General features: G+C 41.6%; 7 protein-coding genes, 1 long non-coding RNA gene and 1 pseudogene across 13 annotated transcripts; 6 read left to right on the top strand and 3 right to left on the bottom strand.

Annotated features, from left to right (window-relative positions):
* Window positions 1–3,933: 3,933 nt before the first annotated feature.
* On the top strand, window positions 3,934–36,428 carry LOC115692887 (separase). 4 transcript variants are annotated; one of them, XM_056303415.1, is made up of 27 exons: window positions 3,934–4,711; window positions 19,692–19,869; window positions 19,948–20,055; window positions 21,710–21,838; window positions 21,951–22,453; window positions 22,931–23,039; window positions 23,163–23,288; window positions 24,678–24,965; window positions 25,033–25,149; window positions 25,353–25,574; window positions 25,690–25,800; window positions 25,923–26,069; window positions 26,178–26,543; window positions 26,630–26,719; window positions 27,339–27,599; window positions 27,708–27,831; window positions 27,953–28,777; window positions 30,038–30,269; window positions 30,799–30,901; window positions 32,503–32,691; window positions 32,800–32,876; window positions 33,059–33,288; window positions 33,395–33,638; window positions 33,813–34,218; window positions 34,902–35,141; window positions 35,318–35,405; window positions 35,515–36,428. In XM_056303415.1, the coding sequence occupies exons 1-27, from the start codon at window positions 4,023–4,025 to the stop codon at window positions 36,027–36,029; spliced, it is 6,717 nt and encodes a 2,238-aa protein (XP_056159390.1). In that variant the 5' UTR covers window positions 3,934–4,022; the 3' UTR covers window positions 36,030–36,428. The 4 variants fall into 4 exon arrangements, with proteins under 4 accessions (XP_056159390.1, XP_056159391.1, XP_056159389.1 ...); XM_056303416.1 differs by lacking the exon at window positions 19,692–19,869 and adding an exon at window positions 5,247–5,390 and having other exon boundaries at window positions 4,573–4,711; XM_056303414.1 differs by lacking the exon at window positions 3,934–4,711 and adding an exon at window positions 18,860–19,590.
* LOC115692894 (WAT1-related protein At1g68170-like) lies at window positions 9,310–11,709 on the top strand. The gene is made up of 7 exons (XM_030619865.2): window positions 9,310–9,706; window positions 9,812–9,874; window positions 10,165–10,281; window positions 10,442–10,691; window positions 10,827–10,985; window positions 11,126–11,277; window positions 11,370–11,709. The coding sequence occupies exons 1-7, from the start codon at window positions 9,507–9,509 to the stop codon at window positions 11,668–11,670; spliced, it is 1,242 nt and encodes a 413-aa protein (XP_030475725.1). The 5' UTR covers window positions 9,310–9,506; the 3' UTR covers window positions 11,671–11,709.
* LOC130135098 (uncharacterized) lies at window positions 12,607–14,787 on the top strand. Its single transcript, XR_008814569.1, has 3 exons — window positions 12,607–12,811; window positions 12,920–12,970; window positions 14,537–14,787. It is a non-coding gene; the product is annotated as an uncharacterized LOC130135098 (long non-coding RNA).
* A 1,125-nt stretch (window positions 36,429–37,553) lies between the features above and the next one.
* LOC115692886 (kinetochore protein NDC80 homolog) lies at window positions 37,554–40,968 on the top strand. The gene is given in 5 exon segments (XM_056303539.1): window positions 37,554–37,837; window positions 37,840–38,683; window positions 39,216–39,462; window positions 40,128–40,274; window positions 40,492–40,968. Coding segments are annotated over 5 exon segments (1,746 nt in total). The 5' UTR covers window positions 37,554–37,593; the 3' UTR covers window positions 40,756–40,968.
* Window positions 40,969–42,893: 1,925 nt separating this feature from the next.
* LOC115692873 (mitogen-activated protein kinase kinase kinase 1-like) lies at window positions 42,894–92,674 on the bottom strand. 3 transcript variants are annotated; one of them, XM_056303497.1, is made up of 9 exons: window positions 92,277–92,674; window positions 91,661–91,688; window positions 48,850–48,906; window positions 48,592–48,654; window positions 45,874–46,031; window positions 45,348–45,420; window positions 45,051–45,110; window positions 44,836–44,949; window positions 42,894–43,331 (listed from the first exon to the last, which is right to left on the bottom strand). In XM_056303497.1, the coding sequence occupies exons 1-9, from the start codon at window positions 92,579–92,581 to the stop codon at window positions 43,137–43,139; spliced, it is 1,053 nt and encodes a 350-aa protein (XP_056159472.1). In that variant the 5' UTR covers window positions 92,582–92,674; the 3' UTR covers window positions 42,894–43,136. The 3 variants fall into 3 exon arrangements, with proteins under 3 accessions (XP_056159472.1, XP_056159471.1, XP_030475702.2); XM_056303496.1 differs by lacking the exon at window positions 91,661–91,688 and having other exon boundaries at window positions 48,850–48,934; XM_030619842.2 differs by lacking the exons at window positions 91,661–91,688; window positions 92,277–92,674 and adding an exon at window positions 49,500–49,911 and having other exon boundaries at window positions 48,850–48,934.
* On the top strand, window positions 76,374–78,451 carry LOC115665685 (separase-like). Its single transcript, XM_056303498.1, has 3 exons — window positions 76,374–76,770; window positions 77,441–77,683; window positions 77,855–78,451. The coding sequence occupies exons 1-3, from the start codon at window positions 76,726–76,728 to the stop codon at window positions 78,017–78,019; spliced, it is 453 nt and encodes a 150-aa protein (XP_056159473.1). The 5' UTR covers window positions 76,374–76,725; the 3' UTR covers window positions 78,020–78,451.
* LOC115692893 (kinetochore protein NDC80 homolog) lies at window positions 79,285–81,182 on the top strand. Its single transcript, XM_030619864.2, has 3 exons — window positions 79,285–79,688; window positions 80,361–80,507; window positions 80,723–81,182. The coding sequence occupies exons 1-3, from the start codon at window positions 79,506–79,508 to the stop codon at window positions 80,939–80,941; spliced, it is 549 nt and encodes a 182-aa protein (XP_030475724.2). The 5' UTR covers window positions 79,285–79,505; the 3' UTR covers window positions 80,942–81,182.
* Window positions 86,314–88,879, bottom strand: LOC130135115 (mitogen-activated protein kinase kinase kinase 1-like; annotated as a pseudogene).
* Window positions 92,675–105,339: 12,665 nt separating the features above from the next.
* Window positions 105,340–112,070, bottom strand: LOC115692871 (mitogen-activated protein kinase kinase kinase 1-like). Its single transcript, XM_030619840.2, has 8 exons — window positions 111,380–112,070; window positions 110,359–110,443; window positions 110,093–110,155; window positions 108,179–108,336; window positions 107,693–107,765; window positions 107,363–107,422; window positions 107,148–107,276; window positions 105,340–105,690 (listed from the first exon to the last, which is right to left on the bottom strand). Exons 1-8 carry the CDS (start codon window positions 111,844–111,846, stop codon window positions 105,490–105,492), a joined length of 1,236 nt encoding a protein of 411 aa, XP_030475700.2. The 5' UTR covers window positions 111,847–112,070; the 3' UTR covers window positions 105,340–105,489.
* Window positions 112,071–115,599: the final 3,529 nt, after the last annotated feature.

Genomic DNA, 115,599 nt, shown 5'->3' on the forward strand with positions numbered 1-115,599 from the left:
GGATTTCTGGAAGGATATGGCGGGTAATCGCTGCTCGTTTCGCCGACTGTGCAGCGAGGCTGATGGCGCGGTGCGACCGCAAGTGCCAGATCAAGTGCGAACCAGGTGCGTGTGCGTGTGTGTCTCTGTCTCTATCTCTTGCGCTTCATGCATGTTTCGCCGTTTCCAATTGTGCCCCGGACGAGTGAATTTGTTGTCATTTTAGCCCCGAATGTGCGAATTCTGTTTGATTCTAGTCCTCGTGGCCTCCGGCGGTCTTCCGATGAGCATGTGTTCCGGATGGACCGCGGGTTTCGATAGGTCGAGTTTCCGGCGTGGGCGGCGATGAAAGAACTATTCCGCGCGCCGTCGGAAAATTCGTTACTCGATAGCCGGAGAAAAATGAACAGCAAAGGTCGTTCTTAGGTGTAGCGAGTGAGATTTGGCGATATATTTGTGGCTGGTGATCTTGAGGTACCAAACCTTTGTAGAATATGGGAAGCACATAAGTTTACCACACTGGTCCTCAATTGTAGGGGCGCGCACGGGAATTGGACCGACCCGGGAGCCGGATCAAAACAGTCGATTTATGGGTGGTTCCCGGTTCCCAAATTTTGGAAATCGGGAATAATCGGTCCGGTTTGCGGTTCTAGTTCCAGGAGCGGAACTGAACCACCTGGACCGGTATGTTTCCGATTCTAGGATGGAACGGGGCCGACCCATGAGCGGATCACCTCTACTTAAATCCTATTTTATATGTATTATAGGCAAGAAGATGATCATAGGATTAGCAATTTAGCACTTGATTCTTCTCTTGATGAACTGGGTCACATAGATCATCATGTAAATGCCCCCGGATTTGATTAATCGCGCTATCTTACTCGGCTAATCTTGAATTTCGTCGTTCGATATTATGGGGAAGTCTGTATATGAAAGGTCCAGTCTTTATTATTTTTTTCATTTTTTTCTCCTACATGCAGGCCTTTCGGAGGTGGGGGGAAATGTCGGCTGAAATCGCTCCGTTCGATCGATGATGAACAACCGATCGGCAACCTACGCCGACCGCTCGATCGATGATGAACAACCGATCGGCAGCCTACGCCGATCGGAGCCGTAATCTTTCATGTATGCTAGTAAACAATGAATTATGTACTGTGACTATATGTCAACGGGATATTACGCTCATGTGCGAGAGAGTTTTATTTCGAGAGTTTTTCTTTTAATTAATTAGGGGATTTCTTGTAATTTCCTTATTTTACATATTCGCTTGTAATTTGCACGAATTTTTTCTTCTGCTCACAGGAAAAAAATGTGTGCACGAATATTAGTTAGATGAGTGCAGAAAAAAAAATCCTTGACATGGCGGTAAACACAAATATCATATATATTTATTGGGTCGGTCCATTTCGCAGAGTTGTCTCTAGAAAATTACATATTCCATTTTCTTTTTTCTTTTGTAATATAGGACGTCAAGATGTAGACCCTCCCGACTGGGTTTGTAACCCCCTTCCCTCTTTGGGAAATCCTGTGTTTGATGCTCCTTACTCTTGTAGGTGGCCGGGTTTAATGAAATGATATCTCTTTCGACCAAAAAAAAAAAAAAACTAAGTAATGAGTCAATGACCTAGTTTTGAGAACAGCTATAATTCATGGAAAATGAATGATTTGTGATATCGGGTTATCAAACTATGAAAATAGTTTTCATTTATTTATCTTTTTAAGCCATGCAGACGATTTTTTCGGAAAATGTTTTTTGAGTTATTTATTTTTCGTAAAACAAACGGAGCTCATAATCCATAGGGATGAATTTCATTTTTCTTTTTCACGTGAGTAATTCCGAATATATTTATATGGATATCAAAGTGAAATAAGAACACTATGACGGTTACAGCACAAAGTCAAATTAATTCACAAAAAATTTCAAATCATGCTCATCGTAACATATTTGCCCTGTACTTTTTTTGTGATGTCAAAATCCTCAGACTATGCTCACATTTACCCTAAAATTTTTCTTATGACGTAAAAAATCCCAAACTTGTATCTATATAACACATTTACCATCCGTCAAAGCTTTTTTAGATGATTTTTAAATAAAAACGCCATTTTTATTTCATATAAGTCACGTGAGCGCATGTCAACACTATTTGCTCTCTAGCGTCAATGCAGATTTTAAACGATTCTCATTAATAGAATTTTAACGGAGAGTAAATATGTCGCATAGGTACAAGTTTATGAATTTTGGTGTCACAGAAAAAGATTTAGGATAAATGTATCACAATGGGCATAATTTATGATTTTTGGTGGCCTTTACGCTAACAAAAATGTCAAATTGATTGGACGAACTTGTCTAATAAGTATCACATTTTAATAGTTTGTATTGATTTGACATTTTCATTAGGCCTTCTTTTGACGGATAATAAAGAGACTAATTTTCTTTTCTTTTTTTTTAACAAAAACAAGTACACGGACTAAAATTTAGCATCGCCAAAATGCAAGGATCAAAGTGTAAATTTGCATTAAAAGGCTTGCACAAGTAAGGATCGCAAAAACTAAAATTATGACAAAATAAAACATGTGGACCAAAATTGAACTCTCTGGAAAACATAGGGATCAAAAGTATGATTTATCAAAGATAAAAGAGAAAAATACATAAAATCGCATGGCTTCCTAAGTCGTTGACCCGTCTCGGAAGAAAACTAATTGATTGCTCGGGCCTTTCAGCACGATCTGAATATTGGCAAGTGTAATAATACTAATTACTTTTTCTTCACTTAATAATTATTTTTGCGTTGAAATTATATTTTGAAAAAAAATGAAAGGAAATATACAACTAAGAATGCACAATTGATCATTTTGTACATAATCTTTGTAGTATTTATACGAAGAAATTTTATTTTCTCTTAAATGAGTGAAAATACATTTTTTTAGTAATGTTTTATGTTATTTTGAAAGAATATTTCTTGATACCAAGGACGCCATTCACTTTAACAATGTTTGCTATGCAATTAGCGAAGAATTGACACATGTTAGATGTAATAATAATCCATTTTTCCAAATAATGTCCTCAAGTGTATGTGCAGTTCATATACCATATAATGCCTATAGGAATGAATACCTTATCCTATGTTACTTATGTTAAATCGATCAATTTCAATGACAAAATCGAGATAGCTAACAAGATTTTTACGATATACCCACTTTATTAAATTCAATACGGGGATAGATCATGTAATTCTTATGCCATGTTGAAAATTAGTAAATGTGTACGTAATAAGAGCATTTAATGTAAAAGCCAGAATATCCATTTTTAACTACAATTAAAATGTTCAACCAAATTTGTCGATTTTATGCAAGATTAAGTTGTGTCTTTTGTGGCGTATTACGAAACATAGCATCATGTTAAGACTTGTCGAGAATATAAAAATAAATAAATCTATATTTTCTAGGTAGTTAAATTTAGGGAAAACGATACCAATATTCTCTAAACTTTAATTTGATATGCAATGTTGTCTCTGAACTTTTAATCTATTCAATAATATTCCTGAACTTTGGTCCAAGGTGCTACATCGTCCATGAACTTTTAATTTATTCAATATAATTTTTGAATTTTGGTCCAATTTCAATATAGTCCCAAAACTTTTAAATGTTTTAGTATAGTTTACGGACTACTTTGAACAAATTAAAGATCTAAGGAGGATGTTGCATGTTGGGTCAAAGTTTATGGATTATATCACATAAATTAAAAATTTAGGTATAATATTATACATTAAACCAAAGTTCATGGACCATACGCACTATCATCCCTTAAATCTACAGAAAAATCGCAAGTTGCGGATAGGAGTGCAAAGGCGCTCGCTCCTGTTTTAGGGGGTCTCCAAAACGTCGCCGTTCCCAAGTTTCAAGCGAATTTGATTTGAAAAGCGATTTTGCCCCCCTAAGGCGGTCTCCGTTCGCGCCTCAAAGACGACGCCACCACCGTCTCCTTCATTTCCGCAGCCCCTCTCTCTCTCTCTCTCTTCAATCTCTCTCTAGCTCGTTCGACAATGGCGTCGGACGCAGTCCAATCCGCCCTCCTCTCCAAGCTCGAAGCCTCGCTCGCCTCCCATTCCTCGGACGACATCCACTCCCTCTTCTCCGATCACCTCCGCCCGTTCTCGGACCTCGCCGCGACCGCCGCCGCCGCCGCGAAGCCCAAGAAGTCCTCGAAATCCGCCGGCGCCGGCGCCGGCAACAACCAGCAGGGTTCGATCCGGTCTCTGGCGAAGCAATACCTCTCGTTCCTCAACCGCTCTCTCTCCCTCCTGCCGAAGCTCCTCTCGGCTCCCCGCCCCGACCAGTCGCGCCTCTTCGAGACCTACGGGCTGTGCCTCGACTGCTTGGGCGCGCTCTCCTCTCAATTGGCGTGCAAGCCCTACTCGGTCCACGTCCAGAGGTCGAGGTACGTGCACTGCTTCGAGTCCTGCGGGCTGTACGGGGACGCGGCGAGCGAGGGGTTCAGGTTGCTGGAGAGTCTGCGCGGGATTGATTTTGGTGACGGCGGCGGGAGGGCGAGAGGGAAAGGTGGATTGTTGCCGCCGGCGGGGAAGCCGGCAAGCGAGGATAGGGAATTTGCGGTTTTGGTGGTGGAGATGGTGGTGACGACTGTGAAGTGTGTGGCGATGGGGCAAAGTAAGGACGCTCGTGATTACTCGAAGTTGCTCGGGTTGGTGGATGAGGTCCGGCCGTGGTTCGGGTTCGTGCACTTTCTTTGTAGTTTAGACCAAAATCTTTTTCCCCCCTGTTTATTGGCTGCTACATTGTTACGCTCATGGGTTTCTGATATTGAATTGCCAGGGTCTTGGATGCAAATATGTTAAATATGTCTTGAATTTAATGTACTCGATCCGGTTTATCACCCGACCCGACATATTTTTGTGCGACCCGAAAAAGGAGATTTAGTTCGTGACGCGGAGGGTTGGGCCGATAGTTTTAGTTCGTGACGCGTAGCCCCCAAGAAAAATTTTTGGGAAGTCCTATTTATAACGCGGCTGGGTTTTCTCATAGAAGTAGAGAGAGAATTTTGTTTTATGAGAGTTTTGGTGAGCTGTGAGGTTTTGTCAAGTCGTTGTTTCAACTTCTGAAAATTGTATTCTCTTTGATTATAGTGGAATCTTGATTTGCCTCGCCTGTGGACGTAGATCACCTTGTGATCGAACCACGTAAATCCTTGTGTTCTGTATTTGTTTTTCCGCACCTGTTTTTTCATCAAAATACATGACAAATTGCAGAGAGCGCTTGTTACTTAACTGGGGAAATGTACTGTCTTTATGGTTGGTGAGTTAAGCAGCTTTGATGGGGATTTTGTGCGTTCATTCTGTACAGCAACTTTGATTGAGTATGGGAAGTCATCAATGAAAGATGAAATATTCAAGGTTAAGTAAATTCAAATCTCGCCTCCTTTGGCCAAGAAGGATGTGTAATTGTTTCTAATGTGTAGTTGCTTTTTGCAGTTTGCTCGCAGGATATGTTCCGTATTAATTTCATTATCTGACGAAAGAACATCCCTCATATTTGATGTACTAACTTGTTTATTAGAATCAAGTGGCCGTGATGGAAAGGTAAGTCTTTCAGAATAGCATTTGAGTTTTCTTGAAAAAGTATATACATTCAAGTAAGGAAACGTGAAAGGGGACACTAACGAATTTACATATGAATTTTATGGGTACTCATAGCATTTCGCTCACTAAGTCCAACTAATGTTAACTTTCATGTACATGGTAGTAATTGGGGGTTTAATTGGAGAAATAGAAATTAAAATCTTGGAACTTATGGTCACAAATTCTAGATCAGTATGTTTGCAGGCATATATTTTCCTAATTTCCATGTTTCTCGAAGTGGAATCATCCACTTTGTTAGAAGTTCAAATATTGCAGTTTGGGTAGCCACATGCGGGTGGATAATGGAATTTGGATTTTGAAGCTGTTTGTTAATTATAGTAGGGCTAAAAAGAAGCTGACTTTCAGTTCTACATATTGTTGTCAAAAGTTTGTTTTCGAGATCAAGGAAGATTAGTTAATTTTGTTAGAGTTATAAATGCATTTAACAGGTAGTATTTTTATGGGAGAAAAATATGGGTTTACAATGGAAGAAAGAATCAAAATTGCAGTGGACTTCACATTGTGAGCCATGCTGATGAGTGTAACTAGGTAATCAAGACTTTGAGAGTGGAAAAGAATAGCTTGGGGATTATAGTTTTTTGCTCCCTTTTATATTTTTTATAAATATTTCTTTGTTTAAGAGTTACATAACTGTAGAAGTCCATGAAAGATCAAAAATGCTTAGACAATGAGGTGGCAAAGCAAAGTCCAATCTTGTGATTGACAATGCAGATTTGTTTTTTTTCTCCTCCCCCTCGTCTTTGTCTTCTTCTTCTTTTTTTTGGGGGGGGGTGGGGGGATGGTGTCAAGTAGATGAAATTTTCTAGATATCGTTCCGACTAAACCTCATCCAATGGTAAGGGCGAGCAAACAGTAAGAGTTGAAAGAATGAAGTAAGTTAATTCTGATTGTTCATTTGTAGATAACCCAATTGTGCGGATGTGTGTTGGATTGGATGCCTTGAATGCCAATGGATAGTTTTCTTGGGCTTTAGGTTTAGTTATTATGTGCAGTTTTTGAACAAGTGATCCCTTGGCTAACAATAAAAAAGGGATGTCACAAACTGGTCAAAGAAGGAAATGCATCAGAAATAACAGCTGAAAGGAAATAAGAGAGCAAAATGCATGAACTAACAAAGGCTAACCAAACTGAAAAGCAGCAAACGAATAGCGTTATTTAAAATAAAGCTCTTCAACGCTGGATAACTCAATTTCAAACCTTCCAAAATCCTATTGCGCCTTTAAGCCCTAAGTTCCACTAAATAATACCAGCTCATACTTTTAAACCTAATATCAGAAGCTGCAAGTCGTATATCAGGAGTGCACAAGAATTCCCTAACCCCCCTCTAGCGCGTTTGCTTGTTCCATAATCATGTGCTTTTTCTTGATGTAAATATCGATTTATGAAGTGAGAACTGATTATGTCTTGTCATTATTCTTAAGGTAGGTTGATCATGTCCCCTTACACGTCACGAAAGTGTATAAATGTTGAAGTGCAAGTGTAGCCTATCATCTCATAGAGCATTGCAACTTTGTAATGTTCTTTTAGTTTGCTCTACTTACAGATTGAGTTGTTAACCAAGATATTCTTTCGGCAGATTGAGAAAGGTGATGCTGGAGCAGAGATCATGGCACTTTTTTCTTATTGTGCCAATAGATGTCCTTATTGTGCCAATAGATGTCGAGATGTGACCACCAGTTTCTGTTGTAAATTTTCTGTATATATAAAGGACATAGCTACTAAAAAGGTATCTCCTTGACATAGCTTTTCTCATCCGGCAGTTGCACTTGCTTCATTGTATTCACCATTGCTTTCGGAAGTTTCCTGCCGTGCTGATGGTGATTCATTATAAATGGCAGGTTTCAATGCCAGTTAGTTTGATTTTGAAGCTTTATGCTCTTGGTTTGTATATACTTGATGGCAAGATTAAACCAAAAGATGGTGGTTCAAGAACTTCCAAAGTTGAGGAAGATGGCTCTACATTGTCAACAATCTCAGGCAATGGGGACAGACTCAACTCTTTACCATCTTTATTCAGTTTATTGAGAAGTTACTTCCTCATCAAGTCCAATCTCGGCCGTCCGCCGCCGTTGCTGCAGCCGCCTCTGCCTCCGCCTCTGCCTCATGGCCCGGTGACGATGGGACGTCCGCATTCTCCAGCTTCAGCGAGCTGCAACGGGAGCTGCAGTGCTGCGTCACCGGACGAAGTCCCCGTTGGCCGCAAACCTGAGCTCCGGCACCCGGAACGGCGGCGGTGGAGGCGGCGGCATCAGTATCAGCGGCGACTGCGCGCGGCTACCAGGCTAATGGACGGCTGGCTTCGCGGGCAATGGGGGCTTCGGATACTAACCCGATCCGTAAATCTACATCCCCAAATTGGCGGCCGCGCATTGAAGAAGCCAACATCCAAAGGGACTCTCTCTCTCTTTCCTGGCACATGCCAGCTCGGGGATCGCAGGTGCGAGGATGATGTCATGCATGGTGACGTGAGCACATAGGCAAGCGAAACACCTGGGTGGCCTTGTTCTCTGCTGCGTTATATATACCCAACGTTCGATCCTGGCACGTGCCAGCATCAGTATCAGCGGCGACCGCGCGCGGCTACCAGGCTAATGGACGGCTGGCTTCGCTGGCAATGGGGGCTTCGGACCCTAACCCAATCAGTAAATCTACATCCCCAAATTGGCAGCCGCGCATTGAAGAAGCCAACATCCAAAAGGACTCTCTCTCTCTTTCCTGGAACGTGCCAGCTCGGGGATCGCAGGTGCGAGGATGATGGTGACGTGAGCACATACGCAAGCGAAACACCTGGGTGGCCTTGTTCTCTGCTGCGTTATATATACCCCAACGTTCGATCCTGGTACGTGCCAGCATTGGTATCAGCGGCGACCACGCGCGGCTACCAGGCTAATGGACGGCTGGCTTTGCGAGCAATGGGGGCTTCGGACCCTAACCCAATCCGTAAATGTACATCCCCAAATTGGCAGCCGCGCATTGAAGAAGCCAACATCCAAAAGGACTCTCTTTCCTGGAACGTGCAAGCTCGGGGATCGCAGGTGCAAGGATGATGGTGACGTGAGCACATACGCAAGCGAAACACCTGGGTGGCCTTGTTCTCTGCTGCGTTATATATACCCCAACGTTCGATCCTGGTACGTGCCAGCATTGGTATCAGAGGCGACCGCGGGCGGCTACCAGGCTAATGGACGGCTGGCTTCGCGGGCAATGGGGGCTTCGGACCCTAACCCGATCCGTAAATGTACATCCCCAAATTGGCAGCCGCGCATTGAAGAAGCCAACATCCAAAAGGACTCTCTCTTTCCTGGAACGTGCCAGCTTGGGGATCGCAGGTGCGAGGATGATGGTGACGTGAGCACATACGCAAGCAAAGCACCTGGGTGGCCTTGTTCTCTGCTGCGTTATATATACCCAACGTTCGATCCTGGTACGTGCCAGCATTGGTATCAGTGGCAACCGCGCGCGGCTACCAGGCTAATGGACGGCTGGCTTCGCGGGCAATGGGGGCTTCGGACCCTAACCCGATCCGTAAATGTACATCCCCAAATTGGCAGCCGCGCATTGAAGAAGCCAACATCCAAAAGGACTCTCTCTTTCCTGGAACGTGCCAGCTCGGGGATCGCACGTGCGAGGATGATGGTGACGTGAGCACATACGCAAGCGAAACACTTGGGGTGGCCTTGTTCTCTGCTGCGTTATATATACCCCAACGTTCGCTCCTTTTCTCTGCAACATTCATCACTCATTTTCAGTAAAGAGATTCAGCAAAAATGACATCCTTTTCAATTTTCACGTTGAATTAAGGTAGTTTCACGATCGTTCAAGAAACCGAAATCTCAAGAGAAGGGAGAGAGAGCGAGAGGGTTTCAAGCGATGGCGATGCATCGTTTGTTTGAGGCCGTGCACAAAATGAAGGCCCCGTTGATGATGGTGGTCGTCCAGGTCGTGCTTGCCAGCGTCAACATACTGTATAAGCTGGCCGCGAGCAACGGGATGAACCTGACTCTCGTCGTCGCCTACCGGTTAATATTCGCGACCGCTGTCCTGGCCCCTCTGGCTTTCTTCTTAGAAAGGTCACGCACACTTTTCTTATTGAACGAAGTTTAATTTTTCCCTTGCGATACCGGTCAATTTGAATGTGTATGTTTATACTGATTTCCTTCTTTCACATATAACAGGAAGAGCTGGCCAAAGATAACATGGATAGTGCTTGCGCAAGCCTTCTTTTGTGGGCTATTTGGGTAAGTGCGTGCTTGTGGATACATTGATGTTCAGGTTCTTGATCACCATGCCTCTTCTTGTTTAATCCATAAGATTCGGGAAATGCTTGGTGGCTTGTGGTGCTATAATTTAGCACTTATAATAACAGCCTAAAAGCCATATTTCCCATGTAGTGCAGCTGACAAGATACAACCTTCACCAGATATTTCTTATAAAAGAGACTTCTAGTACATAAATGTGTAAGACTTAGGTGTTTATGCATAGGGAAGTTCCTGGTCTTTTTTGTTGACTGGGATTGAATGAATTGCAGGGGATCAATGACGCAAAATCTGTACCTAGCAAGCTTGTCAATGACATCGGCGACATATGCCTCGGCCATGGCCAACCTCATCCCCGCCATAACCTTCGTCTTGGCCGTTTCTCTTGGGTATGTACAGGATTTCTCATGCAAGTTCCTCGACATGTAATTGGCTTATAATTCACTAGAATCGGTCTTTGGCGAATATGCTCTGGGATCTTCAGCTGGGATGTTCTTCTGACGTGGCTCGTGGTTTTCTTTCATGTTCACGTTGGTCGATCGAAATTAGGTTGGAGAAGGTGAAGCTGAGGACAGTTGCAGGGAAGGCAAAAGTGGCGGGAACATTAATGGGGATCGGTGGCGCAATGCTGCTCACGTTCTACAAGGGAATGGAAGTCAACCTTTGGTCAATGCACGTGAACCTGCTGCGCCACGTGGCGGCGACCCAGCAGGGCCGGGAGGGTTCGAGCAATCTCCTCCTGGGATCGCTTTTGGCCGTGGCCAGCTGCTTCTGCTACGCTTTGTGGTTGATCATTCAGGCGGGTCTTTGCTTTATCTTTTCAATACGTCTTCACGTTGTCGCTTTTGATTTACCTTTTCTTTTCAATCGTAACGCGCATGTCTGTTGTTTCTTGGTAGCTATAAGTCATATCGTACAATGATTTGTTTGACAGGCCAAGATGAGTGAGGGATTCCCATGCCAGTACACGAGCACGGCTTTGATGACCTTCATGGGATCAATCCAAGCAGTGGTTTACGCATTGTGTCGAGAGAGGGATTGGAGCCAGTGGAAGCTCGGATGGAACATCAGGCTCCTCACCGTGTCATACTCGGTACACCACGACGAACGCCTTACTCTCTAATGTTGTGTGCTTTCATTAGGGCTTAATATTGATTGTCGAACTACCTCGGTATGTGTTGTTAGCTGATCCGCCACCCACCACACGGCGTGGTTTTGCTTGTGGTGTTTTAGGGGATCGTCGGTGCCGGGCTGTGCTTTACTCTAATCGCCTGGTGCGTGAGGATGAGAGGACCGGTCTTCGTGTTGGTTTTTAATCCTTTGATGTTGGTGATCGTGGCCTTGGTGGGGTCTATGGTGTTGGATGAAAAATTGCACCTAGGAAGGTAAGTATATATACATATGTTTTTAAAGCATTCGATCCTTTCGAATCACTTAACACGGGATATTTGAAATTCTTGCTTCGTTTCGATGGTAGCATTCTAGGGTCAGGGCTCATAGTACTTGGTCTCTATGCGGTGCTATGGGGCAAAAGAATGGAGAATAAGAAGATGAATCAGTTAGTGCCATCGAGCAGCCCCAGTGAATCTGAATCCATTGAGATCGCTGTCGTCTCTCCCAACAAGAACGACGTTAAGGAGGGCGACGATGTTCAAGAGTTGGCTCAAAAGGAGAGCGAAGTGATCCAAGAAAGTTTTGAAGGGAAAAGACGCGGAGGAGGAGAACAAGCTCAAGGAGCAACCGACCTTGGATTACCGTACCATGTTTATTGTCCCTAATATAGGAGAAAATATTCGGTGGTTGCATATCACCACATTATCGTCTACGTCGCATGCGTGAATCATTCAAAATTCGACACATGTGTGATGACATGGAATTAAAAAGCTGGATTCAGAATCTCTCTTTCTTTTCTCTCTCTCCTCTGAAGAAGATTGACACACGCAACATTAATTGCCTTCTCTCTCTAGCCTTTTGTAAAAGAACTCTGTTCCAAATGAGGAGGTCTTCCTTCTCTCTCTCAAATTTCAAATTTCACTCCGTCTCTCTGCGTCCGAAGACACACTCTCTCGCCTTCGACTCCGGCTCCGACACGTTGCCTTCGCCGTCGCCACCATGAGCCCCATTGTTGCTGGGTTTGAAGCTCGTATCCGCCTTCGGCACTTCGGCTCAAATCCGCATCCGGAACGTTGTGACTCTTTTTCTCGTGGGTTTTGGCTTCCAAAACTAGATGTAACTTCTCCTTCAAAACCATGGAATCTTGCACTCCATGGATGAGTCATTCAGGCTCTTGATGTTGCATTTCGGGGTTTCTTGAGGTTTCGCAGACCTGTGAGGAAATATCTGGTTTTTTTTTTCTTTTTTACAAGGGTATAAAAAGTCTGCTTCTGTATGCGGGCATTTGGCCTTCTTGGGGGCTCAAAAATTGTGTCTTTATTGGCAAAATCAAGAAGAAGATTTGTTTCTGAGCGGGAACGAAGATTCGTAGCAGTGAACCGAATCGAGTTAGTGTTTTTCAGACTCGGTTCAACAAGTAGCCCGCGGTCAAACTTTGACCCGCCCACACGCGTCGGACCCAATCCGAACGGCGCCCCCCGCCCGAGGATTCAGCACGGGCGGCTTCGCATCCACCGAAGTGGCAGCCTCGCAATTCTCAGCACAGGGCGTGGGGAAAATCGTCACTCCGGCGGACCCCTATAAAAGCTCCACCTCTCCTTCCTCCGCTCGCGTCTCCTCCATCCACACTACTGGAAAAGGAAAGCTAAGCAAGAAGAAGCAAGAAGAAGATGGCGACGAAGACGGCGGAGATACTGCTCGCGGCGCTGATCTTGACGGCGATCTTCTCGCGGATGGACGTCGCCGTCGAGTCCGCCGCAGCAGATTGCTACGACGCTTGCTCCACCGCGTGCGTCCAACCCGACAGTGAGTAGCTTTTCGATTTCCCTGTGTTTTTTTCCCTCCCTCCCTTCGTCGGTCGGATTTCTGGAAGGATATGGCGGGTAATCGCTGCTCTTTTCGCCGACTGTGCAGCGAGGCTGATGGCGCGGTGCGACCGCAAGTGCCAGATCAAGTGCGAACCAGGTGCGCGTGCGTGTGTCTCTGTCTCTATCTCTTGCGCTTCATGCATGTTTCGACGTTTCCAATTGTGCCCCGGACGAGTGAATTTGCTGTCATTTTAGCCCCGAATGTGTGAATCCGGTTTGATTTTAGTCCTCGTGGCATCCGGCGGTCTTCTGATGAACATGTGTTCCGGACGGACTGCGGGTTTTGATAGTTCTGAGTTTCCGGCGAGGGCGATGAAAAAACTATTCCGCTTGCCGTCGGAAAATTCGTACTTGATGCCGGAGAAAAATCGACAGTAAGGTCGGTCTTAGGTGTCGCGAATGACATTTGGCCATATATTTGTTGCTGGTGATCTTAAGGTACCAAGCCTTTGGGAAGCATAGAAGTTTACCACTCTGGTCCTTAATTCTAGGGACGGGCACAGGAATTGGACCAACCCGGGAACCGGATCCAAAAGAGTCGATTTCTAGGTGGTTCTAGTTTCATTTGGAATCAGGAGTTATAGGACCAGTTCCCGATTTTAGGTGCGGAATTGGAACCGCTTAGATCGGTACGTTTTTCTTTGTTTTTTTAAAATTTTCTTTTCTCTTTAACAGTAAAGAAAAGGAAATTGCCGAAAACCCGAGATTGATCGGTCCGGTCCGGTTCCCGGTTTTAGGATGGAAGAGGCCCGACCCAAGAACGGATCACCCCTACTTAAATCCTATTTTATTTGTATTAGGCAAGAAGATGATAGCAGGATTAGCAATTCAGCACTTAATACTTCTCTTGATGAACTGGGTAACATAGATAATCATGTAAACACCCCCGGGTTTGATTAATTGCGTTCTCTTGCTCGACTAATCTTGAATTTTGTCGTTCAATATCATGGGAAAGTCTATATATGAAAGGTTGAGTCCTTATTATGCGGGTTAATATCACAAAAAACTCCAAACCGGTATACATGTGATAAATTTACCCAAAATTATTTTTTTGACCACAAAAAATCCCAAATTAGTACACCTATAACAATTTTACCCCGAACTATTTTTTTTACCGTAAAAAATCAACACTGGTACACTTATGACAATTTACCCTCGAATTAATTTTTTGACCATCAAAAGCCCTAAACTGGTACATATGTGACAAATTTACCCTCCATTAGTTTCCGTTAAATTTTACTATCAAATTGCTAAGTTTAATGACACGTAATAATTGACAAGTATACCGGTTTTTGGTTTTACCCCTTTGTTTGTTACAAGTTTACTAATTTGTGATTTTTCATGGTATTAATCCAATTTAACGGATACTAATGAAGGGTAAATTTGTCACAAATATATTAGTTTGGGGTTTTTAGTGATCAAAAAATTAGTTCATGATAAAATTATCACAGGTGTACCAGTTTGGGGTTTTTGGTGTTCAAAAACTTAGTTCAGTAGTAAAAAATTTAGTTCAAGGTAAATTTGTCACGGGTATATCAGTTTGAGATTTTTTTGTGGTAAAAAAAATAGTTCAAAGTAAAATTATCACAAATATGTCGATTTGAGATTTTTCATGGTATTAATCTTTATTATTTATTCTTTTTTTTTTTTGCCTTACGTGCAGGCCTTTTGGCAATGGGGGGAAATGTCGGCTGAAATCATTCTGTTCGACCGCCGATGAACAACCGATCGGCAACCTACGCCAATCGGAGCCGTAATCTTTCATGTATGCTAGTAAACAATGAATTATGTGCTGTGGCTATACGTGAACGGGATATTGCACTACGTACTTATACGTAAACTTGATTTCGAGAGTTTTCCTTTTATGTAATTAGGGGATTTCTTTTAATTTCCATATTTTACATATTCGCTTGTGATATGCGCGAATTTTTACTTCTGCTCACGGGAAAAAAAATTTACGGACGATATTAATTAGATGAGTGCAGGAAAAAAAAAACCCCTTGACATGGCGGTAAACACAAATATCATATATATTTGTTGGGTTGGTCCGTTTCGCGGAGTTGTTTCTAGAAAATTACATTTTCTAGTTTCTTTTTTCTTTTGTACTATCGGGTTATCAAACTAAGTAATGAGTTAATGACCTAGAGTTGCGAACGACTATAATTCAAGACTCCGTTTGTTTCACGAAAAATGAAAGATTTATAAAAATTATTTTAAAAAAATAATCTTTTTTATCGTTTGAATTAATTAGTTAATAAAAAATATTTTTATCGTCAATAGCAATTTATGTTTAAAGATTTTCGTGAATAATGAAAATATTTGTCGTTCATTCATCTTTGTAAGCGATACAAATGATCATTTTATGGAAAATATTTTTAAAATTATTTATTTTTCGCAAAACATACAAAGCCCAAAATTCATGGGAATGAATATGATTATTTTTTTTCACGTGAGTAGTTCCGAATATGTTTATATATATGAACGTGACATAAGAACACCATCACAGTTATAGTACAAAGTGAAATTTATCGAAACGAGAAGGGAAAAAGTCACAAAAAATCTCAAATTATTCTTACCTTGGATTACCTCAAACTATGCCCATATTTACCCTAAACTTTTTCTTGTGACATAAAAAATCTCAAACTTGTACCTACATAACACATTTGCCATTTGTTATTGTTTCGTTAGATGATTTTTAAATTAAAATAACGTCATTTTTATTTCACATAAGCCACGTGCCCGCACATGTCAACACTGTTTGCTGTATAGCATCCATGCAGATTTTTAATGACTATCATTGACAAAATTTTGACAAAGAGTAAATGTGTCACATAGATATAACTTTATGATTTTTAGTGTTATAGAAAAAGATTTAAAGTAAATGTGTCATGGTGAGCATAATTTATGATTTTTGGTAGCCTTTGCGCTAACGAGAATGTCAAATTGATTGGATGAACTTGTATAATAGGTATCACATTTTAATAGTTTGTATTGATTTGACATTTTCATTAGGCCTTCTTTTGAAGGATAATAAAGAGACTAATTTTCTTTTCTTTTCTTTTAACAAAAACAAGTACATGGACTAAAATTTAGCATCGCCAAAATGCAAGGATCAAAGTGTAAAATTGCATTAAAAGGCTTGCACAAGTAAGGATCGCAAAAACTAAAATTATGACAAAATATAACATGCGGACCAGAATTGAACTCTCTGAAAAACATAGGGATCAAAAGTATGATTTATCAAAGATAAAAGAGAAAAACACATAAAATCGCATGGCTCCCTAAGCCGTTGACCCGTCTCGGAAGAAAACTAGTTGATTGCTCGTGCCTTTCGGCACGATCTGAATATTGGTAAGTGTAATAATTTTATTTACTTTTTCTTCACTTAATAATTATTTTTGCGTTGAAATTATATTTTGGAAAAAAATGAAAGGAAATATACGACTAAGAATGCACAATTGATCATTTTGTACATAATCTTTATAGTATTTATATGTAATAATTTTATTTTCTCTTAAATGAGTGGAAATACATTCTTTTTAGTAATGTTTTATGTTATTTTGAAAGAATATTTCTTCATACCAAGGCCGCCATTCACTTTAACAATGTATGCTATGCGATTAGTGAAGAATTGACACATATTAGATGTAAGGGAAAATTTCAATTAAGGACCCAAAGTGGGTCTCTTTTTTTAAGAAAGGACCCCAAGTAGACAATGTTTCAATTAAGGACCCAAAGTGCCTAAACTAGTCTCAAATAAGGACCCAGCTCGCCGGCCGGCGACCGTGAGACATTTTCCGGCACCGGAATAGGGGCAATTTTGTCTTTTTCTTTCTTTTTTTTTTCTTTTTCCTTTTTCCTTTTCTCTCTTCCCTTTGTGGCCATCGCCGGCGACGTCCGCCGGCCTCAGGTGAGGGCCGCCTTCGCCGACGTCGGGCGACGGCCGCCTTCGCCTGGGTGGGCGATGGTGGCCCTAGCCTGGGCGGGCAAGGGCTGCCCTCGCCCCATACCGGCGAGGCCGAGGGCCATCGCCGGCGACGTCTGCCGGCGTGCCGGGCGACGGCCGCCTTCGCCGGCGCCGGGCGAGGGTGGCCCTAGTCCGGGCGGGCGAGGGCGCCCTAGTCCGGGCGGGCGAGGGGCGCCTCGCCCCATGCCGGCGAGGCCAAGGGTGACCATCGCCGGCGACGTCCGCCGACCTCAGGTGAAGGCCGCCTTCGCCGGCGTCAGGCGACAGCCACCCTCACTTGGGTGGGCGAGGGTGGCCCTAGCCTGGGCGGGCGAGGGCTGCCCTCGCCCCATGCCGGCGAGGCCAAGGGTGGCCATCGCCGGCGGCGTCCGCCCGGCCTCGGGTGAAGGCCGCCTTCGCCGGCGTCGGGCGATAGGCACCCGCACCTGGGTGGGCGAGGGTGGCCCTAGCCGGGCGGGCGAGGGCGCCTCGCCCCATGCCGCCGAGGCCGAGGGTGGCCATCGCGCGCGACGTCCGCCGGCCTCAGGTGAGGGCCGCCTTCGCCGACATCGGGCGACGGCCGCCTTTGCCGGCGTCGGGCGACGGGCACCGTCGCCTGGGTGGGCGAGGGTGGCCCCCGCCGCAACCCTCACTAGCCTAGGCGAGGCCAAGGGTGGCCCTCGTCGGATCTAGGTGGGCGAGAGACGCCCTCGACTGGGCCGGCGAGGGTTGTGGCGAGGGCCGCCCTCGGCCTCACCGGCGTCAGGCGACCCTCGCCCGACGCCGGCGAGGGCGGACCTCGCCGGCGATAGCCACAAAAGCGAAGAGAGAAAAGAAAGAAAAAGACAAAATTGTCCCTGTTCCGGTGCAGGAAAATGTCTCACGGTCGCCCATGAGTAAACATTTGGCCGCACGCGCGAGCTGGGTCCTTATTTGAGACTAGTTTGGGCACTTTGGGTCCTTAATTGAAACATTGTCCACTTGGGGTCCTTTTTTGAAAAAAGAGACCCACTTTGGGTTCTTAATTGAAAAAAGAGACCCACTTTGGGTTCTTAATTGAAAATTTCCCTAGATGTAATAATAACCTATTTTTCAGAATAATGTCCTCAAGTGTATGTGCAGTTCATATACCACATAATACCTATAGGAATGAATACCTTCTCCTGTTCTTAGTTACTTATATTAAATCGATCAATTTCAATGACAAAATCGAGATAACTAACACGATTTTTACGATGTACCCACTTTATTAAAAAAAATTTGGGGATAGATCATGTAATTCTTATGCCATGTTGAAAATTAGTAAATGTGCATATAATAAGAGCATTAAATGTAAAAGCCAGAATATCCATTTTTAACTACAATTAAAATGTTCAACCAAATTCGGCGATTTTATGCGAGATTAAGTTGTGTCTTTTGCGGCGTATTGCGACACGTAGCATCATGTTAAGACTTGTCGAGAATATAAAAACAAATAAATTTATATTTTCTAGGTAATTAAATCTAGGAAGAATGATACAAATGCTCTCTAAAGTTTAATCTGATATGCAATGTCGTTCCTGAATTTTTAATTTGTTCAATAAGGTTCATAAACTCTGGTCAAACGTACTATATCCTTCATGAATTTTTAATTTGTTTAATACGGTCCCTGAATTTTGGTCAAATTTCAAAATAGTCCCCGAACTTTTAAATGTTTTAATATAGTTTAGGGACTACATTGAACAAATTAAAAATCTAAGGATGACGTTACATGTTGGGCCAAAGTTCAAGGATCACGTTACATAATTTAAAAATTCAAGAATGACATTATATATTTGATCAAAACTTATGGATCATTTGTGCTATTATCCCTTAAATCTGTTGAAAAAATCTGCAGTTGCGAGTAAGGAGTGCAGAAGGTACTCGCTCCCTCCAAAAACGTCGCCGTTTCCCAAGTTCCATGTAAATTAGATTTGAAAAGCGATTTTGCCCCCCCCAAGGCGGTCTCTGTTCGCGCCTCAAGAAGAACACCACCGTCTCCTTCATTTCCACAGCCTCTCTCTCTCTCTCTCTCTCTCTCTCTCTCTAGCTCGTTCGACAATGGCGTCCGACGCAGTCCAATCCGCCCTCCTCTCCAAGCTCGAAGCCTCGCTCACCTCCCATTCCTCGGACGACATCCACTCCCTCTTCTCCGATCACCTCCGCCCGTTCTCGGACCTCGCCGTCGTCGCCGCCGCCGCGAAGCCCAAGAAGTCCTCGAAATCCGCCGACGCCGCCGGCGGCAACAACCAGCAGGGGTCGATCCGGTCTCTGGCGAAGCAATACCTCTCGTTCCTCAACCGCTCTCTCTCCCTACTGCCGAAGCTCCTCTCGGCTCCCCGCCCCGACCAGTCGCGCCTCTTCGAGACCTACGGGCTGTGCCTCGACTGCTTGGGCGCGCTCTCCTCTCAATTGGCGTGCAAGCCCTACTCGGTCCACGTCCAGAGGTCGAGGTACGTGCACTGCTTCGAGTCCTGCGGGCTGTACGCGGACGCGGCGAGCGAGGGGTTCAGGTTGCTGGAGAGTCTGCGCGGGATTGATTTCGGCGGCGGCGGCGGTGGCGGGAGGGCAAGAGGGAAAGGCGGATTGTTGCCTCTGGCGGTGAAGCCGGCGAGCGAGGATAGGGAATTTGCGGTTTTGGTGGTGGAGATGGTGGTGACGATTGTGAAGTGTGTGGCGATGGGGCAAAGTAAGGACGCTGGTGTTTACTCGAAGTTGCTCGGGTTGGTGGATGAGGTCCGGCTGTGGCTCGGGTTCGTGCACTTTCTTTGTAGTTTAGACCAAAATCTTTTTCCCCCCTGTTTATTGGCTGCTACATTGTTACGCTCATGGGTTTCTGATATTGAATTGCTAGGGTCTTGGATGCAAATACATATGACAAATTGCAGAGAGCACTCGTTACTTACCTGGGGAAATGTACCGTCTTTATGGTTGGTGAGTTAAGCAGTTTTGATGGGGATTTTGTGCGTTCATTCTGTACAGCAACTTTGATTGAGTATGGGAAGTCATCAATGAAAGGTGAAATATTCAAGGTAAAGTAAATTTAAATCTTGCCTCCTTTGGCCAAGAAGGATGTGTAATTGTTTCTAATGGGTAGTTGCTTTTTGCAGTTTGCTCGCAGGATATGTTCCATATTAATTTCATTATCTGACGAAAGAACATCCCTCATATTTGATGTACTAACTTGTTTATTAGAATCAAGTGGCCGTGATGGAAAGGTAAGTCTTTCAGAATAGCATTTGAGTTTTCTTGAAAAAGTATATACATTCAAGTAAGGAAACGTGAAAGGGGACACTAACGAATTTACATATGAATTTTATGGGTACTCATAGCATTTCGCTCACTAAGTCCAACTAATGTTAACTTTCATGTACATGGTAGTAATTGGGGGTTTAATTGGAGAAATAGAAATTAAAATCTTGGAACTTATGGTCACAAATTCTAGATCAGTATGTTTGCAGGCATATATTTTCCTAATTTCCATGTTTCTGGAAATGGAATCATCCACTTTGTTAGAAGTTCAAATATTGCAGTTTGGGTAGCCACATGCGGGTGGATAATGGAATTTGGATTTTGAAGATGTTTGTTAATTATAGTAGGGCTAAAAAGAAGCTGACTTTCAGTTCTACATATTGTTGTAAAAAGTTTGTTTTCGAGATCAAGGAAGATTAGTTACTTTTGTTAGAGTTATAAATGCATTTAACAGGTAGTATTTTTATGAGAGAAAAATATAGGTTTACAAAGGAAGAAAGAATCAAAATTGCAGTGGACTTCACATTGTGAGCCATGCTGATGAGTGTAACTAGGTAATCAAGACTTTGAGAGTGGAAAAGCATAGCTTGGGGATTATAGTTTTTTCCTCCCTTTTATATTTTTTATGAATATTTCTTTGTTTAAGAGTTACAGTAACTGTAGAAGTCCATGAAAGATCAAATACACTTAGACAATGAGGTGGCAAAGCAAAGTCCAATCTTGTGATTGACAATGCAGATTTGTTTTTTTCTCCTCCTCCTCTTCTTTGTCTTCTTCTTTTTTTTTTTGGAGGGGGGGGATGGTGTCAAGTAGATGAAATTTTCTAGATATCGTTCTGACTAAACCTCATCCAATGGTAAGGGCAAGCAAACAGTAAGAGTTGAAAGAATGAAGTAGGTTAATTCTGATTCTTCATTTGTAGATAACCCAATTGTGCGGATATATGTTGGATTGGATGCCTTGAATGCCAATGGATAGTTTTCTTGGGCTTTAGGTTTAGTTATTATGTACAGTTTTTGAACAAGTGATCCCTTGGCTAACAATAAAAAATGGACGTCACAAACTGGGCAAAGAAGGAAATGCATCAGAAATAACAGCTGAAAGGAAATAAGAGAGCAAAATGCATGAACTAACAAAGGCTAACCAAACTGAAAAGCAGCAAGTGAATAGCGTTATTTAAAACAAAGCTCTTCAACGCTGGATAACTCAATTTCAAACCTTCCAAAATCCTATTGCGCCTTTAAGCCCTAAGTTCCACTAAATAATGCCAGCTCATACTTTTAAACCTAATATCAGAAGCTGCTAGTCGTATATCAGGAGTGCATAAGAATTCCCTAACCCCCCTCTGCCGCGTTTGCTTGTTCCATAATCATGTGCTTTTTCTTGATGTAAATATCGATTTATGAAGTGAGAACCGATTATGTCTTGTCATTATTCTTAAGGTAGGTTGATCATGTCCCCTTACACATGACGAAAGTGTATAAATGTTGAAGTGCTGCATTATACTGACTTGAGCATTAAGTGTAGCCTATCATCTCATAGAGCATTGCAACTTTGTAATGTTCTTTTAGTGAGCTCTACTTACTGATTGAGTTGTTAACCAAGATATTCTTTCGGCAGATTGAGAAAGGTGATGCTGGAGCAGAGATCATGGCACTTTTTTCTTATTGTGCCAATAGATGTCGAGATGTGACCACCAGTTTCTGTTGTAAATTTTCTGTATATATAAAGGACATAGCTACTAAAAAGGTATCTCCTTGACATAGCTTTTCTCATCTGGCAGTTGCACTTGCTTCATTTTATTCACCATTGCTTTCGGAAGTTTCCTGCCGTGCTAATGGTGATTCATTATAAATGGCAGGTTTCAATGCCAGTTAGTTTGATTTTGAAGCTTTATGCTCTTGGTTTGTATATACTTGATGGCAAGGTTAAACCAAAAGATGGTGGTTCGAGAACTTCCAAAGTTGAGGAAGATGGCTCTACAATGTCAACAATCTCAGGCAATGGGGACAGACTCAACTCTTTACCATCTTTATTCAGTTTATTGAGAAGTTACTTCCTCATCGAGTCCAAAAGAAATTATTCATCATCCAATGATCTATCCGAGGATTCTTCTAGCCATACATGTTCAAGGATGGATCTTGACTTTGGCACTTCTATATCCTTCCAGGAGAGAGGCGACGAGACTTATTTTATGTCTTACTTAAGTGCATTGAAATTTTTGTGTCAACTGCTTGCTGAATTGATAAACTCAGAAAGGAAACACATAATTGCTGGAAGTGATGTGGATTCTGCTTCTCTCCAGTTCTGTGCCATTCAGGATGCTTGCAATCATTTCTTGGATGTTTTTGTTTTCTTTAAAAGGTATGTAAATCTTGCTTTTACCATCTGAAACAGGGGTGTGAAGTTCCTCAGTGATTATTCTTGCCTTAGCTTTTTGGTTTCTTCAAAGCTTAGAGTGTCACAAAATGACAGATTGTTAATTTGCAAAAGAATTAGTAGTACCATATATGAGTTCTGGACTATGGAGATAGCATTTACAGCACACATTGAACTTTTCTCTGCATTACTTATGGAGTTGTGGATCCATTTTTATCTTCTCTGTATTCTTGCTTTCATTGTGTCACGATGGATTACTTGTTGACAAGAACTCGTCCATTAAAGCCAGTTGTTTGATGCACCTTTCGCTGTTCTGCTTTAGTGGATTTGTAGTAGCAGGTCAGATCATTGTAGAAGATGATTTATGATCTTCGTCTTTGTATTTTTAGTATTGTCTTTCAAGTCTAGTACATCAAACTTTCATAAAAGGGGGCCTTTGACGGTTGAGGGTTTTGTGTGCAGTAGCAAATATGGGAAGGATAGAGATAGATATGAAGAACACAGTAAAGCAGTACCAGCAATATTGGTGGCTGCTTTCACTCTCTGTTTTGTGACAAAGCTCAACTTGCAGGTTATGCCTTTCCCACGTAATGCTACCATTCCATTTTCTTTGCGATTCATGCTGCTTCTTGGTCCAACATATTGGCATTATACATGTGGCAATGGGATTGACACGTTTTCTCTTTCTGAGCAGGAGAATATGCACTTGATAGATTATGTCATTGCAAGTGAATGGGTTCAACCTCAGTGGCTGAAATTTTTGTTTGCCTCACTTTATAATCTCAGCATCATCCTTTACAGGAATAAGCAAGTAGAAGAGGTCAGTGGAAAGATATCTTTGAGAAATTGATAGCTGAAAATGATAATTTACTTGCTTTGCCCATAACGTGTTGAAATGCGATAGAGCGAGGAGCACATAATTTCTATATGACAATGAGATTTGTTCGGTTTATCATAATGATTTTATCCCTCGACTTCATAATTACTCATCCTCTTTCCAAAAAAAGTAAAATATGTGATTCTGACTTGTCTGGAAGTTATTGTTTTCTTTTTAATCTTGAGTTGAGGAACCTTCATTTTTGGAACCATCTTAAAGGCAATAAGTGCCCTTAAAGTTGCTTATTAGTAGAAATATGTAATGTGAGAGGAGCCAAGGTGTCTGTATTTAACAACAAAGACATCAATTTTTGAGGTAGACATATTAACAAAGCATCTTATTGTTCAATCAACTCTCAAAGTTTGTCGAGCATAATGCATTAATTGGTTGCACAGAGGCTAATTGTGAATGAAACTGGCTAAGGGCAATGATGTTATGATGAGTAACGAGTTTACAAGTTGAGCAGTTATGCCAATGTTCTTTTGTTTAATGATCACTTCTGTAAACTTTGTATGGCTTTTTCATAAGCAGCTAAAAAGACATGGAAAGAAACTTCAGTTTATTGTCAGTTAACATCTCTGTCTTGCTGCTAGTGTGTCTGCTAAATTTGTTTGAATTGCGGTGATGTTGTGATGATATTATAGTCGATTTGTAAATCTAAATGATCGACATGCTGATTTGTTTACTGAGTCTCTTTGGGGTCCTCGTGTGAGTTACATTTATAACAAGTTGGGAACATGTAGCAACTATACTCCTACTTGAGGGTGAGTGCTGAGGAGCTCAGTATAGGTGTTTATAGTGGCATATTTTGTTAATAGTCAGTCTGTGTACATTATAAATAGAAAAGGGTCCCAAACATAGTTTAAATTTCTCATTTGTTCTTCTACTTTCAAAGGAGCAATGTGACAAACGATGGTAATCATGATCATACATTGAATCGAATATGAAAGGCTATCGTGTTTACAGCTTTTTTGCTGTTGCATGCACGTGGAATGTCGCTAATTATTTTCAGATATAGGTCACTTTTAAGATAAATTTTCTGTTTAACCCTTACGAACGTGCAGAAAAGTTTAAAAGTATACAGTGTTGCTGCGTTGCTTGTCCTGACAGTTGATGGTTTGACACATGGATAGCTGGGCCATACTCACAATAGATGCCTCAGCACAATCTTATGAGCCTAAGTTTGATCTGATTTAGTTGACTGATAGAGACCAAATCACCTTGAAATAAAATGAGATTGAGCTTGGGCCCATGGGGTATTACTTAATTGAGAAAAGGTTTTCTTTTGTTCTCGGAGGAGTTTTATTTATGGAATTTTTCTTCTTCTCACAGGCTTCTAAGGCACTGAAACTGTCATGTAGAGCTTCATGGACATACATTATGCATAATTGCCGGTCGCTTGGACAGAATCCTAGTGAGCTCGTTGGTTTGACTAGAGATGCTGTTAACGATATTAATGAGGCGTGTGCGAGAAGTGCTTTTTATTTGGATGTTCTCCACCAATGTGGCGGCAATAAGGTTAATAGAGAATGTACAGGTGCCCTCAAAAATTGGTCAGTGGCTATGGACTTGGTTCGTGGATTGCCAGGTCCTCTGCCTTTGGTGAAGCAGTGGGTTAAGGTGAAGTGCTGAGAACTTTCTGCTATTTCCTAAGTTGTTTCTATTCTGACTTTTGGTTGTGTTTCAGATTCAGTGTAAACAACACAGACATGCAGATGCTGGGGATAGTCTGCCAATTTTATACCAATTGCTCTCATCCTGCGTAGAAATTCCAAAAGCAACTCTTGCCATAATATCAGAGCAGGTTTGACCTTATATTGATACTTTTTGGGAAGAAAATCCTAGTTTCTCTACCACCGTGCATGAGTATGTGTATTTTTCACAAGTGTTTTGAAATGAGCCTTGTGCTTTATAATGAATTGAGGATGGTCATGGCCAGGTGGCTGGGTGGCGTGCCACATTTTTTGGACTACTAATAGTACTCATCTTTCCTTCTAATGTGGTTAGGAGCTCCTTGCATACGAGGAAATAAATTCCTCAAATCCAGAGCTATGCAGTAGAATGCAAATGAAAATCATAGACGTGCTTTTGCAAGAAATTTACTTTGCAAAAGCTAGTTGTTTCCAGAAGGCAAAACTTTTAATAAAAAAAGGGAGGATTCTAAAATGCCGTGGAAGGGAAGGGTTAAACAGCTGCATTCAGTGTTTGTCTGAAGCAATATCCACAATAGTGAGTATTCTCACTTTACTTCCTGGTTCATACTAGAAGATGCATTCAGGTTGAATGGATTCGTGTCTTTTTCTTTCTAAGATGGATTGACGATTTAACAAGTGACTCGGCACAGGATTGTGTCAGTAAATCATCGTCATGCTCTGCTGTCTCGGAACGTTATTTATTAGCCTCTGCATATTCTCTGCGTGCTCTCTGTACTCAGGAAGCTGAACCGAAATCAAAGGTGCAAATGCATGGAAGGCTAGTCCCTTGTTTTGAGCACTTTATTTCTAGCTGTGCATGCCCCAATCATACTCTCTTTAACAATCCTTTTGTTTATTTTCTGTTGGTTTGTTTAAAAAGCAGGGAATACTTGAGGATATTAATGCAGCACTGAACCTCTGGTTAAGTATCAAGAATTCGGACAGTTGCTCTTTGGATGAAGATGACAGTGTGTTAGCAGAAATATCACTGCCATTATTATATAATATTATCGATATTTTGTCATTGAAGGTATTTTGAAGTTGTACATGCTCTAAGGGAGCAACTACCGTGAATGATTTTCATTATTCTTTGTTTATTTGTTTATTTTGATGTGGCATTTCTGGTATGCATTTCCAGGGGTGCTCTTCATTCAGCCATAAAGTATTTAAGCTGATAATTGGATATTTTAATTCGAAGAATTTAGCGCCACAAAAGTACTTGACCCTCTTATGGGAGTCCAGAAGGATGAGTCATGCCCTTTGCTTCTCACCCATAAGTGAGGCATTCATAACAGTCGTTTCAGAACACCATGGTGAAATCTTCAAGTCTATGGATCATTGGATGTGTTGTCTTAAGGAATCACCACCGTTGTTAGTAGGGTTTCAGAATATTCTCTCATTGTTACTACCGCCCTATTGCAAGGAATCTTCTCGTGAATTTAGCCTGGAACCATATATTGGAGGTGATCGAGTTAAGGAGGCAGCCGTTGGACTTATTTCAAGTGTAAGGTCCTCACAAGTAGTTGAATGGAACTTTATTTCCATATAGTTTGATCATTTTAAAAATTTTTATTTGGACTTCCCTTGTAGGTCCCTCTATCAACTCGTGCTGTGTACTTAGCTGGATTTCTTTGTTATGATCTATCTGAAAGAATGATCTTGAGTGGTCGCTTACATGAGGTAATGGTTAAGTAGGTTCGATCAGGAGTGTGGGTGTGTGTATGTATATGTATACATATATGTATATATGTTAAGGAATATGCTATGAAACATTGTTGACACGTTTCCTAACAGTTTAAGCTTTTATGAGAAAAGGTTTGCTTATCATGGTATCGGAGCACAGGTCAAGAGTTCAAATCCTGGCAGATCCTCTCAATTTTCTCTTTCCTTTTATCCCTGTTATTCTTCCCGTTTTCTTATTTTGTTGGCTTGATTATGTCCACATCCTGTCTGGCGCAAGTAAGGTACCTACTTACATGCTAGGGCTGGGGGGTTTCAGAAATATGCTATAATACATTGTTGACATGTTTTATAACATCTTAAGCTATTCGAAAAAAAAGGGTTTGTGTAACGATACATATTGGCATTTCTAATTGAATTTGGTCCTCAATAGCAATGATTTGTTTGTTGTGGGTTTTATAGTTGCTAAGTCTCTTCAAAGCAATTTCTATGTTCATTTTTTGCTATAACACCGAAGTGTTGACTGTGACAAGCAATTTTCCTTAGCTTTTCCATCATTTGTCCAGTATTACCAGTATTGCATTATTTTTTTAATGTAGAACCTATGGTTTATCTGTAGGCCCTTTTATTTGCTAAAGAGTCGCATGAATTACGCACTAGACTCTTTCAAGAAAAATTCACTCACTCCGTTGAGCAGACTCAAAAGCATGGTGAATCTGGAGAGTTCGCTCAGAAGTACAATTATTCTATAAGGAATCTCCATGTCTCAAAAACTGAGGCTGCTGAAGTATGGTCATTTGATTCAAACTCATTCGATGTGGAAAGCTGTTATCTCAGTCCCTGGAATATAATGCAGGGTTACCTAGAGAGCACCTTACAGGTTACACTCCTCCCATAGCATGTAGTGATAACTGATATGCATTACATTTAGTTCATCCCCATGCTTTTTTCCAACTTTTTAGAGTGATTTGATGATCTTATCATGTAGGTAGGCACCATCCTTGAACGTATTGGAAATGGAACTGACGCGGAAACCTTTTTGCTCTGGGGGAAAAATATCTCTTGCTTGCAAGACTTGCCACAGTTTGATGTTGCCTTTTCCTCTGTCTTAGGTACATTATCAGAGATTATTAGTGGCCTACTTTTCCTTAAGTACATGATATATTTTTCTCTGCTTTGGCTTGAAGGAAGATGGTGGCATCCAATATAACATTTATTTATGTGTTTATTCAGGAAAGATTTACCGTCGAAAACGATGCTGGGATATGGCCACTAAAGAACTTGAAACTGCAAGACAATTATTGATGGACTGTGGAACAACCTTTTCTTGCTCCAAATGTAGATTGTTGCTTGAAGCTACTGTGGATTTACAATTCGGAGATTTGGTTAGAGCTCAGTCTGATGACAGCAGCTCTGTTTCAGCAGATAAACTATCTCATGCAGAAGAGCTCTATCAGTCGGCACTAGACAGACTTTCTCTTCTTGGATTGAGAATTCCTGTAAAATCTCTTCGGCAAGGAAATAGCAATAGCTTAATGGTCCAAAGACCTATTGACAAGAGTGATGATAGTGTGGCAACTAATGCTTCTCTCAACTCTTCATCTAATCAGCAGAATGGAAGATGTGTTTCCATGAAGGAAAAACTTACTGGTAAGGTGGAAAATAAGAAGGGTAGAAAGACTAAGACTCTGCCTAAATCAACAGTAGAGGAACAGCCTGTAACTTATGATGGTAATAAAAGGTTGACTCGTTCGAGATACAGATGTTTAAGTCAGGGTACAAGCCTACCAAGTGATGTACAAGTACACCCGACAACTTTTTCAGAAGGCAGCCATTTATCTGGTTGCAATGACAATTCAGATAAGACAGAGTGGCGTTCGCATTGTGAAAGCTTAACCCACGATTCTGGCACTAAGGCTTTGTGCATTTGCAGCAAATGGAAGTGTTGGAATTGCCTACATGTTGAGAATATAAAATCTGGGTCCGTGAACAGTTTTATACATATGAGATTGGAGTTTTTCTCCAGGCGGCTTTCATCACGGCTATTCACTGGAATTGGTAAGTGTTACTTAAACTTATAGTCTCTTGATTTGACAATGTGCACATTAGAGACATACGTATACCTTTGTTTCATTTAATGACAAGAAAACTGAGGCTTAATGAATGCAGTATTGTCAAGTATATGACATATCTTTTTATTCTCTTTTTTTAATGTTTTTGGATGTGAATGGGCTTGGATATAACGACGAATTTAAAAAGAACCATTGAAGTAGCATCGCGTTTCTTTCAAGAAACAACATCAACTAGGAAGTTTCCATCAAGTGTTGTGCAATTACTTAGAAGGTTTTAGCATGCGATTTTTGTTAGTAGTGTTAAGTTATCGCGTATTACATGTCTATGGGGTTTGCATAGGCCTTATATACATATTCCCTTGTTCCATCTAAAGCTTAAGCTTTTGATTGAAATTTCTAACATTGTATCGGCACTAAGTGTCAACTCTTCAATCTTCATGCCCCAATCAATACTTCATTTCAGATGTGATTCTTGTCTCATGTGTTCCCGTCATTAGTTCCACCTACCATTCTTCATCCTTTTTGCAATTGAGAGGGTTTGTTTAAAGTGTTCCAAATTGCTTGTCTACGGGGTTTGTGTGAGCCTCTTACAATGTTACGGTATTCCACCAGAAAGCTTAAGCTTTGGGCTTGAATTTTAACACAGAGGCTGCGGTTGTGAAGACGGCCTTTAGTTTTTCTCTCCATTCTCCTTTTGACAATTTGTCCACAATGTATTTTTGCTGAGCAAATTCTTTTAAAAGAATTTCTATCTTTAATTTCTAAAAGCAGCAATTATCTGAAAAAGGAGGCATATTTAAACTTTTGGGTTGTCAGATGGTTAAAAATTTGAATTTTTCTTGCATTGTGGCTGTTCCTAAAATAAATGACTTCCTTTTGTTTCAATTCCTGCATTAGCAGAGGGTTGAAGGAGGTTTTGCCTGCAGCTTGCCTGGCTTCTGCTTTGACTTACAAATGTGATATTTTGAGACGGTGGTGATGATTTCTTTCTGTTACGTGACTATGCTGAGTTAAAACAAACTAGATAAAGTTATCTCATGCTCCCTGCACACCCCTATCATTCATATGAACAATCCAATAGCTAGTCTATGGTTCAGGGATCAATAATGTGCAGGTTGTTGCATTTGGCTTGATTATTTCTCAAAATTATGCAATGGCAAATCTTATATTACTGTTGAACGTCTGCTTTAAAAGTACATTTTTCATTTTTTCTTTCTTAAATAAAAGTTACTGAGTTGCATTTCAGGAAAATGCCGAGGAACACATGATCAAATTCATAAAACACATGCGATATTGTTGCAGAGCATATCTAATGTAGTTCGTGGAGACTTATCAAGTCAATGCAGTGTTCCGGTTCCTCTACTGCTAGATTTAGTTGGGAAGGAGACTGAAGGAGATGGTCTTCGAATTGAACGTGCTGCTGTACTTTACAACATTAGTTGGTTTTCTTTGAAGAGTTACCATACACAGAATACACGGTAATCTTCTGGAGATTGTGTTTATGTCCCGTGTCTCCGAATCTTTCGTTTGTCTTGTGTTCTTTTTTTGGAGTCATTTACTCAAGTTTCTCACTTCAATTGCTTTGTGGTTTTTTTTCCTTTTTTGGGGAAATTCTTATGATTTATGGTCTCAGGTATTTACTCTCTTGCGTACCTTGTCCATATTTACATTCGCTTCTTTTCTTGGCCCTAGACAGTCCACATTTTATGGTCATATGGCACTGTATTCGTAATCTTAATCCCTGATATTCCAAATATGCCAGCTGAAACAGCATTTTATTGAACTCTTAAGGGATGTATTTTACCAATTGAAGTTTGTTTTTGATAAGAAAACACTATTGAACTTCAGATTTCCTGAACTCTCTTATACATGCTATACCTAACACATGCGGACATTGGCATCCTTGTCTACTTATAATGTGAATTTGCTGACCTACTTTGATAGAATGCTTTTGTGGAACAGATGGCCAACAATTGTCTTTTCTTTATTGGTTTATTGTTTGAGCAGGGTAATCTGCTGTGAATTATCTCACATTCAACTTCCTCAAATAGCGTCTTGGTTGAAGCTAGCCTTTGTACTCTGCCATGAGGTTCCAACACTGATGCAAAAGGTGAATATCTGCTTTTGGTGGTCTTTTTTTTAATTTGCTTTGCCGTCACAGCTGCTGAACTAGGACAGTGCTCCTGCTCAACTGATGCTTCTTGCCCTTATCCTCTCCCTCTCCCTCACCCATTTTGTTTTTCTTTCCTTTTAACATTATTAGCTTTCAATAGTGCAAAGGTGCACTTATGGAGTAAGTTTTTTATTTAACACTTGCACTAGGTTGCTCCTAAGTTTTTGTCACTCATCCATTGAATTATCCCAATTTGTTGTTTTTTCAAACATGCATAAAAAATGATGAAACTTGATTGGATAGAGGACATTGTGTATGCATGCTATGTGGTATGGGCATTGGATGATAGTTTCCACCTCGATATACTTTTTCATTGAGCCTTTTATTTTTGTCATTTTGTATTGTAGCATGCATTTTGGCATATGTAGGAGAAATTTTGCTTTTATAGACAAGCATATATGAATTCTTTTTGGTAGTGCATATCAAAATATCCCATGAAAAATATACAATTCTACAGAAATTACTTGGGAATGGATATATTTATTTGATGATGTATATTTTTCAGAAATAAACATAACTGTTTTATAACGTATAATTGTCAGAAACTAGTTGAGACTCCAAGGGTGAAAGTGCTACTGCTCATTTCAACTTTCAAGTAGTGCCCATCTTTCACTTACTGAAACAACTAGTACTGCACACAGCACCTCAGCGAATCATTTGCATCGGGTACTGCTATTAATGATGGGAGAGATTCTAAACCTGCAAACAAGCTTTTGTTGCGTTCCTTCCAAATGCATCACTTGAGACAAAGTGGTACGGCACTCCAAGACTTCTTAGAAATTGAGCCTCCTCCACAAACACTCCAACAACAAAAAAACTCGATAACATGACTTGACTTAACCCATCCACCTTAGACGAGCTTAGGATATGAATCAGAAGCTTAACAGCAAAGTCATAATGGAGAAAGAGATGTCAATAGATTACCCCGGATGCTTACACATGCAACACCAATCCGCGTGAAGAAGATTCCGTTGCCTGAGATTCTCAATAGTAAGAATATTATTCCAAGCTACCGTCCAATGAAAGAAAGAGATTCAATGAGGTATGTGGGGCAGTCAGATTGCTTCAGAGGGGAATGAATGATCAGTTGGAGAAATTCCCCAAGTTAGAATAACTTGATTTAGCACTGAATTTTTTGTTGTTAACTGGGCGCCCCACCATCTTGTCATCCCCAAAACCATGAATGTTGAGCGAATAAAGAAGAGTCGAAAGGACAACATTAAGGATGTTGCTTCTTTGTTGTACTTGTTTATTTGGCTTGGGACATCTTGTTCTGACTTCAAATAGTCTTTTGACGTTTTCCTTTGCTTTTGCTTTTCTTTCTCTTTCTTTACTTGTACGTTTCAGATGTACTTGAAATTTCATTTTAGTATAATCCTTTATTACCTATCTAAAAGAAAAAATGTATTGATGTATATTAGTTTCATCTACAAAAAGCATGCATTTAGACTCTTCCAACTTTATTACTGTTGGTGTTTTATATTTTGACCTTCATATGATAAAGTTGGATTGATCATTAGCTTGTCAACTGAAAACAGGTTTCTAAGTTGCTTGCTCTTACGTACATACTCTCTGCCACAAGTGAGACTTATTTGTCTTCTGATGCGCTTTCGGAAAACCATTGGGCTTCATTTTTTCATCAAGCTTCTCTAGGTGCTCATGTTAACCACCTGTTCACCTATAACGCATTTCAGAAATGCAAAGCTCGTACCATGTTGGATGCCGAGGTATCTCATGTTCACTTCTTATTTCAAAGTAGGCGAAGGATAGGAAGTACAATTCTCTTTTATTTCTTCTCTAGGGTTTATCTAATAGCTAACATGAACATCTTTTAGGGCCAGGGACTGATTGCTGCTGGCACAACTTCTATCATGGAAGCAATCGGGAAGAAAGATCTATGCAAATATCTGAGGTCTCTTTTCCAAGTAGCATAGCCAATTATGTAACTTGCTGATATACATATACTGATGTGAACGAGTAGTAGATCAATTCCATCAAGAAGATTGATTTTGCCAAATCTACGAAGATTTAGATTTTATCTCCCTTATGTTCTGCGTCAAATTCACTGAACCTGGTTTTGTTTTCTTGCTGCAGGCTTGCACCAGAATCTATTCAAAATCTTGAAGATCTTGTTAGAAGATTCTTTGGGTGTCTTCCTTGTGCCACAGTGCTCTGTATAAGTGTTGTTGATGGTTCTGATGCTAAGTTGTTGCAAGAGCTATTGCTTTGTCCTTCTCATATCCATGCATGGATGATTTTTACTCGCTTGAACCGCGGCTCGCAACCTATTGTTGTCCTTATGCCCTTGGATCCAATATTGGAAGGTACTTCCAATTTGCTCCGTGAATATTAGTTATGGGAATTTTGCAGTACTTATGATGCAGTCTAGCATGGGAGCTAATTTGACTTAACCTTTTCAAAATTTCTCAGATGATTTTGATGCAGTTTCAAATTCAGAAGATGAATCTTCTTCTAGCAACAAGTCGCTGGATAAGCATTGGCATTGTCCCTGGGGTTCCAGTGTGGTCGACAATGTAGTTCCCACATTTAAGGAGATCCTGGAGGAAAATTACTTGTCATGTTCTCTCCATGCTTTGGAAGATACTAAAGAAAATAGGCTGTTATGGTGGACTAAGAGAAAGAATCTTGATCTCCGCCTGGGTAAATTGCTAGGGTGAGTCCTTCCGAGCATGCTCAGCCAGTAGACAGGCATGGTCATTACAGTTATGATGATACCGCTCATTTTTTTACGTTCTTTATTTTTTGCAGTGTTGCTGTTGCGGCATTCTGTCCATAAGCTTGAAATTAGACTAATGCTATTTGCTTATGTTTTGTCGATACAAACTAGGAAATTAGAAGAATCATGGTTGGGACCTTGGAGATGCCTGCTTCTTGGAGGATCGTTGAATTGCACACGAATGGACACTGTGCTAAAGAAACTGGTTTGTGACCTGAAACGTAAGTGCAAAATCAACATTGATGCAGGTTTGCTTAAGGTTATACTTGGAGGGGTAAAATTGGGCAGTAAAAGGGAAGCTTTAATACCACTGTTACAGTCAAACAGAACTTGTTATATTGGTAGCATAAATCAATATGTCGAAGAAAGGGACAGGATTCCATCGTTTGCATGTGAAGGAGCGGGTGAATTGTCTGAGCTGGCCTTTCAATTGATTCATGAAGCAATAAAGGAGCTTGAAGAGGAAGATCATATGTATGGAGAGCCAATTATTTTAGTGTTGGATAGCGAGGTGCAGGTTTGTCTGCCCCTCCCTTAACTTTACATCTCATATTAGATTTAATTCTCTAACTTTTCCTGGCTTAAGGGTGGCATACTTGATTGAATTTTTGCAGTATCTGATTTTAAAACCAATGGCTGGAATTTTGGTACTTAGTTCTTTTGGTGGCAGAGTTTTTGGGCTAAGGGCCATATTAAAATGTATATTCCTTCAAGTAATTTCTTTTTTTTTTTTGTTACATATTCTTTTTATGCTATCAGAAGGCAAAAAGTTAGGAGTTTCTAGTGTCATGTGGTTCTCAATTCTAAACCGTAAGCGCACGTAATGCTATCAACATAAAATTGAGGTTTGGCCTTGTGTTGGTATTTCCCCCATTCATCCAGCGAAATTTTGACTTAGATGTGCCGTACCCCGGCAAGGTGCCGTCTATTATCTGCACCGTCATGTTCCACTAGAAAATGTCTTTGGAAATTTTGTCATAGGTCATGTGGAGTATTTAGATCTTTCATAAGATTTGACAGGAAATCGAGCGCAATGACATAAAAGGATTCATAGAGCTGACCCCTCCTAGTGGGGTAATGCTTATTTTGTTGTAATTTTCTTGATTGGGGTTGTTTCACAAGTTATGGGGCATGTTGTAGTTTTTCCTTTGTTGTCTTGCTTAGCAATTTTCATTCGATTCCACGTACAATTTTCTGCAGATGCTCCCATGGGAGAACTTACCGGCTCTAAGAAACCAGGAGGTTTATCGTATGCCTTCTGTAGGCAGCATTTTCCTGACACTGGATAGGAGCTCTCAGCGTGAGGAGCAGCAAGTTGGACCTATTGCTTCTTTTCCATTTATAGATCCGTTGGATGCATATTATCTGTTGAATCCCAGTGGCGATCTCAGCAGCACGCAAGTTGAATTTGAGAACTGGTTTAGAGATCAAAAGCTGAAGGTACTCTCTGTAGTCTAAAAAAAATGAACGGATAACGAATGCAAATGTACCAGAGAGAACCTCCAACTTGAAATAGATTGCATTTTTCAGTTGACACTAGAGAATAAGACGGTCATAACATTAAATTGTTTGTGATCTGTTTATTTAGACTAAATCTAATGTGATTTAACAAACAGGGTAATGCCGGTTTTGCACCTGTGCCGAAAGAATTGGCCCTTGCCTTGACAAGCCATGACCTCTTTATTTATTTTGGCCATGGGAGCGGTAAATTTCCTTATTTTACTCTGAATTTCGACCTACTCCTGGAACTGATGTAATGCTACTACATATTCTACATGACACTGAAATGTTATATCGGGACTTCCTGACACAGGATCGCAATATATTCCACGTCATGAGATTCAGAAGCTGGACACTTGTGCCGCTACTCTTCTAATGGGGTGTAGTAGCGGTTCTCTGCTTCTTAATGGGGCGTATGTTCCAGAAGGTACATCATTGTCCTACCTCTTAGCCGGTTCTCCTGTCATTATTGCCAATTTATGGGAAGTGACCGACAAGGATATCGACCGGTTCGGCAAGGCCATGCTGGATGCATGGTTGAAGGAAAGGTCAAATTCCACTGGATGTGCTCCGTGTAGTTCCTTAGCAAATGAGTTCAAGGCAATCGATTTAAAGAACAATGGAGGTAATCCCAGAAAGAAACTATCCAAAAAGAAATCGCCGGAACTTTCCAATACTAAGATATGCACAGATACTTGTCGCCATAAACCGATGATTGGATCGTTCATGGGTCAGGCTCGCGAAGCTTGCACCCTGCCATTCTTAATCGGGGCATCGCCGGTATGTTATGGTGTTCCCACAGGAATAAAGAGAAAAATGGATTTATAGCATTGTAGTTATTCTCACTATGTCCTTGAATTTTCATTTTTCTGAGGAAAATTCTAGGCCTAGATCACACCTTTGCAGCTGTACAATGGAAGTATTCTGTATGTGGTAAGAATAAATGTTAGTCCCCCTGCGATTTGCTGAAACCCATGAAGTTCTTAAGATAGTTTTCCAGTCCAACATAGAATTTCCATACTCCCATCTCCCATCGACTTATCGAATCGTTGAAGCTATTTCGACATGTAAGTTTTATGAGGGTAGAGTTTTTTCTTTCTGCTGGTCTGCAGAGAGCAGCACAATGAGTGATTTTTTCAGACTGTATGTGCTGTAAATATGATGAGCGTATTGTTATATCTTATACCGAATGTGTTGTGAATACGATGAAGTACGCCTTTTTATGCCTGTCGACAATTAGTATACGGAGATCTCAAAAGTTTTCTTCTTGCTTGCCTGTTGAGCTCCGGAGACGAAGATGCAGCTTAGCCATCTCTCTATTATGTTTAAATCTGACTTTGGGCGGTCGGTGCGATTGACCCGATCTGTGGCAGTGAATTCGATGCGTCGTAGCTCGTCGTCGGTGTCTGGATGGCCATGTTTCTCGAGCCGCCTTCAAACATTTGAACAAATTCGATTTTGTTGCGCTGAGAAATGTTTTTTTTTTTCTTTCGGCGTGATTGCCTTGTAGTCCGAGCAGCCAATCTGACTTATGCATTATAGTGTTCGAGACATCACATTTTCCGGCCTATCTATCCAATCTACATTTGACATTGATACTTTCCAATAGACAATGAGAATTATGGTATTCTAGTTTAGTTAGATCGATAATATAATATGACCGAACCCATTTGACATTAAAAAAAGTAAAATTCAATACTGGACTCACTTTTTATCCGACTCTTTCCTTTTCAAGTTCGAGCTCAGGTTGTGAACAAATTACTCTGAGTTAGGCTAACTCAATTGTATATGCCCACAGTGTCATAAAACCGTACGATGGGAGGATAGCTGCTGTTTTTCAGTCTATGAAAATGCTCTTCCTGCTTACCCAGATGCTCCTACAATCCCCTCAGAGCAACAGTTCCTTAGAGCGGTTTTGCGCCATCAGACCACCCTGGCTATAGATCTCGGCTGCCTGCTCGAAAACTTTCAAAGTCTTTGCATGTCACCGTCCTCTTGTACATAAATCATGACGATACGCAACGTGATTACAGCAGGGATGCGGTTGAGGGAGCGGTTCTTCGAGCAACTGTGTAAGTTCACAACCATTTTCTTTCGCTGCTGTCTCTCTTAGATAAGGCAAGATTTCAAGACACCGCGCATTCAGTGGCACTCGTAGAAAACAGAAGCGAGGCATAGAAAATGAAACATAAAAAAAATCAATGAAAAAAACCTGTTTGCATTTTTGGCGGGAAAATCTCACCCGAATTCCAAATTCGAATTAATTTCCTATTTTCTGCAAAAAAGAAGAGAGAAAAAGGGAAAAAGAAATTAATTCCCATTTTCCCAATTTGATCGGCGATCCGCCTCCCCGCTCCTGTCCTCGCGAAATCGGAAGAGGTGAGAAAACGCCATGAAGAGCCGAGGCCGCGGCCGCGCGAAGCCTTCCTTCGCCCCTCCCCCCCCGCCGCCGGGCCTCCGCCAGTTCGGCGGCGCCGGCGCCGGGGGCCGCGACTCCGACGCCAGCTTCGCCAGCAGCCGCCCCTCCTCCGTCGGCGTCGGCCGCTCCTCGGCAGCCGCCGACCTCGTCAACGACCGCTCCTACCGGCAGTCCGCCGGCCGCGCCGTCATCTGCTACCTCTCCTCTCACGTCTTCCCTGTCCTCATCTAAAGGACATCACCGCCATCTTCAACTTCGTCATCTCTCAGCTCGACTACCCGAACCCTAAGATGGAGGACGACCTCCCCGTCCTCCTCCGGTCGCTCAACTGCCCGTTCAAGGTCAACAAGTCGGCCCTCCGCACGCCGGCCACCCCCCACGCCTGGCCGACCTTCGTCGCCGTCTTGCACTGGCTGGTGCAGATCGCGTCGTACAACGAGCACTTGGCCTCTAAGTCTCGCTCGTTTGGGGATAACAACACCATGGACGAGTATGCGCTCCAGAGCTACCTGCATTTCATCGGCGGAGACGACGACTCCGTCGATGCGCTGGATAGGGAGTTTGTTGAGAAGTTGGAGGAGGAGAGGAATAACCTCGCCGAGAACGTGAAGCGCTTGGAGAAGAACGCCGCGGAAGTCGAGGCGAGGGTCGAGAAGCTGAGGACGGGGCCGTCGGAGCGGGAGCTGCGCGAGCAGGAGAAGAGCGTGCTCGAGGGAGACGTGAAGAAGTTCAATACGATCATAGGGGAGTTCACGGCGAGGAACTCGGCGCTGGAGAAGGAATTGGAAGAGAAGGAGAAGGAGCTGAGGGCCAAGGACGAGGAGAAGGGGAGGATCTGCGAGGAGAACGAGGAATTGAAGAAGACGATCCAGCTGCAGAGGTTTAATTCGAGGGACGCGGAGAGGATGAAGAAGGAGCTGCAGGCGGTGGAGGGGGAGATCGCCGATGCTGAAATCGAGAGGAACAAGTACGAGGAGAGGTGCTGGGATCTTGACCGGACCCTCGCGCTCAAATTCAAGGAGCTCGAGGAACTTGCCAAGGAATGCAACAAGGCTGTCCGGAAGTAAGTTCTAATTCTTGCAGTTGCTGCAATCTTGTTAATCTGTTCTTTCTTTATTGGTCTTGAAATTATCTATGTCATGTGCCTTTGGTATTTGGATGCTTTGGATGCCATCTTGGAAATCATCTAGCCCTCATAAGGTTGAAGCTGGGTATGTTTGCTGTTTTGGGTTATAGACAATACGCTGGTTGATATCTCATGGAATTCTTCAAGACCAACAGACCTACATTCTCATGTAATTTGTGTGTCTGTATCTCTTCAGTGCTAGTTCTTGTGCCTATACAGATTCAGCATGTGATGAGTTTAATTGTCTTGATCTCATCAAGAAGTGATGCCGTAGTTTTTGTTTGTCTTTTCATGCTAAGTTGTTCTGAGGTTAATAACCATAAATAATGCGTTGACTTATTCCAAGTGCCGTGTTTGAGGTTGTACAGCTTTCATTACGATGTTAACATCCCATCGAGTGATGTCTTTCTTTTGGAGTGATTTTCTGTAGTCCTCCTCCTTCAACTACTCTTTTGTTTTGTGATTCTAGGTTAAAGCTTGGTTCAGATTACCAGTATATGTTGAATGCAAAAGGGTCTACACCTGCGGAGGTGATGGGCATTGACTACAAGTCGACACTGAAGCCGGCACTCGACATGCATGCCGATGACATAAACAAAAGCTCGGTGGAGAAACTTGAAGAGTTAATCATCCTTCAGCAGCAGTCCAAAGAAACTGCTGCTAGAATCGAGGAGAAGAGAAACCGTGTTTTGCAACTTCATTCACGTGTTGATGAAGTAAGTGCTTAGATTAATTACCAACCCACGATGTGTTCAGACTGTGCTTATGTCTTAGACCTGAAAGTTAGTTTTTGACTTCTTGATGAAAACTATGATACTTGATGAAATTAAAAATTTGTTGGTGAAACTAAAAAGAGAAATTGGCGATAGCATCCAACCTAGTGTGGGTGTATTGACAGGATCACTAGAGGTTCGTTATGTAGAGCTGAGGGATTGAGTAGCAACAGCTTGTTCTGGGTAGTTAATGGCCGTTGAGAAAATTTTTGTTGATTTTAGTATTGAAGAGTTTCGATTTAGTGCGTGATATACTTTTAGAACAAAGCAGTCATAGAACTCACCATTACCTACACGAAGTAGGATTCTGTTGATGTTTGAAATTATTTTTCTTTCTGTTAATGCTCAGCATAATATGTGGAGCTGTAGAAGCATATGGTGTGGGTGTCCTTTGAGAACAAAACTAGCTAAAAAATGTTATCACTGGTGTCAGGAAACATATTGTACGTTAACACATGCTGTACATATCGAAGTGCATAATCCCGTAACATCTGAAGGACAGTAGCATGATATTACATCATGATAGTTAGCATAATGCAAGAATTTTTGGTCTACTTGTCTCTTCTTTCCTTGTATTGGCAAAAGCTCTAATGCAAGAATTTGCGCAGCTTGAAGGTCAAATGAATCTACTGAAGCAAGAAATGCAAGACTACATTCACAGATGTGCACTGGAGGTGCAAAGGATGGTGGAGGATGTTGAAGTAGAAGCTCATAACTTGAACATCGTGGAAAGAGAAGCTGCAGAGGTCTTGAAGGTATGGAATGGTCTAATTATTTGAATTCTGGCACCAAAATATATGGCTAGAAATCTTTTGTGCTGAAAGTTAACAGAATTAAAGTCGTGCCATACAATCAGTAGGATTCCTGACTTTTGGAACGTGATCGATCGATCTTCGGTAGAAGATTGTTCTTGTAGAGTAAGCATGTATAGTTTCACGCGGCGTGATTTGTTGTCACCACTTGTTTTTGTAGACATCTAAAATAAAGCAGCAGGAAGCCATCAAAGAAAGCGAAGAAGAAATCCAGAGGTGCGCTTTCGAGCTCTTTTCACTGGTCGATATGGTCTCAAAGCACAAAGAGTATATGGAATGCAAAATCTCGGAGATGAAGACCAATCTCTCGGAGACTGCTAATTCTATCTCGGCGGACTACAGAGCCTCCTTGCCTGCACAAATGAGTTCGGTGATTGAAGCATGCGAATCATCAAAAACAGAAAGCTATACGACACCATCGTAAATCCTCGTTTTCTCGGTCTTTTTTGTTTTCTGATCAAGCAACTGCCGTTTCATTGCTTGCTTCTCAACCGACTGGTCTCTCTGCGACTTGGGTACACAATTGCCTCATTATGTATATGCCTTATTGTACTTAAACAAGCAGATGTGTCTTCTAGTCTTGCGAAAATGAAATTGTCAATCCAGTCAAAACTTTGCAGGGTTGTTTTTATTGCAATATTTGAGGTATCACAATGAAATACTTGAGCCAACGATTCCCTAAGGTTCGGTTGAGTCGGACATATCAAGAAAGGGTGTTTCTTCAAATTGAAATGTTCACAACCAACTCGGTGGGCACACCTTTTGTGTACAATAGAAAAGCTCCGGCAGCATATTTTGTACTCTTGACAGTTACTTTTAGACATGAATTGAGAGGAATGCACGTTTGATTAACCCTCATGGTATCGTGGGGAGATTCTCAGCAATTTGAAGAAAATGAAGAGTGGATCTCAAATGCCAAGAGAAAAAGGTAGCCTCATAAGTCAGAAACCCAATTGCCAACTTAAGTATAAGTTTTGTGATGTCAACGTGAAGATTTGATCATTTTCAAGCATAAATGGGATGAAAATGAATCGCCACTTTAAGCTCCAATCGATATTTATGCAGTAGAAAATTTGGCCATTGGAAATAAACATTGAGAAAGGAAAGGAAAGGAAAGGAAATGCTTGCCCAGATAGTGCCCTCATAACCCATTTATGCTCTCAGCCATATACTACACACTCCCAATCAAGAGACATTTACACAAAAGGAAGATCTAAAATGGACAAGAATGAAACAAGGATAGGAGAAAAAAGTTTGGAACTCCTAGATGTTGAGCGTGAGTGTATACCACAATTGTAAAATCAGTTTTCGCTCCTTGCGTCGATGGACCCGATTGTTGTCGGTACGAAATTTTCATCGCACAATACGAGTGCTCCTCTTGAAGCGACGTGTCGTTAAATAAAAACAAACGGAAAGGAAGCTAATGCGCATTCCGCCGCAGAACTCTATGTGTGTCCAATCTTTGATCCTGTAGAAGATGGGTGCACCTATCTACGCTTCCTAGAGGCAGAAAAATTGTCATCAGATGCGCTGCCTCGTCGCCATCTTTGTTTTCTTCCTTTCTTTCTAACGGAAAATATAAACCATGACATGCTATTTGCAATTCCCAGATAAACAAGGCGTGCTCATCTCGAGCAGACGAAAGACACCAGAAAATCAGTTGCAGCCCAAGACTACCGTTCGCAAGGACAGTCGATCTTTGAGAAGTTCCAATTTAATAGAGATGGCCCTCCACTGCCAAAGAGATGTTACCTGGCAGAAGAAAAAGTACTACATTATAAGCTTGGCGATGCCTTAGGGAGTGTTTGCCAGCCATCAATATGCCGCCGACCATCGAGTGGTTCAAAGAAATGCAGCAGCATTCGAGCACGCCACCTACGATTTAAGTAGGAGAAACCATGACGACACCCTCGGCATTTCAGCTTATAAGATTTACACAAACACCAGAGAAAGCTGAATACTGCTCCATCCTGTTTTTTCCTATCCGAATGTCTACCACGGTGAGTTAAAACTCTTTAGCTGGAAGGACTTGGTCTGCAATCAAAACAACAAAAGGAGGAGTCTAAAAATCAAAGAGTTTCGACACCATCGAGGCTGCTAAAAAAAGTCGAGACATGAAAAACATCTAATAACCGTCGCGTCCACCCCGATGCTTTAAAACATGAGACCATTTGCTTTGGGAGACCAACAATCTTCCAAAAAACACCCACCCACAAAAGAAGGCGAGGCCATTCGATTAAGTTGCTCCTTTAAGTAGTCTGGGGCTTCCGTCCAGTGTCCAATAAAAGCTCTTTAGACATGAGGCCACTTTGCGAGAAGGTTCGACAATTGCAGGAAGTACGAAGCATATTTATCCACTTCCATTTCTCAAAGTGTCGTGGTCACCGTCATGCTACCAAAACTTTCATGTTGATATTCCTAAATTCAGATATATGCTGAGGGAAACTGCAGCTATGGCTGTTTTCATGGCGTGACAGTCACTTGCTCACACCTCTCCCTTATGGAAATGCCAATTAACCTATTGCATACCAATTAACCGCTACAGAAACTTTCAGGACGATCTGGAGGCATAATTAAAACTTACGGAGAAAACCATAGAATGTGACAAGTTTGCTAGGGAATTGGAAAATGGACCATAGACACTACAGATACATGGACTGGTTGCTCCAATTTAAAAGTTTAGCGTAGACTGTTAAGAGTTATAAATCTTTGGAGAGTAGAGATGTGGTAAGTTGATGGAGATATCTTCAGGAGCAACGAATCGAAAAGGGATGGCATGGCAAAACCTTGTGACAATACGATTTTTTAACGAGGTGGAGCAAAAAAACCAGAAGAAGTAGGTGGCTTCCTCACAAAGGGATGGCCTAGCAACTTTGCAGCCGAAGGCCGATCCTTTGGGTCTACACACAAGCATTTGCGGATGAAGTCTTGAGCGTCTGTTGATAAAGACTCCGGAACTTCAGGAAGTACGCCCGCTCTGATTTCTTCCAATGCTTCCATCTGCCACAATAAGAAAGAACACGAAGCAGGGGCAATAGTGTTAATCATAAATCCAGGGGGGAACTAACATGTGACGGCTGGATAAACCAATAAGATCCGTCGACAAATCTACGCGCATCATACTTCGGGCAATCATCTGCCATGTTAACAACAGTTCACAGGAACCAACTGCATAAATGTTTGCCAACTACTCCTAATTAAACATAAGTATCTGTTGCTTTTTGCTTGAAATTCTCGAATGTCCAAAATTTGATGGAAAAGTAAAAGACGGGGGCGTTAGTTGCATGTTTTATGATGGCTTTGAGTAGGATGGTACTACTTTTTTGCCTTTATAATAAACAAAATCCAAAGATAAGCACAAAGCAGTGCAACCTTCACAATTCACTCACAAGACCAGAGCACTCCAAACTTAAGCAGCAGCCATTCTATCAACAAAAGAAGGTTTCTGTGCCGTTGTGCCCGACATCAGTTAATTACCATCCCTGATGGAAAACTTACTATGTGTATGGAGAAGTTGCCAACTTGACATAGAACATGAAAATCGTCATAATATTCGAAAGTTACCAACCAAATTGAGAAAGTACCTAACTTCCATATCCAAAGTAACCCACCCAAGTAGAGAAGACAGCCATCTAGGTCAACAGTTGATTCAGAGAGAAGCGGCGGAGAATCAACACTCGAAGGCGATGAGGAAATCACCAAGGTCGATAATGGTGAGTGACAGATCGGAGGACATTACACAATGAAAGGACTTAGAAGGGAATAATCACTGTCAGTGCTGCTCTCATCAAAACTGGAGCAGAGATGGCGATGACGATGTTAGAATTTGAATCTCTCTTGGTTGCTCAAGTACCGTGTGACAGAGAAGGAGAAGATGGAGAGATTCTTGAGACTGAATGGTAGGGTTACATGTGTACCCAATATCTACAGGTGGGATACTATTTACATATATACAATATGTGATAATCTCAACGCCTGCCACCGCACACTCAGTGTTACTAGTGATTAAAAGTATTAGACAACAATGCCAAATTACTTAAAAAAGAGAGTCAAGATTCAAATGTTCAGCCGAGTTTTCACACCATGTTAACTAATCATTTGCTCTAGAATCCCAACCAACCATCGGCCATAAATACTATGCATATCGTTTTGACACGACCCTACTCTTGATGATTGTCATTGAATTCGCTGTCCTCTCTCTTTTCTATGTAGTGCGCTTACTCATTTTGCTTTCTCAGAATGACGGCCTAATGGACTCATCACAATATGCGCTCAACTTATGGTAGTAACTCCGGCATAACATGGACCTCGAGTAGGGGTGTTAATGGTTCGGCTCGGTTATGTTAATCGAGCCGAAATAAACCAAACCGGGAAAAAAAAAAGAACGTTATTTTTTCCATTATCCGAGCCGAAAACCAAAAATTCACAAAATTTCAGTTGGGCTCTGACAACCCTAAATTCTTGAGGATATAAAACATAAAAAGAAGGTTACTTAATTACATACCGGTCCTAGGTGAGAATATGGAGGCTCTCGTGTTAACATCTCCAAAACAGTGCACCCAAGGCTCCAAATATCAGCTGCCAACTCATAGCTCCCGTTCTTTAAACTTTTGACGACCTGCAGTAACAACCGACGAGGATGAAAAAGAAATGGGAAAGATATGCGCCTTCTACAGCCAACAATGGTATTTTAAAACAATGGCAGCGGAGAGTGCAAACCTCAGGCGCAATCCATTGAGTAGTTCCTAAGAAGGATTTAGCGGCCCTCATTTCGGTGGCCTGTATGGATGAACACAGAGAGTTGATATGTTATCTTGGAAAAGTAAAAGGCAATGCATGCTTCACTTTGTGCATGTCTATGCCTGTGTTTGTCGTGCGCGCATGAGTACGTATTTGTACATGCATCTTTGTTGCTCGCAAGCGGTTTCTGCATGCGTATGTTTTTGAGCACGTGCCTTTGCTACTCGCGCGCGCACGCAGAGAGAGAGAGAGTTTACTTTCGCTGATGGGACATACCTTCGCCAATCCAAAGTCTGCAAGTTTCACAGATCCACCCGCATCAACCAGTATGTTAGCACATTTGATATCCCTACAGAATGAAGGAACTGGAAGCATGAGAAACCAGTACAGATGCAAGTAGGATATACAAAAGGTTAAAATTCTCATCCCTCTTCCACCTTCAACCATTCACATAGTAAAATAATCTTGTCTGTGCTAAATATTGCTGAACAAGCTCGTAATGTTACTTCGTCATTTACTGATTATCACAAGAAATCTACTTCTCATAACACTGCGTTTTGGTTTAAAGATTTGACAACTCCCTTAAATCCACAAAAAGTATTTGGATAAGTAAAAAAATGTATTATCAAAAGGCACCATGGGGGTGTGCCATGAAACAAAATATATATATTTCAATGTGCTCTTTGTTTGGTTATGATCTCTTTCCTTAACAAAATCAACCTTCCATCAGAAATGAGAAGTGGGAATCACTATTTCAATTAGTCAAAAGTACATGCAAAGTCAAGCATCTCTCTTATAATACCTGTGGACCACATTCTGGTCATGAAGATACTTCAAACCATTTAGAATTTGCCTAGTGAATGCAGAGACTTGGGAATCTGTCAAGTTATATTTGTGATAAAGGGTTGCAAGTGAACCTTTGGTCATGAGCTCAAGGAAAATGTAAAGCTTCTTATCATCCTGGAAGAGAAAAATCCAACCCAAAAATTTCAAATTATTAGGTGGAGGAAGACAAAAATGTATATAAAGGCACATTCAAACCACATAGGGAATACTTTAACACCTCCTCACACGTGCAAACCGAACTGAGAATAGCACATAGAATTGATGAAAAGAGAGCCACACACGGAAATAAATTAAGGGATAGCTCTGAAACAATGTTAGAACCTAGAAGATTAAGCTATGAGGTGGAAAGAGGCTACATGTATATAAGGCCCATCGAAACCCTAGAAACAAACGATATGAGATATTTTAACAAGATACATAAGGGACAATATACCAAATAGCAAATAAAATAAAGCATACTACATCAGTGATGTTAACACTTTTTTCATTTTAATTGTGCTGGACGTCTAGGACTCTTATAACACCAAACTAATCATCGGATCCCCTACCCACAGCAATCCGGTGTACCAAGGCAAGAGGCCCCTAGACAAGGCCCTGAGGTTGGTTACGCTTCCTCAAATGCACTTGGTATTGAGGACCTCCTCAACAACCAATCTGGTCATGAAGATAATTTAAACCATCTAGAATTTGCCTAGTGTATGCAGAGACTTGGGATTCTGTCAAGCTGCATTTGGCATAAAGAGTTGTAAGTGAACCTTTGGGCATGAGCTCAAGGAATACGTAAAGCTTCTTATTATCCTGGAATGGAGTGAAAATCATATATGTTAGAATATCCAACTCAAAAGTTTAAGCTATTAGGTGAACCGATACAAAGTTTATAAGGCACATTGAAACTACATAAACAAGCGATGTGGAATACTATAACAGCCCCTCTCACGTGCAAAAGGATTGAGAACGGCACATGGAACTGCCGAAGAGTAAGTGATGTACGGAAATAAAATGTGGCAGAACCTGGTTCTGAAATTGTGTCAAAACCCAAAAACTTATGCTATTAGGTGGAAGGAGGCTACACCTATATAAGGCCCATCGAAACCCGATAAACAAACTATATGGGATATTTTAACAAGATCGATTAGAGACAACCATACCAGATAGCAAATAGAATGAAACAAACATCAGTGACATTAACGTTTTTCTCATCCTAATGATCCTGGATGTCTGGGCCTCTGTTAACGCCTAACTATTCATTGGATCAAGACAACACCCTCCCCACAGCAATCAAGGTACGAAGCCGAGAGGTTCCTAGACAAGGCCCTGAGGAAATTACTTTTGCAGAGACTAGAAATCATTGTTAAGTTGGTTATGCTTCCTGAATTGCACTTTGGTACCAAGGACCTCCTCAATAAACGATCATTGTCTAGTGAAAATCTGCTGGATGGGGTTAATTTAGTAAATGTTTACATCAGATGAGAATTTAAAAGTAATTTTGTACTTAAATAGGAAAATAAGGCAAGAACGCATGGGACCGAGCTCCTCTTTTGTTGGTTTCCTTTTACAACACAAATATCCAAGTTATAAGCGTTCACCACGGTTTCAACTTGCATCGGTAACGACAAAAGAAAGTTGCACAGCGCACCTGGCGGAAGAAGGAGGGGTCCTATTTCGTTAATCCCTCATTGCCACAAAACAATGTGGTGGAATGGAGGTGTAGTAAACCAAATTTGGTCTAAAAGCAACAATATTTTCCATGTTTCATCTCCAAAAAGAAGTTATGTCAGGGCACTTTCTTAGAATCTGATGCTTCTTGCCAAACTATGTTTAGAAGAAAAAAACAGGTCCTTGAACATTTAAGCCACTAAGATGGGAACTACTTCCCTCACTTGAATAGTGATCAATATCATTTTCAGTTTTCTCTACTTGTAGAGGTAAGAACTATATGATGTTGCATAAAAATGAGTAGTAGAACAAAATACACGCTGGACTAGAATAGATGGAAAAAATCAGCTCGTGGAGGAACTTCATTGTTATTGCTACAGCTGTAACCAGTTATAGATGAGGAAGAAAAGGTCGGCGCATTAGCCATGCTGACCATCAAATGGTCAATTAAAGGACCCATGAAGAATTAACTGACTTCACTTTCTCATCCTTTGATTCCTTTTTATTAGTACTGAGAGTTTGACCTGAATCTTCAGTTTGCAAGATATTGTAAATCATTCACCACCAGAAAACAAAGGGTTAATTGATTACAAGACAGGCACTTTTTAGAAGGGAGGAAAAAAATTACTTTCAACGAGAGAGAGAGAGAGAGAGAGAGAGAGAGAGAGAGAGAGAGAGAGTCCATAAACTGACGTCTACTCTACGTATTTTCTTTCTCATATAATTACTATTACGGGTAATAGTCAATTCAACACAAACTCTTCTCGTGGTGGAGGGAACCTAAAAATGCCTGTCTCTGTCATGAGTGGCCGTTACTGCTAAAAAGCCGCAACTGCTGTGATCTTACTCACAGGATAATTGCAGATAATACATGCAGCGATGATGCTGCCACCACTATATTGTGGCTGCAATCACAGCCATGTTCCCCTAAATATTTTGCTCAGTTCCAGTGATATCATAATTGATGCCAAAGTGAAAGATACTGCAGAAAACAACTTTTAGTAAGAAGGAACCACACCTTGTCTGTGCCGATATATCGAACTATGTTCTCATGTTCAAACCGTCTATAAAGATTAATTTCCTGAAAAGAAAGCAGAGCATCACTAGAAAGAAAGAGTCAAAAGAAAGAAAATCTATTTAACACACGCCAGGTCTACGGTTGCATACACGGCAGTCTTATACATATACATCAGCTTGGCAGTTATAAGATCGAGGTAAGTCAAGTAGTCATGCCTAAGGGCCAGTTCACAAGATACAGAAAGAAACAAGCAGTTACCTTCGCAAGCTGCAATAACGTCAGCTTGCCTTGGTGTCCTTGATCCCACAAAGGAACCTCCTTTACAGCGAAAAAGAATCCATCACTGTTGAAATAGAGAAGCATGAGAGAGAGAGAGAGAGAGAGAGGATACAAATGCCAAGTCTTTCGTGAATGATGCCCAGACCAAACATAGTTAAGATAATTCGTGCACTCCAGATGATATAAAGAGAAAAAAAAGAAAAAAAAAATTGCACCCTATTCAAGCTAGTAAAGTCACAGAAAAACGATGGAGAACAACTAAATTTATGCGGTTTTTGAAATACAAGATGTTTACTTCATCAATCTGTTTGGCAATATAGAATGGTCTTCAATAAGGAAGTACCATACCAGTCATGCTACAACTCCAATTCCCCTAACGTGAAGATCAAGCAGATTAAGCAATTGGATAACCGTTTGTCACGTCTCTTTAAAATGCGCCTCTTATGTCAACCAAACGATTCCATGTTCTACTGCACACGCAGGATTGGCCCAAGTGTTCCTAATTCTAAGCACAGATGAAAACATCACGATGGGCGAACGCCGACCGTGCTTCGCCCCCGAAGATCGCTCGCTCGTATACCAAGAATAAACTAAACGGTTATCAAAGAGAGAAGCCAAGGCAATCTTACTCAGTTTCGATTTTATAGACATCTGCGAATGACCCCCTTCCCAACTTCCGGATCTTTCTCCAAGAGGTGAATTTTGGATTCAAACTCCCCTGGGGAGAAACAGTGTGCCATCTGGGTGGCGCAGAAGGGGTGTTCCGCACACCGTCCCCATCCCTAGGCTCCTTCTCGTCTCCAGCAGCAGTCGACCATAAACAGCCGGAATCTACTCCAGACGACCCATCCACTCCATGCGAGATGCCGCTGTGGAAGATCTTGGGAGGAGGAGGAGGAGGAGCGGCCATCGACTCGGAGCCTTCTCCCTCCATCGTTTGCGCGAGCCTCCCTTATGCCGCCGCTCTCTCCTTCTGCAGAGAGGATCGGTAAGTATAATCCTACTCTGTCTTTCCCCTCTCTCTCTCTCTCTCTCTCTCTCTCTCGGCGAAGTGTAGAAAAAGAAGATCGGTGGCGAAAAAGAGGGTTGAGTCGGTAACCTCGCGAAAACCCGTGGTCAGAGTTAACACGCGCAGGGGCCCCCTTTGCAATCTCCCACCTTGACAGGTTGGTGGAGTTCTGCCGGCTGGGCCGAAAGTAAACCGAGTTTGGGCCGGGCCTTACAATCAGTAGGATCCCTCCTTTTTGGTTGGAACGGGATCGTCTTCGGGTAGAGGACTATTTCTTGCGGAGTGGGCATATCTGGCTGTTGGAAAAATTATTACGTATTGGAGGAAGAAGAATATGTAATACTGTTTGTTACAATAAAAAAAAAAAAATTCGAGAAAGCAGTAACAAAATAAAATAGGAGGTGAAGTACGGATAATCGAATCTCCTTCAGGTGATTACTTTATGCTAACGGTATTAAGTAGCTTCACAAACTATTCCTCTCACAATACAACACCTCGAACCTATTTGTATCAACACTATACGAACATAACTCTGTCGAATACTTCTCGAAACCGGCACATTTGGAGGAATATTATTGAAGAGAAAACTCAAGAGACGCTCTAGGAGCTAAGTAGCACCGACGCGCGATATGCGACACGACACGACACGACACGCGACACATCATTTCTAAAAAATAGAGAATTCCGACACGTTGAGACACGTTGTATATTAAATATATATTTTTATACATACATAATAAATTATCATTTTTAAATTCGATCCAAATAAGTAAATAAATAATAAAAAGCTTAGAATGAATTTATCCTAAAAAAATTATACGCATAAGTTTTCAAAAAATACTTATGTATAAACTAAGAAACTAAAAATAAATAATTAAATTTGAAAAAAAAGGAAAGTACAAGATAAAAAATAAAAAGAGCAGCCCATTGGAAGCCCAACCCGCTTTTTTTTTTTTTGTAGCTTCATTATCATTATTTTCAAAAATAAAAGTACACGTTATTAGGGTTTTCATCTTCTTCTTCCTCCTCACGACCCTCCGCCTCCTCCGCATGCTTCCTCCTCCGCACGACCCGCACCCTCCTCCCACCTCTTCCTTATCCTCTGTCATCGGCGAAGTGCGAGGCAAAGGAGATGACGGAGTGACGGCATGAAGGGCGTCGTCCTCAATGCCGGAGAAGCGGGAGGAGAAGGAGATGACGGCGTGGACGGCGTCGTCCTCGGCGCCAGAGATCTGCACGTTCTTTCTCATCTCTCTCGGCTACACCTTCTTCCTCATCTTTCTCAGTGACGAAGGGACATGCGTGTCACCGGCGTGTTGAATGCGTGTTGGATCTTCGACACGCGTTGACCGCGTGTCCGAGCGTGTCGGACACGTGACATGTGTTCGACACCGACTTGGATGCCTCCCTAGCATGTCGGTGCTTCCTAGGACTAGGAGTACTTCAAGGAGTTCTTTCTCTCTCTCGTTTGAAATAAAAAGACACGTCTATTTATAGACGAGGGAAAATAACGATTATATGTGCACTAATGTCATAGCGGTTACACATGCACTAATGTTGAGCCATTAACATGTAACGGTTACAACAATCCCCCACATAATGGCTCAACAGAATTGACTCAAAGAATTCCAAGTGTGCCTATGGAGATAAACTGCATCATGATAGGTAGCTTTCACTTGGAACCTTCTTTAGTAAAAGTCTATCGGACATACTTAACCTGTCGGTGAACTAGGCCTTGAACCGCCAGTTGTTGGTATAAGCCCTGATAATAGACCTCACACAGAGTATCTTCGAATCAAGATTGGTTTTCGGTTGTGTTCATTCTTTCGACCCTGAACTTATCGGGATTCATGCGTGCTTTAGAAAATCTAACATTTAAAGATTTTCATAGAGTCGGCCAGCTCCGCAAATATAGGTGCATTTCTATTGAAGGTGTCCTATCATACCTTACTAAGATGTTGAATTCGTAGCTATAGGAATCATTAAACGCATAGCGTACCCTTAAAATGCTGTAGGAAGCACTGTTGCATCATAGGAGTGCGAGACAACGCACATACTAGAGTTTCCAAAATTTGTATTGTCCTATTGAACCTGGCCCATGGGATCTCCAATCGCTAGGTTAGGTTTCCACCCTGAAACCTCTTTATTGAGTTAAGGCTTTTAACCTCATTCCCCTCAATGCGCAGTTTACCTGCTCTCTCGACAAACCTTTTGTCAGCAGATTCGCAATATTTTCCTTTGACTTCATAAAGTCCAAAGAAATTATTCCATTCGAGAGCAACTGCCTTACGGTATCTAGACTTACCGTTATATATCACATTTTGTGCCCTTGCAATCGCTGCTAGATTGTCACAATGAATGCATATAGGAGGCACGAGTTTTGGCCACAATAGAACATCCTCTAAAAAATGTCGAAGCCACTCTGGTTCTTCAGCAATTTTATCCAGAGCAACAAACTCTGATTCCATTGTGAAGCGCACCATTAGAGTTTGCTTTGAGGATTTCCACAATACTGCGGCACCTCTTAGCGTGAACACATATCCGCTAGTCGATTTTGATTCATTAGAATCAGAATCCAGTTGGAATCACAGTAGCCTTCCAAGACAGCAAGATATTTGTCATATTGCAGAACATAGTCTTTGGTTCTTTGCAAATAAGCCAATACTCTCAAAAGAGCATTCCAATGCTCATGATCAAGATTATTAGTATATCGGCTCAGTTTTCCTACTGAGTGCGCAATATCTGGTCTAGTGTAGTTCATGATGTGTGATATTCTGAAATTTGACTCACTTGGGATTTATAAAATGAATGATTTTATGGACGTACTTGTAGTTAGATCTCGTCTAGAACTGATCATTCCTGGGATACTAACCGTTAGGGAAAGGCTAATTAGGGACTTAAATTCGCGCGACCAAAGAAATTCGATCGTGAACTGACTTTCGACCGTAAAATTGTCGAGGTGATATTTTGAGCCAATGTAGGCCGATCTGAGGATAGTTATAGGCTGATTCGCCGCTGTCATACGAGTGGATCACGGGTGATTCCGTTTGACCACGAAATGAATTGACGAATGACCCTAAACCTATACCAAACGATCGTGCCCGTTGAAACTAGCGATCGATCCTCGCAATTATATGACAACCGAGGTCGTCACGATCCGAGTGAGCTTAAACATAGCTTGATTTAGTATCGATCACGGGTTGGATATGCGAATTTCCCAAAAGCCACTCGTTAGTCTAAGACACACTCAAGTTACGTTATTTAAAATTCAGTTATCAATTAGAGATCAAGTTGGGCCTTGAAAATTTAGAAAGTCACGACAGAGCATTTGGACGACGTTGTTATTAGTATGAGCAGCCTTAGAATTGCCCAAATCCTTTAGAAAAATCGAATTTCGGCGAGAAATGATAAATGACCGTTTTACCCCTGGAAATTTGTTAAGGCCAAGTGTAAATGGAGAAGGGCATTTTGGTCATTTCACCCTAACTTTAGAAATGACAATTTTTGGACAATTTTGCCCTTGGATTTTTGTGAAATTCCTATTTTACCCTTGGATATTTTTGGATAAGATTCGATCTCGACCGTTGATTGAAAAGTAGAGAGAGGGGCAAGATGGTCATTTCACACAAAGGGGGGTCAATTATTGGTTATTTAACCTATTTTCTCTCTCTCACCCTTTCATTTCTCTCTCCCTCTCCCCTGGCAAACTCTCTCTCTCCCCTTTCTCACCGACCAACTGCCTCCTCTCCCCTTGGCCGCGCCGCCGCCGCTCCGACCGCCGCCGCTCCGACCACCGCTCGCACGATCGCCGCCCGTCCGGCCACCGAGCCGCACCATCGCCACCCTCACGCCGCCGTCCCTCTCTCCCTCCCTCTCGGCCGAGCTCTCTCTCTCTCTCTCTCCTATGGCCGTGACCGGCCACGCCAAGCCGCCGCTATCGTTTAGCCGCTCTCCGTCGCCGTTCGCCGCTGTGTGGCCGCCGGCTGCTGCCCCTCCCCTTCTGCCTGAGCTAGCTTAGGTTTCCAAGTAAGTGGCGTCCTAAACTCTATTTAGGCTATCGGGTATTAACGGACCCGTTTAGACGCGATTTAGTGTAATTTTAGGGTTTTTTTGGATTAGGGGCCTTAGGGACGAAATCGGAATGTTTTGGTGGAAAATTAGAGGCCAAATAAGGGCTGAAATTGGTTGGTTTGAATGCTGGAAAATGTTGTTTGGTGCGTAGAATGGGTAATTGGATTCGGCAATTTATTGTGTGAAATTGTCGTGTAGTGCCGGGATTGTTGTGCTATGGTTTTGAGTGAAAATGGCATGTCGGGTGATGGTTGAATGTATAATGTTGGGCTGAATTGAATTGACTGGCAATTGGCCATGATTGGGTGTAATTGAGCCTGTGAAATGTGTGAAGTTCGATGCGTGCATGGGCTGAATTTGATCGGCTGGTGTTTTGGGCATGTTGATATGAAAAATCGAGCGAGTGAATGAATGAGGAATTGTGTGAAATGCCATGCGTGTGGTCACGAAAGTCCCTGAGGCGGTACTTTTACGCGGGGAATTGTGCCGTTCTGAGGCGGTACTTTTACGCGGGACGATGTCCGGTATTATCGGAAGACTACCAACCTGAGGCGTGTACTTCAACGCGGGTTGTGCCGTAGGTGGTGGATGTTGAGCCTGAGACGGTACTATTACGCGGGCAAGATACATAGCCTGAGGCGGTACTATTATGCGGGCTAAGAAGTATTGTGAATATGAGATAATCGCAGTAGACCTGAGGCGATACTATTAGGCGGGTCACTGGTGAGTCGAGTGAAAAATAGTGTGATGAGGCATGAATGAGTGTGTGGAATGTGGAACTGAAAAGGCCATGTAATCAATTTGTGTTTCAAGTATGAAATTAATTTGGAATGTGCATGTGGTTGAAAATTATATATTTGAGACTAACCTGCAGATTGCGCATATCAAGAGCCCAGGTAAGTGCAATTGTGTGCCTGTGATGTGCTTAATTGAGTGTCATGGTATTTGAACTTGTCTGGAAGTACGTGTTAGTCTAGGTGGGGTTTAGGGTGTTACTTGCTGAGACGTGTTCTCATGGTTGTTTCAACCAAACAATTTCAGAACACCGGCCGGAGCAATGAACCTTCCACCATCGTCGCCGCATCGTTTTGGGATTCCGATGCACACCGACCATAATGTTGTAGAGTACCCGATAGACGATAATTTGATCTGGATTAAGCACACTACTGTAGTCTGGGTAGACATAGGGCAACCTCTTTAGCAAGCCTATACCTATACCGCCCAGATGTTTCGGGACGGAATGGATGAGTTTGGCCCCGTCCGTGGCTTTGATGTTCCCTTTGACGGAGTAGGGGATTGGGATCCGTCAGCCATACCCCCTCCTGACGGTGAGATGACTAGTCTGGAAACTAGTCTAGCACAGTCCGGATATTAGCCTGCGCCTGCAGCACCTGAATCTTCAGTGGCCGAACCAGATCCAGAGCCGGAAGAATCCCAGGCAGGGTATGATCCAATGGATGTGGATCTCGACGTAGTGCCCGAGGAGGAACCCGGAGAGGAAAAGCCCGAAGAAGAGCCTGAAGAGGCACCGGAAGAAGAAGCCGAAGAAGACCCAGAGGTAGAACCAGAGGATGAGCCAGAGGAAGAGTCAGAAGAGGAGCCTGATGAAGAGGAGCGGATTGAGGTTCCGCTAGAGTAGGGTGATGAGGATAACCCGATTGAGATTGAGGCAGACTCTGAGTCCTCATAAGAACAAGCGGCTCAAGGGGATTTAGACTCGGGTTCTGGAGAGTCGGACTCGGAGTGGATGCCATCCAGGGGCATAGGGGTTGATTTTAAGGGTTGAGTAAGGGTTTGGAAGTGTCCCATTTTTGGAGTAGGGCATACCCAAGTTACTGATGCTTTTGATATCGGTGGTGTACAATTTCGAAGTTCGGTGTGCATATATATTATATGGATCTTTAAGGGCGGATGTTGTATAAGTTTCAATCGTTAATGGATGTATATTCTCCCTTTTACCCCTAGCTAATTTTATCTGGGTGTTTGTGACTTTCGCCGGTGCTTTATATCTCTGATGTGCTGATTGGGTCGGCGACTTCTTGGGACGTCGTGATATTTGACCATAGAGGTATGTCACGAGCTCGAAGGAGTTCAGGGCATGACGTGATGTACATGATGCTGCCGATCACTTGAGAGTACTCCAGCTGCCTGATACTGTTTCCAATATTTTTTCTTAAAATTAGGTCTGGAAGAAAATGATTATTCGCATCTTTAATGTCGAATCCTTTAAACCTCTCAAAGGACAAAAATGGTCTTCGGCCGTGGAAAGAGGGAAAAAGAAAAAAGAAAGAAAAGAAAAAATAGAAAAATGAAAAAAAATTCAAAAAATCAAAGGATGAAAATGCTCTTCAGCCCTTACCAAAAAGAAAAAAATGCTCTTCGGCCGGCGAGGTCAGGCCCTTCTTTGAAACTAATATAGCTACTTTAGGCCCTTATTTGAGATAAGATCTACTTTAAGTCCTTATTTGAGAAAATAAGAACACTTAAGAGCCTTCTTTGAAATTTTCCCAAATCTAACGAGTGAAAAACTGGAAACAACGTTTCTAGAGCGAGTCGATGTAATCTCGTGGTGGGGGCGGCCAGTGACACAGTATCGGGGGTGATGTGAGCACACGAGAGAGAGAGAGAGAGAGAGAGAGAGAGAGAGAGAGAGAGAGAGAGAGAGAGAGAGAGAGAGAGAGAGATCGGCAGCTTATGTATCTACAATGCATAAGTTGCAAAGTCTCACATGATGGTATTCAATATTCAATCTCATAATACATAGAGGTAGCTACGCACTAATGAACATCATTTAATACATTCAAAACATTGAAAGGACGAGGGACAACCATAAAACGTTGGCAGCTTTGGTACTGGGCATGACATCAGGAACAGTCACCTGTATCGACACCTGATGAAATATAGATACATAAATAAAGATACAGAATTTGTCCAAAATAAAAAAAAAATATTTATGCATAGACGTTGAACTAGCTATAAAAAAATGTTCTTACCTAAGGTGGACTGACAATAAAAGCACCAGGATCATCATCATGATCACCAATCGCCGCATCATTGTGTGGCTCATCATTATGCCCATGACCTATTACATTAATAGGAGGTACAGGAGGAACCTCATTGCGATCGATGTCGAGGTGTCGCATGATAAATTGCATTTGTTGTTGCATCACTCTTATTTGTTCGTCCTTCTATCCAAGTAAAAGCTTCATTTCTTCGTCCTTTTGTACAAGCAACTGTTTCAGTTGGTTTAATTCTTGGGTCATGTGCTCCTCATGTCGTGTCCTCCTTACAGCAGCCGCATTGGAGGATGAAGTTGCAGCAGCCTTTGTTTTGAACATCCTTGACAAAGATCCCATCCCAAATATTTTTCCTCCTTTCATCACACCCGCTGCCTCCATCCATAATGCCATACTGTCAACCGATGGCTCAGACACAGCAACACCATCACCACCACCACCACCACCACTAGCAGTGCTCATCAAAAGTTCATCATATTTTTCCTATATTAACAATATAAATAAAAATAAAATAAATTCGTATATATTACGATAAATATTAAAAACATGCATGATTTTCATTCTAGTTTCCATAAAGTCCAAACTATAACCTTACATACCTTAGTAGCTTTTGCTCGAGTGCCAGTCCATGTCTTATCCTTTTTCTGAAATGTGCGTTCAAATGTAGCTGTAAATGTGGGTTCTGTCTCCAATTTATCTGCCTACAAAATTTTTAAAAAAATGAGTCACCATTGAATTAAATGAACTGACAAGTTTAAACAGACTTACCATTGTTCTTTTATGCTCACCGATGCTGATAGAGCCCCCAGCATATGTGGCTGACGCAAACCTGTCACTAGAACTAGAAGCTCGATTCTTCTTGTTCTGTTCACACCTTTGCTTATGCTTCTTAGTTTCCCAAGTTCTCGTAATTTCCATCCAATCATCAGCTGTAATGAAATCCGACTTTTCTTTTGTTCTCTTCGCTCTATTTATCACATATCGCATGTGATCGCCGACTTTCTTCTTAAAAATTCTTCTAACCTCAACCTCTTCCATTTCATTCCACGTGAACTTACGTTACAATCAATAGCAAAAGCAACTGAAATTTATTATAATGGTCACAGGTGAGATATCCATTACAATGTACCAAACAATTCGTGACAAATTTCATTATTGACCATCAATATGCTACATCGAACTTACATTGTGAGAAAATATAAGGACAACACTAACCTTGAACTCATTCCACCACAAAAGTCTTTACTTCTTTAGGAGCGCTGCTGAAAGTAGTAAACTGCCCTATCCAACAGTTATTGACTATTCTATTAAGTTCCCCCACAAGATACGTAGAATCCGTGAATCTGAAAACATGTTATAACAATATAGACAATAAGACAATCAAGCATATGGGAAATTCGCAACATGGACAATTTTGTTTACATCCATAATTTACATATACGTACAAAAATGAATTACTTACGAATCTCCACATGGGCATATAATGAATCGGTTATCTTCTTCATCATTTGAGTGCTGCACTGAAGAAGAAGGTGGAACCGAAGGAGATGGAACTGAAGTAAATTCAGTTCGCATGTCCCTCGGTTCTCCTCGAATATGTTGCTGAGGGTCGGAGGATGGGCCAATGTGTCCGTGTTGTCCATGAATATATGGTTGTTGAGGGTTAGATGAAAGGGCGGGGGAAGAGGAGAGGGACGGGGACGAGGATGAGGAAGCGGAGGGGCCTGGTCTTTTTTGTGAACTCGCACCATGCATGTGACCTCCACGTTTATACTGACAAGTAAAAGGTTAGACAAATATAGTACAAAATATGAACATGCATTAGGGACAGAAAATGAAATCATTTTCCTTACGATTTTGTATTAGAGAGCAAGAAATAAATTTAAGAAAATGAAACTAACAGACTGTCGCCTCTGATAAATAGCCAACTCACTGGCCCTCGTCGGAAGAACCTATTGCAATTTTGATCACATCAGATGCTACTAAACTGCTTAATGAAGCATATTAAATGTGCAAAACGAATTATACGTCTGATACCAAATTGCGGCCGCGACCCCCCTCCTGCCGGATTCCGGCCGCGATCCCCCCTGCCGGAATCCGGCCATGACTTCCGGGTCGGATTCGGACCGTGACACCCCTCTCCCGGCCGGAATCCGGGCCGCACCCCCCCCCCGGCCGCGACCCCCCTTCCCCTGGCCGCGAAAACCCCTGCGCGGCCGCAACCCGCCCTCGGCCGCGACCCCCCTCCAACCCCACCAGCGCGGCCGCGACCCCCTCCAACCCCACCACCGCGGCCGCGACGCCCCCCGCACGCGGCCGAAACCCTCCTCTACCGGCGCGAAAGCCCCCCACATGGCCGCGACCCCCCTGCCGAAATCGCGGCCGCGACCCCTCCTCCAAGGCGTCCCGGCCGCGACCCCCCAGAATCCCGACGGCGACACCACTTTCTTGAAATAATAAAGGGCGATTACTTACCGCGGCTGGCGAGGCGGACGGCGAGGGCGGCGACGGAGAGGAGTACCGCGAGGTGGACGGCAGACGGCGACAGCGAGGGCGGCGACGGCGAAGAGGACCGCGAGGTTGAGCCAAAAATACTCGGTAGACGAAGTGGTTGTTGCCGAACAATACAAACACGTTTTTTTATTTTCGTTGCAAAATTCGTTGGAAATTTACGAAGAATTTTGAATTTCCAACGAATTTTGCAACGAATTTCAAAATTCGGGGCAATTATTACACTACGTATTATTTTCGTGGGAAAATTCGTCGGAAGTTTCCGACGAATTTTCCAACGAAATTCAAACAACCGACTAATTTCCAATGCTTTTTTTTGAAATTCCAACGAATTTCAAATTTCGGGGCAATTATTGCACTATGCATTATTTTCGTGGCAAATTTCCAACGAAATTAGTACACAATAAAATTATTTCACCGAAAATTAAAATTCGTTGCAAAATTCATTGGACGTTCCAACGAATTTTGCAACGAAATTAGTATACACCAACATTAGTGCACCAAAAATCGAAATTCGTTGCAAAATTCGTTGTAAATTTCCAACGAATTTGTATTAAGCCGAACAATAAGGTGTTTTTTCAATTCGTTACAAAATTTGAGGGAAATTTCCCATGAATTTTGCAACGAAATTTGTACAAACCAAAATTAATGAACCAGCTTTTTAAATTCGTTGCAAAATTCGTTGGAAATTTTCCAAAGAATTTTGCAATGAATTTATATTAACCGAAAATCGAAATTCATTGCAAAATTCGCTAAAAATTTCTAACGATTCTTGCAACGAATGCAAAAAACACATTATTCTTCGGCATATTGGAAATTCGTTGGAAATTTCCAACGAATTTTGCAACGAATTTCTATTAACCCGAACAATAAGGTGTTTTTTTAATTCGTTGCAAAATTCGTTTGAAATTTCCAACGAATTTTGCAACAAATTTCTATTCTGCCAAACAATATAAAGGCATTTGTGAAATTCGTTGGAAAGTTCCCACGAATTTTGCAACGAATTTCAAATATGCAGAACAATAATGTGTTTTTTGAAGGGTTAATACCACGAAAAACCCTAAACTGGTACACTTATGACACATTTACCCCAAACTATTTTTTTTATCATAAAAAACCCCAAACTGGTACACCTGTGACAATTTTACCCCAAACATACCACAAAAAACCCTAAACTGGTACACACGTGACAATTTTACCCCGAACTAATTTTTAATATTTTATTTTTATTTTTTTGAATTTTTTTGAGTTTTTTCTTTTTCTTTTCTTTTCTTTTCTTTTTTTTTCCTTCACCTTCAACCTCTGGCCGGTCGCCGGTCCGGCGACCGGCCAGAGGCGGAAGCCGGCGAGGGCCGCCCTCGCCGGCGTCGGGCAGGCGCCCCTCGCCCGGCTCGGGGCGAGGCGGCCCTCGCCGACGCGAGGCGAGGTCGCCCTCGCCGAGTCGGGCGAGGTCGCCACTTCCTGGGGCGGGCGAGGACGGCCCCTAGCCCAGGACACCGGCGAGGGCGGCCCTCGCTCAACGCAGGCAAGGGTCGCCTCGCCCGGTCCGCGAGGCGGCTCTCGCCGACGCCGCCGAGGGTCGCCCTTGCCCAGACCCGGGCGAGGGCAGCCCTCGCCGGCTTCCGCCTCTGGCCAGTCGCCGGACCAACGTTCGGCCAGAGTTGGAAGATGAAAAAAAAAGAAAAGAAAATAATAAAAAATAAATAAATATTCGAAAATAATAAAAAATTAAAATTAAAATTTTAATTCAGGATAAATTTGTCACATATGTACCAGTTTGGGGTATTTTGAGGTAAGTTCAGGGTAAAATTATCACAGGTGTACCAGTTTGGGGTTTTTGGTGGTTAAAAAAATAGTTTAGGGTAAAATTGTCACAGGTGTACCAGTTTGGGGTTTTTTATGGTCAAAAAAATAGTTTGGGGGTAAATGTGTCACAAGTATACCAGTTTAGGGTTTTTCGTGGTATTAGCCCTTTTTTGAATTCATTGCAAAATTTGTTGCAAATTTCCAATGAATTTTGCAACGAATTTTGATTAATCCGAACAATAAGGTGTTTTTCAATTCGTTGCAAAATTCGTGAGAAATTTCCTACGAATTTTGCAACGAAATTGGTACAAAATTAAATTAAGGTACCGAAAATTGAAATTCGTTTGCAAAATTCGATGGAAATTTCCAACGAATTTTGCAACGAATTTCAGAAAAGCCTAACAACAAGGTGTTTGTTCAATTCGTTGCAAAATTCGTTGGAAAGTTCCAACAAATTTTGCAACGAATTTCAAATATGCCGAACAATAATGTGTTTTTTGAATTTGTTGCAAAATTCGTTAGAAATTTCCAACGAATTTTGTAACGAATTTCTAATAACCCGAACAATAAGTTGTTTTTTCAATTCATTGTAAAATTCGTGGGAAATTTCCCACGAATTTTTCAACGAAATTAGTACACAACAAAATTAAATGCCCAAAATGTTCAATTCGTTGGAAATTTTCAATTCGTTGGAAATTTCCAACGAATTTTGCAACGAATTGAACATTTACCCAAACAATAAGGTGTTTTTTCAATTCGTTGTAAAATTCGTTGGAAATCTCCAACGAATTTTGCAATGAATTTCAAATATGCCGAACAATAATGTGTTTTTTGAATTCGTTGCAAAATTCGTTGGAAATTTCCAACGAATTTTGCAACGAATTTCTAATAACCCGAACAATAAGTTGTTTTTTCAATTCGTTGCAAAATTCGTGGGAAATTTCCCACGAATTTTGCAACGAAATTGGTACACAACTAAATTAATGTACCGAAAATTGAAATTCGTTGCAAAATTCGTTGGAAATTTCCAACGAATTTTGCAACGAATTTCAGAAAAGCCTAAGAACAAGGTGTTTGTTCAATTCGTTGCAAAATTCGTTGGAAAGTTCCAACGAATTTGCAACGAATTTCAAATATGCCGAATAATAATGTGTTTTTTGAATTCGTTGCAAAATTCGTTGGAAATTTCCAACGAATTTTGCAACGAATTGAACATTTATCCAAACAATAAGGTGTTTTTTTCAATTCGTTGCAAAATTCGTTGGAAATTTCCAACGAATTTTGCAACGAATTTCTATTAATCCGAACAATACGGTGTTTTTTGAATTCATGGGAAATTTCCCATGAATTGTGGCACGAAATTTGAGTACCCGGTATTGTTCGGCTTTTTTTTTAATTTGTGGGAAATTTAGTCGCGTAGCTTTTTCCCGACTATTTCAATTCCGTGGCTAAATATGAGGCGAATTAGCCACGTATTCTAATGATAACAACAACGACAACAACAACAATAATAATTACGACAACAAAAATATTAAAAATTACGACAACAACAAAAAAACACGTGTCGCATTACTAATAATAATTACACATAATTAGTAAAAAGTCTCAAAAATCATAATCTTCATCTTCATCTTTATCTTCATCTTCACCTTCATCTTCACCGTCATCTTCGCCTTCTTCTTCGTCTTCATCTCCGTCTTCATCTTCATCTTCTTCATGAGCATCATCTTCATCCTCTGTCTCAAAATCACATTATGTACCCACTTCAAAATTTGATTCCCGAATTTTAGTTGGATGTACATCAATCACCGCTCCACATGGATCTCGTAAAGTAGGAATGTTATATTCAGCAGTTTCAATCATGTTACGAACTTCCTCTTGTTAATATGCCGTGTCCTTCCAGTGTTCCTCCATTTTCTTTCTTGCTTTGGTTTTACATATAGTCTACCAATCGGCTTTGTCACGTTTCAAACTAAGATATGATGCATAATAAACTTGAATTGCTTGTTGTGCCAAGACAAATGGTTCATATTTCATATATCTTTTCTTGTGATTTATTTCAACCAAATTAAATTTGGTATGCACATTCATTCCTTTCACGGGGTCGAACCACATGCACTTAAATAAAACAACCCGCATTAATGGTCCATGGTACTCTTTCTCTATGATTTCATCCAACAAGCCATAAAAATCATCTTGCAAATTGCTACCATTGGATGATTGAACACACACACACTATTCATTGTAGCTTTTCCCATTCCATATTCTCGAGTGTGAAAATTATACCCGTTTATGAAATATGCTGGCCAACTTCGTACTCTTGACTTTGGACCCCACGACAGATGATATAGCAATCATTGCTCTCCAACTTGATCATGAATACTGTAAACCTAAGGTGACACACGCAATGTCAATAATATATATTTCAATATATGATATATAAAAAATTCGAATAAATTGGATTTCGTCCATATGCAACTTACATATGTTTTGAACCATGTTGCAAATTGTTCCTGGCACAAACGGTCAAACTCATTTGGTGGTAGTCCATACATTGAATTTCGGAAATTTCTAGTAACAAATACCATTTATGTATTAGCAACTGTTTGAAACACATGACATATACTTATAAATGTACACTTACTCGAAGTATGGCTCAACTTCTGGACAGTTCAGTAAAATATATGTATGGGCTGCCTGCTTTTCTTCGCCTGTTAAGTGACGAAACTTACATGTGCTGCTTGGTCGATCCAAATAATTGAAAATAGAGAATGATTTGCAATTGGGATCAATGGGGCCCTTATCATTTTTTCCTGCTCTCCGCCTCTTGCATTGCACGTGCGGCTCAAAATAGTATGATGCAAATGTTGTCACTTCTTCCACAATATATGCATTACAAATTGAAGCTTCGACACATGCCTTATTCTTCACTTTTTTCTTCAAATGATATAAGAACCTAGTTGCAATAGAAAAAAGTTTATCGGAACATAATATGTAATGAAGTAATTTCAAATTTAATTAAAAAAATTTTTACCTCTCAAATGGATACATCCATCGAAATTGGACGAGACCTGCAACTTTGGCCTCATAAGGCAAGTGAACTAACAGATCCTCCATTGAATCAAAGAACGATGGAGCAAATATCCTTTCTAAGTTGCAAAGAATAATTGGAATATCTCTCTCTAGTTTCTCCATGTGTAATGCTTTCAACGTTGTTGAGCAAATATCATGCAGGAAATTACTTAACTCTGTAATGGCGCCCCACACAAAGTTTGGTAGAACTTCCTTGAAGGCTATCGGAATTAGTCTTTCCATAAATATGTGACAATCATGACTCTTCAAACCTGTCAACTTGCATTCATTCATATCAACGCATCTCCCGAGATTGGAAGCACATCCATCAGGAAATCACACCGATTTCAACCATTGACAAACGATCCGTCTCTGCTCCTTGTCCAATATATAAACTGCTTTTGGTTTTGGTCCCCTGCTGCTTGCATTCGCATCTAGTGTTGGCCGATCGCAAATGTCCCTCATATCTTTTCTTGCGTTCAAGTTGTCTTTTGTTTTTCCAGTGACATCCATCACAGTATTTATGACATTGTCGAAAACGTTCCTCTTTATATGCATGACGTCAAGATTATGATGAATAAGATGGGCCTTCCAATATGGTAGATCCCAAAATATACTGCGTTTAGTCCACTTATGTGTACTTCCGTACGCAAAAGTTGTGCCGTGAGGGTTTTCAACAACAGTTGGAAACTCTTGCACGCGCTCCCAAATTTGATGATCGGTCAACCTCAATGGTGGATGTGTTCTTTCGATCCTATTCTTGATGAACTCTTTTTTATTCCTTCTGAATGTATGATTCAGTGGCAAAAATTGCCTTTGACAATCAAAATAGCTGGGCTTCTTACCATGTGTTTAATCTGAATGCCTTCGATCTCTCCATACATATTGGAAATCCTAAGATCCCAGCTGTACTCCATCCAGATAACATTCCATAAACTAGAAAGTTATTTATCGTCCAAAGAAGCGCAGCCTTCATTACAAATGTTTGGTCAGTAGAAACGTCATACGTAGGGACACCTTCAACCCATAGCCGTTGTAACTCTTCAATCAATTGTTGCATATAAACATCTATCAACTTTTTCGGATTTTGCGGGCTAGGCACGATCAATGTCAAAAACATATAAGGTGTCTTCATGCACATACCGGGTGGAAGATTGTACGGAGTTAAGATAACTGGCCAACATGAATAACTTTTTCCTGATTTCCCAAATGGGGTAAATCCATCAGCACACAGACCTAACCTGATGTTTCGCGACTCTATCGCAAACTCGGAGTATGTTCTATCAAAATGTTTCCATGCCTCTCCATCTGAAGGATGACACATTAGATCCTCTTCTGTTTCATGATTTGCATGCCAAGTTATGTGTTCAGCAGTGGCTTGCAATGCATAAAGCCTTTGCAACCTGGGGATTAAGGGCAAATAAAACATTTGCTTGCATGGTCTACGCTTCTGATTACGACCCTGCCTCCTGTTAATCTTGTACCTAGGTTAGTTATAGAATTTGCATGATTCTGCATTTTCGTCATCTCTCCAATATAACATACAACCCATAACACATACATCAATCCGTACAACTGGAAGACCTAAGTTATCCATTAGCTTTTTCATGTCGTAAAAGTCATTTGGCATGATGTTATCACGAGGCATTGTTTCCCGCATTACTTCAACAAAAGAGTTGAAGCAATCCACAGACACATTATGCTCTGCCTTGATATTTAACAGTCTTGCTGTCACCAATACCTTCGTGTGGTTGTCACAACCTACCCATAAAGGTTCATCTGTTTTCAACACTTCCTAGAACTGATTAGATTGAAAAGTTCCATCACACACATTCTCATCAAAACCTGTAACTCCTATCTCTTCCAATTGTGATGCATGACTAGTTCCCACTTGTTCAAGTATAGGAGTAAAACTAGTACTTGCATGATTCAATTCTGAAACAAAATTATGACCGGCTTCATCAAACACCATCCCTTGATATGGGTTCAATTGGTCAAAATAGCTACATTCTTCCATAACTGAAAATTGATCGCTTCTTCGATATCCGTCATCATATATAAATGGTTCATCATGGCTAGTCCAATTATAATAGTTCGAAGTAAACCCAAATCTACAAATATGTTCTCTAACTTTATCAATGTCTTGAAATTTTCCATTACTGCACATTTTACATGGACATCTTAACTTATTTCCATCCATGAACTCATATTTACTACTAGCAAAGTTCAAAAATAGTTCCAACCCGATATGAAACTCATCAGTCAATCCTCAACGTCCAGGTAAGTTCTTATTAGGGGTGATCGGTTCCAGGGTGGGTTGGGTCCGGACCTAGAACCTGAAACCAACCCTGTTATAACCGGTTCCCAATTTTTGAAACCTGAAACCAACCCTGTTTTTCCTAGACCCTGTTTTGGAACCAACCCTGTTTTTCCGGTCCGGTTTCAGGGTCTACCCGAGAACCTATTTTTTTTTGTTCCTTTTTCCGGTTTCATTTTTTCTAGCAAAATAATATAGGTAGCAATGAAACGATTTAAAATAAAAGATGAATAACAAAAACCACTATCCGCCAAAAGTAACAATCCCCAAAATGAGCAATTGAAATTACAATCCATCAAAATCAATAATCCAAAAGCACTATGTGGCAAGACATAATCCAATCGCATAAATCTTTAAGAGTCACATTTCCAAGGAATTTATTCAACATGTTTAGCTCTTTATTTTGCGTCATGATCAGATAACTCCTCACTTCAGTTTTCGAATGAAATATCTTGAAAGAAAAATCAAGAGACCTAGCAGTAAGGCATCTGCTCTCACTAGAAAAATGTCTATATATCTCATCTGAATCACACAATATTTAGATGACTTTAAGGGCCGCGCTGTTTCGCTCGTAGTTGTGAAACATATTTCAATATTAAACTGGAAATCGGTTCTAAAACCGGTGAAGTAGGGTAACGTGATATAGGCTTTTTACTTTTTTGTACATTATCTCAAAACCAGTTCTCAAACCGGTTCTAAAACAGGATTGGGTTGGTTTTTACTTGGAACCGGAAACCGGACCGGTTTTAACCGGTTCCCAAAAAATGAAACCGGTACCCGGACCGGTTCTTGTTAGAACCAGTTCCCGGACCTGTTTTTCGAGTGGGCTGGTCCGGTTTCTGGGTAAATCTAGTCCAGTTGCACACCCCTAGTTCTTATTATACATCAAACCCCTATCTCTTTGCATTATGTCTGCATAAAAATAAAAAAAAATTCTCCTAAATTATTAAACATATCATATCTATTGTTTAATATTGTTAATTAAAACCATAAAATTCCAAAAATTACAATTATGTTTTTTACGAAACAATTACTTTAAACTTGAAAAAAATGCAAAAATTACCATATCAAGAAGACTTACCAAATATTTGACTGAAATCTTTGTAGTAGAAAGTGGACAATTTGATGAGAATTGCAACGTTCACTTGGATTGCGAGACCTTCGATTGGACACGTACCTAAAATAAAAACAAATTACATAAGATTCATCTATTAAATATATTTTATTTTTTCCTTTCTTCTTAGTCGGTCGCCGGTCCGACGACCGGCGAGGGTCAGCCTCGCCGCCGGCGAGCTCCCCCAAAACTCTCCCAGATCTGGGTGAATTTCCAACGAATTTTGTAACGAATTTCTATTAAGCCAAACAATAAGGTGTTTTTCAATTCGTTGCAAAATTTCGTTGCAACGAAATTTGTACAAACCAAAATTAATGAACCGGTTTTTTGAATTCGTTGCAAAATTCGTTGGAAATTTTCCAACGAATTTTGCAATGAATTTATATTAACCCGAATAATAAGGTGTTTTTTTAAATTCGTTGTAAAATTGGTGGGAAATTTCCCACGAATTTTGCAACGAAATTAGTACACAACAAAATTAATATACCGAAAATTGAAATTCGTGGCAAAATTCGTTGGAAATTTCCAACGAATTTTGCAACGAATTTCAAATATGCAGAACAATAATGTGTTTTTTGAATTCGTTGCAAAATTCATGGGAAATTTCCAATGAATTTTGCAACGACTTTCGATTAACCTGAACAATAAGGTGTTTTTTCAATTCGTTGCAAAATTCGTGGGAAATTTCCAACGAATTTTGCAACAAATTTCTATTATGCCGAACAATATAAACGTGTTTGTGAAATTCGTTGCAAAATTCGTTGGAAATTTCCCACGAATTTTGCAACGAATTTCAAATATGCAGAACAATAATGTGTTTTTTGAATTCGTTGCAAAATTTGTTGCAAATTTCCAACGAATTTTGCAACGAATTTCGATTAACCCGAACAATAAGGTGTTTTTTCAATTTGTTGCAAAATTCGTGGGAAATTTCCCACGAATTTTTCAACGAAATTAGTACACAACAAAATGAATATACCGAAAATTGAAATTCGTTGCAAAATTCGTTGGAAATTTCCAACGAATTTTGCAACGAATTGAACATTACAATTATGTTTTTTAAGAAACAATTACTTTAAACTTGAAAAAAATGCAAAAATTACCATGTCAAGAAGACTTACCAAGTCTTTGACTGAAATCTTTGTAGTAAAAAGTGGACAATTTGATGAGAATTGCAACGTTCACTTGGATTGTGAGACCTTCGAATGGACACGTACCTAAAATCAAAATAAATTACATAAGATTCATCTATTAAATATATTTTATTTTTTCCTTTCGTTTTCTTTTACTTTTTTTTTCCTTTCTTCTTAGCCGGTCTGGCGAGCTCGCCGGTCCGGCGACCGTCGAGCTCGCCGGCCATGGCGAGCTCGGCCCTCGCCAGTGTTGGCGAGCTCCCCCAGAACTCTCCCAGATCTGGGCGTGTTCTGGGGGAGCTTGCCGGCGGCGAGGCTGGCCCTCGCTGGCACTGGCGAGGGCAGAGCTCGCCATGGCTGGCGAGGGCCAAGCTCGCCATGGCTGGCGAACTCGACCTCGCCGGCCATGGCAAGGGCCGAGCTCGCCCGCGGCAAGGCCAGGCGAGCTCGAGCTCGCCGGCCATGGCGAGGGTCGAGCTCGAGCTCGCCTGGCCTCGCTGCGGGCGAGCTCGGCCGTCGCCATGGCCGGCGAGCTCGAGCTCGCCTAGATTTGGGCGAGCTCAATCTCGCCGGCCACTAGCGAGGGCCGAGCTCGCCATGGCCGGCGAGCTCGAGCTCAGCCCTCGCCATCATCCCATGCGAGGCTAGCCCTTGTCGGCACTGGCAAGGACCGAGCTCACCGGCCATGGCGAGACTAGCCCACCTGGGCGTCGGCGAGGTCGACTAATGGCCATGGCCAGCTCGCTAGACCTCGGCCCATAGCCGGCGATATCTCCGGCGACCGCCCAAACCAGTAAGGAAGGGAAAAACAAAAATTCAATAACACAAAAAAATACAAATTCAGCGATGAATAGTTTTGCGACAAACCGTTTTCGTCGACAATTAGTCACGAAATTAGCCACGACACTTACTGGAAATATAAAGATTTACCGAAATTGACTCGCGCGTGTGCAAATAGGTAAATCGAGAAAAACAAAAGAGAAAGACGGAGAGAGAATAGCGAGGGAATATGACGAATCGGTCGAGAGAGAGAAATTGGGGGTGGGTATAGATATAAAATTTTTCGTCATTAATTTCCGACGAATTTTGCGACGGAAAGTTTTTCGTCGCTAATTTCCGACGAATTTTGCGACGAAAAATTTTTCGTCTCTAATTTTTGACGAATTTTGCGACGAAAAATTTTTCGTCGCTAATTTCCGACGAATTTTGCTTTTCGTTGGAAAAGTTGTCGCAAATTTGCAACGAAAATTTTTTCGTCGCAAATTTTCGTGGCAAAAATCCAGTTTTTTTTGTAGTGGGTGCTCAAGCAACCAATTTCTGTAAACAACAGTAACACTAATCCGAATGACCAGAATCCTTACACTAAGTCACAACCAATTAGATGCTATAAGTGTAACGAACTGGGTCATCGTTCAAGCGATAACCTACAGCAGAAGATGGCCAATGTTGTCAATCACAACGACGAAACATACGAAGATGAGTGGGTGGATGAGGAAGATGTGGAGGACGAAGAGAGTGAGCATGTCAACTGCATCGTTAGGCGACTATTACTTGCCCCGCGAAAAGAGGATACCCAGCAAAACAATCTTTTTCGTGCTCGTTGTACCGTCAACGGCAAAGTTTGCGATGTCATCATTAACAGCGGTAGCTGTGAGAACATTGTGTCCAAGGCCCTGGTGGACCACTTATAGCTAAAAACAGAGTTACATCCCTCCCCTTATACAATCGGGTGGATTCGTAAATGGGCAAAAGTCAAGGTAACGTAATTATGCCGTTTACCTATTTCAATTGGAAAGTCCTATAAGGACACTATTATTTGTGATGTGGTGGAGATGGATGCATGCCATGTCTTGCTGGGACGACGGTGGCAGTACGACATTGATATCATCTACCGAGCTCGGGAGAACACCTACTTCTTTGTGTGGGAAAAGACAAAGATTACTTTGAAACTGTGGAGTAACACTCCCCAGACCCGAAGGAGCAAAGTGCGGGTGTTATGCTAAATGTCCGTAAACGTGAAGGGATGTATATGATTATGGAAAAAGGTGATCAACAAGCTGTTATTCCCATTCCCGAGGCTCTTCAATCGTTGTTAAAAGCATTTAGCAATGTCATTTCGGATGATCTACCTATCGGATCATCTTCCCTTGAGGGATATCCTGCAATATATGGGCCATAAACCAGCCCATTATTTTATAAGTTAAGTCCAAAGCCTAGCCCATTTTCTCCCTCCTCCAATAAATCATGCGTTGGAAGCTTAAAGAAAGGAAAGAAGAAGCAGTAAGCGGCAGAGCTCAAATCAGAAGTAAGAGTAGCTCGATCGCAGAGAAGAGTGGAAAAGGGGAAAAAGAGGGAGAGAAGAAAATTTCTGCACGTTCACAATCCGAACGTCCCAACAAGGTGAATCAATTACGAATCGCAATGCCTGGTGAGTAATCAAGCTGATTATTTGTTTAATTGGAGTAATTTTCGGGTTAGGGCTCAAATTTTGGAGTTGGGTGAAATTCGAGTGGCGAAGTTCGGTTTTTGACTCGTTGAGCTGCGTATATATATAGAATTGGTAGTTTATGGGGTGATGGAGCCGTGGGATTTTACTGAACTCGATTCGCACTTACGGTTTGCCTGAAACGAAATTTTTGAAGTTGAGCGCATGTGGTGAACAGTGCGCGACCAGCTGCTTTCATGCCAATTTTTGTCGCCTTCTGGCATGAGTTTGGGTCGGCCAAATTAGGGTTCTTGTAGTCCTTTGATTGGGTTTCATTTTGACTATAAGCTCGCTTGGAACGGAGTTTGGTGCAAAAGTTACGGCCCAACCAAGTTTCGCGCTCAAGCTCCAAGTTGCGGAAGGTTTTGGATAATCGCTTCGCACAAGCGATTTGTGGGCACCTTTCAGTTGTCTTATTAGCGTTTAAGCGTCGTTCAGCCATTTCGTAGTTACCGTAGTATTTTACTTAGTTTTGACGTCGATTCTCGTTTAATTGTTAAGATTACGAGATTATCGGTTCGAGTGAACATTGTTGTTTAGTTTTGGGGTATTTTCAGGTGAGTGGTGCTATCTTTTCTATAAATTTATAAACTCATGTCTTAAAAATGATAAAGATTTGAGTATCGTATGAGTTAATAAGTATGTTTCGTGCATAAAAATTAGGATCGAGCAATTACTACCATTTTGCATTTGAAAATGATTTGAGAACTGAATTATGAAAGGTGTTGAGAAAGTTATATATATATATATATATATATATATATATATATATATATGAATTGTTTTACGAACTGGTTTATGAAGGGTTATGAAAGAGTTTGAGAAATGTCATGTGAAATGTATTTTACCACCCGTCTGGGTGGCGCTGCTGGAGCGCGCACTCTTCCTCTCGCAAAAGGTTGAGTGTTCGAATCTCGGGCGCCGCAGGGTGACTTAACTGGTGGCACGTGTGTGGTGGCTAGCACGTGTCGCCCCCAGGGTTTACTCCCCGGCTGTCGGCCGTGCGGGGGTTCCCTGGGTTATCAAAAAAAACAAAAATGTATTTTGAAGATTAAATGCTTTGGTTTGTAAAATCAAAATATGATATTTTTTCTGGATTAGCTTTGTGAATTGTGAAGAATATTGTTGTGAGTTTGTGTTGGTGCTCAATATCGTTGTGAGCCTAATAAGGGGTTTGTGGGTATGCGCATACTAGTTTAGGATATCTTTGTGGGCCGGGCCACAGGCTTATAGTAGGTGGAGACCTTGCCAACGGGGGAATCTTGGTCGCCTTATCACGGGGAGAAATGCATGATCATGATTTGATAGTGAGCAATAGATTGATCGATGGATAGACCATCGATGTGTTTTTTGCTGTGCCATGGCAAATCCTTTAAAGCGATGGCAGTGCGGCTGCTGCTCAAAAAGGATAATATCGGGTCGGGTTGAGAGATGCCAGTACGGCTACGCCTCTACCCCGAGCGAGGTCTTTTATGATGACATTCATCAATGGAATAGACCATTGACGTGTGATTTGAGATTGACCAATGGAATGGACCATTGGTTTCTACTTTGATGTTGTTGATTTAAATGAGTATTTTCTGATTCGTATAAAGTTATGTTGAAATGAAACAACCTTTATGTGACTAGATATGTATTTGATATCTTGAGTTTGGCTTCTGAAATTCTTGTATGGATTTATGTGTTCATGTATAGTGATTGCTCCATCTGCTTAAAAGAGATGCACTGTTTACTGAGCTGTGGTTGCTCACCCCTTTCTTTTCTCAATCTTTTCAGGTTCTTTGGTTGGTTGCCAATAGAGCGAGAACGATGTTGTGGGGATTTTTGGATGGTTTGAGGCTGTGTCTTTCGGGTGGAAGGATGGCCGTGTCATCCTCCATCCTGGTAAGTTCCGGGGGGTGACATATTCAACATGAGATTGACTTTCTTCTAGGAGCGAGCCTCTTAATTTGCTGCACTACCGGATGAACCCGAAGGAGAACCAGATTTACAAGACTAAGTGGGAGAACTCCTTCGAAAAGGCTTCTTGCATGAGAACTTGAGCCCTTGTGCAGTTCCCGCACTCCTCACACCGAAGAAAAACGAGAGCATATGTTTGTGCATTGATAGCCGCGCAATTAATCGGATTACTGTCAAATACCGATTTCCAATCCCTCGCCTGGATGACATGCTCGACCGGCTTGTTGGATCGAAGGTCTTTACAAATATTGACTTACGTAGTGGATACCACCAAGTCCACATCCGCCCCGGCGACGAATGAAAAACTGCCTTTAAAACAAGTAAAGGGTTGTACGAATGGTTTGTCATGCCGTTTGGCCTCACCAATGCACCCAGCACCTTCATGCGTTTGATGACTCAGGTCCTCAAACCTTTCATTGGCAAGTTCGTGGTGGTATATTTTGATGACATCCTCATATACAGTCCAGATGATCGACAACACATGGAGCATCTAAAGATGTCTTGTTGGCCTTGCAGAAGAGCCAATTGTACATTAATATGAAGAAATGTAGTTTCACGACTGACAAACTCCTTTTCTTGGGGTATATTGTTGGAGCAGAAGGCCTCCAAGTTGATGCACAAAAGGTAGCTGCTATTCGCGATTGGCCAGCTCCCCAAACCATTGGGGAGGCGTGTGGCTTCCACAGGCTCACGACATTCTACCAACGCTTTCTCCGAAATTTCAGTAGCGTCGATCACTGAATGCTTAATTTCATTGAGGTGATGAAGCAGAAGCAGCTTTGCTCTCATTAAAGAGAAACTTTCCACGGTACGAGTACTGATGCGCCCAGACTTTGAAAAGGTATTTGAATTGGACTATGATGCCTCTGGAGTAGGCATAGCCGTTGTTCTCTCCTAGGAAGGTAAACCTATTGCTTATTTTCGCGAGACATTTAATTATGTCCGTAGGCGATAGTCTACCTATGAACAAGAGTACTTTGCTGTAATACGAGCCATCAAACATTGGCAACCCTATGTTTATCAACATAAGTTTGTCCATAACACTGACCATCAAGCACTCAAGTATATCAAGAGTCAAAAGCATATGAATCGAATGCATGCACGTTGGGTTTCCTTTGTGGAACAATTCAACTTCGTGCTTCGACACAAGGCGGCCCACTTGAACAAAGTCGCTGATGCACTTAGACGTCATATTGTAACACTCGTCACCATGCGCACCGACGTTGTGGGATTTGATCACCTTTGTGCCCTTTATGCCGGGGATGAGGACTTTCAAGACATTTGGGATAAGTGTTCTACGACAGGCTCTCATGGCGATATGATCATTCAAGATAAATTCTTGTTTTTTGGCAATAGGTTGTGCATCCCTCGCAGCTCTTTACGAGAACAACTCATTCGAGAGCTCCATGGTAGCACCCTTGGAGGACATTTGGGTCGAGACAAAACTGTTGCCTTGGTTGAAGAGCGGTACTATTGGCCTCAACTGAAGCGAGGTGTTGGCGATTTGTGAAAAAGTGCTACATCTATCAGAATGCCAAAAGCCACTCGTAAAACACTAGTCTTTACACCCATTTACCTATTCCTTAAGGACCTTGGGTAGACATTTCAATGGATTTTGTGTTGGGCCTTTCCCAAACCTAGCGAGGTATGGATTTTGTTTTTGTGTTGGTGGATAGGTTCACAAAGATGGTACACTTTATTCCTTGCAAAAAAACTTGCGATGCTTCCCATGTGGCAAGCCTATGCTTTCGGGAAGTAGTCCGCCTGCATGGTGTGCCCAAAACAATCACATCATACCGTGACACCAAGTTCCTCAGTCATTTTTGGCCTGTGGCACTTATTTGGGACGGATTTACAGTATAGTATCTCTTTCCATCCCCAAACTGACGGTCAAACTGAAGTCGTCAACCGTACTACGGCGGATATCATTCATTGCCTTTGTAGTGACATGCCAAAGCAATGGACTGATTGCTGCTGGCACAACTTTTCGGGCGAGGGACTGATTGCTGCTGGCACAGCTTCTATCATGGAAGCAATCGGGAAGAAAGATCTATGCAAATATCTGAGGTCTCTTTTCCAAGTGGCATAGCCAATTATGTCACTAGCTGATATTCATATACTGTTGTGAACGAGTAGCAGATCAATTCCATCAAGAAGATTAATTTTGCCAAATCTAAGAAGATTTAGATTTGATTTCCCTTGTGTTCTGCGTCAAATTGACTGAACATGGTTTTGTTTTCTTGCTGCAGGCTTGCACCAGAGTCTATTCAAAATCTTGAAGATCTTGTTAGAAGATTCTTTGGGTGTCTTCCTTGGGCCACAGTGCTCTGTATAAGTGCTGTTGATGGTTCTGATGCCAAGTTGTTGCAAGAGCTATTGCTGTATCCTTCTTATATCCATACATGGATGATTTTATCGCGCTTGAAGCACGGCTTGCAACCTATAGTTGTACTTATGCCCTTGGATCCAATTTTGGAAGGTACTTCCAGTTTGCTCCATGAATATCAGTTGTTGTAATCTTGCAGTACTTTTGATGCAGTCTAACATGGGAGTTAATTTGACTTAAACCTTTTCAAAATTCCTCAGATGATTTTGATGTAGTTTCAAATTCAGAAGACGAATCTAGCAACAAGAAATCGCTGGATAAACATTGGCATTGTCCCTGGGGTTCCAGCGTGGTCCACGATGTAGTTCCAGCATTTAAGGAGACACTGGAGGAAAATTACTTGTCATGTTCTCTCCATGCTTTGGAAGATACAAAGGTAAATAGGCTGTTATGGTGGACTAAGAGAAAGAATCTTGATCTCCGCCCGGGTAAATTGCTGGGGTGAGTTCTTCCAAGCCTGCTCGGCCAGTAGGCAGGCATGGTCATTACAGTTATGATGATACTTCTCATTTTTTTACGTTCTTTATTTTTGCAGTGTTGCTGTTGCGGCATTCTGTCCATAAGCTTGAAATTAGACTAATGCTATTTGCTTATGTTTTGTCGACACAAACTAGGAAATTAGAAAAATCATGGTTGGCACCTTGGAGATGCCTGCTTCTTGCAGGATTGTTGAATTGCACACGAATGGAGACTGTGTTAAATAAACTGGTTCATGACCTGAAACATAAGTGCAAAATCAAAATTGACGCAGGTTTGCTTTAGGTTATACTTGGAGGGGTAAAATTGGACAGTAAAAGGGAAGCTTTAATACCACTATTACGGTCAGACAGAACTTGCTATGTTGGTAGCATAAATCAATATGTCGAAGAAAGGGGCAGGATTCCATCGTTTGCATGTAAAGGATATGGTGAATTGTCTGAGCTGGCGTGTCAATTGATTCATGAAGCAATAAAGGAGCTTGAAGAGGAAGATCATATGTATAGAGAGCCAATTATTTTAGTGTCGGATAGCGAGGTGCAGGTTTGTCTGCCACTCCCTTAACTTTTCATCTAATATTAGACTTAGTTCTCTAACTTTTCCTGCCTAAAGGGTGACTTATTTGATTGAATTCTTGCAGTATCTGATTTTAAAACCAATTTTGGTAGTTATTTCTTTAGGTGGCAGAGTTTTTGGGCTAGGGGCCATATTAAAATGTATATTCCTCCAAGTAATTTCTTTTTTTTGTTACACTTTCTTTTATGCTATCGAAAGGCAAAAAGTTGAATTTCTAGTGTCATGTGGTTCTCAATTCTCAACCATAAGTGCACATAATGCTATCAACATAAAATTGAGGTTTGGCCTTATGTTGGTATTTCCCCCTTTTTATGTGGGAAAGTTTGTCTTAGTTGTGCCGCAAACCAACAAGGTGCCGTCTATTATCTGCACCGTTATATTCCACTAGAAAATGTCTTTAGAAATGTTGTCATAGGCCATATGGAGTATTTAGATCTTTCATAAGATTTGACAGGAAATCGAGCGCAATGACATAAAAGGATTCATAGAGCTCACCCCTCCTAGTGAGGTAATGCTTATTTTGTTGTCGTAATTTTCTTGATTGGGGTTGTTTCACTAGTTATGGGGCATGTTGTAGTTTTTCCTTTATTGTCTTGCTTAGCAATCTTCATTCGATTCCACATACAATTTTCTGCAGATGCTCCCATGGGAGAACTTGCCGGCTCTAAGAAACCAGGAGGTTTATCGTATGCCTTCTGTAGGCAGCATTTTCCTGACACTGGATAGGAGCTCTCAGCGTGAGGAGCAGCAAGTTGGACCTCCTATTGCTTCTTTTCCTTTTATAGATCCGTTAGATGCATATTATCTGTTGAATCCCAGTGGCGATCTCAGCAACACGCAAGTTGAATTTGAGAACTGGTTTAGAGATCAAAAGCTGAAGGTACTCTTTGTAGTCTATAATAAATGAACAGAGAATGAACGAAAATGCACCAGAGAGAACCTCCAACTTGAAATAGATTGCATCTTTCGGTTGACACTAGAGAATATGACGGTCATAACGTTAAATTGTTAGTGTTTATTTAGACGAAATCTAATGTGATTCACCAAACAGGGTAATGCCGGTTTTGCACCTGTGCCGAAAGAATTGGCCCTTGCCTTGACAAGCCATGACCTCTTTATATATTTTGGCCATGGGAGTGGTAAATTTCCTTATTTTGCTCTGAATTTCGACCTACTCTTGGAACTGATATATAATTCTACTACATATTCAACATGACATTGAAATGTTACATCGGGATTTTCTGACACAAGATCGCAATATATTCCACGTCATGAGATTCAGAAGCTAGACACTTGTGCTGCTACTCTTCTAATGGGGTGTAGTAGCAGTTCTCTGCTTCGTAATGGGCATATGTTCCGGAAGGTACATCAGTGTCCTACCTCTTAGCCGGTTCTCCTGTCATTGTTGCCAACTTATGGGAAGTGACCGACAAGGACATCGACCGGTTTGGGAAGGCCATGCTGGATGCATGGATACTTGTCACCATAAACCGATGATTGGATCATTCATGGGTCAGGCTCATGAAACTTGCACTCTGTCATTCTTAATCGGGGCATCGCCGGTATATTATGGTGTTCCCACAGGAATAAAGAGAAAAATGGATTTATAGCATTGTGGTTATTGTTACTCTGTCCTTGAATTTTCATTTCCTGACGAAAATTCTAGGCCTAGATAACCCTTTGCAGCTATACAATATAAGTATTCTGTATGTAAATATGATATGCGTATTGTTATATTTGATACGGATATGTGTTACAAATACGATGAAATACGCCTTTTACACCCGTCCATGATTAGTATATGGAGATCTCACAGTTCTCTTCTGGCTTGCCTGTTGAGCTCCGGAGACGAAGGTGCAACTTAGCCTTCTTTCTATTCTGTTTTACTCTTAACTTTGGGCTGTTGGTGTAATCAACCTGATCTGCAACGGTGAATTCAAAGCGTTGTGTCTTGTCATCAGTGTTTGTATGACCATGGTTCTCGAGCTGCCTTCGAGCATATGAACGGATTTGATTTTGTCGGGCTGAGTAATTCAAGGAGCATATGACAGGACCCTCGTGCTCAAATTCAAGGAGCTCGAGGAACTTGCCAACGAATGCAACAAGGCTGTCCGGAAGTAAGTTCTAATTCTTGCAGTTGCTGCAGTCTTGTTAATTTGTTCTTCTTTGTTGGTCTTGAAAGTTTCTATGTTATGTGCTTTTGGTATTTGGATGCCATCTTGGAAATGGTCTAATACTCGTAAGGTTGAAGCTGGGTATGTTTGCTATTTTGGGCTGTATACTTTACACTGGTTGAAATCTCATGGGATTCTTCAACATCAACAGACCTACATTCTCATGTGTTGGTGTGTTTGGATTTCTTCAGTGCTAGTTCTTGTGCCTATACTGACTCGGCACGTGATTGAGTTTAATTATTTTGATCTCATCAAGAAGTGATGCCGTAGTTTTTTTTATCTTTTCGTGCTAAATTGTTCTGAGGTTAATAACCATGAATAATGTGTCGAGTTATTCTATGTGCCATGTTTGAGGTTGTACAGCTTCCATTACGATGTTATCATCCCGTCGAGTGATTTCTTTCTTTTGGAGTGATTTTCTGTAGTCCTTCTCCTTCAACTACTCTTTTGTTTTGTGATTTTGGGTTAAAGCTTGGTTCAGATTACCAGTACGTGTTGAATGCAAAAGGGTCTACACCTGCGGAGGTGATGGGCATTGACTACAAGTCAACCCTAAAGCCGGCACTCGACATGCATGCCGATGACATCAACAAAAGCTCGGTGGAGAAACTTGAAGAGTTAATCATCTTTCAGCAACAGTCCAAAGAAACTGCTGCTAGAATTGAGGAGAAGAGAAACCGTGTCTTGCAACTTCATTCACGTGTTGAGGAAGTAAGTACTTGGATTAATTACCAACCCACGAAGTGTTCAAACTGTGCTTATCTCTTAGACCTGAAAGTTAGTTTTTGACTTCTTGATGAAAACTATGATACCAGATGAAATTAAAAATTTGTTGGTGAAACTGGAAAGAGAAACTGGCGATAACATCCAACTTAGTGTGGGGCGTATTGACTGGATCACAAGAGGTTGGTAATGTAGACTTTTGGCCGAGGGATTGAGTAGCAATAGCTTGTTCTGGGTAGTCAACGGAAGTTGAGAAAATTATTGTTGATTTTAGTATTGAAGAGTTATGATTCGGTGCTTGACATACTTTCAGATCAAAGCAGTCATAGAACTCACCATTACCTACACGAAGTAGGATTCTGTTGATGTTTGACATTATTTTTCTTTCTGTTAATGCTCAACATAATATGTGGAGCTGTTGAAGCATATGGTGTGGGTGTCCTTTGAGAACAAAACTAGCTAAAAAAAGTCGTGACTGGTGTCAGGAAACATATTGTAGGTTAACGCTTGCTGTACATAAAGAAGTGCTTAATCCCGTAACATCTGAAGGAAAATAGCGTCATATTACATCATGATAGTTAGCATAACGCAAGAATTTTTGGTCTACTTGCCTGTTCTTTCCCTGTCTTGGCAAAAGCTCTAATGCTAGAATTTGCGCAGCTTGAAGATCAAATGAATCTACTGAAGCAAGAAATGCAAGACTACATTCATAGATGTGCACTGGAGGTGCAAAGGATGGTGGAGGATGTTGAAGTAGAAGCTCATAACTTGAACATCGTGGAAAGAGAAGCTGCAGAGGTCTTGAAGGTATGGTATGGTTGAATCACTGAATTCTGGCACCGAAATATATGGCTGGAAATCTTTTGTCCTGAAAGTTAACAGAATTTAAGTCATACCACACAATCAGTGGCATTCCTCACTTCGGAACGTGATCGATTGATCTTCGGTAGAAGATTGTTCTTGCAGAGCAGGCATGTATAGTTTCATGCGGCGTGATTTGTTGTTACTACTTGTTTTTGTAGACATCTAAAATAAAGCAGCAGGAAGCCATCAAAGAAAGCGAAGAAGAAATCCAGAAGCGCGCTTTTGAGCTCTTTTCATTGGTTGATATGGTCTCAAAGCACGAAGAGTATATGGAATGCAAAATCTCCGAGATAAAGACCAATCTCTCGGAGACCGCTAATACTATCTCGGCAGACTACAGAGCCTCCTTGCCTGCACAAATGAGCTCAGTGATTTGAAGCATGTGAATCGTCAAAAATAGTAAGCTATACAATACCATCGTAAATCCTCGTTCTCTCGGTGTGTTTTGTTTTCTGATCAGGCAACTGCCATTCTATTGCTTGCTTCTCACCTAACTGGTGTCTCTGCGACTTGGGTACACAATTGCCTCATTATGCACATGCCTTACTGTACTTAAACAAGCGGAAGTGTCTTCTAGTCTTGTGAAAATGAATATGTCAATCCGGTCAAACTTTGTGGGGTTGTTTTTATTGCAATATTTGAGGTATCACAATGAAATACTTGGGCCAACGATTCCCTAAGGTTTGGGTGAGTCGGACGTAATCACGAAAGGGTGTTTCTTCGAATCGAGATGTTCACAACCGACTCGGCGGACACACCTTGTGTACAATAGAAAAGCTCCAGCAGCATATATTGTACTCTTGACAGATACTTTTAGACATGAATTGAGAAGAGTGCACGTTTGATTAACCCTCAAGGTGGGGAGATTCCCATCAAATTGAAGAAAATGAAGAGTGGATCTCAAATGCCAAGAGAAAAAGGTAGCCTCAGAAGTCAGAAACCCGATTGCCAACTTAAGTATAAATTTTGTGATGTCAACGTGAAGATTTGATCATTTACAAGCATAAATAGGATGAAAATGAATCGCCACTCTAAACTCCAATCGATATTTATGCAGTAGAAAATTTGGCCATCGGAAATAAACATTGAGAAAGGAAGGGAAAGGAAAGGAAAGGAAATGCTTGCCCAGATAGTGCCCTCATAACCCATTTATACACTCAGCCAAACACTACACACTCCCCATCAAGAGACATTTACAAAACAGGAAGATCTAAAATGGACAAAAATGAAACAAGGATAAAGAAGAACAAGAGGGGAGAAAAAAGTCTGGAAGGACTCTTGGGAAGCACGGCTATGTTTCCAAGAACCATCCCCCCTCCTAGATGTTGAGCGTGAGCGTATACCACAATTGTAAAATCAGTTTTCGCTCCTTGCGTCAACGGACCCGATTGTTGTCGGTACGAAATTTTCATAGCACGATACGAGCGCTGCTCTTGAAGCGACGTGCCGTTAAATAAAAACAAACGGAAAGGAAGCTAATGCGCATTCCGCCGCAGATCTGTGTGTCCAATCTTTGATCCTGTAGAAGTTGTGTGCACCTATCTACGCTTCCTAGAGGCAGAAAAATTGTCGTCAGATGCGCCGCCTCATCGCCATCTTTGTTTTCTTCCTTTCTTTCTAACGGAAAATATACACCATGACATGCTATTTGCAATTCCCAGATAAACAAGGCGTGCTCATCTCGAGCAGACGAAAGACACCAGAAAATCAGTTGCAGCCCAAGAATACCGTTCTTAAGGACAGTCGATCTTTGAGAAGCTCCAATTTAAAAGAGATGGCCCTCCACTGCCAAAGAGACGTTACCTGGCAGAAGAAAAAGTACTACATTATAAACTTGGCGACGCCTTTGGGAGTATTTGCCAGTCATCAATATGCCGCCGACCATCGAGTGGTTCAAAGAAATGCAGCTGCATTTCGAGTGTGCCACCAACGATTTAAGTAGGAGAAACTATGACGACACCCTCGGCATTTCGGCTTATAAGATTTACACAAACACCAGAGAAAGCTGACTACTGCTCCATCCTGTTTTTTCCTATCCAAATGTCTACCGCGACGAGTTAAAACTCTATAGCTGGAAGGACTTGGTCTGCAATCAAAACAACAAAAGGAGTCGTCTTAAAATCAAACAGTTTTGACACCATCGAGGAGGCTAAGAAAAGTCGATAGGCAACATGAAAAACATCTAATAACCGTCGCATCTGCCCTGATGCTTTAAAACGTGAGACCATTTGCTTTGGGAGACCAACAATCTTCCAAAAGACACCTGTCACGCCCCGACCCTCGAGCGCACTAACATCCCACCAAGGTCGTTATAAATGCGACGTCCCAGGATGCATCGCCGACCCAATCGAATTACTAATGATTAAACGCATGCGAAAGCGAATTAAAAACTCCCAATCATAACAACAGGGATAGTCAGGAAAACACACCTCAATTCAAACAACATCATCAGCAATACATCGGGTTAATATATTACAAGAACACCACGCGGACCTTCCCGATTACAACCGGAACAGTGCGGGTTAACCTAGCTCCTCTATCTACGAGGATAACCTCAAAAGTGTTCTCCCTCAAAAAGCCAGTTCCCAAGGAACGGTACGTGTACTCATATCGGATGACCTGAAAAGTGGTTAACAACAACGAATGAGATAAATCTCAGCGAGTTCACGACCTAAGCCTCGACTAGGAGGTCAACTCATCTCGGATGTACCTAACACATGCAACGATACATCGATGGCAGACAACTCAATATAGAACATACAGGTACTTCACAACACAATCACAGGCAACCTTACCTTGCCCTGGGCACATGCACACGCCCTGTACATTATGATTCACCGTATGCCATAATAATGCAATAAGCATATAATACAATCAGAATACGCATCAATTTTCTCAAGTACAATGCATTCACACGTGTCCCGATTATAAAGTGAAACCGCTTCGGCCCGTCCCATACCGTGCCTAGCAATTTCATCTCATAATCAAGCGCAATGCCACCATAATCTTTCACGCGTATTCCAATTACTACAGCCACACCAGGGGCTACGGCACAACCCGTGATATTCGCCTCAGGTTGGCAGTCTTCCGGTATATCCGGGCATCGTCCCGCCCCATCGGGCACGGCATCGTCTCACCCAACCACAATGACGGCATATCCCATAAATGGGTTCATTCCGAATCCGATTCGCGAATGACTACGTCTCCCCTGCTACCAGCGACGGCTTCCAATTACCAAATTGGGGACACCCGTTAGGGCCACGGCCAAACCCTAGGTTGGCGGTCATCCGGTATACGGTTTTCCGATATAACCGGGCACGAAAGGAACCTTTAGGTGATCATGCACACATAGCAATACTCAGGTTCCATCATTATAATTTTCAATAGCCGATGCAAGCATAATCTGTGCTAATACGTTGAAATATCCAACTTCTCCACATAAAAATGTACTAAAATATTCACACGTGATTATGCACATATCAATAAATTCCCAAACTTGGCATGCTTCTATATTCAAGTACCCACAACATATTTCTCACATAAAACTTAACAAATAAACCCGACACCTCAGGGTTTATTAATTAAATACCCGTAATTCTATATTTCACCATAACCAAACAATTCAATTTGGCATACAAACCAATATATAACGCAAATTCTAGCTTAGGCATCACAATTTAAGCCTAAAATAAACACAATTTAATTTCGGAATTTCCACAAAAATATTAATAAAATAATAATATTTTTAATTCCGAAAATTAATAAAATATTATTATTTAATTTCCGAAAATTAATAAAATAATAATATAATTAATCCAATAGATTATCACTAATCCCTAATCAATTAGTACTAAGCACAATTAACTTAAACTAATCCGCTCTAATGAAGTTTAACCTACTAAGCAAGGGATTAGTGCGAAAACTCACCCGTTTAAAATTCCGGAGACACCGGTGCGTCGGCGGCGGCGAGGGCTACGCTTTGCACGGTCCGGAATTGACACGGAAAGACGATGACGACTGAGTCTCGGCTGGACAGCAGCTTTGGGGCGGCTGTTTTTGGCTCGGCGGCCTTGAACCGGCGGCGAAAAAAGGGTTGAACGGGTGGTGCACGGCACCAGGAGAACACGGCGAGCTGCTGGTGGTTCAGTGGTGGTGTAAAGCAGCAAGAACAGCAGCCCAAAGGCTGTTCTGCTGGTTTGGCCGAGAAAGGAAGAAAAGGGGGAAGAAGAATGAAAATTGAGAGGAAAATGGAGAGATAGAAAAGAGAGAGGAAGGGGTGGTCGTGAAATGAGAGAGAGAGTGGGGAAAGAGAGACAAAAGAGAGATATTTCTCTCATTTAAGACAAGCCTTCAAAGTCCTCTTTCATCATTCAAAAATGCACAAAAGTCTTCTCTCTCTTAAATGCCTTTGTTTCTTTGTCATAAAAGCTAGAAGGGTATTTTGGTAATTTCACAAAGTATAAAAATACTTATATGCGTATACGAGCTAGAATTTCGTACGGGCTCGTATAATCAAATTTGGGCTCAAACGGATTATGAATGGGCTTGAAAATGCTAATGGGCTCAAACTTGGGCTTGAATTGAAATTGGGCTTGAAATTGGGTTCAATGGGCTAAATTGGGCCACTTGGGTTTGCCTTGGGCCCATGTGGCCGAATCACATTGGGCTTGAGGCCCAATGTGCCTTCGTCTGGCCCACTTCCTCGTGGGCTCAAATTCTCGGCCCGCTAAATCCTTTTCCGAGAATGTCGAGCAAACCGATAAACGAGCAAATCAATGAGGCGGTGTCCAATAATTTAGTTTTGAAATCCTCGGAGATTCGACATCCAAATTCGGATTCTAATTCTTGGTAAAAATCAATCAATTGCGACTTTAGTATATCTCAAACTAACGGGCGGCTTTTAGGAGTTACGCGAATTCGACCCGTGGTTGATTCGGTATCAAACCACGTTTAAGTTTTCTCGAACCATGGATGATCTCGATTGTCATGTAATTGCGAGGGGTCAATCACTAGTTCCAAAGTACGCGATCATCAGTCAATGGGTTTAGAATCGTTCGCAATACATACAACGGTCAAGCGGAATCACCCGCGATCCGATTATATACTATTGGCGAATCGTTTTATAACCATCCCTTGATCGGTCTATAATGGCTCAAAATTGTCCCTCGTCAATCCTTATGGTCGAATTATCAATCCCTGATCGAGTTCTCAGGTCGTGCGTATTTAATTCCTTAACAGCCTTTCCCAATCGGTTAGTCTCTCATGAGTGATCAATTCAGAGCGAGAATTACTAATAGTACATCGATTAAAATCATCATTTCATTACATTCCGAATAGGGTCGAATTTGAGGATGTCACAACACCCGCCCACAAAAGAAGATGAGGCCATTCAATTAAGTTGCTCCCTTAAGTAGTCCGGAACTTCCGTCCAGTGTCCAATAAAAGCTCTTGAGAGATGAGGCCACTTTGTGTTCGACAATTGCAGGAAGTACGAAGCATATTTATCCACTTCCGTTTCTCAAAGTGTTGTTGTCGCTGTCACGCTACCAAAACTTTCATGTTGATATTCCTAGATTCTGATATACGCTAAGGGAAACTGCAGCTATGGCTGTTTTCATGGCATGGACAGTCACTTGCTCACACCTCTCCCTTATGGAAATGCTGATTAACCTATCGCGCACCAATTAACCACTACGGAAACTTTCAGGACAATCTGGAGGCACAATTAAAACTCATGGAGAAAACCATAGAACATGACAAGTTTGTTAGGGAATTGGGAAATGGACCATAGACACTACAGATACTTGGACTGTTTGCTCCAATTTAAAAGTTTAGCGTAGACTGTTAAGAGTTGTAAGTCTTTGGAGAGTACAGATTTGGTAAGTTGATGGAGGTATCTTCAGGAGAAATGAATCGAAAAGGGATGGCATGGCCAAAACCTTATGACAATTCGATTTGTCAACGAGGTGGAGCAAAAAAATCAGAAGTAGATGGCTTCCTCACAAAGGGATGGTCTAGCAACTGCGCTGCGGAAGGCCGAACCTTCGGGTCTACACACAAGCATTTGCGTATGAAGTCCTGAGCGTCTGTTGATAAAGACTCCGGAACTTCAGGAAGGTGGCCCGCCCTGATTTCTTCCAATGCTTCCCACTGCCACAATAAGAAAGAACACGAAGCGGGGGCAATAGTGTTAATCATAAATCCAGGGGGCAACTAACATGTGACGGCTGGATAAACCAATAAGATCCATCGACAAATCTAAGCGCATCATACTTCGGGCAATCATCTGCCATGTTAACAACAGTTCACAGGGACCAACTGCATTAGTGTTTGCCAACTACTCCTAATTAAGCATAAGTATCTATTGCTTTTTGCTCGAAATTCTCGAGCGTCCTAAATTTGACGAAAAAGTAAAAGAGAGGGGGCGTTAGTTGCATGTTTTATGATGGCTTGAGTAGGATGGTACTACTTTTTCGCCTTTATAATAAACAAAATCCAAAGATAAGCACAAAGCAGTGCAACCTTCACAATTCACTCACAAGACCAGAGCACTCCAAACTTAAGCAGCAGCCATTCTATCAACAAAAGAGGGCTTCTGTGCCCTCGTGCCCAACATCAGTTAATTACCATCCCTGATGGAAAACTTACTACATGTATGGAGAAGTTGCCAACTAGACATAGAACACGAAAATCGTCATAATATTCGAAAGTTACCAACCAAATTGAGAAAGTACCTAACTTCCATATTAACCCACCTAAGCAGAGAAGACAACCATCCAGGTCAACGGTTGATTAAGAGAGAAGCGGCGGAGAATCAACACTCGAAGGTGATGAGGGAATCACCAAGGTCAATAATGGCGAGTGACAGATCGGAGGACAATTACACAATGAAAGGACACAGAAGGGAACAGCAAGCAATCACTGTCAGTGCTGCTCTCATCAAAACTGGAGCACAGATGGCGATGACGATGTTAGGATTTGAATCTCTCTTGGTTGCTCAAGTACCATGTGGCAGTGAAGGAGAAGATGGAGAGATTCTTGAGACTGAATGGTAGGGTTACACGTGTACCCAATATCTACAGGTGGGATACTATTTACATATTTACAATATGTGATAATCTCAACGCCTGCCACCGTACACTCAGTGTACACTTGTACTAGTGATTAAAAGTATTAGACAACAATGCCAAATTCCTTAAAAGAGAGTCAAGATTCAAATGTTCAATCGAGTTTTCACACCATGTTAACTAATCATTTGTTCTAGAATCCCAACCAACCATCGGCCATAAATACTATGCATATCCTTTTGACACGACCCTACTCTTGATGATTGTCATTGAATTCTCTGCCCTCTCTCTTTTCTATGTAGGTGGGGCAACTCGTTTTGCTTTCTCAAAATGACGGCCTAATGGACTCATCACAATATGCGCTCAACTTATGGTAGTGACTCCGGCATAACATGGACCTCGAGTAGGGGTGTTAACGGTTCAGCTCGGTTATGTTAACCGAGCCGAAATAAACTGAACCGGGAAAATAAAAAGAACGGTCATTTTTTCAATTATCCGAACCGGAAACCGAAAATGCAAGAAATTTTGGTTGGTTTCTAACACCCCTAAATTCTCGAGGATATAAAACATAAAAAGAAGGTTAATTACATACCAGTCCTAGGTGAGAATATGGAGGCTTGCGTGTTAACATCTCCAAAACAGTGCACCCAAGGCTCCAAATGTCAGCTGCCAACTCATAGCGCCCTTTATTCAAACTATTGACGACCTGCAGTAACAACCAACGAGGATGAAAAAGAAATGGGAAAGATATGTGCCTTCTAAAGCCAACGATGGTATCTTAAAACAATGGCAGCAGAGAGTGCAAACCTCAGGCGCCATCCATAGAAAAGTTCCTAAGCTGGTTTTAGCGGCACTCATTTCGGTGTCCTGTACGGATAAACACAGAGAGTTGATATGTTATCTTCGAAAAGTAAAGGGCAACACATGCTTCACTCTGTGCATGTCTATGCCTGTGTTTGTCGTGTGCGCACGAGTACGTATTTGTACATGCATCTTTGTTGCTCGCACGCTGTTTGTGTGTGCATACGTTTTTGAGCATGTGCCTTTGCTACTCGCGCATGCGCGCGCAGAGAGAGAGAGAGAGAGAGAGAGAGAGAGAGAGAGAGAGAGAGTTTACTTTCGCTGATGGGACATACCTTCGCCAATCCGAAGTCTGCAAGTTTCACAGATTCATTCTCATCAACCAGTATGTTAGCACATTTGATATCCCTACAGAATGAAGGAACTGGAAGCATGAGAAACCAGCATAGATGCAAGTAGGATATACAAAAGGTTAAAATTCTCATCCCTCTTCCACCTTCAACCATTCTCATGATAAAATAATCTTGTCTGTGCTAAATATTGCTGAACAAGCTCGTGATGTTACTTCGTCGTTTACTGATTATCACAAGAAATCTACTTCTCATAACACTAAATTTTGGTCTAAAGATTTGACAACTCCCTTAATCCACAAAAAGTATTTGGATAAGTAAAAGAATGTATTATCAAAAGGCACCATGGGGGTGTGCCATGAAACAAATATATATATATATATATATATATATATATATATATATATATATTTCAATGTGCTCTTTGTTTGGTTGTGATCTCTTTCCTTAACAAAATCAACCTTCCATCAGAAATGAGAAGTGGGAATCACTATTTCAATTAGTCAAAACTACTAATGCAAAATCAAGCATCTTTCTTCTACCTGTGTATCACTTTCCGGTCATGAAGATACTTTAAACCATTTAGAATTTGCCAAGTGAATTCGGGTACTTGGGGTTCTGTCAAGCGGCCTTTGTGATAAAGAGTTGAAAGTGAACCATTGGACATGAACTCAAGGAATACATAAAGCTTCCTGTCATCCTGAAAGAGAGTGAAAATCATGTATGTTAGAATATCCAACTCAAAAGTTCAAGCAATTAGGTGGAACAAGACAAAGTATGCAAGGCACATTGAAACTACGTAAACAAGCGATGTAGAATATTATAACATCCCCTCTCACGTGCAAACGGATTGAGAACAGCACATTGAACTGCTGAAAAGGAAGTCATGTACAGAAATAAACTGTGGTAGAACCTGGTTTTGAAATTGTGTCAGAACCCAAAAGATTATGCTCTTAGGTGGAAGGAGGCTACATGTATATAAGGCACATCGAAACCCCATAAACAAACTATATGGGATATTTTAACAAGATAAGTTAGAGACAACTGTACCAGATAGCAAATAAAATGAAACAAACATCAGTGACATTTACGTATTTCTCATCCTAATGATCCTGGATTTCTAGGCCTCTTTTAATGCCTAACTAATCATTGGATCAAGACAACACCCTTCCCCCAGCAATCAAGTGTACGAAGAACAGAGGTTCCTAGACAAGGCCCTGAGGAAATTACTTTCACAGGGACTAGGAATCATTGTTAAGTTGGTTATGCTACCCGAATTGCACTTTGGTACCGAGGACTTCCTCAATAAACGATCAGTGTCTAGTAGAATCTGCTTGAAGGGGGTTGATTAAGTAAAAGTTTACATCAGATGACAAATTTAAAAGTAATTTTGTGAACTTAAATAGGAAAATAAGGCAAGAATGCATGAGACCCAGCTCTTCTTTTGTTGGTTTCCTTTTACAACACAAACATCCAAGTCATGAGCGTTCGCCACGGTTTCAACTTGCATCAGTGCCAACAAAAAAATGTCCCCTAGCGCACCCGGCGAAAGAAGGAGGGGCCCTATTTCGGTAATCCCTCACTGCCACAAAACAATGTGGTGGAATGTAGGTGTGGTAAACCGAATTCGGTTGGAAAGCAACAATCTTTTGCATGTTTCATCTCCAAAAAGAAGTTATGTCATGGCGCTTTCTTAGATCTGATGCTTCTTGCCAAACTATGTTTAGAAGAAAGAAAAAAACAGGTACTTGAATATTTAAGCCACTAAGATGGGAACTACTTCCCTCGCTTGAACAATGATTGATTCCATTTCCAGTTTTCTCTACTTGTAGAGGTAAGAACTACATGACGTTGCATGAAAAGGAGTAGAATAAAAGACACGGTGGACTAGAATAGATGGAACAAAAGTCAGCACGTGGAGGAACTCCATTGTTGTTGCTACAGCCACGACCAGTTATAGATGAGGAAGAAATGGTCGGGGAGCATTAGCCATGCGGACCATCAGATGGTCAATTAAAGGACCCATGGAGAATTAACTGACTTCACTTTCTCATCCTTTGATTCCTTTTTATTAGTCCTGAGAGTTTGACCTGAATCTTCAGTTTGCAAGGTATTGTAAATCGTTCACCACCACAAAACAAAGGGCCAATTGATTACAAAACAGGCACTTTCTAGAAGGGAGAAAAAAAATTACTTTCATCGCGAGGGCCCGCGCAGGAGAGAGGGAGAGAGACTCAATAAACTGACGTCTACTCTACATATCTTCTTTCTCACATAATTACTGTTACGGGTAATAGTCAATTCATCACAAACTCTTCTTGCGGTGGAGGAGACCTAAAAATGCTTGACTCCGTCCTGAGCGGCCGTTACTGCTAAAAAGCCGCAATTGCTGTGATCTTATTCACAGGACAGTTGGAGCTAATACATGCAGTGATGATGATGCCACCACTATATTGCGGCTACAATCACAGCCATGTGCCCCTAAATATTTTGCTCAGTTCCGGTGAATATCATAATCGATGCCAAAGTGGAAGACACTGCAGAAAGCAACTTAGTAAGAAGGAACCGCACCTTGTCTGTGCCGATATATCGAACTATGTTCTCATGCTCAAATTGTGGATAAAGCACAATTTCCTGAAAAGAAAGCAGAGTATCGCTAGAAAAGGAAGAGTCAAAAGAAAGAAAATCTATCGAACACACACCAGGTCTACGGTTGCATACACGGCAGCCTGATAAATATACATCAGCTTGGCAGTTACAAGAGCGAGGTAAGTCAAGTAGTCATGCCTAAGGGCCAGTTCACAAGATACAGAAAGAGACAAGCAGTTACCTTCTCAAGCAGCTTCTTGCCTAGGCGTCCTTGATCCAACAAACAAACCTCCTTTACAGCGAAAAAGGATCCATCGCTGTTGAAATAGAGAAGCATGAGAGAGAGAGAGAGAGAGAGAGAGAGAGAGAGAGAGAGGATACAAATGCCAAGTCTTTCGTGAATGATGCCTAGACCAAACACAGTTAAGATAATTCGTGCACTACAGATGATATAAAGAGAAAAAAACGAAAGAAAAAAATTGCACCCTAGTCAAGCTAGTAAAGTCACAGAAAAACGATGGAGAACAACTAAATTTATGCGGTTTTTGAAATACAAGATGTTTACTTCATCGATCTGTTTGGCAATATAGAATGGTCTTCAGTAAGTAAGTACCATACCAGTCATGCTACAACTCCAATTCCCCTAACGTGAAGATCAAGCAGATTAAGCAATTGGATAACCGTTTGTCACGTCTCTTTAAAATGCGCCTCTTATGTCAACCAAACGATTCCATGTTCTGTTCTACTGCACACGCAGGATTGGCCCAAGTGTTCCTAATTCTAAGCACGGATGAAAACATCACGATGGGCGAACACCGACCGTGCTTCGCCCCCCGAAGATCGCTCGCTCATATAACAAGAATAAACTAAACGGTTATCAAAGAGAGAAGCAAAGGCAATCTTACTCAGTGATGACTTTATAGACATCTGCGAATGACCCCCTTCCCAACTTCCGGATCTTTCTCCAAGAGGTGAATTTTGGATTCAAACTCCCCTGGGGAGAAACAGTGTGCCATCTGGGTGGCGCAGAAGGGGTGTTCCGCACACCGTCCCCATCCCTAGGCTCCTTCTCGTCTCCAGCAGCAGTCGACCATAAACAGCCGGAATCTACTCCAGACGACCCATCCACTTCATGCGAAATGCCGCTGTGGAAGATCTTGGGAGGAGGAGGAGGAGGAGCGGCCATCGACTCGGAGCCTTCTCCCTCCATCGTTTGCGCGAGCCTCCCTTATGCCGCCGCTCTCTCCTTCTGCAGAGAGGATCGGTAAGTATAATCCCCTACTCTCTGTCTTTCCTCTCTCTCTCTCTTGGCGAAGTGTAGAAAAAGAAGATCGATGGCGCGAAAAAGACGGGTGAGTCGGTAACCTCGCGAAACCCGGGGGTCAGAGCTAGGGGTGTGCATGGTCCGGATGGGCGGTTCCCACCCGGAACCGTGGACCGTCCCTACAAGATCGGTTCAAAAAATTGAAATTGAGAATCGCTCGTCAGTTCCATGGACCCGCCCGAGAACCAGACCACCGGTCCGATCTGGTTCCCGGGCGGGTCCATGGAACCAGTCCCAACAAGTTTTCATGGACAAATAAAAAAAAAATTTATGGACCAACATTGGATCAATAGAACAAAAAAAAGAACATAACTATCCATACAATTCCTATATTATGATCGATTATATTAACCACATCATCCATAAATCAAGTGGGTACCTGTCAATTATTGAGAAAAATGACCAAGGTATCACAATTACACAAGAGCTTCAGACATGATAACAATTTTCTTCTTTTTTTTTAAATTTTTTTGTCAAATTTTTTTAATTACAAATAAAAAAATAAAAATATTATTATTATATTATCTGTCCGGGTGGGCGGTTCCACATTGGGAATCGGGAACCGGACCGGTACCCATCGGTTCCAAAAAATTGGAACCGGGAACCACCGGTTCCAGTCCAATTCCGAGCGATCCGGACGAGTCTCGGTTCTTTTGCACACCCCTAATCAGAGTTAACACGCACAGGGCTCCCTTTGCACCCCTAATCAGAGTTAACACGCACAGGGCTCCTTTGCAATCTCCACCTTGACAAGGTTGGTGGAGTTCTGCCGGCGGCGTGATTAAAACAATTCGGAAACGAGCACCGTCCGGTCCCTGAAATATATGGCCAGGCATCTTCTTCTGGGGGGAGCAAAAGTAAACCGAGTTTGGGCCGGGCCGTACAATCAGTAGGATCTCCCTTTTTGGTTGGAACGTAGTGATCGTCTTCGGGTAGACGACTACTTCTTGCGGAGTGAGCATATCTAATTTCGCGCGGCAGCATGATTTTGGTTCTTCACGACTCGGGTTTTTGTTTAGCCAGACCATCTTACAACGAAGCAACAGGAAGCCACAGGAAGAAAAGCGAAGAAGAAATCCAGGAGCGCGCTTTCCGGCTTGTTTCACCGGTCGATGCGATGTCGTAGCACGATTAGTATATGGAACACGAGATCTCGGAGATGATGACCCCCGTCTCTCCGAGACCGCGAATGCTATCTCGGCAAACTACGGAGCCCGTTTGCCCCGTCTTTACTGCTTGCTTCTCGCCCCGACTGGCCTCTCTACGCGATTCCCTCCCATTATATGTACATGCCATTTTGTGCTTGGAAGTTGAAACGAGCGGTGTGTCTTCTAGTCTTGTTTATTTGGCCGATGCCCTTCTTGCACTCAATTTGGAAATGAATCCGTCAATCTAGTCAACCTTTGCAGGGTTGATTTATTTGCAATATCTCTTTGTCCGGGAAAATTTCAAATAAAGATCTGAAGTTGACATTATTTCAAATATGGATCTGAGGTGGCCATGCCAGTCTCAAATAGAGGCATAAAGTGATCAAATCATTTCAAATAAGAACTTTTGGCCAACCATTAACTATTCTGGCTATCGGAGAAGGAGTATTTCAGTAAAAAAAAATTACGAGTATATTTTTAAAATATATATATATTTTTAAAATATATATATATTTTTTACTTTCTTTTCCTTTCCTTTTCCTTTTCCTCCCCCGGCCATCATTGCGCCTCGTTGATGGTCGATGGAGGTTGCCAGACTCAAGCGAGGGTGAGGGTCACTTGGGTGGGCGAGAGTCGCTCTCGCCTGGGTTGACAAAGGCAATCTTTGCTTGGGCGGGCGAGGGCCACCCTTGCCTGAGTTCAACGACTTCTGCCGGCCATAGACGAGGCGCGGCAATGGCTGGCGGTGAAAAGAGGGAAAAAGAAAAAAGAAAAAGAAAAGGAAAAGAAAAAAATAGAAAAAAGGGAAAAAGAAAGGAAAGAAAAGAAAAGAAAAATCCAGAAAACCAAAGGACGGATATGCCCTTCGACCGAAGAGGTCAGACTCTTCTTTGAGACCGATATAGCCACTTTAGGCATTTATTTGAGAAAATAAGAACACTTAAGAACCTTATTTGAAATTTTCCCAATATCTAACTAGTGAAAAACAGGAAACAACATTTCTAGAGCGAGTCGGCGTAAAATTCAAAAATAATAAAAAAGGAAATTCAAGGTTTCAACGTGTAGTGACGCCAATCAGACCATTTTTCAATAAAAAAGGAGAAGTGGAAACGATAAAAACCAAAATCCAAACCCATTTACTTCAGACCATTTCTCCGGTCCAATCCACCAAGCCATAGCAAACTATTCTGGCTTCTCTCTCTCTCTCTCTCTCTCTCTCTCTGGCCTCCTGAAGATTAAAAGATCCGACGGCTGTTGCACTCCCCTTGCCGTTCCAGCATGAAGATCGAACCATCGACGCGAGTTTGGTCGGCATAGGACCATATATCATAGAGAAAATATTGCATAGACACGTCCCTTACCGATCCATTCATCGATCGCCACGCATCCACGGTGGGGCCCACTTTTCAACTCGTAATCTCTCCCCTTCCTCCCTCTTCTCGCTCCATACATTCTTTTGGATTTGAAATTGAAATTTTGAAGCCACGGTTTCAGTTTAAACGTTTCTGAGAGAAAGTGAAGGCTCGATCATTAAGATTTTCTTTGCGTCTCGTACCTCTCTCTTATGCACTCACTTTCCTTTTTCTTCGTTAGATTCGAACTTAAGACATGATGCAATGAGATTTTCAGTTTCGGCGAATTTCCCAATATAATTTTTCTATTGCATTTTAACTCGCGGTGTTATGCAAATTGTGGACTGCCTAATGGTCTGCTTAGATACAAATGAAAAAGGAAGTTCACATCTAGCTCTGCATTTTATATAACATTTAGTCAAACCAACCTGGGTCATCTTGGGTTTTGCTCTAGAGCGGGCGTATTTGATTTCTAATAGTCTTGTTCATATATGAGAGATGTGTATTGTGCGAGAAATAGAGAAGATGTTAGAACATGCGCCTGTCTTTGTTTCAAGACATCCAAAGGTTGTAGTTTCGCAAGATAGACTTAGGCCCGTATCACATGTAGGAACGTTTTGTATTATAAGTGCAATTCTAATGCTAGCATGTAACCAAGAATATTCCTCACTTATAGTAGTCTAGAGTCATGCTTAGGATTAGCTGATTTACTTGCTGGTTGAGAATTAGAAAGCTCGTGTTAATGCCTATTTAATGAGAATTAGCTGATGTAATTTCATACATGCTTCGATTCTATGATTGATTAGCACAGGTGTTGATTTCAATGCGAATTCGTATGATTTTCGTTCTTAATTGATTGATGAAATATATGATGTAAGTTTTCCATCAATATGCTAAACATATTGTATGGGTGCCTATTGAAGAATATCCTAACATGCACTTAACTAAACCAATACGTTGAACACTTTTTTCATTCTTCAATTTTGGGGTCACTGAGTCAGTCCTAGTAATTAGGTGATTCGACCTAGTAAATGGAAAAATCATAAATGAAAATAACGACTTAGAGTAATAATCCCGACATCCTAAGCTTTAATTTGATAGGTCATAGATAATAATTGGACATCGTTTGCTAGGTTAAATTCATCTCGATATATAGATCGATGATTCCGGAAAACTGATAATAAATCTAGAATTAGGATATTTAGTGAGCATGTCTCTGTAATTTGAAGACTAGGAAGTCTTAACCTAAAAATCTCGAAAATTGATGACCTACAAAAATTTAGAAGACTTCTTAAGCTTTTGAATGAGGTAGATTTTATAAAATAATGGGTTGATTTACTAGGTCAATTAATTTTTCAAATTAGTCGGACTGTTAAGGAATCAGATTTCGTTTTGACCAGTTGGGGGAATTGATGAAAATTCGAAAAGATGCGAGCCTAATTTGAAAATTTGATGAACTACAAAATTTTAAAAGACATTCTAACTTTTCAAATGAGAGTGGTTTCGTAATTTTCTGGATTGATTTGCCTTGTCAATTGTTTTTTTTTTAAAGAGCCGGGTCAGATTTAGAGGTGAAAACTGACATTTTGGGGTATTTTGATAATTCTATGCTACAAATCCATGTAAGAATCACTTAATTCCGAGATCGTTTGATTAGGCTAACACATTGAAACATGAAGGGTTAATTTAGGGGAAAAACAAGAGAGTCAACTTTGAATTTTTACGAAAGGTATGTTTGTTTCGCAGAAAATAAATGATTTGAAAAATATTTTCCTAAAAAAGATCGATTGTATCGTTTGAAATAATTAATCGATAAAAAATGTTTTCATTATCAACAATAATATATATTTAAACATTTTCGCGGACAATAAAATTATTTTTCCTTCATTCATTTTTGTAAGAGATACAAACGATCATTTTTAGGAAATTTTTTTCCAAATCATTCATTTTCCATGAAACAAACGGAGCCTAAGTATTGTTAGATAGCAAAGCTACAGCTCAGCAGAGATTTCCTCCATGATTATTTTCCTATGTTAGAGATATAAATATATTTAGGAGATTTTATCTTGATTTTGATATGATGTAATTGATATTTTGTTATTTGGTACTTTAGATAGTTAACCTTTAAAGCCTATAAATAGGCACATGTACCTTTCATTAGCGATATACAAAAATATTATTAAACACAATATATGGCTACCTTTAGCCGCAACTCTTGTTGCCTTAAGATATTAATTTCTTGAGGTTTTACATGGGATCATAGCAATCAATTGCGAAAGCATCATAGCCATGAGTTCCGATCTAAGTTCCTCAATAGAATCGAGTCCCGCGACTCCCGCCGCTGTTAGCATCTCAATGCCGTCCAGTTCAACAATCTTGTCTCTCACTAGCTCCGTCATTCCGTCATCTGGAAATTTCATGGGGTCATCCAGTTGTCCAAATCTTGGGGTGAAATTCACCGGGGACAACTACGTGGTGTGAAAAGCTCGAATCCTCCCCTTCCTTCGAGCAAATAAATTGATTTCAATCGTCGATGGAACGCTGCCATGTCCTCCACAACAAATTACTCAAACCAATACAGATGGTTCTTCCAATATTGTGCCCAATCCCGAATACGATAACTAGTATACACGGGACCAGATTGCTCTCGGGTGGATCTTAAGCACGATAGCCGATTCAATTGTGGGTCAGTTATCTAATCTAAGCACCTCTCATGCTGTGTGGAATTTCTTCTCTGCATCTTTCGCTGCCCAAAACAGTGCGCGAGCTACCCAATTGCGGCTGCAACTTTAGACAATGCGGAAAGGTCATCAAATAGTGACCGAATTTCTTCAACAGGCTACTTTTATATATGATCAATTGGCCTCCATTGGTGAGATCATCTCACCACAAGCGTACTGAACACATATCTTCCGAGGCCTAGGAGCTGAGTTTCAAAGCTTGGCTGTTGCAATTTCGATTCGCACTCAGCATCAACAAATGACCAGGGAGTCTTTTCATGGCCTTCTCTTGGCTCATGAAGTGTTGTTGGAGCTCCAGGAACCACAAACCACCCAACCGGCTGCCTTCGTTGCGCACAACACCAGCTTGGGCCAAAATTCCCATTCACAGCGTGGCCCTGCTTCCAATTTCAACAGCCCCAACTCAAATAGAGGGCAACAGAGGAATCTTAATCCTCATGGATAGCAGCCCAACTTCAATAATCTGGGCAACTCTCAGTACCGAAATTTCAATGGCAACAAAAATCAAAGACGTAGCAATGTGAGATGCCAGATTTGCAATCGCCCGAGACACAAGGCCGTTGCTTGTCACAATCGATTCAATGAACAATTTGGGTTCTCCGGAGGCTACAAACACAAGCAGCAGTCACTTCCACCACAAGTTCAATTGGCTGAGATACCACCTCCACCATCGGTGCTTTCTCCTGATGTCTGGTATCCCGACTCGGGTGCCACACATTACATTACCAACAATCCTCATCAGCTGTCCTCAGTTCAACCATATCATGGCACTCAGTAGGTCACCATAGGTAATGGGTCAAGTCTTCCCATCACTCACATAGGTACCATTATTACCCGTGATTTCCACATGTCTAATATCCTAGTCGTTCCGTCTATCACTAAGAACTTAATTTCTGTTCGTCAATTCTCTGCTGAAAATTCATGTGACTTTATTTTCTCACCGAACTATTTCTTTGTGAAGTGCCGTCGTACGGGTAGGATCCTTCTCCGGGGGGACATTAATCAAGGCCTCTACGCACTCTCATCATTGTCACCTACGTTTCCAACCTGCTTCATTTCTCAAGTGGAGTCACTCACCCATTGGCATTGTCGTCTTGGTCATGCCGCATTTCCTACTATTTCAAGAATCTTAAATAAGTCATTAAGTCATGTTCCAGTTTGTTCAGCTTGTCTTTCCAGCAAGAGTCATAAACAGTCTCATCTACAGACAACTAATAGGTCCAAGGCTCCCCTAAAACTAGTTCACTTTGATGTCTAGGGGCCTGCTCCTATCACGTCGTCCCAAAATAATAAATATTATGTTTGTTTTACGGATGATTAATATAAATTTTCTTGGTTTTATCTTTTTCACTCTCGCGACCAGTCCTTATCCATTGTCACTGTTTTCCTCACCTTGTTGAAAATCAACTTAACACTAAGGTCAAAGCTTTTCAATCTAACCGTGCGGGAGATTTTATCTTTGCACCGTTTGTTCAATTATTGCAAGCGAAAGGTATTTTTCATAGGACCTCCTGTCCACGCCTACCCCTTCAGAATGGCTCAGCCGAGCGCAAACATCGCCACATAGTTGAAATGGGACTCGCAATGCTCTATCATGCTTCTGTCCCCTATCATTATTGGGACTTTGCCTTTGAAGCAGCTGTACACATTATCAATCGGCTGCCCACACCGGTTCTGCAGAATAAATCTGTAACAGTCTGAATTTTCGATCCTTTTCCCGGGATTCATGAAATGAATATTTTGGCCAATGCACTTATAGTGAGATCTCACCCGGAAATGCGCATTCACGGGATGCTAACCTTAGGGGTAAGGCTAGTACGGGATTGAGTTCGCACGACCAAAGAACTCGACCTTGGTTCGATCTTCGACCATATCGATTGATGAGGGAATGTTTTGAGCCAACCGAGACCGGTCTATTTGATTGATCGTGTCCAAAGGGCACTAGTGACAGACCCTCGCAATTATATGACAATCGAGGTCGTTTTGGTTCGAGCAAACTTAAACGTGATTTGACTTAGTGTCGGTCATGGGTCGAGAGCGCGTAATCCCAATGAGCCACCCGTTAGCAAGAGATAAGCTAAAGTCGCGATTGTTCGATTTTAGTCATTTCTTGGAATTCGGGCCCGGGAATCGAGAATTTTGAAAGTGACAATTTTGGACAGCCGATGACGTTTTTGGCTTGGCCAACCTTGGGGCCACCCATTTCTGCAAAAAAATGGATTTCGGTCTGGGGCCGGAAAAATTACGGTTTTGCCCCTGTGGGCACCGAGGCTGGATTCGGAGGCCGTTTGAGGTTATTTTTCGCGGCCAAGGTCATTTTGGGGTGGCCACGCACATTCAAAGTGATTTTGGCCAAAAATTGGAATTTCGACAAAAATTGGAAAAATAATATTATTTTATTCCCGAAACTTTGACGTGGATTTTTGAGGGCTTGCACGATGAATTTCGCGATTCCGACGCCATATTATGTTGGCCACGCACATATGGAACACGTATGTGCGAAAATTGGAATTTCGGTTCGGGATCGGAAAATTACGAAAATGCCCCTAGGCCTATTTTCCTTTATTCCGAATTTTGACCAAAATTTGGGGACTAACCAAGGTCAATTAGGCTAAACCAGGTCTGGTCAGCCTTGGGTTAGGGACAAATGACCAATGGGCCCTTAAATTATTAGATAAGATCAATTGGTGACCCTTGGATCAAGGGCAAAGTTGTCCAAACCCTTGGATTTTTGACACATGGATCCCACTAAGCTATCTTTGACCCATTTGACCAGATTGTCTTCTCTCTCTCTCTCTCTCTCTCTCTCTCTCTCTCTCTCTCTCTCTCTCTCTCTCTCTCTCTCGCGTACAGAAGCATTCAGCCATTTTTTCCCCAGAATTTTCCTCTTCTTCTTCACGTTTCGGTTCTGCGGTCCGTTTCGCCATTTCCTAGATCACCGTTCACGCCGGAACAAGATTACCATCGGAGCTGCCCCCACCAAGCCAGCACCACCATCAACCATTTCCACCTCTCGTGCAGCCATCACACCCTCGGTTTTTGTCCAAAAAACAGCCTTGTTTTTCTCTTTTTCTCTTTCCAGTGCCTCGCAAACAAGATCAGGAGCTTTGCGGAGCTCCGATCGTCGTTCCGTCGACACCCAACCGTCCAGCCTCGCCGTACGTCGTCGTCCAAAGCATAGTCCGTACACGGTGTCCCCGTGCGGTGCATTCATCGTCCGTACGGATCACATTCCATGCCACGCCGACCGTGCGGGACGCCATGGTGTCGCCACGGCACCTCGCCGGCCACCGTCCCAGCCCTATCCGTACAGTGTCCGTACGGAGTGGTACTGTTCACCGCGTCCGTACGGGGGTACACTGTTCCGCCGTCCGTACATCGCCGGCGACGCTGCTGCCGCTGTCCCGGCCCGTTCCAGCACCGTTCTGTCTCGTCTTTTTGGGTAAGTGTTTTCCCCAAATGTCATTTAGGACCTCGGGTATTTCTAGACTAGTTTGAAGTTCGGTTTAAGTGATTTTAGGGACTGTTTGTGGCTGTTTCGTGTCTGTCTTCGGGACTAAGTTAGGGGTTGAATGTTTGGAGGTTATGGGCTGATTGGGCGACGAAATTCGAGGTTTAGGAATGCTGAGTTAGGGCTGTGATGTCGAGGATCGATCGGGAATTAAATGGGTGATTAATTGGAAATGTATTGGCTTGATTGGGTTTATCGGATTAATTGTGTAGTTTGCTGTCATTGGCTTGTTCTAGTTTGTGCTTGGGCCGAATGTGATGTGGTGCTATGCCGTGTGTGTGGCCGTGAGGTGTGGTGGCGTGGACATGTGAATGTGCATTGAGTTCGTGTGCCGAGTGTGGGTGATCATGTGGTGTTCGTGCGATGAGAATGCGTGTTTGTGAAGTGTACGTGAGATGTGAATTTGGTGCGTGGCTATGTATGTGTGAGGCATGTATGTTTGGCCGTGCGAGTGCTGGTTGTGTGTAAGTGTGGTTTGAGCGGAACGAGGATATGGAAATGTGGATTGGTTGGAAAGGTCCGTCCTGAGGCGTGTACGTTTACGCGGGACGATGCCGTCCCTGACGAGGTGACGATGCCCGGCCTGACGAGGTGTCGATGCCTGACGTGGTCAGAAGACCGTTGGCCTGATGCGTTTTACGCGGGCGCGGTAGAAGGAAAGTGTGTGTAGGATTCCGTCCTGAGGCGTGTACGTTTACGCGGGACGATGCCGTCCCTGACGAGGTGACGATGCCCGGCCCGACGGGGTGACGATGCTTGACGAGGTCAGAAGACCGTTGGCCTGATGCGTTTTACGCGGGCGCGGTAGTGGTGGAAAGGTTGAAAATGAGTGGGATTTGGCAAGACAAGCGAGAGGATTATGGAAAGTGACGCATGGTGTGAGTAGCATGCGAGTGTGTTTGTATCACGTGATGTGATGCTTAATTATGGGGTAGAAACTGCTAGGCACGGTATGGGACGTGCCCAAGTGGTTTCTGTCTTATAATTGAGGCACACGCGTGTCTGTGATTCCTTGCTGTGATGTGTTGGCTGTGTTATTGTCTAACGTGCAGGAACGTGCGTGATGGATTCCAGGTAGGGTCGCATGTGATTGTTAGTTTGGCCGATCGTTGTGTGTTATGGGTGTTTTCGTCTGGCGGTACGTGAGTGCCTACGTGGGGTTTGGGGTTATACACTTATTGAGATTCGTCTCACGGTTGTATAACCGCCACTTTGAACCCGGCCCTAAAGCCAGGAAGTGCGCCTTTTCTTTTTGGAAGTCCGGGAGCTACTTGTTGGTGCCCAGTGGAGCTGCAGGTGAGTTCCAGAAATTCAAGCCAGAGATTCAGAAGCAGATTGGAGGAGGGCGATCCTTAGGTTTTTCCTTAAGGTTTTGGGGGTTGTGTAAATCGGGTTGACCCATAGGGAAGTTAAGTTAACCAGACCCTGATATTTTGTTGACGGTGATTTCGGATGCTAGTTTGTTAATTATGCCTGTAATATGATGTATGTATATTTGGTGTTGTATGAATATGTGGTTCTTTGGATTGTTACGTTGTTCTACCCCGTTTGTCGTCATTATTTGTCCGGGGTTTTATTATTCGCTTCCGCATGTGGCTCTGATGTTTGGGTTGGGTCGGCGACGTTCCTGGGACGTCGCATCATTTCGACCGGAGCAGGGGATGTCGCGAGCTCGATGGGGTTCGGGGCGTGACAAAATCACCATGGGAGATCTTATTTCCAATGGTTCTATCTATTGTTCATCTCAGAGTTTTTGGCTGCACAATGTATCCCAATTTTCGACGCTATGCAAAGAGTAAACTGCAACCAAGGTCACATCGGTGCATTTTCTTAGGCTACCCATCAGGATACAAAGGATACCGGTGTTATTCCCCTCAGCATCGACGGTTCTCAAGTGTTGCTGATGTAGTGTTTGACGAATTAGATCTCCCTTATGCGCAAAACACTCCGCAATCATCTTCGGAGGCTGCCGCAACCATTCAGCCGCTTATTTTTGCTGAGTTGTCCGGAACTCCTCTGCCACAGCAACCACCACGTGAGCCATGTTCTCCCTCTAATTGCGATTTACAGTCTACTAATTCCTTGCCGCAGAATCAGCGCGGTTCAGGTGTGTCCGAAACCTCACTGCATGAACCCGCTGATGGGTCTCCCTCTCAGTCCGCAGCTTCACCAATCCTGCCAGCAGCTTCTCCGCTGGATCCACTAGCTCAGCCTACATATTCTATGGTGACACGCCTTCATGATGGCACTTTAGCCCGCATTGTAGGGGCTCTATAGTATATCACAGTCACTTGTCCAGATATCGCATATGCTATCAACACAGCTTGTAAATTCATGCACTCTCCCACTGAGATCCACTGGCAATTTGTTAAAAGGATCCTTCGTTTCATCAAAGGCACTCAACATCATGGTATTCTCTTCACTCCCAGCTCTTCTTTTCAGCTGCATGCTTTTTCCGATGCGAGATGGGCTAGTGCTCCAGATACTCGTCGCTCTGTTGGTGGGTTTGGCATCTTCTTGGGTTCAAATCTCATTTCATGGAGCTCCCGCAAACAGTGGACCGTTGCCCGATTCAGTACCGAAGTTGAGTTTAAGTGTCTTGCTGACACCACTGCAGAACTTATTTGGATAGAAGCTCTACTACGTGATCTTCATGTTCGTCTGCCCGCTCCTCCTGTCCTTTGGTGTGATAATCTTTCTGCTATCTAGCTTACTGGCAATCCCATCTTCCATGCTCGCACTAAACATGTAGAGATTGACTACCACTTTGTGCGCGAGCGTGTGGCCAAAGGACAACTTCATGTTCAGTACATCTCCACTCATGATCAACCAGCCGACATCTTCACTAAAGGCCTCTCCACTCCTCGGTTCCGTCTTCTTTAGATCAAGCTTACTATGACTCTTGCCACATCAGCTTGCGGGGGATGTTAGACAGCAAGGCTACAGCTCAGCAGAGATTTCCTCCATGATTATTTTCCTATTTTAGAGATATAGATATATTTAGGAGATTTTGTTTTGATTTTGATTTGATGTAATTGATATTTTGTTATTTGTTACTTTAGATAGTTAACCTTTAAAGCCTATAAATAGGTACATGTACTTTTCATTAGCGATATACAAAAATATTATTAAACACAATATATGGCTGCCTTTAGCCGCAACTCTTGTTGCCTTAAGATATTAATTTCTTGAGGTTTTACAAGTACGTGACTTCCCTTGCTTGCTGTGCTTGATAATTGTGATGTGCCGAGTGTGATTTGTACGCTTCAATGATTAGTCGATGATTTGGAAAGCCCACCCCTTGACGTGTTTGTTTGATGGTTTTGTCTGATCGATCATTGTGCGAACATCATAATGCTTTCATTGAGTGTGAAGCATGAATGAATACTATGAGATAGTGGGGGAGATCGAGTCATGGAGGTGGACTGGAGAAGGTCGGAGACTACCGTTAGTTGTATTTAGGATTAGGGTTAGTTTTAGAGTTTGAACTCTAGATTAGGCTAGATCATAGACTTAAATTTCTGCGAAAGAAGACCAGGCCATTCAATTAGGTTGGTCCCTGAATGAGTCTGGGGCTTCCGTCCAGGGTCCAATAAAAGCTCTTAGGACATGAGCCAACTTTGCGAGGAGATTCAACAATTGCAGGAAGTACAAAGCATAAGGGACAACTGCAGCTATGGTTGTCTCCTTGGCGTGACGATCAACTGCGCACACCCCTCCCCTGTGGAAGGGCCAATTAACCTATGGCGTACCAATTAAAACTTATGGATCAAAATGTAGAACATTGTAGAACATGACAAAGTTTGTAAGGGAATTGGGAAACGGATCATAGATACTATAAATACATGGACTGTTTGCTCCAATATAAAAACTTTTGGAGTAAACAGAAGAAATGCGGTAAGTTGATGAAGGTATCTTTTCATGAGCCCAAAAGAAGAACACTCCCACTAGCGATGCAACAACAAAATAACAAACGGATAGTGTAAATTTACATTCAGAGCGATGAACCGAAAAGGGACGGCCTGGCAGAACATTATGAGCATCAGTTGTTGAAGAGAGGTGAAGCAAAACCAGAAGCAGCAGGTGGCTTCCTCACAAAGGGATGGTCTAGCAACTCCACTGCGGAAGGCCGATCCTTCGGGTTTTTTCGCAAGCATGTGAGGATGAAGTCTCGAGCGTTGCTTGATAAAGATTGGGGAACTCGAGGACGTATACCCTTGCCAATTCTGTACAATGCTTGCGCCTGCCATGATAAGAAAGAAAATGTAGCAGAGGCCAGTGTTAATATTAAATCCAGGGGGAACTAACATATGACAGCAGGATAAATCAATAAGATCTATAGGCAAATCTAAGGGCATTATGCTTCAGGCAATCATCTGTCATGATCATTTTGGAATCACAGTTATTGCAGAGTGGGAGACATGGATGACATGTAACAGTTCACAGGGACGAACAACGTGAATGTCTTCCATCTACTTCCAATGAAACTTAAGTATCCATTTTTTTTGCTCAAAATTCTAAAGTGTCCTAAATTTAACAAAAAAGTAAAAGAAAGGGGGCGTTAGTTGCACCTTCACTCACCTTATGCAATAAATAAAATCCTAAGATAAGCACATAAGCAGTGCGACCTTCAGAGTTCACTCACAAGACCAGAGCAATCCAAACTTTTTTTTTTTTTTGAATAAGAGCAATCCAAACTTTAGCGGCAGCCATTCTGTGAACAAGGGTGTTTCTGTGCTGTCATGCCCTAAAAAGGGATAACATCAGCAGGTGATTTACTGGCTAGAGCTAGTAATTACCATCCTTGATGGAAAACTTACTACGCATATGGAGAAGTTGCCAATTTGACATAGGACATGAAAATTGTCATAATCGAAAGTTACCAACCAAATTGAAAAGTTGCTAACTTCCATATCCAAAGAAACTAACCCTAGCAGAGAAGACACCCATCCCGGTCAACAATTCATTCAGACAAGACCAGCAAAGGATCGATACTCAAAGGCAACGAGGGAAACGTCGAGAGTGATAATGGCCAGTGACAGATCAGAGGAGAACCACACAACAAAGTTTGCAGTAACGAACACGAAGCAATCAGTGTCAGTGCTGCTCTCAGGACTGAAGCAGAGATGGCAATAACAATATTAGGATTTCAATCTCTCTTGGTTGCTCAAGTACCATGTGACAGTGAAGGAGAAGACGGAGAGATTCTTGAGACTGAATGGTAGGGTTATATGTGTACGCCACATCTATTGGGGGGCTACTATTTACATACATACAATATTCAATTATCTTAATGCATGCAACCGTACACTTATACTAGTAATTAAAAGTATTGGACAGCAATGCCAAATTACTTAAAAGAGAGTCAAGATTTAAATATGCAACTGAGTTTTCGTACCATGTTAGATAACCATTTGCTCCAGGATCTCAACCGTCGGCCATAAATACTATGCATATCCCTTGACACGACCTACTCTTGATAAATATCAATAATTCTCTGTCCTCTCTCTTTTCTACATAGTGCTCTTACTCCTTTTATTTTCTCAAAATGACGGCCTAATGGACTCGTCAAAACATGCGCTTAGCTTAGCTCAGATTGTAAGTAGCAATAACAAAAATGTTGCGACTAGTTAGTAATTCTGGCATAACACAGATCTCGAAGAGATAAAACATAAAAACGAAGGTTACTTAGTTACATACTTTATCTAATTTAGGATATGGACGCTGGCGTGTCAACATCTCTAAAACAGTGCACCCTAGGCTCCATATATCAACTTCCATCCCATAGCTTCTGTTCGACTGAGAGCTTCTTTTCTTTGGATTGACAACCTGCAGTTACGACCAACAAAGAAGACAAAATAAGGAAAAGATGTCAAAAAAAAGTATGTTAAAAAATGGCAGCGGAGGGTGCAAACCTCAGGTGCCATCCAAAAAGCACTTCCAATGAAGGTTTTAGCAGCATTCATTTCAGTGACCTGTATGAATAAAACAGAAAGTTGATATGTCATTTTGGAAAAGTAAAGGACAACACAGTCTATACGTGTGTTTGTCATGCGCTCATCCATTTGTATGTGTGCTGCACAATTTCAATGCTTGCGCATATTCCTGCACGTGTATGTATTTGAACATGCGTCTTTTGTTGCTCTCGCATGCGCTTCGTGCATGTGCATTTATTTTGCATGTGTCTTTGTTGCTCGCGCGCATGTGAGAGAGAGAGAGAGTTCACTTTCGCTAATGAGACATACCTTTGCCAGTCCAAAGTCTGCTAGTTTCACAGTTCCACTCGTATCAACCAATATGTTAACACATTTAATGTCCCTACAAAATGAAGGAACTGGAAGCATGACTGTCCATAGGATATATAAACAACTCGAAGCATTCAAATAGTAAAATAATCTTGTCTATGCAAGACATTGCTGTAAAAGCTCATAGTGTTACTTCGTTGTTTGCTGGTTATCACAAGAGATCTACTTCTCATAACACTACATTTTGGTTCAAAGATTTGACAACTCCCTTAAATCCAGAAAAGTTTTCGGCTAAGGAAAACAAGTATCATCAAAAGGCACCGAGGGAGTGTGCCATGAAACAAATTATATAAATTTCAGCGTGCTCTTTGTTTGGTTATGGTCTCTTTCCTTACCAAAATCAACATTCAATCAGGAATGAGAAGTGTGAATCACTATTTCAAATAGTCAAAACGACAAATGCAAAGTCTAGCATCTTTCTTATACCTGTGTACCACTTTCTGGTCATGAAGATACTTTAAACCATTTAGAATTTGCCTAGTGAATGTGGAGACTTGGGAATCTCTCAACTTGCGTTTGTTATAAAGGGTTGCAAGTGAACCTTTGCTCATGAGCTCAAGGAATACGTAAAGCTTCTTATCATCCTGGAAGAGAGTAAAAAAAAAATATATCTTAGAATATCCTACCAAAAAATTTAAGCTATTAAGTGGATGAAGACTAAAAGTATATAGGACACATTGAAACCACATAGACAAGCGATGTGGAATACTTTAACACCCTCTTTCACGTGCAAACCGGACAAACAACAGCACATGGAATTGATGAAAAGGGAACAAAGCACGAAAATAAATTAAGGCAGAACCTAATTCCCAATCTATGTCGGAACCCAAAAGATTAGGCTATTAAGTGGAAGAAGGCTATATGTATATACGGACCATCGAAACCCCATAAATCAATGATATAAGATATTTTAAACAGTACATAGACTACCATACCAGATAGCAAAACAAAAATCAGCGATGTTTACATTTTGCTGATCCTAATGATGCTCAATGTCTAAGCCTTTTATAACGCCTATCTAATCATTAAAACATGACAACACTCTTCCCACAGCAACCAGGTGTGCGAAGGCAAGAGGCCCCTTAGACAAGGCCCCGACGAACAGGGACAAGAAATCATTGTTAAGTTGGTTACGCTTACTGAAGTGCACTTTGGTTTTGAGGACCTCCTCAATAACCGATCAGTGTTTAGTGAGAATCTGCTCGATCGGCGTTAATTTAGTAAAGGTTTAAATCAGATGACAATAAAAAGAAATTTTGTGAACTTTAAGGGGAAAAATAAGGCAAGAATGCGTGCCAACAAAAACAGTTGCATGGTGCACTGGCGGAAGAAGGAGAGGTCCTATTCCATTAATCCCTCATTGCCACGAAACAATACGGAGGATTGTAGGTGTGGCAAACCAAATTTTGTTTGACAGCAACAATCTTTTGCGTGTTTCATCTCAAAAAAGAAGTTATGTCGTGGCACTTTCTTAGAATCTGATGCTTCTTGCCAAACTATGTTTAAAGAAAAATAACTGGGAGGTAGTCGAACATTTAAGCCACTAAGATAGGAACTACTTCCCTTACTTGAACAATGATCAATTCCATTTTTAGTTTTCTCTACTTGTACAGGTTAAGAATTATAGGATGTTGCATAACAATGAGTGGTACTAAAAGATACGCTGGATTAGAACAGATGGAAAAAACTGCCTGTGGAGGAAATCCATTGTTGTTGCTATAGCAACGACCAATTATTGACGACGGAGAAAAGGTTGGCACATTGGTCATGTGGACCATCGATGGCCAATTATAGGATACCCGAAGAATCAAATCACTTCATTTTCTTGTCCTTTCCCCACTTTATGTTTTAGTCGAGGGGGCTGCCATTTGTCTAAGCCTCAGATTCCTTTTTATTAGTCCTGAGAGTTTGACCTGAACCTTCAGTTTGCAAGGTTTTATTCTGTAAATCATCTACAACTATAAAACAAAGGGTTAATTGATTTTAAGACAGGCTCTCTTCAGAAGGGAGGGAAAAAATTTACTTTCATTGAGAGAGAGAGAGACTCCATAAACTGACGTCTACTCCGCATATCTCCTTTACTCATATAATTACTAATTCGGGTAATAGTCAATTCATCGCAAACTTTTCTTGCGGAGGGAGGGGAACCTAAGATATCTGTCTCTGTCATGAATGGCTGTTACCGCTAAAAGGCCGCAACTGCCATGATGAAGATGCTACCACTATATTGTGGCTACAACCACAGCCATGTTCCCCTCTTTTGCTCAGTTCCGGTGATATTATAAACGATGCCAAAGTGAAATATACTGCAGAATGCAACTTAATAAGAATGAACCACACCTTGTCTGTGCCGAGATATCGAACAATGTTCTCGTGTTCAAACAGACTTAAAAGAGAAATTTCCTGAAAAGAAAGCAGAGTATCACTGGAAAGAAAGAGTCAAAAGAAAATCTATTGATCTCACACCAGATTTATGGTTTGCATATACGGCAGTCTTCTTAATAGTTTTGCTATATTCATTACCATGGCAGTTGTTAGAAAGAGGTGAGTCTATTAGTCATGCCCGAGGACCAATTAACAAGAGACAGAAAGAAACAAGCAGTTACCTGCTCAAGCTGCAATTGGCTCTGCCTGCCTAGGCTTCCTTGATCTAATAAAGAAACCTCCTTTACAGCGAAAAAGAATCCATCACTGTGGAAACAGAGAATCACGAGAAAAACGAGAGAGAGAATGTAAGGGTGTGTTTATTTCGCAAAAAATGAATAATTTGAAAAATGTTTTCTTATAAATGATTGCTTCTATCGCCTACAAAAATAAATCGCCTATAAAAATATTTAAACATAAATTGTTATCGATAATGAAAATATATTTTATTGACTGATTAATTCAAGAGATCGAAGCGATTATTTTTAATAAAATATTTTCCAAATAATTCATTTTCCGTGAAACAAAGGGAGCCTATATACGAATTCTTTGGCTAAGGATGCCTTGATAAGACATAGTTAGGATAATTCTTGCACTACAGATGATACAAAGAAAAAAAGGATTAAAAAAGAGTCGTTTTCATCAATATCACAAAAATAGTTCCCTAGCTCTCGGCATCTGAATTTACAATTAACTAACAGTCTCTAAAGCATGTTCTCAGTAACCGCTGATCTATCACAACATCCATTCTTCAAAAAAACAGAACAAATTGCACGCTGTACAAGCTGGTAAAGTTACAGAAAAACAATGGAAAACAACAAAATTTACGTGATTTTTAATATTCTAGATCTTTACTTCTTCGGTCTGTTCGATAATCATGAATGGTCTTCAATTAGTACTACACCAATCATGCTAGAACTCCAATTACAAATATGAAGATCAAGCACTTTAAGCAATTGGAAAAACGTTTGTCGTGTCTGTTTAAATGAGCCTTATATCAACCAAAAGACAACATGCTCTACTGCATACACATGATTAGCCTGAAGGTTCCTAATTCTAACCACAGCATGTGGCACTCAAAAGTGCAGTCGAAACTTCAAACCAACGTCACTATAGGAGAACTCCGATGTTACTTCGTCTGCGAAAATGCTTATCGCAAGAATGACGTACTGATGGTCAAAGAGAAAAGCAAAGGAATCTCACTCGGCGATTGCTTCATAGACAGCTCCCGACGACCCACTTCCCAACAGATCGCCCTTTTTCCATGAGGTGATCCTTCGTCTGAAACTCCCATGGGGAGAAACAATGTGGTCTGGTTCTGAAGCGTTCCCCACATCATTCTGATCACCAGACCCCTCATCTTCAGCAGAAGTTGACAAAGAAGAGTTCGGATCATGACGAACAGGAGGATCCTCGTCTCCTCCGAGACCTTCCTGAGGCCCGGATGAGTTCAACAAATCTGGCGCGGGGTTGTCCACAACAGGCTGCACCTTAACTGGCGGCAGGGAAAGAAGTGGAAGCCTCGATTCCCTGATTCCTCCCCTATCCTTCTTCATTCCCCAGTTTTTAGCAAAAACCAGAAATCCAAGCCAACTTCTACGAGGGCGAAGATCAATGCGCTTGGAGGAGGAGGAGTCGCCATCCACGAACTTGGAGCTTCCGTTTCCCATTTTGCGCGAGTCTCCGCCGTGCCCTTCGCGAACCAAAAAGGGTCAAAGAGAGGAAAAAGAAAGGGACCTGCAAAGGCTTGCAAAGCTTCGAGATGATCTTTTTCTTCTGCAGGACTGGGATAATATAGCACAAAACAACTGGAAGCAGAGTCTTACTGTGGCAAGCAAGGTCGAAGACGATGTCAAGCTGGGCGAGATTGACTTCTTCTAGTCTTGTCCATTGGCCAATGTCCCTTTCACTCATTTGAAAATGAATTTCTTGATCCGGGTACACACTGCGAGTGTCATGCGAGATAGAGAAAGGAGAGAGAGAGAGAGAGAGAGAGAAGTGTCATAAGGGTCAGATTCAGACTGATTTTGAGCCTTTTTCTTCTTGCCGCCCACCATGAATCGCAGCAGCATTTCGAGTGCACTACCAAACAATTTTTAAGTAGGAAAAACTATGCTGACACCCTTGCATTTTGGCCGCATTTTGGCCGATAAGATTACACAGAGACCAGAGAAAGCGGAATATTCCTCCATCCTGTTCTTTCCTATCCGAATGTCTCGCGCAACGAGTTAAAAAAACTTTCCAGCTGCAAGGACTTGTCTGCAATCAAAACAACAAAAAGGTGAAATCTAAAAATCAAAGAATTCCGACACTTATCAAGGTGGCTAAGAAAAGTCAGTACGCGACATGAACAAATATTCAATAACCACCCTGTCTTCCCGATGCACAAAAGCATGGGTCCCTTTGTTTTGGGAGACAAACACTCTTCCAAGAGACTCCCCACCCACTAAAGAAGACGAGGCCATTCGATTAAGTCGCTTTCTGAAGTAGTCTGGGGCTTCCATCCGGTGTCCAATGAAAGCTCCTAGGGCACGAGGCAACTTTGCGAGGAGGTTTGACAACTGCAGGAAGTACAAAGCATATATGTCCACGTTGGTTTCTCAGACTGTCATTGTCGCTGTCACGCTCCCGAAACTTTCATGTCCATATTCCTAGATTCTGATATATGCTAAGGGAAACTGCAACTGTAGTTGTTTTCATGGCGCGACAATCGATTGCACATACCTCTCCCCTAGAGACAAGCAAACTAACCTAAGAGACTGGAAAACAATAGATTAGGAACATTTATGGACCGGTAAATTTGAGAGGAAGTTGTGGGTCAAAAGTTAGAACTTCCGTCTTTTTGGCACATATGATCTTTTGAAAGAATTCTTGGTCCAAGTTAAACTGATTGCTCATTATGTCTCAGGGCTTGATGTGTTTGGTCAATTCTGATGGGGAGTATGAAATCAATGCCGGGAAGCATATTTCTCTTCCGAGAAGATGGAAAGAAGTTTTTTGCATAGACATATAGGAGGTCGACATGCGTACATGACTAAAGTCGACGAAACGATTCAATAGATCGATTAATTAGACAAGTGTTAATTTTGAAATGATTATCGATATTTTTTCGGGGTTTTGATTAGTTAGACGCATGTTAATTTCTCTTAAATGGTTCGAGAAAATACATGTGTGAAGATTGTGAACCTATATGTCGAGAAAACACATAAATTTGACTTTACAGATTTCATAAAAATGCCGCAAAGATCCTTCGTTATAAGAGAAGAAGCAATCCTAGAGTTCTCTTCCCAGGGCTTACCTGTATCTCGAATAAGTTCGAATTGTTTTACTTCCTGTGGGAATCACAGTTGCTTTCTTCGGTCTTTGCTAATGAGGTCATTGTCGTCTATCCGTCAGATTTATCTGCAAAAAATATTCCAAGATGATTCCTGGGACCATGTCAGACTCGTCCAAGATGCTGCTTAGTTTTGCATCTGAGGAAGGTAATACCTCGCATGACTGCATAAAGTATTGAAAATTGAGGGCCAATTGGACCTAACTTGAGCCATTCATACTTCTGTTCTATCTAAACCCAATATTTAATCTTTATTCCACGTCACTGCTGGTGTTCCTGTGCATATTATAAATGGGAGAATTACCAAAACAAATCCTAAACTTATTGTAATTGTGTCAACTCATCTTAAACTTTTTTTTTTGGCTAATTGAGTCCTAAATCCTCTTTGAATGCAAGTTCTACCTAAATTCAATCTTGATCAATTGCTTATCCTCTAGAAGTTGCATGCCCCTATCTAGGCTTCCTAAAGGCAGAAAACCCGTAGTCGGAGACCCCGTCTCGTCGTTGTCAACATCTTTGTTTTCTTCCTTTCTTTCCAACGTCAAATATACACTTTGAATGTTTTTTTTTTTTTGGTAAGGTAAATATACACTTTGAATGTTCATTTCTCTCTTGTAGATTAACCCTGGAAGAGTGTTTTCAATAGGGAAAATTATCAAAAAAGTTTTAAATCTATATTGTAATTGTGCCAATTGAGTCCTAAATTTTATTCTTTTTTTTGTCAATTAAATCATAAACCTTTTGCATTTATGCCAATTGAGTCCATCTGGCAAATTTTGGCTGGAAATCACTGACATGAACGTCAACTGTTCTACGTAACATGGCCGGCGAGACGTGGATATTTTTAATAATATTTTAATTTTTTTCTTTTTTCTTTCCTTTCCTTTATTTAATTTAGGACGGTTGAAGTCCGTGTCAGCGATTTCTAGCCAAAATTGGCCAGATGGACTCAATTGGTATAAATGCAAAAGGTTTATGACATAATTAACAAAAAAAAAGAAGAAAATTTAGGACTCAATTGGCACAATTACAATAGGTTTAAGATTTTTTTGATAATTTTCCCTATTGAAAACACTCTTCCATTGTTAATCTACAAGAGAGAAATGACCATTCAAAGTGTCTTGGAGATCATGAAGAACAAGAAGCGCAAATCTCGGGGAAAGCCGAAAGCGAGCGAAGAGATGACGGCCACCAAGGATCTCCATGGAAATCATGCAACTGATCTCCATCATACGTATTTACTTAAATCCATTGCCTTCTTATTTAATTTCATCAAACTTTGCAATATTCAACAGTGAATCGACATGATCGCAAGGCAGGGGCGACGGCGAGGTGCTGGCGGGTGTCGATGCGAGTGCGAGATAGAGAAAGGTTAACAGAGAGAGAGAGAGAGAGAGAAGTGTAATAAGCGTCAGATTGCGACTGAGTTGAGCCTTTTTCGACTTGCTAAGTGTAACATTTTCTTCATATTGGCGTTTGTGAAATAAACTACAGAAAAACGCAAAACCAAAACAAAAATTTGTAAAAATCAGTATTCGCTCCAGGGTCGACGGGCCTGATTGTTGTCGGTACAAAACTTTTCCCATACGATACAAAGCGCTCATCTTGAAGCGACATGTCGTTTATAGAAACACTTGAATTTACCTAAACACGGGCAAATGAGCAAAAACGATGCAACTGCACGTTCCATTGCGGATCCCAAGGATATCCAATCTTGATCGACTGCTTATCCTCTAGAAGTTGCATGCCCCTATCTAGGCTTCCTAGAGGCAGAAACCCGTGGTAATCGGAGACGCCGTCTCGTCGTCGTCAACATCTTTGTTTTCTTTCTTTCTTCGCAACGTCAAATATAGTAGGGGTGAGCAGTTTCCGATCCGGTCCGGTCCAATCCAAGAACCGAGAACCGGACCAGGAGGACCGATTCCCAGTTTCTAGGACCGGGGATCGAACCGGCTAGTCTTGAGACCGTGGACCGGTTTCAATGGGACCAATCACTTATTGGTAAATGCAATAGGGAATTAGGGAAATTAGATTAGGCTTTCTGTTTTTTTCAAAATTTTTAAAAAGTAAATAAATATATATATGAAAA

This window comes from Syzygium oleosum, unplaced genomic scaffold (genome assembly GCF_021117445.2).
Source record: "Syzygium oleosum isolate NSW1041296 unplaced genomic scaffold, Sole_v2.1 Sole_v2.27, whole genome shotgun sequence".
NCBI classification, from domain to species: Eukaryota; Viridiplantae; Streptophyta; class Magnoliopsida; order Myrtales; family Myrtaceae; genus Syzygium; species Syzygium oleosum.

Bases quoted from the DNA above. Each gene is read 5' to 3' on its own strand.
- LOC115692894 (XM_030619865.2), top strand. From the start codon at position 9,507: ATGGCGATGCATCGTTTGTTTGAGGCCGTGCACAAAATGAAGGCCCCG. The intron at 9,875-10,164 runs GTAAGTGCGTGC...AATGAATTGCAG, and splicing joins TTCTTTTGTGGGCTATTTGG to GGGATCAATGACGCAAAATC. The intron at 10,692-10,826 runs GCGGGTCTTTGC...TTTGTTTGACAG, and splicing joins CTTTGTGGTTGATCATTCAG to GCCAAGATGAGTGAGGGATT.
- LOC115692887 (XM_056303414.1), top strand. From the start codon at position 18,899: ATGGCGTCCGACGCAGTCCAATCCGCCCTCCTCTCCAAGCTCGAAGCC. The intron at 30,270-30,798 runs GTAATCTTCTGG...TTGTTTGAGCAG, and splicing joins TACCATACACAGAATACACG to GGTAATCTGCTGTGAATTAT. The intron at 35,406-35,514 runs GTAAATTTCCTT...TTCCTGACACAG, and splicing joins TTATTTTGGCCATGGGAGCG to GATCGCAATATATTCCACGT.
- LOC115665685 (XM_056303498.1), top strand. From the start codon at position 76,726: ATGTATAGAGAGCCAATTATTTTAGTGTCGGATAGCGAGGTGCAG. The intron at 76,771-77,440 runs GTTTGTCTGCCA...AATTTTCTGCAG, and splicing joins TGTCGGATAGCGAGGTGCAG to ATGCTCCCATGGGAGAACTT. The intron at 77,684-77,854 runs GTACTCTTTGTA...TTCACCAAACAG, and splicing joins TTAGAGATCAAAAGCTGAAG to GGTAATGCCGGTTTTGCACC.
- LOC115692893 (XM_030619864.2), top strand. From the start codon at position 79,506: ATGGGCATTGACTACAAGTCAACCCTAAAGCCGGCACTCGACATGCAT. The intron at 79,689-80,360 runs GTAAGTACTTGG...GAATTTGCGCAG, and splicing joins TTCATTCACGTGTTGAGGAA to CTTGAAGATCAAATGAATCT. The intron at 80,508-80,722 runs GTATGGTATGGT...TTGTTTTTGTAG, and splicing joins AAGCTGCAGAGGTCTTGAAG to ACATCTAAAATAAAGCAGCA.
- LOC115692873 (XM_056303496.1), bottom strand. From the start codon at position 92,581: ATGGAGGGAGAAGGCTCCGAGTCGATGGCCGCTCCTCCTCCTCCTCCT. The intron at 48,655-48,849 runs GTAACTGCTTGT...CTTTCTTTTCAG, and splicing joins CGTTATTGCAGCTTGCGAAG to GAAATTAATCTTTATAGACG. The intron at 46,032-48,591 runs GTGTGGTTCCTT...TTTCTCTTCCAG, and splicing joins GATATATCGGCACAGACAAG to GATGATAAGAAGCTTTACAT.
- LOC115692871 (XM_030619840.2), bottom strand. From the start codon at position 111,846: ATGGGAAACGGAAGCTCCAAGTTCGTGGATGGCGACTCCTCCTCCTCC. The intron at 110,156-110,358 runs GTAACTGCTTGT...CTTTCTTTTCAG, and splicing joins GCCAATTGCAGCTTGAGCAG to GAAATTTCTCTTTTAAGTCT. The intron at 107,766-108,178 runs GTATAAGAAAGA...TTCATTTTGTAG, and splicing joins GACCAGAAAGTGGTACACAG to GGACATTAAATGTGTTAACA.